This window comes from Macaca fascicularis, chromosome 5, assembly GCF_037993035.2.
Source record: "Macaca fascicularis isolate 582-1 chromosome 5, T2T-MFA8v1.1".
Classification (NCBI taxonomy): Eukaryota; Metazoa; Chordata; class Mammalia; order Primates; family Cercopithecidae; genus Macaca; species Macaca fascicularis.
In genome coordinates, this window is record NC_088379.1 from 167,961,063 (window position 1) to 168,073,066 (window position 112,004).

The following is a 112,004-nucleotide window of genomic DNA, read 5'->3' on the forward strand; positions in this document are numbered from 1 at the left end:
GCAGCACCTGTTTCTCAAGTGCCATGCTCTGAGCAAACAGACATTTTTCTAGTTCTCGTCTTAAACTTTAGATTCTATTAGAAAAGACAGAAAATAACAAGCAAATGACTAAATATTTTAGATGGTGGTAAGTGATTTAGAGAAAAATAAAGCAGAGTGGAAAATAAACTATGCCAGGCCCCGGGGGATCATGTGTAATCTGGCACTCTGCACCCGGCCCATCTGTGCTATGTCCTCTAGTTAGGTTAGGATTGGAAGAAGAAAGAATACATTTCCCAGGCTCTTTTCCAGCTAGCTTATTAGACGAGCTTTAGGTTCTATCAGTCATAAAGTGTGGAAGATTCACAGGCTTGAAACCATTTTCCTGCCCTGGTAGCAACCAACTGGCAGACTTCAGCAGATGTAAGCATATGTCTATTGTCTAATACCTGCTTCGTGGGTGTGAGGTAGTCATGGTAGCCGCTAGGGAGGTCACGGTGCCATCACGAATTTTCTGAACTCTACAGCAGTCAGATCCAAAACCAGAGATCTAGTGGTGATCCCCTGATTTTCCTCCCTCCTAATAATTTTATAAGCTTCTGATAGTTAAATTAAATTCTTTTCTACTTGATATACCTACAGTTATTTCTATTTCATGCACTGAATCAGGGAGGAGGCCCAAAAAATCTTGGCCAAAAAAGTCTCTCAAGCCTAGGCAACAGGGTGAGACCCCATCTCTACAAAAAAAAGTGAAAATAAAAATGTGTTTTTAACTTGCTGGGTGTGGTGGTATGCACCCATAGTCCCAGCTACTCAAGAGGCCTAAATGGGAGGATTGCTTAAGCCCAGGAAGTCAAGATTGCAGTGAGATATTTTCACACCATTGCACTGCAGCCTGGACAATAGACTCTCTCTCTCAAAAAAAAAAAAAAAAAAAAAAAAAAAAAAAAAAAAGGCTCTTAGATGAATTTGACCTTTGACTGGAGATATACCTGAATAAAATCAGGGCTTTACATACAAAGGTCAGGGGCAGAGAGTTCTAGGTAGGGAGAATAAAAGCTACAAAGATGGCAGTGAGTTCAATATGTTTGCAAAACAGCAAGAACTCTAATGCAGCTGAAGAGGTAGAAAGTTAGCATACAATTATGGAAAGAAAAAAAGTAGGCCCACTTCTAGCCTTATAATGCATTGCAAGGTGTTCAGATTTCTCAGATGATAAATTATTGAAATGTAGCAGTAGGAAGCGACACAAGCTTGCTCCTGGGTGAATAGACTGTAGTGAAGCAATCATAGAAGCAGGAAAACCAGCTTGAAGGCTGCTGCCATGCTCCAAGTGAGCAAGAGTAATAATTTGAATCATGACGATTTGTTGGAAACGGGGAGAAGTGAGTGGATACTGGATATATTTTGAAGGTGGTGCCAATAGGATTTTTGATGCATTGTATAGAAGGCTCCATGGAACAAAAATTAGATGAACATGAGCATATAATCTATTACCCAAACCAGAACAATTTAAGAATGAAGGAGGACGCTATTAATATTTATGCTGGGGAAACAGACATAAACCGGGAATGTCCCAGGCACACCAGATTTGTGGGTACCCTAAGTATAAGGAAAAAAAATGTAAGAATGACACAAAATTTTAAAATCTTGAACCACTGGATAGATAAAGTAACCATTTTGAGAGAGGAAGGACTGAAAGAAAAACAAGAAGAGGTGGCTTAAATCAAGAATACTACCCCAGCCAGGTTCACGGACATGTGTCCTGTGCAGTTGCGCAGTGCTCAGATGTGTATCTCTAAACGTCCCTGGAAGTCTACTAAACCAAAGCAAAGCAACAGACAATGAAGGGAGAAAGCCAGAGCTGGAGGCAAGATGTAGAGAATAAAATAAACTCACAATGACAATTATTAGACTAACTAGCAATCGGAGTGATTTGACCAAGTTTCAGAAGGTTGAGCAAGAGATTCTCTTCTTGTCTGAACTCAGAATTAGTTTTACATTTTGAGAGGCATCTAAGCCTACAGGTGATAGTCAATTGTCTTCATTAGTGAGACACGCAAAAGGATGGTTTGAAAAATCAGCAGGACTTAATGCAGGTATAAAAATGAATATTGACGTTGAAGCATTATCTGCTATCACACACACAAGCACACATAAGCACACACACATACATGCTGGAAAGGAAAGGCAAAGATTTGAGAACCCTAAATATATACTAGATACAACAGGACACTAAAAATTTCCCACTTAATTCTATTTTGGTAAATGTAGAGATTAGCTTCAAAATTGTGATGGGTGGAACTACAAGTAATTGGATTTTTAAAAATTACCTAAGTTTATCATAATATTAGTAATTTGCATTTTTTCATTTTTTTCTTTTTCATTTTTACTGTTTCTTGCTTCCTTTCACTTTTATTCATACTGTTTTTCAACCTGATGTCTTTTCTCCTTGTAAAAATGCATGTGACATTCGTTTATTAAAAAGCAAATATGATCATTAATATTAAAAAGAATATGAAAACCATAATTTCTACTTAATGGTTTCACTAATCATTTTATAGAAAGTCTGTTTTTAAATGAAGTGTCAGAATCTACATACAAATAATAAACAGAAGAAAAGAATTTATTATATCAATAATTTATGTTTAAGCAAACACTGGTTTCTATAACTATGATTTCAAGATGAATTATAATCATATGTCACATCATGTAAAATAAAAAAGTCTTATCTAATTCTTCTGCCAAACATTCCCTATCTTGATATTTTTGTCATCAATTCTATAATTTCATTATAATTAATACATATTAGCTACAAATTTACAACTAGCCACATGTTCAGAAACAAGAAATGTCACGTTTCATTGATTCTTCTAAATCAATTTAACGAGTTCTCACACCCCTTCCTACCAAATTGGTAGAAAAAAGAAAAATTGTGCTCAGTATTTTTTGGGATCCTACTCCTTCTCCAGTGTCTTACAAAATGAAGCCCATTCTGACTCATTAGTCTACACTGGTGAAACCTCATGGCCTCCTGAGAGTGGGAGGCTCTAGTACTTCCCCATCACACTTGAATACAAGGGGTGTATGTGTGTTGCAAGGAGGATTGGCCACACCTGGGAGTCAGTCTTCAAGACTCTGCAAACTCTGTGGATTCTAAAGGGAGTAAAATTCTGGACCTTAACTACCACAGGCCCCTGAAAAACTACACAGCTTATAAATGAACCAATTCACTTTGATACACAAGTCATCTTGAACAATGTAGGAACCTTTTGAAAAATGTTACTCATGTCCAAATGTTCACACTATTGAAAGAACACAATGTTCTAAGTATCTGAAATCAATAAGTAGCTGAATTTAAAAAGAGTACAGTAGAATAGAATGTAATTTCCAAAACTGAGTGGATCACATAGGCCTTAATTTATAAAGAGATATGGGTGCTGGTTTTCTGAGTTCTAACTCACTCCACATGCCAAGCCTACCAAATAACTATGCTACTGCATCTCCCAAGAAGATTCTGTAAGCCTCCCTGGTACAACTTCACCTTGGAACATGGTATGTCCTGTTAGTACTCTTCAAATGATTCAGAATACCGTAACCTCTTGGCCACTTATAAAGCTAAGATTCAAAATAAGGAGAGTGTATTAGTCTGTTCTCATGCTACAAATAAAGACATACCTGAGACTGGGCAATTTATAAAAGAAAGAAGTTTAATGGACTCTTAGTTTCACATGGCTGGGGAGGCCTCACAATCATGGCAGAAGGTAAAGGAAGAAGAAAGGCATGCCTTACATGGCGGCAGGCAAGAGAGTATGTACAGGGAAACTGTTCTTTTTAAAACCATCAGGTCTCATGAGACTTATTCACTATCGAGGGACAGCACGAAAAAATGTGCCCCCACCATTCAATTACCTCCCACTGGGTCCCTCTCCAGATACATGCAAATTATGGGAGCTACAATTCAAGATGAAATTTTGGTAGGAACACAGCCAAACCATATCATTCCACCCCTGGCCCCTCCCAAATTTCAGGTGTTCACATTTCAAAACAAATCATGCCTTCCCAACAGTCCCCCAGAATCTTAACTCATTTCAGCCTTAACTCCAAAGTCCATAGTCCAAAGTATCATCTGAGATATGGCAAGTCCCTTCTGCCTATGAGCCTGTAAAATCAAAAGCAAGTTAGTCACTTCCTGGATATAATGGGGGAACAGGCACTGGGTAAATATACCTTTTCTAAATGGGAGGAATTGGTCAAAACAAAGGGGCTACAGGCCCCACAGAAGTCTGAAATCCAATAGGGCAGTCATTAAACCTTAAAACTCCAAAACGATCTCCTGTGACTCCACCTCTCACTTCCAGGTCATGATGATGCAAGAGGTGGGCTCCCATGACCTTGGGCAACTCTATTCCTGTGGCTTTTCAGGGTAAAACCCCCCTCCTTACTGCTTTTATGGGCTGTCATTGAGTGTTTGTGGCTTTTCCAGGTGCTTGGTGAAAGCTGTTGGTGGATCTACCATTCTGGGGTCAGTCTAGAGGACTGTGGCCCTCTTCTCAAAGCTCCACTAGGCAGTGCCCCAGTGGGGACTCTGTGTGGGGGCTCCAACCCCACATTTTCTTTCTGCACTGCCCCAGCAGAGATTCTCCATGAGAGCTCAGCCCCTGCAGCACACCTCTGCCTAAGCATCCACATATTTCCATACATCCTCTGACATCTAGGAGGAGGTTCTCAAACTTAAATTCTTGACCTCTGTGCACCCACAGGCTCAACACCATGTGGAACTGGGGCTTGCACCCTCTGAAGGAATAGCCTGAACTGTACGTTGGCCACTTTTAGCCACAGTTTGGACTCAGGGCAAAAAGTCTTGAGACTGCACAAAGCAGCAAGGCCCCAGGCCCAGCCCATTAAATCATTTTTTTCCTCCTAGGCCTCCTGCCTTGTAATGGGAGGGGCTGCTATGAAGGCCTCTGACATGCCCTGAAGACATTTTCCCTATTGTCTTGGCAAGTAACATTTGGGTCCTTGTTACTTATGCAAATTTCTGCAGCTGGCTTAAATTTCTCCTCAGAAAATGGGTTCTTCCTTTCTATTGCATCATCAGGCTGCAAATTTTCTAAACTTTTATGTTCTGCTTACCTTTTAAACATAAGTTCCTATTCAAATCCATATCACTGTGAATGAATAAAATGGAATGCTTTCAAGAGCACCCAAGTCATCTCTTGAATGCTTTGCTGCTTAGAAATTTATTCTACCAAATACCCTAAATCACTAAATCATCTCTCTCAGGTTCAAAGTTCCACAGATCTCTAGCACAGAAGCAAAATGCCACCAATCTTTTTGGTAAAACATAGCAAGTGTGATATTTATTCCAGTTCCCAAAAAGTTCCTCATCTCTATCTGAGACCACCTAAGCCTGGACTTTCTTGTTCATATCACTACCAGTATTTCAGTCAAAGCCATTCAACAAGTATCTAGGAAGCTCCAAACTTTCTCACATTTTTCTGTATTCTTCTGAGCCCTCTAAACTGTTCCAACGTCTGCCTGTTACTCAGTTTTAAAGTTGCTTCCACTTTTTTTTTCTATTTTTTTCATTACAGCAGCACACCACTCTGCCACTACCAATTTACTGTATTAGTCTGTTCTCATGCTGTCAATAAAGACATACTCAAGACTGGGCAATTTATAAAGGAAAGGAGGTTTAATGGACTCACAGTTCCACATGGTTCAGCAGGCCTCACAATCATGGTGGAAGGTGAAGGAGGAGCAAAGGCACATCTTTCATGGTGACTGGCAGGAGAGTGTGTGCGAGGGAACTGCCCTTTATAAAACCATCAGATCTTGTGAGAGTTATTTACTATAATGAGAGGAGCACAGGAAAACCCGCCCCCTTGATTCAATTACCTCCCATCAGGTGTCTCCCATGACACATGGGGATTATGGCTACAATTGAAGATGACATTTGAGTGGGGACACAGCCAAACCATAACAGAAAGTAATGTCATCTGAAAAAAACAGCTTCTCATGTAATGTGACTACAGTGTGTATATATCAATCAGACATCAGAAGCCATCCACATCTTTAATGATTACTTGTTTTAACAGTCTGTTACAGTCTTTTACGGGCAAAATGACCTAGGTATTTAATAGCTTCTATTTCTGTGAAAAAGAGGTTTTCTTGAAGGTTAAACTGAATACATTCCAAATTCTAACCAATTGAAAATTCAGTCATCTATGAGGGCTGCCTTTTGACTATTGTAATATGCTGGAGACACATCTGCAGTTTTTAGTGCCATAAAAAAGCAATAAAATATCATAAAATGAAGCAAATGCCATAAAAAACTGAGAGAGATTGGGACAGGATTTAGAAATGTCTTTTCTATTAGACAGAATTTCTTATTTATAGCTGTGACTCCTAATTGCCTCTCTGCAATGTTTTGTGTCTCCAAAAACAAAAATGTATAACGTCTTTTCAATCCCTAGTTGGCAGTTTTCTTCAGCTAAACATGAGCATATTTGAGGGATAAGAGAAGGGGTGAAGGGCAAGCTGATTTTTTTTTTTGTGATTTGCTGGAATGTAAGTTCAACTGAGAAAATTTCGTTCTATCTTTTTCATCACTATATTCATGACCTACCACATGCTAGCAAAGAATAGACACTGGAAATATTTGTTGAATATGTTAACTAATTAATTAGTGAATTTGCTGAATGAGATGAAGGACAGCTGTGGCTAGATGAGCTTTAATTTTTCTTTTTTCAGTGGCATTTGGAAGTTTCACTTCTCCTCTATCTCCTTTTGCATTTTGTCTGCATCTTGCAGCAGGCTAAGAAAAGACCCTCCATTTTGAACACCACTCTGAATTCTAAAGATTTAGCCCCATTTGAGAGACAGCTTTCCTTTCTGCTTACAAGAACAGCTCTCTCTCTCTCTCTCTCTCTCTCTCTCACTCTCACTCTCTCTCTCTCTCTCTGATGACTTAGTGAAGACGCAGCACAGACTTCTTGCAGTCCCCAGCTGAAGCCAGTCTTTCTAAATTAGCCCTAGAACCTGCCACTAGAGTATCTTAGACTTAGGCATTTTACAGCTGTAATGTTTTATTGATCACATTTAAGCCTATCTTTTTAATTAATGAATGTTTATGTTACTACAGCAGATAAACCAGGATTTCATTCAAAGTCCTTTCTGCAATGTTAAGCTAGAGTTTGAAATCAAGGGAATAAATGGGGCAACAACTGAGCCCAATTTTCCTGTGATTGCTTTTTTCCTACTGTTCAGTTTTAAAAACTAAACCTAATATGAATTAATTTCCCTTCCTTGGGCCCTTTTCTAACAGTCTGGCTCCACACAGTTATGTTACCTGCCTCCCCATCCCCTTCTGCAGTTTGTGGCGATAAGAGATGTGATTTACACGGTGGCTCACGCCTGTAATCCCAGCACTTTAGGAGTCTGAGGCGGGTGGATCACGAGGTCAGGAGATCAAGGCCATCCTGGCTAACATGGTGAAACCCCGTCTCTACTAAAAATACAACAAATTAGCCTGGCGTATTGGTGGGCGCCTGTAGTCCCAGCTACTTGGGAGGTTGAGGCGGGAGAATGGTGTGAACCCGGGAGGAGGAGCTTGCAGTGAACCGAGATCTCACCACTGCACTCCAGCCTGGGTGACAGAATGAGACTTCATCTCAAAAAAAAAAAAAAAGATATGATTTATAGTGCATCCCTGATTCCTGAACACTGCACAATCCCAGACTATGTTATCTTGGAAAAATTTACCTGTTATTTTTCAAGCAATACAAAACATGCAGTAACAAAACATATATTCAGAACAGTTCAGTCTTTTATATGTGCACACTTTAATCAAGCTCTGTGTCCCAGAGCTTCCATCAAGAAGCTGACCTCTCTTTGAAGGTCAACTCTCTCCCCTCCAAAAACGCTTCTCCACCCGCTGCCCCAGCAACGTTAGGCTGTATGTTTTTGTGGATATCTTTTCTTTCCCGTCTAACCCTGTAGTATTTCAAATAACTGGGGGACAGTCAGTGTCAGAGTATTCCTGTATACATTGACTTAGACAATGTAGAGCAGTGTATTCGTGTTCTAGGGCTAATAACAAAATACTAAAACCTGGGTTGCTTAATTTGACAGAAATGTATTGTCTCGTAGTTCTGGAAGCCAGTAATCTGAAATGCTGTCGGCAGGACCATCTCATCTATGAAGTCTCTGGAAGGATATCTTCCTGGCTTCTAGTTTCTGCTGCTTGCTGGCAATTCTTGCTGGGACATTCCTGGCTTATAGAGGCATCATGCCAGTCACAGGGCCATCTTCCCCCTGTGTGATTTCAAATCTTTCATTTACCTGTGTCTCTCTCTATGTCTAAATATCTCTCTCTTTTTTTTTTTTTTCCATAGAGAACCCAGTTATATTGGATTAGGACCCATTCTAATGATTTCACTTTAACTTGATACCTTTGGAGGGAACTTATTTTCAAGTAAGGCCACATTCTGAGATACTTGGGATTAGGCATTCAACAGCATTTTCAGGGGGATACAATTCAACTGATAATAAACCAGAAGGATAAAGAGTGGACGGGGCACAGAGAAAGATAATGAGAGTTGGTTCTCTTTTCTTTCTCACTGATCTCAGGTTTAACTAAGAATTGGGGCAGGTGGAAGCAGGTGCCAGATGAGCTTCACTTAGGGGCCACTTACAACCCTTGTTCCCATTTCATGCATGTTCTGTGTCATAGGAAAGGAAGGGAGCTACCTGTGACTCACCAGGAGTCTATGTTACAAACACTGGTGTTCTCAGGATTGCTGCTTCTGTTTCCCCATTTGCTCAGCATGGTGAATCACTTGTGGGCTGCCACAGCTTTCATGCAGTGGTTCTAAACTTCAGTGTGCATCAGAATTACCTGTAGAGAATTCTGGGCCCCAATGCAACTAGTGACTTTAAGTTGAAGCCTATGCTCATTTACCATTTCAAAATCTTTGGCCCATAAGAATTATGCTAAATCTACTCTGCCTGTGCTCTATAAATGGAATAACAAAGCTTGGAGGACAGCACATCTGTTTACAGCATGATTTATTGCATATTTTAAGCCTACTGTTCAAAAAAAGGTTTCTTTCAAAATATTATGGCTCATTGACCATGCAACTGATAACCCAAGAGCTCTGATGGAGATATGCAAAGAAACTAATGTTCTCATGCCTGTTAACACAACATCCATTCTGCAGCACATAGGCCAAAGAATAATTTTGACTTTCAAGTTTTATTATTTAAGACATGTTTTGTGTAAGACTATATAGCTGCCATAGATAGTAAGTTGAAAAACTGCTGGAAATAATTCACTATTCTAGATGCCATTAAGAACATTTGTGGTTCATTAGAGGAGGTCAAAATATCAACATTAACAGAAGTTTAAAAGAAATTGAGTCAACCTTCATGGATGTCCTTGAGAGGTTCAAAACTTCAGTGAAGAAAGTAACTGCAGATGTGGTGGAAATAGCAAGACGACGAATTAGAATTGAAGCCTGACAGTGTGACTGAAGTTCTGCAATCTCATGATCAAACTTGAACAGATGAGAAGTTGCTCCTTATGGATGAGCAAATAAAGTGGTTTATTGAGATGTAATCTATGACGCTGTGAAATTACAAGAAAATATTTAGAATATTACATAAATGTAGTTGATAAAGGAGTGGCAGGGTTTGAAAGAATTGACTCCAATGTTTGAAAGTTCTACTGTGGGTTAAATGCTATTAAATAGCATTGCATGCTACAGAAGAATATTTTATGAAAGAAAGAATTAACTGTTGCAGCTAACTTTATTGTTTAATTTTTTAAATTTATTTTATTTTATTATTTATTTATTTATTTATTTATTTATTTATTTATTTATTTTGAGACAGAGTCTCGCTCTGTCGCCCAGGCTGGAGTGCAGTGGCCGGATCTCAGCTCACTGCAAGCTCCGCCTCCGGGGTTTACGCCATTCTCCTGCCTCAGCCTCCCGAGTAGCTGGGACTACAGGCGCCCGCCACCTTGCCCGGCTAGTTTTTTGCATTTTTTAGTAGGGACGGGGTTTCACCGTGTTAGCCAGGATGGTCTCTATCTCCTGACCTTGTGATTCGCCCGTCTCGGCCTCCCAAAGTGCTGGGATTACAGGCTTGAGCCACCGCGCCCGGCCTATTGTTTTTTTTAAGAAATTGTCACAGCCCTCTCAACCTTTAGCAACCATCACCCTGATCAATCAGCAACCACTAACACTGAAGCAAGACCTTCCACCAGCAATAAGATTATTACTCACTGTATATTCAGAGAAGCATTAGTATTTTTTAGCAACAAAGTATTTTTAAGTAAGTTATGTGTAATTTTTTAGACATAACACTATTGCATATTTAATAGACTACAGTTTAGTATAAACATAAATTTTATATGCATTGGGAAACCAAAAAAAAAGTGTGACTGGCTTTATTGTGATACATGCTTTATTGTAGTAGTCTAGAACCACGTTTGCAATACTCCAATAACTGTGAAGTGTGCCTGTATATCATCTCCAACATTGTATTTAACTTTACTTAAATGGCATGTTGAGACTTCTTTGTCGTAGTATCCCACAACCATCTAGCACGGTTTTTAACACACACACACAAAAAGGAGAAGAATTTTAGGAGGATTTTTAATCAAAAAGCAAGGAGACATCTTTCTTCTTCTCTGAGCAAAGAAACTGAAAAATTGGCAAATTTATAAGCAATATATAAACGGTTGGGAAGTCTGCGAAAAAGCTTCCGTAGAAAGAGCTCTTTTAACAATGTATTTTTACTTCCTACTCATGATGACAATAAGGGATAATCAATTGTCCTCTCCTTTATTATCTCAGGCTTTTGAAATGAGTTATTTCACTTCATGGTCAAGCATTTTAAAGGTCTGAGTAGAGATTTAGGAAATGTTCCACAGGGGCAGACAAAAAGAGTTTTTTTCCATCAGTGGGCATCGTAGAAAAAAACTTAGTCACAGCTATTCTCCTTTGAGTTAGCCTTTCTTTTTTCTTTATATCCAGTATGGTTGACAGTAATGATATAATCAAACCTTTCCTTTCTCATTTTTGGCCTTTGAGAGCATTCTTCCTCTACTCTATAAAAGAGATATCATAAGCTACAAGCGTGCAAAATATCACATGACAAATGAGGATATAGAAAATAAAGGAGCATTTTTTTTGCTAATTTTTTTGATTTTTAAACTTAAGTTTATTATCTTATGAGAATAAGAGGAACAAGCCTTCCTTCCTCTACCATGCTCAACTACTGACAATTCTTTTAATTCCTTATGTTCACAGATGCACAGCTGTTCACATATGATAGATATGAATTTATCATATAATAAATGTTCAAAGTACCCGTGCGTGGCATGTGGGGGGAAAAGATGCTGACCTAAGTCATTTGGAAAATGAGTGGCTTAACAATTCTGATACCACTATACATGTATACTGGAATTGAACAATTAAGTAATGGATGGTGAATGGTAAAATCCAGGTTTCTCATTTTTGGAGTGGCAGTTGACCAAAAAGCAAGGGGAGGAGGATGAATAATCCATGTGGTAATCGATTTGAGTTATAGACAACAGTATAAATTCAAGTTTAGTTTAACATAGATACAGATGGTTATATATACAATATTTACAGATATATGTATATACATAGGTTAGTATATACACATATACTTCTTTGCTCTGTCAGCTGAGACAGCCTAGAACCTATATCCCAGTAGCAATGAGCACACTTAATGTATACATCTTGGTTTTTAATACCATTCTCCAATGAAAGAAACCAGGGCTTATCAGAGACATGGCTAATCGCAGAACTGGGGAAGGAAATATGCAAGGCGAATCTTCAAACTCACTTAGTGCTAGAAAAAAAGAAAGTGCGTAGAAAATAACTGCACAGTGATGATAATATGACAAAATGACACAGGAGCCAATTGGAAGAGCTCCCAGTAGCCAAAGCTGATATACTTTCAGCATCAAAATATATAAAGCAGCATCGGGCTGTAACCCAAAGTGTAAAATAAGCATGTGTAAATACTGATATAAATAAATGACTGATTAATTAAATAAATGAGGAAGAAGAGACAAGCTTCCTAAGTGGAAGAATTTCAAATAACTTATGTAAAATCCACCCTTAAGGAACTTTTCACACATAAAGTGTGTGGATTACACATAAGTGATTTCTTTTTCAAAAAGTACAGAACAAAAAGGGAAAAAAGAGTAACTTTAAGTGAAGAAACCTGTGTATGCCAAATGATAATTGTCAACATCAACAGTGATAAGTCTTGTCAATAGTAAATACCTTTTATATGATGTGATAAAAGTGTAACTGCGTCTGTCATCTTCATCTTAAAAGCCCATAATCCCAATCTAATTATGAGTAAAACATCAGAGAAATCTCAATTGAGGGACAGTCTACAAAACACCTGACCAGTACTCTTCAAAACTTGACTCTTGATGATATCAATATCATCAAGAACAGTCGGAGAAACTGTCACAGCCGAGAGAAACTTAAGCAGACATGACAGCTAAATGTAATATGGTAGCCTGGATGGGATCCTGGAAGGAAAAAAAAAAAAAAAAAACACTAGGTAAAAATTAGGAATAGCTTTTTAAAGTATAGACTTAGTTAATAATAGTGTATCAATATTGATTAATAAAGCATAATAAATATACCATACACATATTACATATTAATAATAGAGGAAACTAGAGACTGGGTGCAGGTGTATGGAAACTCTCTGTACTATGTTCATATTTGTTTCCATAAATTTCAAGCTATTTTAAAATAAACAAAATTTTTTTTAATGTCCCGCCCTGCTTGTGCAGAATTGCATAAATACTACTGGCTCATCCTATCCTCAATTACACCTAAATGTTATTAACATGAATACAATTATTATTATTACTTTTTTTTTTTTTTTTGAGATGGAGTCTTTGCTCTGTCACCCGGGCTGGAGTGCAGTGGCATGATCTCGGCTCACTGCAAGCTCCACCTCCCGGGTTCACACCATTCTCCTGCCTCAGCCTCCCGAGTAGCTAGTACTACAGGCGCTGGCCACCATGCCCAGCTAATTTGTTGTATTTTTAGTAGAGACGGGGTTTCACCATGTTAGCCACGATGGTCTCGATCTCCTGACCTCATGATCCGCCCGCCTTGGCCTCCCAAAGTGCTTGGATTACAGGCGTGAGCCACCGTGCCTGGTCAATAATATATTAATTTTTTAAAAAAGAAAGAACAAAAAATTAAATCAGTCCATGACAAGGCACTTTTAAAACTACCTCTTTATGAGAGATCAAGACATATTTAGTTTTTCCCCAGACATTGATGTAAGGAAATAAGTCATGTTCACAAATTCCAATTCTGAAGCATACAAGTGAAATAAAGTGATATTCAGTCCTTAAACAATAAGAGCCAACATCCGAAAAAAGGAAGAGAGCGGTAAAGAGAGAAAAAAAGGATAGGGATTAAGGTTAAAAAGACCAGAATAGGAATGGTGAGAGAGAAGGGGAAAAAATTCTAATACAGAGAGAAAATATATTTTCATTTTCTTTGACAGTGGTCGTGACACACAGTTAAAGGCAGCTACTGTGAAAAAACACTCAGGTATTCACTACAACATTCACTCCTTGCCCAGAGCTCTTCCATTTTGGAGTGTATCTTATTCGAAACATGCTCTAAACAAGATAGGAACAGAGGCCCTATCTCGATGAAAAAGAAAGCAGATACAGGGTCTTTTAAGCAGATATAGAAATTTATTTTTATTTCTCCATCTGTTTGTTATATCTTAACAAAAAGTTAGGAATGCTTATCTGTAACCAGAAAGAAATATGTGGTTCCACATAAATAAAGCCAATTGTTTGATTTTAAATTTTATTTTGGAAAAAAATGCAAGGTCTTGCACTTCTGTTGAAGGAACATAGAAGAAGAAAAATGTCATAGTTAATACTGAATGTCAACTTGATTGGATTGAAAGATGCAAAGTATTGATCCTGGGTGTGTCTGTGAGGATGTTGCCAAAGGAGATTAACATTTGAGTCAGTGGACTGGGGAAGGCAGACAACCCTTAATCTGGGCGGGCACCATCTAATCAGCTGCCAGTGTGGCTAGAATATAAAGCAGGCGGAAAAAAAAAAAAAACATGAAAAGACTAGACTGACCTAGCCTCACAGCCTCATCTTTCTCCTGTGTTGGATGCTTCCTGCCCTCGAACATTGGATTCAGGTTCTTTGGTTTTGGGACTCAGACTGGCTCTCCTTCCTCCTTAGTTTGCAGAAGGCCTATTGTGACATCTTGGGATCGTGTGAGTTAATACTTAACTCCCCTATATCTATCTATCTATCTATCCTATTAGTTTTGTCCATCTAGAGAACCTTGGCTAATACGAGAACTAACAAAAACAAGCATTCTACTGACAAATGGTATGGAGCTATTTTTAACAGATAACAAAATAAATAACAATTATAGAACCATTAATCACTCTTGAATAGTAATGGTTTTCTCTTAAGAGTTATTTAGTCAAGCCAAGACTCTCTTACGCTACCTGAAATAAATTATTGACTTTGCTTCTACAGTACTACATGAATTCCCCCAGAAAGATTTGCTTGCATTTAAAATTCTAGCATACAAAATTATTTTTCTTTGGCATGAAAATTATATGTTATATATCAATTATATTTTAGTGAGATCAGACTACTGAGAATATATCAGGTAAGTTTTACAATACCAGTGTCTACAAAGCAGGCACTCAAATATTTAAATATTAATAAACCCTTCTAATTGTGACATTAGTTAACATACCTAAATTCATGATATGCTTATTATAGCAGAGGTGTTTTAATATACCTAAATTCATGATATGCTTTTCATAGCAGAGGTGTTTTAGAATCATTGTCTTGTTTAAGTCTCAAAGCTATCATATAAGGTAAATTGTTTATTACTTCCATTACACAAGTATGGAAACATACACAGGGAGGTTAAATAAAAAAAACACACAATCCTCCCTGCTCTTTGGTCAAAGTCTAAGATTTTTTTTCTCTAAGATAATACTCTACAACAGATGTTTGAAGAGCTGCAGAGATAGGTCTGGTACCAAACTGTCCAACCTTCAAAGATGGCTTCAAAATGAGATGAAATTCCATTAAACTATGTTAAATCACAACACACTTTTTACACCGCTGCTCTATGAAGAATATACTCCTAGAATTCTAGTGGATCAAGGAGTTAAACAGTGAATCAGTTAATTTACAACTTGAAAAAAAAAAAACTGAACCTCCAGATAGAAAAATTTGACACTATTACCCTTATTTTTAAAATTTGTTCAAAATGGTACAAATAAATTATATTTTACATAAGCAAGCAAAATCTTCCTCATATTCTCTTCTTTATTTTCCCTTAAAAGAGAGCTCTGGCTGGTCATTTGGGAGAATAAAACTTATTTCCCATTTTTAATAAGTTACTACACCTTAAAACTTACTACATGTATCTTTGAGTTACTACACTTTAAAACTTACTACACATATCTTAGGATGTACAGATATAATCCACACTTACCTAAAAGTACTTTATCTTTTACCTGTCATGTATTTTTCCAAGTCTCCTTTTCCAGGAAATAATTATTTGTAGTAGCAGATCTGAAGCACCAAATCTTCCGTCTCATGCTAATCCTTTTGATCATCTGCCACTATTTATTTAGATGAGAAGATGAATAATGTTTTATAAATGTGTGTGTGTGTTTATGTATGAATTAAGTATGAATTAGTGCCCCAGATTTCCTAGGGAAGAGAAAATATCCTGAGATTGTCAACCCATCTGGTAACACACTGAATGTTAATTTGATATGTCAAAAATACTATGCTATTCTAGCCAGGCATTCCTGAAATATTCCATTATCACCATTAAGTTTCTCTCAAATTAAGTAACTAGATTAATTGCATGGCTTCTATTGGCCAACCTAACCTACTTGTAGGGGAACATACGCTTGTATCTGAAAGGTTATGTAAATGAGGTTTGAATAGACATGTCTGCAGTTCAACTTACTAGAGAAAAATGTATTATTCTTTTCGCCAACTTGGAAAAAGAAAGTCTCGATGTCTGTTTTGGGTTCAGAAACTCCCTAAAGCAGAACTTCTGCTGCTTTTAGAAAGAAGTTTCTAATAGATTTTGATACCCATTGAATAAAAACATCAGCGATTCATTCAGAGAGTAAATAATTGTCATTATTCTTCATTCATACAGGCGGGATGGACATTTAGGTTAGGCAATGTAGTTTGAGGAAAGCTTAAGAGGAATAAATCCTTTCTTGTTTCATATAAACTCTGAACTTATATTTCACTTTAATCAACAACGTTTTGTCCTTCATTATCTCTCCTAGATATCTTCTTTTTTCCTTCTTTTCGTCTCTTTTTGACAGACAGTAGGGTTAGTGTTAGTATTTTCACTTCTTAAAAAGAGGGATTCCTTTTTATTGGTTTTTAAAATGTAAAGCACTAACTTTTAGATGTTTGCCTGATAAGACATAGTAATAAGTCCTTTGCCCTCTAGCGACTCAGAACTAATTTGAGAATCTTTTCATCTCTGACATAAATCTTGGCTACTTCAGTTTCCCAGAGATTTTGGGAACCAAAAATGGTTTGGAAAAGAAATAAAGCACTACGCCACTGCTCTGCACTGAAAATGCACTTTTAAATTCTCACAGGGTTATTTCTAACAGGCTAAGGTTTGACAAAAGCAATATTTTCTGAGCAGTTGGAAATGGGAAATAAGATATATTTAGAATTATTTAGGCCTAAGTTGGCAATTTAAGTTGTGGGGCCTGTAAACAGTGTCTCCTTTCTTAAAGTGAGTTAGCAATTATAAAAATCAAAACATGATCAATATTGATGGAAAGTACAAGCATATCTGATTTATTAAATCTTGTTTTCCAGTGATGTCTATTTTGTTTCCATCTTACAGGAGGGGTTACTTTAAGAATAAATGAGAAAAAGGCATCCACAGCAAGAATGCTAAGGACATGTTAAGTTTCCAAAGGTTTGAGGAACCTTAGGGAGGAAATTGACTTGTACATCTCCTATCCTAATTTCTACTCTGTCCAATTTTAACAAGACTGCACTGAACACCATCAACCAAGCATTGCCAGAGCAGTGGGTGTCACACATGTGATTCTCACTATTCCCCAAGGGTCTTTGGAATAGTTCTATTTCTAAAAAAGGGGGGAAGTACTATACCTCTTTACCTTTTTATTGTTTTACATTATCCTTAAGAGAAAGACAAAGTTATCCTATGTGTTTCTTTGACAAAAAATATGAAAATTAATGATTAATATTGATTCTATCTATATCAGGTATTTTTGCATTAGATTATAGTGTATGCAATTTATACCACTCAACCATTCACTTACATTAATATTTTCCTTTTTTCTATTTATAATTTTTAAAAATTATATTTGCCTTAATAAATGTAACTTTTCAGACATTCTATCCTAGAAGCCATTTTTATGCCAATTTACAGTTGGTAAAACTAAAATAAAAAGTTAAATGCCTCATCCCCAAAGAATAGCAAACTAGCTAGAGTGGCAGATATAGAAACCAAGCTCCTGACCCTCTATCCAGTATTCCAGCTCACATTGAAAGTCTGAATTCTTAAAAACGGCTATAGGGAAGAACTACTCTTATGGGACTATGCAGTTGAAATAGGACAATTGCCTTTGAGTAAATCTACAGTTGGAAAAAAACTTGATTCTCATTCAAGTTATATCATGATTAAAAAGTAAAGAGATGTATGTCTTCTATAAAAGGATATTATAAAATTATTTAAATATTAACCTCAGCAGGACACAGTCGTTACTTTTTATATCAAAATAGCAATCTAAGTCAAAGCCGCAATGGGTAATAGCTGCAATGATGATAAATCACCCTAGTGTGTTAAAACATACAAAATGTATAATTTATTAGCATGAGATCACTAATATTTTACAAGTGAGGAAAATAAAGCCTAAAAAAAAGGTTAAATTAATTCATTAGCATCTTGCTGATGGACAATGACATACTTGTGACCTGAACATGTTCTTTTGATTTTAAATCTGGTGCTGTTATTGAGCAGAATACTCACTTACTTGCTTTATATTTAATATCCTAAGATCAATAGTAACACTTATAAATTACACATAAATAAGGCAATTTGTATGTAGAGATAATGCTTGGAATTTGCCAGTGTTTGTTTAATCTATAATAGAAAGGGGAAACAAGGAACAAACTAATTCATACAATGACTTAAGATTTGAAGGAAAATTATAGAAATAATCAATCATATTCCCAAAGAAAAATGAATTATGAGCAGAATCACTGCCCAGCTGGGACATTTAGGGACATTTATTTCAACCAATATTTATTGAGCACCGTTAGATGCCAGGTTCTGGGAGATTCGTTGCTTCACATGGCCCTCCAGCCCTATCTGCTTTGTCTTAGAAGCCATAATCCTCATTAAGGGTTAGGTCTGTTTTATCTGCTGTGATGGGTGGGGATACACCTAGGCCTGTAGCATTCACACCAGTTATCACTAATGAAACATCAAGTCTTAACAGGACAAACAATTACTTAGTCAAAAATCTAAGGTAAGGGTCTCAGCAGACTGGCAAGGGACGATTCAGCAAATCTAGGCAACACCACAAAGCCTTCTTACCCAGTGAGACAAAAGCATGAAGTGGATTGGTTAATAGAAAATTATTTTAAAAAACTATTCACAAAGAAGTATATACATGTGCTTTTATTTTTTATTACATTTATTTACCATCTTTTGGTTGTCAGGTCCAAGGCTTTTCTTTGGGTAAACATCCAAGAGCAGACTCTCTTTCTTGCATCAACCACACTCATAATGTATTATCTAAGATTTCTAGTTTGTGGCTTCTAAAACTAGAGTAAAGACATAGAAACCTTTAAAGGCAACTTGACCTCATAGAATCTCCCCTTGGATTTCAAGTTTTTAATGACTTTCCTTCTGTTATTTCAGAGTCATCTAATGCACACATATTTTGAAAGTATTTTTTAAGTCTTCAAAGATATTGCACTTAATTTTCATGTTTTTTTTCTAGTTCATATTTTACCATTTTTGGAAAGAGGTAAATTATATACTTACAAGAGCAAATCAACCAGCATAACAGGTTTAATTGCTAACAGGGTTGACTTGTGGTAGGGCTTGTAGGAGCAGAAGTGCACGGGTATGCAGAAGTTGTATACTAGTGGCAAGCATTCAGTTTTTAGTCAGTGTTAAACAAAGGGAAAGGAAAGCATCAATTAGTTCAAATGAAGGACCCAACTCATGATGTCCAATGCAAGATACCACAATGCAATTACTTCAACAGAGAAACTCTGTAGTCTGCAGTCTTCTATCAAGGTCAACTCTTAGAGTTAGCTCAGCTTTCCTGGGTTTCATGAGTTAGAGTTTGCTTACAGGAGCTCGGATTTCCCTGAAAGAAAAATACTATCTTTATTTAGGCTGAAATCTTCAGCATGACAAAATAATCTCCTGGGTGCCTCAGAAATATGCTTGGGAGCTTTTGCAGTTTATCGCTGAATGTTTGTCCTCAAAACACATGTTTATTTCATAATTATTATATTCAGACTGAGTCCATAAGACATAACACTGTTGACCCTAAATTTAGAAATATTTAGTGTTTGGGAACACCAGAATAGCAATATAAATATAAAATATTTGCAGAAATATTGTTCATAATATCTTTCTAGACCATAAAAACCATTGTTGTGTTTTCCAGTTCAGTAAATTAAATGCTAATAATCTTTTCTGCCATGCTTCCTGAAAGCTTTTCAACATGACAAAACTCCACGTTGCAGAAGCTTTTAGGCAGCAAGTTGTTAAACAAAATATTCAGTATTTATCATCAAGTAAATTCTCTAAGAACCGAGCATGATGATGGGTGCCTGTAATCCCAACTCCTCACGAGGCTGAAGTGGAAGAATGGCTTGAACCCAGGAGTCTGACAGCAGCCTGGGCAATACAGGAAGACACCATCTGAAAAATTGTATGGAAATTCCCTAAAGAAACCAGCAGTCATAAAAGTTTCCTGATGAAAATAGGCTTCATCCATGATATGATTCATAAAAGCTTATGAATCTCTGGTTCCCAGAAAGTAATCAATCAAGCCAATTATATACAAAATGTTCCAGTTTTTCCTTAGTGCTCTAAAGGAGCTTATGCTTGTTTTTATATTCCAATAAGCTAAAAGAGCACATACATATACTTTTAATGCTGTCAACAAGATTTACTGTCATTTTTAAATGGTATTTTAAAAGATTTGTCTAAGTGAGTGAAATCTTCCAATTTAGAGCCATTTTTTAATTGAAATAAAAGCCAAAAGATATATTTTCTCTTTAAGCATTAAATTTCCTTAAGCATCATTGAGTTCAATGTCTAACATATAATTTTAATAATTCATTATTTTATACAATTAAAAGTAAAGCAGTAAGTTTTCGAGGCACACAATAATGTTTTGGGTTCACATAATATAGAAGTTTAACTGTAATAAATGCTGAATAAATGCCAGGATTGTTTCCGTGTGTAAATGCAATGGACAAATACATTCATTTAATAGCTAAAGGATGTGGGGCTTAATGCCTAGGTGATGGGTTGATAGGTGCAGCAAACCACCATGGCACACGTTTACCTATGTAGCAAACCTGCATGTTCTGCACATGTATCCTGGAAACTAAAATAAAATGAAATTTTTAAAAATTCACTCAACAAGCACTAATAAAACAAGCATTAATACATGTACAGACTGTATTAAGTCTATCGGAAATGGTATCACAATGTGTGACTTTTAGCAATGTGTTCTAATTTCTATTATTCAAAGGATTATTTTCAGCATTTTTTACCTCACATTTTTGTGATGTTTAATACTGCTCGCAATACCCTCCTTGAGATACTGCCATTCCTTTATTTTCATTACATTGCATTTTCTTTCCTTTTCCCTTTTTTTTTTTTTTTTTTTTTTTTTAAGACAGAGTCTTGCTCTGTTGCCCAGGCTGGAGTGCAAGGGCACGATCTCGGCTCACCACAACCTCTGCCTCCCGGGTTCAAGTGATTCTCCTGCCTTAGCCTCCCAAGTAGCTGGGACTATAGGCGCCCAAACCACACCTGGCTAATTTTTGTATTTTTAAGTAGAGATGGGGTTTCGCCATGTTGGCCAGGCTGGTCTCGAACTCCTGACTTCGTGATCTGCCCGCCTTGGCCTCCCAAAGTGCTGGGATTACAGACGTGAGCCACCACCCCCGTCCATACATTGCATTTTCATGATTCTTTTCTTAAACAATGACTATTCATTCTCATTCTCCACTCTGAACCATTTTCCCAGCTCACACTTCAATTGTTGCTGCTCTTAGGGTTCCTTGCATCCTTGGAATTCTTCTCTTCTCTGGTTTACCTTAGTGATCTTATTCACATTAACAACTTTTAACTACTGCAACACCAAAATCTGTATGTTCAGCTTCTTCTTCTCTAGAATAGTATTCCCAGCTCCCTGTTAGATGCTTCAACTATCTTATTCCAAATAGGTCAATTTTTTTTCTGTAATAACACTGCATAACTCACATAACTTACAAGGACAAATATTTATTTCTTGTTCATGCGATCTGAGTGTCAACTGTGGCAGTTCTTCTCCAGATTATTTTTAATAACTGTGGGGATGGTGGAAGAAGTAATTCCTGGGTTATGATGATGTCCTTACATTAGGGAGTAAGAGCACTCGCGGGGAGTGGTTTCTATTAACACCTCTGCTTGAAACTGGAACACCAAAGTTCCTGCCCTCATTTCACTGGTCCAAGAAAAATCACATGGTCCAACCCCAAATCAATGGAGCAAAGAAGTATACTCTACCCACATTAACACGGCAAAAAATGGGAAAGAATAAAAAAGTATAAGCAAATTAAGCAATCTTCCAAACAGTTACACCTAACAGCAGTAGGTTCATATTGATACTTATCTTTCCAAAACACCTTATGTCACCCAGTGATTCCTGTTACTACTTTATCATATTCCCACTTGCCCAAGATGAAAAGTTAGAAGGAATCCTCTGTGCTTCTGTTTACTGCACGTTAAATCAGTCAACATTCCCTCCATACTTCTATCTCCTAAACATCTAATGTAAATGGCCATTTCTTTCTGTCCTCACAACCACTGTAGTATTTCAGGATCTTGTCATCCCTCACAAAACTCTAATAATAATATGTTGTGTTTAAAGGAATCTGCTATATCATATTGATCTCAAAATCTCAGTGGCTTGACACAACAGAAATTTAATTTTTACCCACAAAATGTCCAAATAGGTTTTCTAATGTCACAGGTGGTTCTCCTTCAAATAATGACTGAGCAACCCAGGCAACATCCATCTAGTGGTTCTATCATATTACGTATTGCTTCCTACAAGTAAAGAACGAGCAGAATTACATGCCGACAGGTTTTGTGCAGCAGGCCTGGACATAACACATTTCACTTCTATCTACTTCCCTTTGGCTGGAATTCATTTCTATGGCTTTGTCCACGTTATATAATCTAGTGTGTGTTTGAGAGAAAGAGAAAATGGGTTTGGTGAACATCTAACAGTCTCTGTTTCAATCTTTTAACTGATCTTTTTGCTAGCAGGAAAGGCCACCGTTATCAGAATAATCTATCTAAGGTGCAAATTCAATCTATTGCCTTGCATAAAAACTTTTCATTACTTTGCAATGATTGAAAATAAAACCAAAGTTGTTCACAAGGTGGACAAACTATTTCATGTGAAGACAGCCTATTCTTCAGTCACACTGGGTTACTTTCACTTCCATGAAAATAACACAATCTCTCACCTGTTCTGTTGCCATAGCCAGCCCTGCACTATTGTTCCTTCATCGACTACTTACTCATCTTTAAAGCTTACTTCAAGCAGCAGCTTCTCTATGAATTTCTTCATTTCTGTTTTAGTAGTCATTTAGAAGTGCCCGGTCTTCCTTGTATTCCATTTATTCTGCACATTCATTTGCCATGTCAACTACAACACTCAACATACTTACAACCTCTCCTTTCCTATTACTATTTGATTAACTAGAAATAAGTACAGGGTTGGCATTAATACCTAAGGTTATTATTTATCAATCCAGCAACAAGGAATATAACCAAACAGATACTACAATATTGTAGTGACAAAATTCAGCTAATCTTCTAGATGGAACCAAGTGACAGAAACCTTCAAAAGACACATGTAATCCACAATTTTACCAGGCTATTCAGAAATGTATAGGCTACTTGACTTTTAGATTCTTATTCCTTATTCAGAAAAGTTTGGAAGGGGTGGTACAATAATTCTAGTCATTTCACATACATTGAACTCTTTTCATTTCATCAGTGAAAATCATCGACATGTGTTGATCCTAATCCCCAGTGTGACAGTATCAATTCTAAGATCTTTTGGCAGTGTAAGTTTGAGATCAGTGTTAAGAGTTAAAGAAAGAGAAAAGAAACACAAAACACAGGTTAACAGTCAAATGTTTTTAGAGACAAAACCCAAGAGGGACTTCCGGTTGATTTCAGTCAGGAGGGCTTTCTTTTACCGACTAAGAGTATATATTGGTTTTAGGGTGAGGGAGTTTATTCCAAGCTTGGAATGTTTCTGTGTGAGAGAGAAGTTTTATGGCAGGGTTGGAATGTCTCTGGGCGGAGGGGAGGTTATCTTGGGGCTGACATCTTTCTGGCCAGAGGTGGGTTATCTGAGGGCTAGCATGTCTCTGGTCTGGGAAGAGTTTGGTATGTTTATGGTTGGAGCTGTTATATGTGGTTTATGGTCATGCTGACCTTAGCCATAAGGCTGATGCCCTTTGAATTTAGGCGGTGTTTGATTAAGGTGAATTTTAAAATAACAGTGCTTGTCCAAGATGGTGATACTCCTACTGTCCATCAGTGCCCTTATAAGAGCCTGAAAATACCAGAGTTCCCTGCTTCTGCCAAGTGAGAACACGGCAAGAAAACAGCCGTCTATGAATCAGGAGCAGGTCCTCATCAGACATCAAATCTGTTGGTGCTTCGATCTTAGACTTCCCAACCTCTAGAACTGTGAGAAATAAATTTCAGTTGTTTGTAAGCCACCCAGTTCATGGTATTTTTTATAGCATCCCCAAATGGACTAAGACAATTTTCTTAAGAATTTACTGTGCTAATTAACGACCAACTAGGGTTAATTACAGGTAGTTACATTAAAGCCTTTGGAGTGAGAGCTTCTGATTAGTGTTCAAAGGCTATCAAACCACCCCTAGATTGTCTCTGATTAGGACACTTTAGATAATCCAAATGTTAATTAACTTCCTCTAAGGTAAGGCCGAAGGAGTGTTTTCTTCAAGAATGTGAACCAAAATTTTGGTTATGAGAAAATATATCAGTAAACATTTATACTGCTAACATAACCAAGAAGTAGCAAAGATTACCTAAAAAAAATTCAGAGAGGGATTCCAGGTTTTGCTTTCCCCAGTTATGATGGGAACACTTTCAACCTAGTTAGCTATCTCACTGAAAGCATCAGCGAAACCTCACAAGCTGACCTAAAAAACATGAGATCATTTTAAAACTATTTTTAGTTCTTAATGATTCTATTTATATTTTAGAAAAGAGCAATCAGTTTGCAAAGTCACTTTTGCAACTTGGTTTAAATGAGGAAATACACAATTAATTGGTGCCTTAATATTCTTTTAATGGATTCTTAAAATCCATTATGATTTATTATTTATTTCCCATAAACATAAAATGTACCAACATTAGAGACAGAACACCACTTTTCTGATAAAACTTATTTTTCTTATATGAAAGAATGCCTTCTGGCCAGGAGCAGTGGCTCAGATCTCTAATCTTAGCACTTAGGGAGGCTGAGGTGGGCAGATTGTTTGAACACAGGAGTTCGAAACCAGCCTGGGAAACATGGTGAAATACCATCTGTGTAAAAAATACAAAAATTAGTCAGGCAAGGTGGTGCATGCCTGTAGTCCTAGCAACTCAGAAGGCTGAGGTGGGAGGATCACTTGAATCCAGTATGTTGAGGCTGCAGTAAGCCGTGTTCACACCACTGCACATGCACTCCAGCCTGGGCAACAGAGTGAGACCTTGTCTCAAAAAAAGAGAAGAAGAGAGGGGAGGGGAGGGGAAGAGAGGGGAAAAAAGAGAAAAGAAAAGAAGAGAAGAGAAAAGAAAAAAGAAAAGAAAAAAAGAAAAGAAAAGAAATTCTTCTGCTTCCAGTTGCTAGGATGTGAAAACACAGTAATAAGAGAAACCTGGACAAAATAAGAACCATTCTTTTCCATGGAGTTAATGAAAAGTAACAACCACACACACACACACACACACACACACACACAAACACTTAAAGAATAACATTCTAGAAAGAAGTAAGATTTTCCAGAGATGAGTACAGAGCCACAGCAGTTCCCATGCCTCTAGGCAGCTGCCTCTGAGTACAAACAGAATAGCAGAGCTATCATAGGCGAAGAATCCAAGGACTGAAGGAAGCAGCCTTGCCTCAGATGACAGTGTGAGCTGGAGAAACAGACCAAATCTGCAAGACCCCAAAATGCAAAATCAAATTGTTTGACCTGACAATTTCAAACTCTAACCCTCTCTTTCTATTTTGTCATATATATATGGCAATAAAAAGGGGGCAGGTCACATATTTATGCACGTTCTTATTATGATTGGATTTGACAGCCTGTCAAAGTTGAGAAAGGATTAATCACATAATATTTGACAGTGCAGCCCAACTTTCAAAATGCAGCCAAGATCAAAAGTGCAATGGTACAGAACAGTGGGGCTTGGGCTAAACATAAAGCACTGAGAAATTCCATTTAGTCAAATGGAGGACCACCCTTCAGGACTAATGCCCAAACTATGGTTTTAGCCCTTTTCCCTTCCTATCCTGTCACGGGGCCTATTGTAGAGTCATGAAATGAAATAACACTGAGATATTAAAGACTTGTGATCAACGAATGCATTAAGTCTCTGAGGTGCATCTGCCATAATATCACATTGTGGAAAAATAAACTCTAGTTATTAAATTGAAGACACTACTGCAAGACTGAAAGGGAGATTGATGTGAATGAAGGGATGGAGATAATTTCTTTAATTACCCCAGAAATCCCATTATATAGGCTCACACAGAAGGGTGAACAAGGAACAAAAGTTGGGGAACACAGGTAGATGGTTTTCAACTTGTTATAAGAAAGAGCTTTCTAGTAACATGAAAACCAAATTAATGATAAGAACTATCATTTAATGCATGCTACTATGTGCCAATGACATTCTGTTTATAATTTCATTAGATCTTCATAATGACCCTTTGTGAATTGCCTCACATCACCCCTGTAATCCAAAGCTAGACAGTCTGATGATGGAACCACTGTTTTGGTAACCATGTCATACTGTCTATACCTCTAATAAATAGGATTAGTCAGCAGTAGGACCAGATGCTTCATGAAACTGTATTATTAAATCTCACTCAAATTAATAAATCATTTCTCTATACCTGTCATGTACAAAAGATATAACACATTTCAACTGGTTAAATTTGTTGTCCTTAAAAACAAATGGATTTAAAAGTATCTGTTAATACTTTATTCTGTAACAATCTTTATTTTGTATAGTATTAAATTGACTTTTTAAACATTTGGTGTGATTGTTCCTATTTAAAAAAATAATTTATTAGAGAGAGAAAAAACATTCATCCTTTAAATTAACAAATACGATATGATACTATGCAATGTATTTTTAACCATGGAAATAGATTGTAAATATACTTTGAGAGAGAAAATTCAGACTGAGAATTGTGTAACCTAATACTGTATTCTTATAAAATAAAAACTGTTAAATGTTATATCTATAAGAATACCATTAGCATGAATTTGTTGCTTTCTCAATAAATTGGAATGACCGAATGTCAAAAATATTATGTAGCATTCACTGTACTCTATCCTGTAATTAAGAATGGAAATCAGTATGCACTGTGATGGATCATCTGTAAACATGAGATCAAGGAGAACCAAAGAAAGTAAAACTAAGATCCTCAGAAAGAGCCTCAGATTCTCGAGGCTGCCGTGAAGCGTGCAGACTCACTATTCCACTGAGGATCCTTTGCCTCTGGGTTTGTGAACAGCACCAAGGAGATGCTGAAAAATCTAGAAAGAGTTGTGGATCAAATGAAAAAGGACTTGTGGAAAATGGAGAGATAAGTGACGAGGCTGCTTCTCCATCTAAAATCTTAGCATATGATTTTCCTTTTTTTTTTAATTTTTAAAAATGTATTTGCCACTTAGATAATCTAAAATATGTTCTTTTAAGGTGGTCTAGATTTTTGCTGAGCTATCATGAGTAACTGAGTAATTGTTAAAAGTAGACACACACTAAGTGGACAAGAAATTTTAGGTATTCTATCCATCCTCCATAACACAAATGTACAGTATAATATGCTATGTTATTTAAATAAGATAACTCTTATTGGCTTCTTTCTTCCCATAAATTTATATAGTAAAAAAAGTCTTTTGTTTTGTTTTTTGTTTTTTGTTTTGTTTTGTTTTTGTGGCTCATTAGGAGCACTCTCCAACCACAGAATTCAGTTCTGAGAGCCATTCTTCTGTCACGCTCTCACTGACAGTTGGCAGTGCTGGGTCATGTCAAGATTCAGGAATAACCTCACAATGCCTATTTCTGGGCAGCCACAGAATTTAACCTGACAGGTTATAGGCAGGATTCCCCTAATTCATAGCCTTAAAATGGAAGGATGACCAGGATTTAAAGATCATGTCTGTGGGTATAAAAGCTAAATAAAATATTCTTCACCAATTCTATCCCTTTTTTATTTTTTTATATTAAAAGATATAATGTATACACCATAAGTTCAAAAAATTATAGCATTTAATCCTGATATTTATTGATGGGTAAATAGTATATATTATATACTAGCTATAGTATTATACACATTATAAATGTTATATTAAATGTACATTTTAGAAGACTCTAATAAAAATGAATAATACATACCCTTTAATTTTCATTGTAAATGCTATAGTGCATTTCCTTTCACTAACATTCATTATGTTATTACTGTTTAATGACAGTAATGTAATTAAATATGCTTCCTTATATTTTAAATATATATTTAATATTTTTGTGATGCAGAGATATACAAGTCAGTTTCTAAGGTTAGCTTCCATAAATACTGGGTTGGAATGACTGTAAATGTATTTCAAAAGATACACATCCAGAGGGAGGCGGAGCATGGCTAAATAAAACCCTCCAGTGATCCTCCCCCTACAGGAACACCAATTGAACAACTATCTATGCAAGAAAGCACCCTTATACGAACCAAAATACAGGTGAGCAATGACAGCACCTGGTTTTAATGGCATATTAAGGAAAGAGGCACCACAGAGGGCGAGAAAGACAGTCTTACATTGCCTATACCACCCTTCTCCCATCCCCTGGCAGCACAGCACAGAGAGAACATCTGTGTACTTGGGGGATGGGGACGGTGAGTAATTGTGGGACTCTGCATGGGAACTCAGTGTTACCTTGTCACAGTGGAGAATAACAAGGCAGAATTCTGCTGATGCCCACAGAGGAAGCATTTAGACCATTTCTGGGCCAGAGTGGAATCCTCCACCCTAGCAGTAGGAACCAGATTTCCAGCTAGCTCCACCACCAATTGACTAAAGTGACCTGGGGCCTTTAGAATAAATTTGAAAGGCAGTAGAGTCACAAGAAAACCGGGGGCAAGTCCTGGTGCTGCTTTGGGATCACAGCCAGTGGACTTGGGGCGAACGTGGCCCAGTGAGACGTCAGCTCTAGTAGCCATGGGAGTGCTTGTGTCACCCTTCCCCTAACTGTAAGCAGTCCAGCACAGAGAAAGCAACTCCTTCTGTTTGGGGGAAAGTGAGGGAAGAGAATGAGAAACTTTGCCTAGTAATCTAGGAACCTAGGGAGTTCTCTTGGGTCTTACACAAGCCCACCAAAGCAGCACCTCTACCAGGCTACAAAAATTACAGCGTTACTGGGCTTGGAGCGCCCCCTAGTGCAATTACAGCTACAGTGATCAATGACTTAAATTACTATACTCAATTTTTTTTTTTTTTTTAATTTTTTTTTTTGGAGACGGAGTTTTGCTCTTGTTGCCCAGATTGGAGTGCAATGGCGCGATCTCGGCTCACCACAACCTCCATGATTGGGGTTCAAGCGATTCTCCTGCCTCAGCCTCCCGAGTAGCTGGGACTACAGGCATGCGCCACCACACCTGGCTAATTTTGTATTTTTAGTAGAGACGAGGTGTCTCCATGTTGGTCAGGCTAGTCTCAAACTCCTGACCTCAGGTGATCTGCCCTCCTCAGCCTCCCAAAATGCTGGGATTACAGTCGTGAGCCAACGCACAAGGCCCACAATACTCAATTATTTGAACACCTGGAAATCCTTCTCAAGAAGGACAGGCACAAACAAGTCCAAACTGTGAATATTAGAATACCTGACTCTTTAATGTCCAGAAATTAAGGAATACCTACAAGTATCAAGAACATCTAGAAAAATATGACTTCACCAAATGAACTAAATAAAGAATCAGTGACCAATCCTGGAGTGACAGAGATGTGTGACCTTTCAGGCAGATAATTCAACATAGCTGTTTTGAGGAAGTTCAGTGAACTTCAGTAACACACAGAGAAGGAAATCAGAATACTACTGAAGAAATTCGACAAAGAGATTGAGATATTTTAATAAAAATCAAGCAGAAATTCTAAGGCTGAAAAATTCAGTTGACAAACTGAAAAATGCAACAGAGTCTCTCGACAGCAAAGTTGATAAAGCAGAAGAAAGAATAAGTGAGTTTGAAGACAGGCTATTTGAAAATATACAGGCAGAGAAAAAAGTTAAAAGTATAAAAAAGAATAAAGTAGACCTATAAAATTTAGAAAATGACTTCAAAGGGGTGAATAAAGGAGTTACTGGCCTGAAAGAGGAGACAGAGAGACAGATTGGGATAGAAAGTTTATTCAAAGAAATAACAGAAACCTTCCAAACCTAAAGAATGATATCAGTATTCAGGTACAAAAAGGTCATAGAATACCAGAGTCTTATTTAACTCAAATAAGACTGCCTACAGGCATTTAATAACCAACCTCCCAAAAATCAAGGATACAACAGGGATTTTTAAAGTGGAAAAAGAAAAAAATAATAACACACAAGGGAGCTCTGATATGTCTGGCAACAGGCTTCTCAGTGGAGACCTTATAGGCCAGGAAGGACTGGGATGACATATTCAAAGTGCTGAAAGAAAAATAACTTTCATTCTAGAATACTGTATCTAGCAAAAATATCCTTCAAACCAAAAAGAGAAATAAAGACTTTCCCAGGCAAACAAAAGCTGAGAGATTTCATCAACACCAGAACTGTCCTACAAGAAATGCCGAAAGAAGTTCCTCAATCTGAAAGAAAAGGATGTTAAACAATAAGAAATCATTTGAATGTATAAAACTCATTAATAATGATAAGTACACAGAATACTCTAACACTGTAATTGCAGAGTGTAAACCACTGATATGTCAAGTAGAAAGACTAAAATATAAACATCAAAAATAACAACTACAACTTTTCAAAAGATAGGTAGTATAAAAAGATATAAATAGAAACAACAATAAGTCAACGGGAGGAAGGGAATGGACTTAAAGTATAGATTTCCTTAGTTTTCTTTTTCCTTGTTTGTTCGTTGTGTTTTTTTGTTTTTTGTTTTTTGTTTTTTTGGTTGTAACCAGCGTTGTCATTCGTTTAAAATAATTGGTTATAAAATATTATTTGCAAGCCTCGTGGTAACATCAAATCAAGAAACCTACAATAGATACACAAAAAAATAAAAATCAAAAACTAAAACATGCTACCAGAGAAAATCACCTTTACGGGAAGGAAGGAAGGAAGGAAGGAAGGAAGGAAGGAAGGAAGGAAGGAAGGAAGGAAGCAAGGAAGGAAGGAGAAGAAGAGACATAAAATAACAAGAAAACAACAAAATGGCAGTAGTAGGCCCTTAAATATCAATAATACCACTAAGTATAAATGGACTAAACTTTGCAATCAAAAGACTGACTGAATGGATAAATAACAAGATCCAACTATATGTCACCAACAAGAATCTCACTTTACTTATAAAGACACTCATAGACTGAAAATAAAGGGTTGACAAAAAACATTCCATGAAAATGGAAACCAAAAAAGAGCAGATGTGTTAGATAAAATAGACTTCAAGACAAAAACGTCATTATATAATGATAAAGTGTTCAATTCAACCAAAGAAAATCACAATTGTAAATACACATGTACCCAACACTGGAGCACCCAAATATATAAAGCAAATATTATTAGATCTTTAAAGAAAGATAGAAGCCAATGCAATAGTAGCTGGAGATCCTGACAACCCAATGTCAGCATTGGACAGATCATCCTGATAGAAAATCAAAAAAGAAACATTAGAGTTAATCTGCACTGCAGACCACATTGACTTAATAGACACTTAAAGAACATTGAATCCAGTAGTTGCAGAATACACATTCTTCTCTTCAACACGTGGATCATTCTCAAGGATAGACCATATGTTAAGCCATAGGACAAGTCTTAAAAAACATCAAAAAATTTGAAATCATATCACATACCTTCTGTTACCACAATTGAGTGAAAGTGGAAATCAATAATAAGAGGAACTTTGGAAACTATATAAACATGTGGAAATTAAACAGTGTGCTCCTAAATGACCAGTGAGCTGATGAAGAAACGAAGATGGATATTTTAAAAAATTGTTTAAACAAACGAAAATGGAAACACAGCCTACCAAAACCTGTGGGATACACCGAAAGCAATACTAAAGGGAAAGTTTATAATAAGTGACTACATCAAAAAAGTAGAAAAACTTCAAATAAATACCCTAAAATGCATCTTAAAAAAATAGAAAACCAAAAGCAAACCAAACTCAAAATTAGTAGAAGAAAAGAAATAATAAAGATCAGAGCAGAAATAAATGGAACTGTAACAAAAAATACAAAAGATTAATGAAAGAAAAGTAGGTTTATGGCTTGGGAGGGTCAAACCCCTGGATCTGTTTATTCACAAGATTAAAATACATGGCTGTGAGCCCTTTGAAAACTGCTTATTGCTTATTTAATAAACTCTGAAGTGTTGATTTGTGTATCACGTTTGACTTTGAAGGCTGAAATTAAATAGATACTCCTAAGAGTGTAATGGGGAAATAAAGAGTTTCAATTATTGGAATCATTAATTCCATTTCTGTAGAGAAAATAAGTTTCACATGTGGAGCTTGTGAAACACAAACATACACCCCTGAACCCTGTTTTTAAGAGATTTTGATTTAGTGAGTCTCGGAAGGAGGATAGCAATACACATTTTCACCACTTTAATACTCCAATAAAAAGCAATGCCCAACCCAGAAGTGCCCACTCTTCAATGGAACTTTATTTACTCTCAGGATAATTCCAGAGGACAAAGGCAGCAAATGAAAAAAAAAAAAAAAATCTCCTCTAGGATATTTTTTGTGGAGATTTCTCTAGACTTGTCTTCCTTCTGTCTTTGCAAGAACTCTCTTCGTTGGTTCCCGAGCTCCAAGCCTTCACATTTGCCTTCTTTTTTTTTTTTTTTTCTTTGTTTATATTGCCTCATTTGGATTCGGAATGCTTTTTGGAATGTTGATTTTGGTTTTGACCTAGCAATCTATAAAATGCTCTTTCTAAAATACCTTCAAGCACACGTACTACAAAAGAGTCCCCATAAAGCCAGACTTTCTTCCCCTATTCTAACTCCATTCCAAGGAGGGAATTCAGACAAATGCTTCTCTCAAAGGCATCTGAAAGTAATATGCAGACACAAGGGAAGATTTTTCAAACTGATGTATCCTTTGGATGTTCTGCCAGAAAGTTCTTCAGTGGCTACATACCTCCCAGGCAATAACTAGTTTTCCAATACCCTGTCACTCTGAGTTAAACTCTCATAGACTTTTTAGTGAGCAAAAAATTCAGGTTTCTTTGGAGCCCACTGAAGATTGAGAAAAACAAAACTATCAATGAGGTGGTGTATTTTTAAATTTTCCTCAGTCATTCACTTATTAAGTTTCAGTTCACAAATACGTATTTAGTACTAAGTGCCAAGCATAAATAATTAATGTGATGTAGAGGGGAAAAGTGAGATAAATAATAATTATGCAACATGCCAAGAACTGTAGTAGAGAAATAGGCAAACTGTGATGTGAGGTGATCTTTTCCTTAAATTACATATGCTTCTTTCAGGTATCATTGAGATAAAGAGAGATGGTGGTGATTATTTGTACCATTTACCTCTGTTTCTCAAGGATTTTGTGACTGCGTAATTTACTACTCATCAACTTTATTTATATTCTATTATTTTAGTAACATAGTAATATGCTTAATTGATAATTACTTTCTGTTCTGCCATACCTGATACAAAGTAGTGTAAAGCTCTTTAGTTTTTATCCTCAGAGCTGTTATTTTAGGATTTTCGATTCCATAAATAATTCATTGTATTATTCTTCTCTTCGGTTTTGCCCTTAGAACTGCCATACAGTATGATCTATGTATTTCTTTTTAAATTCCTCTGCAGAGCACAGAGTCATTTACGTTGCTAAGAAAAGACATTTCATCTGGAATACAGTCCCAGATCCACTTACTTGAAATTTTAACCATAAATAGCAGCATATCAGTGACTTTCCGGACCTGAGAACTGGCAAAAATAATTTTAATTTTTCTTCAAATTAGAAAAAAAAAGAGGGCGACAACAATTTCCTTTTCGAATTTTACCTTTTGGTATATGCAAATAGAATCCTAGGAGCTTGTATTGAACAGGCCTTGAAAGGACGTTTATTTCATTTAACTGTGAGAGTATCAGGAAAGTAGATTCTACAAATCACAAGACCAAAGTGATTGATTAGTTGCTAAAAGTGTTGCCAGTTTCACTAGAAAATGTTTAAGTTCCTATTTCCCATAATCTAGTTATAAGAATGTGCCTCAGATAGAATTGACATTGAAGGATATACCAATAAAAAGAACAACTTCTGACAATTTGATTTATATGTGAGCTTGCACTTAGTGAACTAGGAAAGAGAAATAAGTAACTTGTGTTGTTTTCTGAAAATCAGTCACTAGATTTCACTCTTGTCTAAAAGGAAAGAAAAGAGTAAACTAACCAACACAAATTCTGTTTTCAGTGTAAAGCAGATGATAGAAACAGTTTCTTCTAAATGTTGGTGGGAAACAGCTGATTATAGAGAGAAAGAATGAAATTGATATGAGTACAAATGAATATTGCATTACACAGAGCCATATTGATGTAACTCTATCCATTCCTAAAATCACTCCTTTTCACTTGTAGATTGCCATGTCAATGCAAAGAATAAGTGCTTAGTGAAAAATCTATTAAAGTACAAAATCAAGACAAAATTATAGTATTACAAGTATAGATCTTTGATTGCTCAGAATTATAAATATCACCAAAAGCTGTGGTTAAATTAAATCAGGCATTACCAAGCATTTAGGTCAATCACTTCATTTTGTAGGGAAAAGACAAGTGAAAGCTTTGAGTTATTGACTGCAGGGAAGATGTCTTATAATAAGAAATATTTTCACATATTCTGTAAACTGTTGGTTGGTTGCTTGCTGTGATGGTTAATATTGTCAACTTGATTGGATTAAAGGATGCAAAGTATTGTTCCTGGGTGTGTCTGTGAGGGTGTTGCCAAAGGAGATTAACATTTGAGTCAGTGGGTTGGGAAAGGCAGACCCACCCTCAATGTGTGTGAATACCATCCAATCAGCTGCCAGAGCAGCTCGGATAAAAGCAGGCAGAGGAATGTGGAAGGATTAGACTGGCTGAATCTTCTGGCTCCCATCTTTCTCCCATGCTGGATGCTTCCTCCCCTGGAACATCAGACTCCAAGTTCTTCAGCTTTTGCACTGTTGGACCTACACCAGTGGTTTGCCAGGGCCTCTCAGGCATTCAGCCACAGACTGAAGGCTGCACCGTTGGTTTCTCTATTTCTGAGGTTTTGGGACTCGGACTGGCGTCCTTGCTCCTCAGCTTGCAGGCGGCCTATTGTGAGACTTCACCTTGGGATCATGTGAGTCAATAATCCTTAGTAAGCTTCCTTTCATACATACATCTATCCTACTCGTACTGTCCCTTTAGAGAACCCTGACTAATACAGTTACATTCTTTTAAAATATTATAAAAATTCTAATAATACGAATTTAAAATTCTTAAGATATTTTATGATGCAAATAATTAAATTCTCTTGAATAAGAAAAATTTTAGACGTGTAAAATGTAAATATTAAAAAATGTAAAAGCATTTTTAAATATGTCACGGCTCAAAAATGTTATTTATATTGTAGTGAGATACTTATTGCTTTCAAATCACTGTCTACCAGTGTTCTAAAAACTGCTAAGAGTTAGATCATTAAAAATAATGTAGACTCAAAGTTTCATATTACTGCCAAGTTTCCAAAAACTTTAATTTTGGTATATGACTCCTCTGCTTAAAAATTTTTATTATTCCCTATTTCCAACAGAGCAAAATCCATGTTCTTCATCTAATAAAAAAAACTGTACATAATCTTAAGTCACATTACCAGCAGTTTTCAATGTTTATTTAAATGGTTGCAAACTCCACTTTATTTCTACTTCTCACCAAATCCACTTCACCATGTTGGTTTTGCAGAAATACAGCATAACAAATCCTGTTTCCATACCATTCCTATGGTTTCACTGCTCACCTCATCAGGACCCTGATCTTCTGCAGCCAAGTGCATGCTGGGTCTTTCTGTAAATGCTCTGCTTCCTGGAAGACCCTCCTGACCACATTACTGGATTATTGTAACAACGTTATCAATAATATTGTTATTTTAGACATCCTATATTCCTATCTTGCTAGATATTACACCCAATTGGGGCAAGTACTATATTTATTCTACTCAGTGTCTCAGAAAGATTAATAAATTAATCTTTCCAATTGTTGATTGTGCAATTCAAATCAGCATTTATTTTCTGATTTGTGAATTGTAAGTCTTCATCTCCCCATAGCAAGGACTATAAAACAAAATATGTTAAATCAGGGAGAAGACCGAGAACAAGAGATGTTCTGATACTCATATAAGCTAGATTCGAATCTAAAACTAAGATGTTGGGGAAAAAAATCCCTTGTTTCTAACACTTAATCCAGGGGAAATAGTCAAATTGTAAAATAACAGATTGGAGGCACAAGAAACAGAGTAAGAAGACACAAACATGGAGCTCATCTATGGATTTTTCAGATCTCTAACGAATTGTGCTTACCTGGAGAAGTAACTAAACACCTTATGATCTACAGACACTGAACCATCTTAAGAGTTTACATAGAAAACTTGAATTCAGTTTTTAAAATCAACACAATGTAAGCAAATCTTTTGAAACATTGAATAGTACAAAGGAGGAGTCACCTTTTCTGCACCCCTCACTTCCATCCCATGCCCATGTGCAATCACTTCTCACCATTTCTGTTTATTTTTTTATTATTATCCTCCAAATTCTAAGCTGCTTTCGTATTTCTTCATGCATAAACTTTCAACTGCATATAGTAGCATCCTAATAAAACAAAAATTTTTTTTTCATTTATAAGATGCCTCACCTTCCCTCCACCTTTTCCAAATAGGATAATAGCTGGAAAATTGTAAAATCTATTTAATTTGTATTTCTTGTTCTATTAGCCATAGACATTTTGTCTTGACTACTTATCTGCTTTATAAGCTGAGATTATTAGCTTTAGCTTATTTCTGTGTGTGCTTAAAACAAGACATTAAAACTGGCACGTGGAAACATGCCTTAAGATGAAGTAAAAATTGAAAACAAAGTCAAAGGCATCTTGTGTTCTTTCATAATAGTAGGTTATTTATTTCTGATTTTGCAAATTGGCTGTTAAAGGAATGCAATCAAGAAAATGTATTTACCTAATATGATAATGTCCGCAAAAAATTGTATTTTTTATGTCTATGAGAGTATGAGATAGAAATAGTAAAACAACTCATTCCTTCCTAATTTTTAGTAGTACTTTCAATGTGAAAAATTGTGTTATCTTTCTCTTTGCATAGTTCATCAGTAACAGTGATTTCATATACAAAATACACTAAATATTTTATTACTCTGTCTTCTTTCAAATATATTTTCTCTGGAATTCAGGAGAAGAAATACATATAAAAACACAAAGAAAAACATGTTAAGCCTATGCAATTGAGGGGATAGATTTGTTTTGTGGAGGAAAATATGATGCTGGATCAATAATTGAGGAGAAATTACATTACAAATATTACAAAAGAAAGAAAACAGAGAATTATCTACATTTTCATCTCATCAGTTACTGCCTACAACTTGTGGCTAAATTTGAGTGAAAAGTTACTATCTAATCAATTCCAAAGCTTCTAAAAGTAGAAGACCTACTGTTATGTAAATCATCACCTGATTTCACAGTTAAATGTGTAAAAGTGAACAGTCTTTCACCCATTTTCTAGGCGACTGTTAAAACTATCTTTAGAGAAATGAAATGTGACAGCAGTATAATTTCATTAGCTATGTGGCCTATTTTAAAACCTGAATGGGGGTAGGGGAGGGAAATAAAAGGGCTATTGTAAAATTTTATGCAGATTATAATAAAGGCAAACAGAGTAGTAGAGAAGTAGTATGTAACTGTCATAGCTGGCTTCCCAGGAGGTGAACTCTGAGATATAGAGTAGTGCTCAAGAAGTGTATTACAACTTCTGACATATTCTCAGCATCAACTTTTGGGATGAGAAGGGAAGGAGAGGAAGCTGTATTTGCAGAGGAAAAAGTTTTACTGAGGTGCATTTCTAACAAGGAACACTCTACAGCTGGAATCACCCTTCAGAGACTTCCTGAATTGAGACAAAGAATCAAACTTTTTTCTCCTCAGCCTTCTCAGGGATGACTGAGACAGCAAACTTGTATAACCCTCTCCCCAGCCCCCACCTCCACATCAACCATGGGTTGGATTCAGGCTGCCCTGGGGAAGGGAGATTTTGAGGTTAAGTTAACAGGAGAAGGCCAATCATTGATCTCTATCAGCAGGCGTCGTTCCCAGCAGCTGGGAGAGTAAGTCCTTCAGTTCTCAAAGGGGAGCTGGACAGTGCATCACAGCATCTAATGCCATCTACTCTTTGGCCACTCGGATCCACTTCATGTAAGTTCAGGAAACAGCTCCTCCAGGATTCTGATAGTCCTCTTTTCTTGGGAAGAAACATAGAATGGGGAAGTTTGTGGAATGAACTCTAGCGAGCAGAGTCTCATGACTATTATTCATCACGTCCTTTCCCTGCTATCCATTCTAGATCCTGCTTGCCTTCAGCTGGTGCCACTGCTGGACTAGGTGGCTCACCTGATGGGCATGAGCCAAATCCTCATCCTTGCAGTCTCTCAGTCTCTGGCTGCCAGTTCTTTCTCAGGCAATGACTATTATACCTATTTACCCTGAAAACTGGGCAAGAGAGTACCAAGAGAAAACCAAGTGGATAGCTAGGTGCCAAAGAGATGCCTCCATTCCTCCACTGAGTAATGACACCACAACTTCCTCCTAATAATCTGGATGTATTATTCCTGCCAGGATGATGAATGCTCTTTAAAGTTGGCAACTTTTCGTGTAACTCTTTTCAAAGCTTTTCCCTCTCTGGGAACCAGGATCTTTAAATCGGCAGAAGCCATGTTATGGTGCTAGAAAGTACAGATGATAGTTAGCAGGAGAATGCTTACTTCTACCCCTTAGATCCCAGACCCATGTATTCTAACAATTGAAGACACAGCACCACGCACTAGTCCCTGATTTAACTTGCATATTGCATCCTGGAGGATGGCAGCTCATCTTGCAGAGCATCATATCTGGCTTGTGCTTCAGTTGAGCCGCCCATGAACTATGTCATTGCTCTACGATCCCTGCAGGTCCTGGGTGGTATAGCATGTGACAGAACCCGTAGACCTTTTGGTTCATATGTTCATTGCTAAACCTCCTTTGCTGTTAAGTAGACTCTCTGACGTGATGTTGCATGGGATGCCGTATCAATGGATCAGACACATGTCAGCGCTTGAATATGGGTTCTGGCTAAAGCCCCAAGAGTAGAAAAGGCAAACCTGGAGCTGAAAAATGTAACATATTTCCATCAAAATTAATTGTTTCTCCTCAGGGTAGAAAAAGAGCAATGATGCCCACTTGCCACCAGGTGGCTGCTTCATCTTCTGAAGACCAAGTGCCTCCCCATCAATTACCATTGTAGGTAGTTGGGACTTTTGGCAGCAGCAATGGCTAGATCAGATGCGCAGCAGTTGTCCCTTAAGTGCAAGTTTGCTTTCCAGGGTCTTAATGGCCTATGGTACAAAGAGAGGGAGACCACATTCACATAACTTTTCTTACAGTATATTGTTATAATTGTTCTATTTTCTTAGTGCTGTTTTTAATATCTTACTGTCCCTAATGTATAGACGAATCTTTATCACAGGTGTGTGTGTATATGAAAAAACAGAGTAGATACAGGGTTCAGTACTATTCACAGTTTTAGGTATCCACTGGGGGCCTTGGAATGTAGCCCTCACAAATAAAGTAGGACTGCTATAGTTAGTGGGGACCTGTGTTGTTGGACTTCATATATATGGTCTCCATCTCTGCCAACAAGGTCACTGTTTCTGTGCCCACTGGGCCAGTGCTGGTGTAGCCAATCACCCAGGCTGGTAGGGTCAACTGGCTGAGTCATTCATTCTCTTGGTTGTTCAGTGCTTCTTCCATCATGGGTGCTCTCAGGTTGGTGATAACATGAGATACGAAGATCTTGCCATGGCTGTATCATTTCACTGTCCTCACTATGTACTACTACCAGATCCATTTTCCTCAAACACTGCTATATTTCAGTTATCCTCCTTGTTTAAAAGCATCAAAAGTGTTCCCCTTTTTCCTAAAGAAAAAATGAAACCCAAATTTTAAAACCTTCTCCAACCTGGTTCTAGTGAACATCTCTACTCCATACACAAAATATCTATGCAAATCAGAATGGTCTATATATCATCCCCTACAAACACACAATTGGAATTACTTCTTTTATGCTTTGCCCATACCATCCTACCCTTTTGAAAAGCTCTTCCTTCTCCTATTCTTCTTTCAAAATGATCTAGATAAAAATCTACATAGTAATCTAAGATCTGGCAGTGACCTCTCTCCCCTCTAGATTTTATCTTGAGAATACTACGGTGAATAGAGAACCCTATTAAAAGTTCTTTGCATATAATCTCTCCGCCATTCTCATATCATTGTTTTGCTCTGTAATTTACCTTCCCACACAATTAAGTCATTTTCTAGTCTGTCTAAAGTGTAAATAATTTGAGGGAAGGTAGTATGTTGGTGCTGTATGCACTACAGTGCCTAGTAAATCCGGAATCAATGAGTGTGAAAAAGTACCTGCTGCAAGGTGAACACTTGTGCCACTTTCTGATTGAGAAAGAAGCCCTCCTAGATGCAGGATTTGTACCATCCTAGAAATGGCAGCACTTAACATAATGCCAAATTATGTTCCATTCTAGGCCTATTTGTACCAACAGGGGATCTCAGTACACTTACTGTGTAAAAAGGGAAGCTAATTCTTACAGCATGGGATTCATGCAGGTCTTCTGTGTGAAAAAGAAAGTAAAAGCTAATATGATACACATATAATAGCAATGAAAGCCTGGGTAGCACATTACGAGCTAGAATCTCCAGGTAAAACACCCCAAGTGGTAAGTAATTATTCAGTGACCACCAAGCATTGAAGGCAGCATGCTAATGAAATTTTATAATCACAGCCATATTCAAGTTAAGCACCAAATGCCTGAAGATCAAGTACTTCATATGAAAGCATCTTCCCATTCTTGGTTGCCAAAATAATTGTGAATTTTACTTTTTTTTAAAATCATCTTTTCTTTCTAATTTTTTTAAGAGTTGAAGCTATTGAGTTTATTACAGTTCACCACTCAATCACATCCTTTTAATGCTGCTAGGATTTCAGATCACTTGATCCCACAAAATAACATTATAGGACCAGAATCTAGAGCAGTGACTCAACTAGGAGCGATTTTGCTACACACACCGCCACTCCACTGCCGCCAGAAGACATTTGGGAATGTCCGAAGACATTTTAGTTGTCACAACCGGATGGGGGAGATCCTTCTAGCATCTAGTGGGTAGAGACTGATACGCTGCTAAGTATTTAACATTGTACAGGACAGCCTCCCACAACAAAATATTATCCTGCCTAAATATCAATATTGCTGAGGTATAGAAAACCTAATCTAAAATGAGGTGGATTTGTGTGTGTGTGTGTGTGTGTGTGATGGAGTTTCACTCTTGCTGCCCAGGCTGGAGTGAAGTGTTGCAATCTCAGCTCACTGTAACCTCCGCCTCGTGGGTTCAAGCGATTCTCCTGCCTCAGCCTCCCAAGTAGCTGGGATTGCAAGCACCCACTACCACACCCAGCTATTTTTTGTATATTTAGTAGAGATGGGGTTTCACCATATTGGCCAGTCTGGTCACGAGATGTGCTTTTTTTTTTAGGTTGTTTTAGTCAAATAACCTAACAAAGGGAAGCGCATCTTTCCGCTAGCAGTAAGAGATTAAATTGTGGCTTCAGTTTAAAATTAATATATTGTATATACAGACAAGAATAGATTTAAGAGGCAGTGATAACAAAGTATCACCTAAAATTTTGTCTAGAAATTTTGTATTGTAGCCAAGGTAGATCATACCATAAAGCAATATGGAATTAAAACCACAGTGAATTCTACTTCAGTTTCTTTTACTCTATGGACTTTAAGAGTTGCAAAATGACTTTTATTACCACAGTTGAAATGACATGGCATATTTTGAAGTTGTGTGCTTCCCCAGGGCTGGATATTGTGCAAGACATTGTTACCATTGCCATGTGGATCCTTTAAATGTATTCCAACCAAATGGTTTCCAGAACCTGCTGTACTGTAACTCTTTCTGTATTTACAGCCTTTTCAACTCTGCTTGCGTCTTTCATTCATCAAGTGCTCTTAGCCTGACTTTATGCTTTCAGCGTGTTTGAAGTACGCAGATGTAGACCCAGCATCTGGCTGCTCTATTCTGTAATAGAAAGTGTTCTCTGCTGAAGTGACAGCCCACAGAGTAACTACCATGAGTTAGCTTCCCAACAGCAATTCACTGGGGTCTTTCAATAAAAATAGTTACATATTGTTCTCAAAATAAGAAGTGATATTTCTTCTGATCACTGAACACAAAGGGACAGGTGGAGTCGCTAGTTTCCATTAGTAGAAAATTTTGTTTCATTAGTAACAAATTTTTTCAAGGTTCATAACACTAAGATATTTAAAGAGAAAACAGAAGGAGAAACACACCAAAGAAATTGTATACTGTGGCTCATCATACACACAATGCCCATTAGTAGTAGTAGTAGTAGCAGCATTAAGACGGGAGCTCGTTCTGTCTCCCATTACTATTAATAATAATTAATAAAATTTCATGATATGGGGAAATCATATTGCTTCGTATATGAGAATTTTTTTATCAGATTTAAAAATAAATGAGTTGTTGTGTTTCTCCAGTGAAAACAATAATAAAGTAATATTCAAACTAAAAACACATTCATTTTTATCCAAGTTTATCATGCATTATTTTTTCCTTTTTATTTATTTATTTTTTTATTCAGAGTCGCACTCTGTCACCTAGGCTGAGTGCAGTGATGCTATCTTGGCTCACTGCAACCTCCACCTCCTGGGTTCAAGTGATTCTCCTGCCTCAGCCTCCCGAGTAGCTGGGATTACAGGTGTGTGCCACCACACCCAGCTAATTTTTGTATTCTTAGTAGAGATGGGGTTTCATTATGTTGGCCAGGCTGATCTGGAACTCCTGACCTCAGATAATCCACCCACCTTGGTCTCCCAAAGTGCTGGGATTACAGGCGTGAGCCATCGTCCCCAGGCTGTCATGCATTCTTATGCTAAATAGGGAGAAATGGTAGAATGTGCTGTATTTATTCATCTAGCATTTGTGGATGTACAGTGCATGAAACTGATAGGGAAGGCATCACCATGAAGTATGAAGCAATTTTATTTTAACATAACAAATGGCAAAATAACCAGATAAAGAAAAGAGCAGAAAGAGATAATTTTTCAAAAATCGAGATAATACCAGCTTTTAGTCATGCAGTTTGATGAATCCCTAGATGCTGATGATAACTCAAATGTAAAATGGAATATCTTAGCAGACCAGCACCTGAACTCTGTCAAAGGCGTACTCGTGAATATTTGTAAGATGTTTTCATTAGTGCTTGCCTCAGTTATAATGGTTGAAATTGCTAAAGGGACTTCAGCAAAATCAGAGATCATGAAATTCCCTATGGAAAGGACTCCTAGCATCCTAACTGTACTGTAGGTTTCAGGTATTCACACAAAATATCTTAGAATTTCACCTATAATGGAAAGGGATTATTTTTAAGTCAGTAGACAAATTTATTTTGTCTCAATCCATTACTAACTAGATAAATTGCCTTGAGGGACTCAGGTAATGTATCTTGTTTCTGATTTATTCACATGTAAAATTCAACTATATTTAACAAATATTTATTGAACTTGTCCCAGGAAGTGGATGTCAGCAACATGAGAAGAAAGAAGACACAGTTTGTCTTTCTTGCTCTTCAATTATGACAAACCCTATTTGTCTTTTGTGTATTGTGAATTGAGATAGTTGATTAAAAAAATTATCCTAAAAGTATCAACACGAAGAGGTAAAAGTTGAAACAAAGAGAGGTGCTGTCCTGTTATCAGAGTGAGAGCAACCTGTGTCATTTATTATCAACTCAAACTTAGACATTCCTATTGGCCTGTCATTGGCCAGGTTCCAGGTATCATGAATGTTCTGTACTGTTGTTTTTAATGCAAGTCTCACTCAAGTATATAATAGAGCAACTAGGAAAAGAAAACTAAATGGACATTGTCCCACTGACTGCAATATGAACTAACCTTCATATTGGGACCAAGGATAAGAGTAAATAAGGAATGCTGGGGAACAAGTGGTTGCTGACTCCTATTCCTCATACTGATCTACTGATCCTTTATATAAAGTTGGTAAATCCCTGTTTGACTATTTACCCAGGTAATTGTATCCAGAATTGATTGCTATCTAGAAAGTTTAAGCAGTCTCTTAGACTCTTAATTATACATTCCTCAATATTCTGTAAATTTATCTAGACACATCACCAGAAATTAAACATTAAATGATTTTACCTTTGCTTTCCAAAACAGTTCCATCCATGAGTTAAAATATGATACATTCTAAATACATAGATAATACATATTAATATAAGAAAGGTTATTTAGAAGCTTTCTTCTCTATAACTTTTGCAATCATTCAACTAAACTTCTTTCTCCAACACTTAAACCTTGGATTCCTGCTAACCTTGGATATCTAACTGGGTTTCAGAAGATGTATAAACTCTCCCAAATTTAATGCAAAAAAAAAAAAAAAGTATTTTCTTTCTTAGCCAGATTGGAGATAGATCTGGTGCCTTCATCATCTTCTCAAAGCAGTCAGGAGTCTGTCATCTTTTAAAAACATTGTGAACCACTCACTCGTTGCTCTGCTTGTAAGTCCTAGATTTAGAAGGATATTATATTCTAAGCACATTGTTCCCCTGAAGAATCTTCCCTATGATTCAGAGTCATACATATCACCCTATCCTTCTTTCCACACTGAAAATGATAGTAGTTTTCATGATATGTTTATATGTCTGTGGAGTGTAGGAGGAGTAAGAAGAGGTTGGGATGGACGACCAAGTTACTGTATAATTTTAAATGGTGACAGATTTCTTGGATACTTGACTTGGATATATGAGTAAAAGTTGAGAGAGACACAGCTGGAATTATGATTTTATCCCCTTTCTGTTGGAGAGAACAGAGCATAATTATATCTCAACTGACGATCATGAATCAAGCTTCAGATGACATTCAGGCAGGTTGCCATGATTATGTTTGCTGCTCTTTTAGTTTTAGAAAGACAAATTAAGGCAGCAGCTATTCTCCCTTGTATCTGTATGAACTTGCACCAGAGGTCCCTGAAATGTTTCACCTCAATATTTCATCTTACTTCCACAATCTTTAACTTGGAAGCTATTTTATTTTATTTTTATTTTTTATTTTACTTTAAGTTCCAGGATACATGTACAGAACATACAGGTTGTTACATGGGTATACGTGTGCCATGGTGGTTTGCTGACCTAGCAATCCATCATCTAGGTTTTAAGCCCTTTGTGCATGAGCTATTTGTCCTGATGCTCTCTCTCCCCTCACCCACCTCCCTTCCGACAGTCTCTGATATGTGTTGTTCCCCTCCCTGTGTTTATGTGTTCTCATTATTCGACTCCCACTTATGAATGAGAACATGTGGTGTTTGATTTTATGTTCCTGTGTTTGTTGAGGATAATGGCTTCCAGCTTCATCCATGTCCCTGAAAAAGACATTATCTCATTCCTTTTTAGGGCAGCATAGCATTGCGTGGTGTATATATATCACGTTTCCTTTATCCAGTCTATCATTGATGGGCATTTGGGTCATTTCCATTACTTTATTATTATAAATAGTGCTGTGATAAACACATGTGCATGTGTCTTTATAGTAGAAAGATTCATATTCCTTTGGGTATATACCCAGTAATGGGATTGCTAGATCAAATGGTATTTCTGGTTCTAGATCCTTGAAGAATCACCATGCTGTCTTCCACAATGGTTGAACTAATTTACATTCCCACCAACAGTGTAAAAGCTTTCCTATTTCTCCACATCCTCACCAGCATCTATTGTTTCTTGATTTTTAATAATTGCCATTCTGATTGGCATGAGATGGTATCTCATTGTGGTTTTGATTTGCATTTCTCTAATGATCAGTGATGTTGAGCTTTTTTTCATATGTGTCTTGGCCACGTAAATGTCTTCTTTTAGAAGTGTCTGTTCATATCCTTCGCCCACTTTTTGATGGGGTTGTTTTATCTTGTAAATGTGTTTAAGTTCCTTGTAGATTCTGAATATTAGACCTTTGTCATATAGGTATATTGCAAAAGATTTCTCCCATTCTGTAGGTTGCGTGTTCACTCCGATGATAGTTTATTTTGCTGTGCAGAAGCTGTTTAATTTAATTAGATCTCACTTATCAGTTTTAGCTTTTGTTACAATTGCTTTCAGCATTTTGGTCATGAAATCTTTGCCCATGCCTATACCCTGAATGGTATTGCTTTGGTTTTCTTCTAGGATTTTTAAGGTGTGGGGTTTTACATTTAAGTCTTTAATCCATCTTGAGTTAATTTTTGTATAAAGTGTAAAAAAAGGGGTCCAGTTTCAGTTTTCTGCATATGGCTAGCTAGTTTTCCCAGAACCATATATTAAATAGGGAATCCTTTCCTCATTTCTTGTTTTTTGTCAGGTTTGTCAAAGATCAGATTGTTGCAGATGTGTGGTGGTATTTCTGAGGTCTGTGTTCTGTTCCATCGGACTATATGTCTGTTTTGGTACCAATACCATGCTCTTTTGGTTACTGTAGCCTTGTAGTATAGTTTAAAGTCAGGTAGCATAATGCCTTCAGCTTTGTTCTTTTTGCTTAGGATTGCCTTGGCTATACAGGCTCTTTTTTGGTTTCATATGAAATTTAAAGTAGTTTTTTCCAATTCTGTGAAGAATGTCAATGATAGTTTGATGGAAATAGCATTGAATCTATAAATTACCTTGGGCAGTATGGCCATTTTCATGATATTGATTCTTCCTATCTATGATGATGGAACATTTTTCCATTTGTTTGTGTCCTCTCTATTTCCGTGAGCAGTGTTTTGTAGTTCTACTCGAAGAGCCCCTTCACATCCCTTGTTAGCTGTATTCCCAGGTATTTTATTCTCTTTGTAGCAACTGTGAATGGGAGTTCATTCATTCTACTTGTCTATTGTAGGTGATAGAAATGCTTGTCATTTTTGCACATTGATTTTGTGTCCTAAGACTTTGCTGAAGTTGCTTATCAGCTTAAGGAGTTTTTAGTCTGAGACAATGGAGTTTTCTAAATACAGAATCAAGTCGTCTGCAAACAAAAACAATTTGACTTCATCTGTTCCTATTTGAGTACACGTTATTTCTTTCTCTTGCCTGATCGCCCTGGCCAGAACTTCTAATACTATGTTGAATAGGAGTAGTGAGAGAGGGCATCCTTTTCTTGTGCCAGTTTTCAAAGGGAATGCTTCCAGCTTCTGTCCATTCAGTAAGATGTTGGCTGTGGGTTTATCATAAATGGCTCTTATTATTTTGAGATATGTTCCATCAATACCCAGTTTATTGAGAGTTTTGACATGAAGGTATGTTGAATTTTATCAAAGGCCTTTTCTGCATCTATTGAGATAATCATGTGGTTTTTGTCATTGATTCTGTTTACATGATGGATTACGTTTATTGATTTGTGTGTGTTGAACCAGGCTTGCATCCCAGGGATGAAGCTGACTTGATCATGGTGGATAAGCTTTTTGATGTGCTGCTGGATTTGGTTTGCCAGTATTTTATTGAGGATTTTCACATGGATGTTCATCAGGGATATTGGCCTGAAGTTTTCTTTTATTGCTGTGTCTCTGCCAGGTTTTGGTATCAGGGTGATGTGAGCTTTATAAAATGAGTTAGGGACGAGTCACTGCTTTTCAATTGTTTGGAATAGTTTCAGAAGGAATGGTATCAGCTCCTCTCTGTACCTCTGGTAGAATTTGACTGTTAATTCACCTGGTCCTGAGCTTTTTTGGTTAGTAGGCTATTAATTACTGCCTCAATTTCAGAACTTTGTTATTGGTATATTTAGGGATTTGACTTCTACCTTTTTAGTCTTGGGGGTTGTACGTGTCCATGAATGTATCCATTTCTTCTAGATTTCCTAGTTTATTTGCATAGAGGTCTTTATAGTATTTTCTGAGGGTAGTTTGTACTTCCGTGGGGTCAGTGGTGATAGCCCCTTTATCATTTTTATTGTGTTTATTAGATTCTTCCCTTCTTTATTTGTCTAGCTAGTGTTCTATTTTGTTAATTAAAAAAAAAAACTGTTCTTGAATTCATTAATTTTTTGAAGGGTTTTTCGTGTCTTTACTTCAGTTCTGCTATGATCTTAGTTATTTCTTGTCTTCTGCTAGCTTTTGGATTTGTTTGCTCTTGCTTTTATAGTTCTTTCAATTGTGACGTTAGGGTGTCGATTTGAGATCTTTGTAGCTTTCTGATGTGGGCATTTAGTGCTATAAATTACCCTCTTAACACCTCCTTAGCTGTGTCCCAGAGATTCTGGTACGTTGTGTCTTTGTTCTCATTGGTTTCAAAGAATTTCTTTATTTCTGCCTTAATTTCATTATTTATCCAGGAGTCATTCAGGAGCAGGTTGTTCAATTCCTATGTAGTTCTGTGGTTTTAGTGAGTTTCCTAATCCTGAGTTCTAATTTGATTGCACTGTGGTCTGAAAGACTGTTGTTATGATTTCCGTGCTTTTGCATTTGCTGAGGAGTGTTTTACTTCCAATTATGTGGCTGATTGTCAAATAAGTGCCACATGACACTGAGAAGAATATATATTCTGTAGGTTTGGGGTGGAGAGTTTTGTAGATGTCTATTAGGTTCACTTGATCCAGAGCTGAGTTCAAGTCCTGGATATCCATGTTAATTTTCTGTCTGGTTTATCTGTCTAATATTGACAATGGGGTGTTAAGGTCTCCCACTATTATTGTGTGGGAGTCTATGTCTCTTTGTAAGTCTCTAAGAACTTGTTTTATGAATCTGGGTGCTCCTGTATTTGGTGCATATATATTTAGGATAGTTAGTTCTTCTTGATGAATTGATCCCTTTATCATTATATAATGCCCTCCTTTGTATTTTTTTAATCTTTTTTGATCTTTGTCAGTTTAAAGTCTGTTTTGTCAGAGACTGGGAGTGCATCCTTTTTTTTTTTTTTTTTTTTTTTTTGCTTTCCATTTGCTTGGGAAATTTTCCTCCATCTTTTTTTTTCCTTTTTTTTTTTTTTAAATTATACTTTATGTTCTAGGGTACATGTGCACAACATGCAGGTTTGTTACATATGTATACATGTGCCATGTTGGTGTGCTGCACCCATTAACTCGTCATTTACATTAGATATATCTCCTAATGCTATCCCTCCCCCCTCCACCCACCCCACAACAGGCCCCAGTGTGTGATGTTCCCCTTCCTATGTCCAAGTGATCTCATTGTTCAGTTCCTACCTATGAGTGAGAACATGCGGTGTTTGGTTTTCTCTTCTTGTGATAGTTTGCTGAGAATGATGGTTTCCAGCTGCATCCATGTTCCTACAAAGGACATGAACTCATCCTTTTTTATGGCTGCATAGTATTCCATGGTGTATATGTGCCACATTTTCTTAATCCAGTCTGTCATTGATGGACATTTGGGTTGGTTCCAAGTCTTTGCTATTGTAAATAGTGCCACAATAAACATACGTATGCATGTGTCTTTATAGCAGCATGATTTATAATCCTTTGGGTATACATCCAGTAATGGGATGGTTGAGTCAAATGGTATTTCTAGTTCTAGATCCTTGAGGAATCGCCACACTGTCTTCCACAATGGTTGAACTAGTTTAGATTTCCACCAACAGTGTAAAAGTGTTCCTATTTCTCCACATCCTCTCTAGCACCTGTTGTTTCCTGACTTTTTAATGCTCGCCATTCTAACTGGTGTGAGATGGTATCTCATTGTGGTTTTGATTTGCATTTCTCTGATGGCTAGTGATAATGAGCATTTTCTCATGTGTCTGTTGGCTGCATAAATGTCTTCTTTTGAGAAGTGTCTGTTCATATCCTTTGCCCACTTTTTGATGGAATTGTTTGTTTTTTTCTTTTAATTTGTTTGAGTTCTTTGTAGGTTCTGGATATTGGCCCTTTGTCAGATTAGTAGATTGTAAAAATTTTCTCCCATTCTGTAGGTTGCCTGTTGACTCTGATGGTAGTTTCTTTTGCTGTGCAGAAGCTTTTTAGTTCAATTAGATCTCATCTGTCAATTTTGGCTTTTGTTGCCATTGCTTTTGGTGTTTTAGACATGAAGTCCTTGCCCATGCCTATGTCCTGAATGGTATTGCTTAGGTTTCCTTCTAGGGTTTTTATGGTTTTAGGTCTAACATTTAAGTCTCTAGTCCATCTTGAATTAATTTTTGTATAAGGAGTAAGGAAAGGATCCAGTTTCAGCTTTCTACTTATGGCTAGCCAGTTTTCCCAGCACCATTTATTAAATAGGGAATCCTTTCCCCATTTCTTGTTTTTGTCAGGTTTGTCAAAGATCACATGGTTGTAGATAGGTGGCATTAATTCTGAGGGCTCTGTTCTGTTCCATTGGTCTATATCTCTGTTTTGGTACCAGTACCATGCTGTTTTGGTTACTGTACCATGCTGTTTTGGTTACTGTAGCCTTGTAGTATAGTTTGAAGTCAGGTAGCATGATGCCTCTAGCTTTGATCTTTTGACTTAGGATTGTCTTGGCAATGTGGTCTCTTTTTTGGTTCCATATGAACTTTTAAGTAGTTTTTTCCAGTTCTGTGAAGATAGTCATTGGTAGCTTAATGGGGATGGCATTGAATCTATAAATTACCTTGGGCAGTATGGCCATTTTCATGATATTGATTCTTCCTATCCATGAGCATGGTATGTTCTTCCATTTGTTTGTGTCCTCTTTTATTTCATTGAGTGGTGGTTTGTAGTTCTCCTCAAAGAGGTCCTTTACATCCCTTGTAAGTTGGATTCCTAGGTATTTTATTCTCTTTGAAGCAATTGTGAATGGGAGTGCATTCATGATTTGGCTCTCTGTTTGTCTGTTATTGGTGTGTAAGAATGCTTGTGATTTTTGCACATTGATTTTGCATCCTGAGACTTTGCTGAAATTGCTTATCAGCTTAAGGAGATTTTGGGCTGAGATGATGGGGTTTTCTAAATAGACAAACATGTAATTTGCAAACAGGGACAATTTGACTTCTTCTTTTCCTAATTGAATACCTTTTATTTCTTTCTCTTGCCTGATTGCCCTGGCCAGAACTTTCAACACTATGTTGAATAGGAGTGGAGAGAGGGCATCCCTGTTTTCTGCCAGTTTTTAAGGGGAATGCTTCCAGTTTTTGCCTATTCAGTATGATATTGGCTGTGGGTTTGTCATAAATAGCTTTTATCTCTTTAAGCCTGTGTGTGTCTTTACACGTGAGATAGATCACCTGAATACAGTGCACCAGTAGGTCTTGACTCTTTATCTAATTTGACTCTGTCTTTTCATCGGGGCATTTAGCCTATTTACATTTAAGGTTAATATTGTTATGTGTGAATTTGATCCTGTCATCATGATGCTAGCTAGTACACACTTGTTGATGCAGTTTCATCATAGTGTCATTGATCTTTATATTTTGGTGTGTTTTTGCAGAGGCTAGTACCAGTTTTTCCTTTTCATATTTAGTGAGGAAGCTATTTTCTAACTTCGTGAGTGTTGCTAGCAATTATAGGTTAATCACCCATTAGAGTCCCAAGAACTTGGAGATTTGTTGAAGTCAGTCATAGTTTCCTAAGGAATGAGGCAGGCATAGATTTTCACCTCTTTCTTTATAGCTTTATATTTTGACATTATGTTGGATCTGAGTTGGATGAATATCCCATTTCCATTTTCTGTAGCAAACAGGAAGCTAAACATGATGTTTCATTATCATAACATATAATTGCGATTACACTAGCTTTGCTATACCATTGAATACCACTCCAAGGGAGAGTTTAAGATAAACTATTACAAGTCTCAAACTATATTTTCAGTAGCAAACCTCTAAAATTGTACTGACTTAAATCTCACAAGACAGAACATTTCATTTTCTAAATAGTCTAAGTTATACTCTTGGTTTAAACAATAACATGAATAAAATGTCCTGAAAATTTTTGGCAATCATAGAAGACATCACTAAACAATCATGGCGCCAACTGACATCTACAGGTTAGGTCCCATTTATGTTTATACCCAGTTTACAGTAAATTTGAAAATTCTTCTCACATTACTAGCACAATTTCTAATTTTTCCAGTTTTCTTTCCAAATACTTTCCAGGATTCCCCAGAGGGTTACACAGGCCCATGAATCATTCACTGACACTTGCTAAGGTAATGGAGAAACAAAGACTCTCACTTGGAAGCCAGATCCCACAACAAACGGCTTCTGTACTGGACTTGATTGCTTTGACCACCTGCTGTTGCTGAAGAAGTACCACTGTCCCTGCTGCTGGTGTCACCAGTCCACTAAGGTAGAAAAGGGAGATGTTTGATGTAATAATTTCATGGCAAAATTTCCTGGCCTAAAATGCCACAACTCTAAATTCCAACACCTGAAGCTGTATGATATATGTTAGATCCACACTTTTCTGTCCTGGGGTGGTGTTGCATTCAATAAACCCAAATGAAGCCTAACATGTAGTTTAAAATAAAGAATATTCAAAACATCCAAATAAATAATACCCATCATCATTTACAAAAATACTCATTCTGCTTCCACACATTTTCCTTACTCTCTGTGGCTATATCCTTCTGCTGAACACCTTTAAATATTTCTTACCCAACTATGATTGTAAGTTGGATTCTTAGGCATTTTACTCTCTTTTTGTTTTTATTCTCAGCTTGCTTTCATTACTTTCACAGGGTGTCTCTCTGTACTCTCTGATGTAGATCGACTTAGTTCCTTTATCAGCAAGAAAGACTCCTTCCTTTATTAGAGGTTACTATCAATGGGAAATTTCCAGATTCTCTTGGGTGGTGCAGAAGAAGGAAAAAGTTAATTTTTGTGCCATAACCATGGGCATTTTTCTCCATGCAAACCTCAGCATTACTATGGATGCGAAGAAGGTACAAAACAACTTCAAATAAGTTCATAAGGATATATCTGTCCTTCTCGTAACACCTGTCTTTGTGATAAGTACAAGTCGGGTATCTAGACAACTCTTTAATTCAACAACTTCTCATTTAAAAGCTCACATTGTCGTTTTCCAAAGCACATCATTGATTAGGAAACATCTCAGTTTAAGGCATGTTTCTAAGTCTTTTAATTTTATGAAAGAAGGGAATTCAGGATCCAAACCCCTTTTCTGCCCTTATGTAAAATTACACATTCAAACTCATACATCTGGAGAGATCCAAAATAAGACTGAAATGAAAATGAATATATTGATTGAAGGGTGACATCTAATGCCATTCATGAACAATTTTACCTACAAGTACTTGTCCAGCCAAAGTGCTTGGCTGTATCTGTAGCAAAAATGCCTAACCTCAACTTGAGGTGTGCTAGAAATAAAGTATTATTCATTTTATATTATTGCTCAAATTAATTCATCTTGGTATTTATTCTACTAAGCTGGTGGGGACTTTAATTTTATTTGCTTTCTCATTTCCGTCCATTTCTTTAGAGTGTGTCTAAGTTCTGAGGAGCTTGAAATATATCAGGGTCTCAGAGGGAATACATCTACATTTCAGCATCCTCTGTGTAAGCAGCCATCCACCAAAAATTGTATCTTCATGACTAATCCAAATGACTCCTTCAGGTCAGAGAATTTCTACATACTTCTGTGCTATGGCTGATGGACTAAGACCCAGAGTTCTGTTCCAGCACTCTCCTAGTGCAAGGGAAATCATGCAGATGATCTAATCACCCTCCTACAGCTACTCCCCTCTCCAGCGCCTGGCTACAGCCTTGAGATTTGGACTTCAGCTCAATCTCTTGGCAGCCAAATTCCCCTAACTTCTGAAGGATCTTGCCAGATCCTAGGACTCTGAGACCTTTCCATATCTATCCACCCACTCTCAGGACAGCATTTTTTAAGTAGGAGATTTTTGTATTTTTTAATATTTTTATTTATTATTGTTATTTATTTATTACACAGTAATTGTACGTACCTATGGGGTCCATGTGATATTGTGATACAAGTATACAATGTGTAACAATCAAATCAGGGTATTTAGGATATCCATTACCTCAAATATTTCTCATTGCTTTGAGATAGCACAACATTTTTAAATGGAGGAAAAAAAAGAGAAGAAGAGTGGAAGAGTTGTGCTTTTTTTCAGGATGCTCTCAAGCTGTCTGTATATAGCTGGCACACTGAGAGCCCAATATGGGATAAGAATTTCAGAAACTAAAGCAATGAAGGGTTTTCTTGTTCACTTTACAGCCTTCCGAATAGCAATGAGCACAGTACAGCATAACGTTTTAAGCAGGTAAAAGGGAGAATGGAGGAAATGCTGGGATGGAGGAAACATTGTTTAATATTGTATAATATCTTCCAGCCACACAGGTAAAGGGCTTCAAATCTTTTTGAGTAAAAATGAATATAGGTAAATTAGTAAAAAAAATAGCTCATATTGATTAAGTTAGGTGAATTTATCACAGAGCGAATTTGGGACGGTACAAAGATGAGGGGAAAATAAATGCAACGCCAGGCCAGGAGCAGTGGCTCATACCTATAATGCCAGCACTTTGGGAGACTGAGGCAGGAGGATTGCTTGAACTCGGGTGTTTAAGAGTGCTTGGGATTTGTAGCGAGACCCTATCTCTACAAAAAAGAAGAAAATTAGCCAGGCGTGGTGGCACATGCCTGTTGTCCCAGCTACTCAGGAGGCTGATGTGAGAGGATTGATTGTGCCTTGGAGGTGGAGCGTGCAGTGAGCTGTGATCACAACTCCAGCCTGAGCAACAGAGTGAGACCCTGTCAAAAACAAACAAAAACACACCAAAACCAAATGCCACTAACCAATATGATTAATCATTATAAATAGAAACAATCTATTTCTTCTGTATTAGTCAATTCCAGGCAACCCGTCCTTGCTGTCTTTTAGACAGAGAGGGAGAAAATTATTTAATATAAGAGATATTTATTTTATCTCTAAGAAACAGGAAATATTTTCTTACCATATGAACTTATTCCAGTCAGAAAATTACCATGAATAATAGGGAACTCTATTCGGAGAGAGTTGGAGTAAAATCTAGAGGAGATCCTGGACCAGTCCCTTTGCCTTTCTCCTAATGGGACTCTTTGTGTTGCCTTTACCCTCCGCATCTGGCATGTACAGAGTACATAAGGAATGAGCTCAAAAATTGGGGGAGCCAAGTCTGTCTAAACCTTTCTCTATGTTTTCTATAGAAGTTGTTTTAATATTATGAAGATATTTGAGACACCGTTGGAATTTTCAACAGTTTTTTTTTAAGCTAATCCAGAAAATGGTGAATTATAAAAGATGTCTCATCCTCTCATCCTTTTAAAATTGCATCCCAAAACAACACGGAGAACATAAAATAGAAGAATAAATTTTATATTGGATGAGATAAGGATTCACTGATAGTCAAAACTCATACAATATGGGCTACTGAGAAGATGGAAACTTTGACTACAGTGAGAGAACACATGCCTACAAATGTGGCACAGTCCAGGACCCCTGGCTTGGAACTTCAAGAAACAGATACGTGAACTGACTGCAGATACTATTCTAGACAACTTCCTGTATTCCTCCTGACATCTTGATGTGGCAGGAGCAGCAGCTAAATTTGGAAATGTACAGAAAACACTATTTCTGCAAATGGGCTGTGATGCAGAGACTTTTCAATAATCAGGATCCCTGAAGCTTCTAATGTTCCTAAAGAGCTGGAGGGCCTCCGAGTGAGCCAGGGGAAGTGTCTGTGAGCTCAGACAACAGCCTGGCCCTCTACCGACGATCCTCTACAAAATCCCTGGTCCAGGAAATTAAAAATATATTTTGTGTTTTCTTAATTATATAAGATTTCTAAAATATGTGTGTATGAAAAAGCTCAAAGGACCAAAAATGAGAGATGAAAAATAAACCAAAAAAAATTGAGTAAAAACATGTCTAATAGCTTAAAAATAATAAAAATAATGCATCTGAAAAATAAAGTTCAAAAAAGGTATAAAATGTGATAAAGAATTAAGATGACAACCAAAGAAATGCAAAATGGCAAGCAGAGTTTATGAACAAAATAGAAGAGAAAATAAAACACTTCATGACAGCAATGAAGTCAACAAAATTTTAATTCAAGAAAACTTTATTGAAATCAAAAAATGCACTTGAAATTGTAGATTAAAAGGGTACATCATAAGTCAGAAAATATTGCTACAGAATTTTCAGCTCCGATATACCTACCAGAAAAGCGATCCACTTAGCAGGAAAAAAAAATTAAAAAGTAGTTTCGGCAATCCAGAAAAAAACAGCCACCATCTCCCTTTCAAAAATCAGGGTGGCCTCACACTTTTCACAGCAGTGTTTATTTCTGGGAAAAAATCAGAGCAATGCAGACAATATCCTCAAGGGAAAAATCAAAATCGTTTCATAGGGAAAAACTGCCAGGCGCGGTGACTCATGCCTGTAAACTTTGGGAGGTCAAGGCAGGCCGATCATTTGAGCCCAGGACTTCAAGACCAGGCTAGACAACATGGCAGAATCCCATCTCTAGAAAAAACACAAAATTAGTCAGCCATGGTGGCACATTCCTGTAGTCCCAGATACTCAGAGGCTGAGGTGGGAGGATCACTTGGGTCAGGGAGGTCAAGGCTGAAGTAAGCTGTGAATGTGCCACTGTACTCTAGCCTCTGTGACTCTGCAAGAACCTGAAAGAAAGAAAAAAGAGAAAGAAAGAAAGAGAGAAAGAAAGAAAGAAAGAAAGAAAGAAAGAAAGAAAGAAAGAAAGAAAGAAAGAAAGAAAGAAAGGAAGGAAGAAGGAAAGAAAGAAAGAAGGAGAGAGAAAGAGGATTACCTGGCTGTCTTATACATTTAAAGAGTGCAGAAAAATATTTTTAATATATGCAAATTTGTAAAAGTGATCCACATGATCTTTCTTTGAAACATGTATTAAAGGAAGTAGTTAAAATGCAAAATAAATTAATAGAGGTGCTATGGTAACAACTGCTGACAGAGAGCATTCAATTCATTTAAATATAGGATGTAATCTAAAACAGCAGTTATGGTTAGAGAAGAGAATTTTATTGCTATAAACTGTGGCACCGTAGAAATAGTAAGGAAAGTTAGGATGTCAAAATACAGAGGACATGTGAAGACGTACCCTGCTATCTTCAGCTTTTTATAACTTGAGACCAAAGAGAATTTAAAGTGATAAATAAGTTATGTAGGAATGAATGAAGTCTATAATAGCTCTGTACAGTGCCATTTAACTACTAGAGCTAGATACTATAATTCTTTGCACAGTTTTAGGCAAATATTGGCCACAAGTAAAATTTGCATGAGCTTAGTAAGGCATCTGGAGTTCAACATAGGGCTCTGGGAAGGTCTATGTCGTTATTTGGCTCTTCCAGCTTACTTTGTTGGCACGGGTCTGCTGCTGAGCCTGCAGCTCTTTCAGCCCCAAAGGAGTTTCTCTTTCAGATTCGCCACGTCTTGGACAAGGTGCATGTGCAGCTCTAGTGCAAAATATACCAATTTCTTCTGCAGATCACCATGACATTGAGATTGGAGGTGGTGAGAGGCAGATATAACGTCCAGCTTGTCCTCATGAATTCCAGTGCATCCTTGCTCTTTCACTCTCATCCTATCCAACTTTCCTTCCTGGTTGTTGGCCTTGCTGACTTACAGTGACTTCAGGTGCCTCAACAGTGTCAGAGGCAATGACTTTCTTTCTAAAAATATCTTCTCTATGTCTCACAATTACATAAAGTCTACTGCCTACAACAAATCCCTTATTCTGTATCACTCACACAGTTTCTGCAGCTCTGAATGAAATTTGATGCAAAATTTATAATTGTAATGGACTGAATGTGTGCCCCCAAAATTTATATGTTGAAACCCTAATCCCAATGTGACAGTATTTGGAGGATTAGTGCCCTAATAAAAAGAGATCAGAGAGCTAGCTAGCTCTCTTTCCACCATGTGAGGACACAGCAAGAAGATGACTTTCTGTAAAACAGGAAGCCGGTCTTCAACAAGGACCTGACCATGCTGGCACCTTCAGCCTCTAGAATTATGAAAACCAAGCGTTTATTTTTTAAACCAACCAATCTATGGTAATTTGTTGTAACAGCCCAAACTGATTAACATAGTAACAAAGGTGGTTTCAGGGAAACAGAGCCTTAAATATGGGTTCTCTGAACAGGTTCTGTGTTTTCTCTAATCCAATCAAATTTAAAGGCATTAATGACATTGCCGAAGGAAACTGATATAGTCCATGTCATTCAAGGAGTTCATTTCTTAAAACAGCACTTCCAGAAACCTCTAACAAGTTCATAAATGGCAGGGCTTAGGGTAACAAATAGTTACAATTACTGAACATTTTAGAAAAAAATAGAGTACAATGGAGGTTGTTTGTGTACTTCTAAAGGCACTAGAAAATGGGTGAGAAAAATCTTTAAAGCTTCAAGCTTTAAATTTCAAGCTCCATCTCAATCAATGCAAAAAAAGCACTCGACAAAATCCAGCATCCCTTTATGCTTAAAATTCTTAGCAAAATCAGCATAAAAGGGATATACCTCAATGTAATAAAAGCCATCTATGACAAACCCACAGCCCACATAATACTGAATGGGGGAAAGCTGAAAGCATTCCCTCTGAGAACTGGAACATGCGCACTCTCACCACTCCTCTTCAACATGGTACTGGAAGTTCTAGCCACAGCAATCATACAAGAGAAAGAAATAAAGGGCATCCAAATTGGTAAAGAGGAAGTCAAACTGTCGCAGTTTGATGATGATATGATTGTTTAACTAGAAAACCCTAAAGACTCTTCTAGAAGGCTCCTAGAACTAGTAAAATAATTCAGCAAAGTTTCCAAATACAGGATTAATGTACACAAATCAGTAGCTCCTCTATATACCAACAGCAACAAAACTGAGAATCAAATCAATAACTAAATCCCTTTTACAATAGCTGCAAAACAATAAAATAAAATACTTAGGAATATACCTATCCAAGGAGATGAAAGAGCTCTGCAAGGAAAACTATAAAACACTACTGAAAGAAATCATAGACAACACAAACGAAAGGAACACATCCCATGCTCATGGATGTGTAGAATTAATATTGTGAAAATGACCATACTGCCAAAAGCAGTATCCAAATTCAATGCAATTCCCATCAAAATATCACCATCATTATTCACAGAATTGGAAAAAAAATCCTAAAATTCACATGGAACCGATAAAGAGCCTGCTTGCCAAAGCAAGGCTAAGCAAAAAGAACACATCTGTAGGCATCACCTTACCTGACTTCAAATGATACTATGAGGCCATAGTCACCAAAACAGCATAGTACTGGTACAAAAATAGGCACATAGACCAATGGAACAGAATAGAAAAACCAAAAATAAACCCAAATACTTATAGCCAACTGAACTTCAACAAAGCAAACAAAAACATAAAGTGGGGAAAGGACACCCTTTTCAACAATTGGTGCTGGGATAATTGGCTAGCCACATGCAGGAGAATGAAACTGGATCCTTGTCTCTCACATTATGCAAAAATTAACTCAAGATGGATCAAGGACTTAAATCTAGAACTGAAACTATAAAATTTCTAGAAGACAATCCTTTTGCAAGGGTTGGAAAAACCCTTCTAGACATTGGCTTAGGCAAGGATTTCATGACCAAGAACCCAAAAGCAAATGCAATAAAAACAAAGACAAATAGCTGGGCCTTAACTAAATTAAAGAGCATTTGCATGGCAAAAAGAACAGTCAGCAGAGTAAACAGACAACCCACAGAGTGGGAGAAAATCTTCACAATCTATGCATCTAACAAAGGAGTAATAAACAGAATCTGCAACAAACTCAAACAAATCAGAAAAAAAAAACACCTCATCCAAAAGTGCTAAGTACACGAATAAATAATTCTTAAAAGAAGATATGCAAATGGTCAACAAACATGTGAAAAAAATGCTCAACATCACTAATGATCAGGGAAATGGAAACCAAAACCACAATGTGATACCATATTACTTCTGCAAGACAGGCCATAATCAAAACATCAAAAAAATAGTAGATGTTGGTGTGGATGCAGTGAACAGGGAACACTTTTACACTGCTGGTGGGAATGTAAACTAGTACAACAACTATGGAAAACAGTTGGAGATTCTTTAAAGAACTAAAAGTAGAAGTACTATTTGATTCAGCAGTCCCACTACTGAGTACCCAGAGGAAAGGAAGTCATTATACAAAAAAAAAAAAAAAAAAGATACATGCACACACAAGTTTATAGCAGCACAATTTGCAATTGCAGAAATGTGGAACCAACCCAAATGTCCATCAATCAATGAATGGATAAAGAAACTGTGGTATGTGTGTGTGTGTGTATATATATATATATATGATATTAAAGACTCTTATTCTAACTGAAGTAACTCAGGAATGAAAAACCAAACATCGTATGTTCTCATTCATAAGTGGGAGCTAAGCTATGAGGATGCAAAGCCATAAGAATGACACAATGGATTTGGGGGACTCGGAGGGAAAGGGTGGGAAGTAAGTGAGGGATAAAAGACTACAAATAGGTTGCCGTGTATACTACCCAGGTGATGGGTGCACCAAAATCTCATAAATCACCACTAAAGAACTTACTCATGTAACCAAACACCACCTGTTCCCCGATAACGTATGGAAATTAAAAAAAGATTCAAGCTCAAGTTCTGGATAAGTGAATCGTTTACAATAACCCTAAAAGAAACTGTATTTCCTGTAGCTGAAGGGCTAATATTTCTTTAAACCATATCAAAAAGTAAACTTGCAGGTGATTAACTTATGGTACAAATTGAATTTCCAAACTCACAGGGTCTCTTAGGAAGGACAGGACCCCAAATATCAGGGCAGGTTCGTTGAAGATTCTCATAAACCTGAAACACCTGAAACCCCAAATTCTGCTGCCTCCTTTGCCAATGGTGGATAAAAAAGCACTTCCATTTCCAACTGAGAAAATTGATTTTCCCTTGCCTAAACTGTTATAGCCTCACCTGTAAGGAAGTTGCCTTACAAAGGATTGTAGCCTTTCTCTTAACCTAACTCCTCCATTTTTCATTGTTTCTAGAACTACAAGCAGACAAATCTTAGAAGAGGCCAGAGGGTAAATGTGATACTATGATGTAATAAGAAATATATATTTGGTTTCTGCCCCTGGGTCCTGGCACATAGCTCCCAAAACCCTTGGAATCTGCAAAGTGCTAAGTGTCTTTTTGCATGCTAACAAGAAGACTGGATGAGGGCTCCTGGATAGTCTCTGGATGGAGGCTGGTTGTCAAGGGAATCAACAATGTGATTAGAGAGTGGAAATTTTCTGTCCTACTGGCAGTCCTCCAGGGAGGGATTAAGATTGTATTGAGCACCAGTGGCCAATGATGTAATCAATTATGCCTATAATCAGTCATGTAATCAATCAATCTTCCATAAAAAACAAAAAGGACAGGGTCATGGCAGCTTTCAGATTGCTAAACACATGGAGTTCCTGGAGGGTGGTGCATCCTAGGAGGACAGGGAAGCTCCATCTCCACCCAATACCTTGCCCTATGCATCTCTTTCAGCTGATTGTTCATCAATATCCTTTGTAATATAATTTACAGTAAACCAGTAAACTTAAGTAAAGTGGTTTCCAGAGTTCTGTGAGCTACTCCAGCAATTAACGCAACCCAGGAAGAAGGTAGTGGGAACCTCCAATTGATAGCTGGTTGATGAGAAGCACGAGTCACAGTCTGGAACATGAAACTGGCATCTGAAGTAAGGGACAGTCTTCTGGGACTGAGCACTTAGTATGTGGATCCAATGCTAACTACAGGTAGATAGTATCAGAATTGAAATGAACTATAGAACACCCAGGCGAATCCTGCCAGGGAATTGTTTGGTGTGTGAGGAAAAACTCCTACACATCTGGTGTCAGAAGTGTTGTATTGAGTGGTGTGTGAAAGAAGGATAAAACAGAATTTGAGTATTTTTTAATGAGAAGAAAGTAAAAGCATGACCAGTAAGGAGGTATAAAACACGTCAGAGGAATTCAGGATTTTGACATTTTATATCAACAGAAATCTGGATAGCACTGATGAGTGGGCCATAAAGATGTTGAGATGGAACAGGACCCCTTATTGGATGCCTGTTGGGCAGCTACTCATTCAAGCATGAAAATAAAGGAAACTCTTGGGTACCTTCATGGCAAAGTCCAGACACCTAGCTAGCCTTGAAAAGTAAATGAGCAACCTGATAAGCCAGAAGTTAACAATAGCTTAAAACAATAACCAAGGATGCTAAAGTCATGAGACATTTGATTTCCCATAGAAACTAAAAATAAAGCCAAGCCAGGAGGATTACTTAGGGCCAGGGGCTTTAGACCAGTCTGGGCAACTAGTGAGATCCAATCTCTCCAAAATATAAGTAGAAACATTAGCCAAGCATGGTGGTGTGCACCTGTAGACGTAGCTATTCAGGAAGCTGAGTCAGGAGGATGGCTTGAGCCCAGGAATTTGAAGTTACAGCAAGCTATCATCAGGCCACTGCACTCCAGCCTGGGTGAGAGCATGACCCTGTCTCTAAAGAAGAAAAAAAAAAATAGGAAAGAAACTAAAAATAACATCTTAACATATAATTCTGAGTTGTTTTCAGAAACGCAGACCTCACCAAATTAAAAATGCTATCCATTGGCACATAGACGTCAGATAAGGGGGAGCTGAGGAATCAACTCTAACCACTATTCTGTGTTCTAAATTTCCTCCTGAGGAGCTGGAAAGAAGTCATCCCCACAGGCAAGATCCCAGCATTCCTTTTGTTGACCCCAAATTTTTAAATAAAACTCCACCTCCTTAACCAGTTGCAAATCAGAAAATCTATAACCTGTGGCTTCCACTTTGAGGTGTCCCAACTTTTTAGTTCAAAGTAATGTATGGCCTCCATGCATAATTTATGACTTTTCCTATAACCTCTGCTTTCCTGCCTTTAAAAAACTCCTCCCTGTAAGCTGTGAGGGAGTTTGGGTCTTAAGCATTAGTTGCCCAATTCTCCTTGCTTAGTGCTCTGCAAGAAGTGCCTCATTTTTTTCTTTTAACCTTTTAAGTTCTGAGGTACATGTGCAAGTTTGTTATATAGGTAAACTTGTGTCATGGGGGTTTGCTGTACAGATTATTTTATCACCTAGGTATTAACTCCAGTACCCATTAATTATTATTCCTGATCCTCTCCCTTCTCTCACCCTCCACCCTCCAGGAGGCTCCAGTGTCTTCTGTTCCCCTCTCGGTACTCACGTCTTCTCATCATTTAGCTCCTACTTATAAGTGAGAATGTGCTGGGATAACTGGCCAGCCATATGCAAACAATTGAAATTGAACCCCTTCCTTACACCATATACAAAAATCAAGTCAAGATGGATTAAAGACTTAAGTGTAAAACCCCAAACTATAAAAACCCTGGAAGACAACCTAGGCAAGACCATTTTAGACACAGGAACAGGCAAAGATTTCATGACAAAACCACCAAAAGCAATTGCAACAGAAGCAAAAATTGACAAACGGGATCTAATTAAACTAAAGAGCTTCTTCGCAGCAAGACACTATCAGCAGAGTAAAAAGACATGAGAGAAATGTCTTAGAATGAGGGAAAATTTTTGCCTCACTTTTTCTCACTGCAATCCTGATGTCAGTGTTTGGTTTTGCTATGCCAGGCAGGCAGCCCAAGTTCAATTTGGTAACAATGTTGGTCTAGGGGAAGAAATGTCATGTTGGACCAAGCTCAAGTTATTAATATGGGCTCACTAAGGAGAGATTCCAGAACAACTAGGTCAGTAAGTGTCTGGAAGGAGCTCTAACATTTTACTGGGTCAGTTGACAGAAACTTGGAGCCAGTGGAAGCCTTGGCAAAAATTCTCTCCTTGACCAAACTCTAGCCAAGCTCCTCTGAGCCCTCTTCCCAACTAGGCCTCAACCTTGGCTTATAAAGACTTGAGCAAATCACTAACATATTTTCTAATCCCTCAAGGCCATCTCCCTAGAATGACTCTAGTCCCGCCCAAAGTACCCACATGAGAAAATACAAAGATACCAAAATAATTTACTGTTTTTTCCAACCAGCTCCTGAAGATAGGAATCCTGTCTCCTAGTCCCTGTGGAAGGTAGGAGCTTAAAACTTCAATCAGGCCTGGTGTCAAACCCGGATAGGTTTCACATGGACCAACTGCCCATTCCTACTCTCTGTAATTTTTCACTTCCCTGAATCTACTGAGCCTCTGCTCACTCTCCCCATTCACTCATTCTCTTTAAAAAACACAGTCACCGCCGTGCAAACTGAAGCTATGTTCCATTCACACTGGATTCTTTTCTCTATTGCAGTAGTATATTACCAATTAAAATATGTTATCACTCTCACCAGCATGCAGCTGTTTATCTTTAACAGTGTAAACTAAATAAAGTTAAAATTCTAAAACTCTCTTGATATACTGTAGAGCAACAATTCTCAAAGTGTTGTCCACAGATGCCTGGGAGTCTCTGAGAACCTTGTATGAGGTTTGCAGAATCAAAAAGTAATTTCATAATAGTACTAATACATTATTTGTTTTTTCACTGTCTTGACATTTGCATTGATGATGAAAAATAAACTGTGAGTAGAACTGCTGACATCTTACCATGAATCACAGCAGTGGCACTAAACTGTATTAATCATCATTATATTCTTTATAACCACAAACTTGTAATAAAAATGCCAGTTTTACTTTGAAATGTCTTTGATAAATCAGCAAAAAACCATAAAATTTTACTATTTAGTACATGTATTTTTAATATTTTGTGTATATTTCATACACATATGCATAAAGAATTTGAACTACTGGTGGTGTACATAAATGTTAATTTTTGATATTACATACTGAAATGTGTCAATATTTGGAAAATTTGCACAACACAGAGAATCTGTGCATGATACTACAAAATCATGCATGAGTTAGTACTGCATTCAAAATGTAAGACAGAAAAATGTTAATGTTACAGAATACAAAAGTATATTTACATGGCTTTATTGTCACAATAAAATTAACTTTTAAGAAACCACTATTGGGCCAGGAGTGGTGGCTCACATATGTAATCCCAGCATTTTGGGAGGCCAAGGTGGGAGGATTGCTTGAGCCCAGGAGTTCAAGACCAGCCTGGGTAACATGGAGAAAACCCAACTCTACAAAAAATACAAAAATTATCTGGGTGTGATGGTGAGCACCTGTAGTCCCAACTACTAGGGAGGCTGAGGTGGCAGGACTGCTTGAGCCTAGAAGGCAGAGTTTGCAGTGAGCCAAGATAGTGGCACTGCACTCCAGTCTGGGCAACAGAATGAGACCATGTCTCAAAAAAAAAAGAAAAGAAAGAAATTACCATGCCTCCATCTTGTGCAGTACCAATTGTAGAGTATTCACAATTATCTGAGAAGGCTATTTCAATATCTTCTCACTTTTTCCAAGTAAATATCTATGTGGATCAATTTCTTCATATACTCCAGCCAAAAATAACTTACCTCAAAAGATTGCACAAGATGATAGGAGAATCTAATTACCTTCTATTATGCCACATGTTAAAGAGATTTTTAAAAATATAAAACAACATGACTTTTTTCAGTATTGATTTTGAAAATTCAGTTATTTTTATTAAAAACAGGTATTTATATCAATATGTAATGAGTTTAATGTTATTCAAGATTAATTAGTGATAAACATTTTTAAATTTTGACAATTTTAATTTCTCTTTTGATAAATATCAATATCCCACAGTCCTTGAATTCTTCAATAATTTTTAAGACTATCAAGGGATCCTGAGACCAACAATTCTTAGAACAAATGGGGAAGGTTTTAAAGACTCAAGAAGATTGGAATGCTGGAGTAGATTTATAGCGTGTAATTAGTTCACTCATTCTCCTGAGAAGATTAAGAAGACACAACCTTCACCAAGACTGTGAGAAATACATTTGTGAGGAGAGCACCAGCATTTTTAAATAGCTGTGCTGGCCATTCTCAGTAGGCCAGAAATGACAGTGCTGACTGCTGCCCCAAGGTAGGCTCTCTAAACTCACTGATGACAGGATCCCATAGTGACAGCAGCCAAGTGCAGACACCTAATTAGCAGAGATAAAGTGGGTATTTTTACTATCATGAACAACAGAGACAAAGCAGTACTCAGAATTGATTGGTCTAGAGGAATCTTTGACATTAGCTAATAGGTTGTAGTGTCTCTAAAACAGAAATAAATGGCTGTTTATTGAAGCGTTGCTTGACTTGCATAGAAGAAAAGCTCTAGATCTGGTAAATCCGAGTCTGATTTGAATTACCACAATAGGGACTTGCAGCCCCACAAGCAAAATCCAGTACATTCATCAGTGACAGACCCAGAGCTATCCAAACAGTCTCCTTTGAGGAAAGACCCTCTTTACCAGCTGAAAAGTAATACCGTACATCTGCTTCCTAGCCTTCATTAAAAGAATCTGTCACCGTTTTCCAGGGTGACTATGCATTGAGGAAAGTAAAATAAGCGGGCTTTAAGGAGATAACTAAACACTGTCTTAAAAATCATTAACCATAAATAAAAAAATCAACAAACTAGACTATAGTAAAACTAGTATTTTCAGTTCATAAATGGCACCATTAAGCAAATAAAAATGCAAGTCACTGAGTAGGAAAGACATCTGTAACACATTGAAGCAAACCAAAATATTTCCCCAAAATATTGAGGATTGTTAATTTAAAGACATTAAAAGCACAGGCAAACACTCCGCCTCAGCCTCTATTTTCCTAGTGGCGAAACATAAATCCTTTCATACTGGAAACCGCACTTGTTTATCAGCCCAGAGAAGGCATCAAAGGCACCAGAGTAATCTGGGGACAGATTTTACAACTTTCCCACATAGTCCTACCTTTTCAAAGACTTGAACTGCTCTCTTCTTTGTCTTGTCACTACATAGAATGTATTGCTCTTTATTAAAAGACTATTTAAGCAAGGTCTCTAAGCCATTGCCTTAAAAGAGAAATACTTTTGAACTGAGGCCTTTCCTACCTGATGGGCACACCATGTGTTAATTAACTTCTGTTTTTCTTTCATTAATATGACATTTGTTTTCAGGAGAGTGTCTCAACTAAGAACCTAGAAAAGAAAAGAAATTGTTTTCTCCCCCATAACTTGAAACCAACAAGGGGATCATATCCAGAATATATTAAGAACTATCGAAATGTTTTAAAAGATTGCCAATGTACTCTTTTCTAGTTTGACAAGAGACGTGGATAGCCACCAACCCAAACAGGATCTTTAGATAGCCAATAAGTATATTTAACAGAATGCAAACTCATAAGTAATCAAAAGAAATACAATTTCAATGAGATGCCACTACATATTGACCAGAATAGTTAATTTTTAAAAATACACAAATGTTGGCAAGAATATAGACACAGTGGTAATTTTATATATGATCATAAAACCACCTTTACAGCCAGGCACGATGGTTCATGCCTGTAATCCCAGAATTTTGGGAGGCTGAGACAGGCAGATCACCTGAGGTCAGCAGTTCGAGACCAGCCTGGTCAATATGGTTAAACCCCACCTCTACTACAAATACAAAAATTAGCCGGGCATGGTGGTGGATGCCTGTAATCCCAGCTACTTGTGAGGCTGAGGCATGAGAATCACTTGAACCCAGGAGGCAGAGGTTACAATGAGCCAAGACCGCGCCATTGCACTCTGACCTGGGCAACAAGAGAAAAACTCCGTCTCAAAAAAACAAAAACAAAAACAAACAAAAAAACACCCTTGCAAAAGTATGGCAGTAAGAGAAATCTGACATAGTTGACTCCATCTTGCTTCTGACCTCCAAGATATCCTTGGTCATTCCTGGGCATAGGCCAAGCTAATTTGGGGAGGAATTTAGTTTATAGTTTAACATTAAAGCTAGGACGATAATAGCCCTTCCCCAAACTAAATTGCCTTTATAAAACTAACGAAAGGCCACAAGGTTGGGATTAGGAGATGGGGCATGAATTCTGATAATATGTAGGCATAATTTCTACTATCCCTTACTGCTCAGAGGTCATATGGCCAGAAGTCACAAGATTTGTGACTTCCAACCAGGTGTGGTGGCTTACACCTATAATCCTAGCACTTTGGGAGGCAGGGGCGGGCAGATCACTTGAGGTCAGGAGTTCAAGACCAGCCTGGCCAATATGGTGAAACCCTGTCTCTACGAAAAATGCAAAACAATTAGCCAGGTGCAGTGGCATACACCTTTAATCCCAGCTACTTGGGAGGCTGAGGCAGGAGAATCACTTGAACTTGGGAGACAGAGGTTGCTGTGAGCTGAGATCGCACCACTGCACTCCAGCATGGGCAACAGAATAAGATTTTATCTCTAAATAAATAAATAAAAAGGTCTGTGACTTCCCCATTTTCTCCTATAGATAACATCACTATTGTAGAACTTAAGATTGGTGTTTTGATTTTTTTTCAGACTTTTTGGCCACCAATTGACCCCGCCCAGACTCATGACTCATGACTCAACCAGTCCTGTAGGCCCACTCAGCACAGGAGGACTGTTTTCCACAGCTCTATGATTTCATCCTTAACCAATCAGCAGCACCCATTCACTAGCCTCCTGCCCACCAGATTGTCCATAAAAACCTTAACCTCTGAGCCTTCCAGGAGACTGATTTCAATCATACTTCTAATTCTCCTGCATAGCCAGCCTCATGTCAATTAAATTCTCTCCTATAATGCTGCAGTCTTAGTGATTTTATTTTCTTTGTGTGATGGGCAGGAAGAAACAATTGGGTGATTACAGTAAAGATTATATAAACTGGTATAAAGTCTTTGGAAATTTTTACATTATCTACTACATTTCAATGTATACATACCCCATGACCAAAAGAAATGCCTTCACATGTGCAAGAAAAATTGTGCATAAGAATGTTCATAGTACTATTATTTGTAAGAGTAATGGTCATACATATAATGAAATATAGTACAGAAAGGAAAATTAAGGAAATACTTGCTATTTGCAACAAAATGAATGATACTCAAAACATAAATCTTGAGCAAAAGAAGAGGCAGACATCAAAGATTACATACCACATGATTCCATTACAATAGAGTTGAAAAACTAATAGTGTCAGAATTAAGGACAGTGGTTACCTTTGGGACAAAGGATAGAGACCCAAATTAGAAGAGGCTCTAACAAGGCTAATGGTGTGCTGGAAATTCTCTACATCTACATTTTGATTTATGTAGTGTATATATAGGTGTTTCCAACTTGGGATAATTTATTAAACTATATGTACATGAGTTATACATGTTTCTATGTGTTTAATATATTTAAGTGTTTAAAAAGTATTTTTAGAAGAAGACAAAAATTGGTGACTAGATTTTTTTTTTTAAATAGGCCAGTGGTTATAAAAGTGTAGCGTCTAGACCAGCAGCCTCTGTATCACATGGAATGTGTTAGAAATTCAAATTCTTGGGCCCCACTCCAGACCTACTCAATCAGAAGCTCTGGGAGAGGAACCCAAAAATATGTGCTTTAAAAAACTCTCCAGGTGAACCTGATACACCCTTAGGTTTGAGAACTGCTGCAGTAGACACATCTAAAACTTAAAGATAGAAATATTGGAAATAAAATAATGGAAAATATAAATATCTGGCAATTCTAATAAAAATTAAGTCAGCATAGCTATATTAATTTAAAACAATAGAATTTAAGGTACAATGAATTATTAGAGATAAAGAATAACTTCTTTATAGAGACACAAGGTTAATAAAGTCACTTCTTTGAAAACTGATAACGTCTAATCCAGGGGCCAAGGGAAAGCTTCTCCTCCACCTTCTAAAGGTTCACTGAAAAGGAGCTGACAAAGGTCAGGTTAATAAGTGAAAAGGATACACAAAGTTTATTTAATGTGCATAAACACAGAAGCCATACACAAAGAATGAGACTCAAAGAGGGGCCAGATGGTCAAGACTTAAATACTCTCTTCACAGGAGATATATGAATCCCTGGGAGGCAGATATTTTGTAAATGATTGTATTTGGAAGCTAGATGAGACAAGTTATGAGAAGGGGACAGGCAGAGCTGCACGGGAACAAAGATTGTCTTATTATGCAGATGAAGTCCGCCAGGTAATCTCTCAGAGTGCCTTCAGAAGAACAGATGAAAAATCAGTCTGATGACTCACAATCTCTTCTCTTCTCCAGTGGTTGATTACTCGGGTTATTTGATGAGATTGCTAGGTAAGATACCTTAAAATAATTGTATTTCTTTTGGAAAGAAGCATTCTTAGAGAAAAAAAATTCTAGAGAGAGTCCCTCTCGGTGCGGTGAGGAAGATCAGAGACAGGGAAGCAGAGGAAGATTAGAGAGATAACTTGGTTCTGAGGCTTATTTCTGTTTTTTGTTTTCTCTTCTTTTCTTTCCTTTTTTATTCTTTTTTTTTTTTTTTTTTTTTTTTTTGAGACAGGGTCTCTCTCTGTCACCTAGGCTGGAGTGCAGTGGCACGATCTCTGCTCACTGCAACCTTGTCTCTCAGGTTCAAGTGATTCTCCTGCCACAGCCTCTTGGGTAGCCAGGATTACAGGCATGCACCACCATGCCAGGCTAATTTTTGTGTTTTTAGTAGAGACAGGGTTTCACCATGTTGGCCAGACTGGTCTTGATCTCCTGACCCCAGATGATCCGCCTGCCTTGGCCTCCCGAAGTATTGGGAATACAGGCATGAGCCACGGCACCCAGCTGGTTCTGAAGCTTATTTCTGAGGTCTCTCAATTTTCAAAATTCTCAGCCTGCCAACATCTTCTGCACCCCAACACCATTTAACTAAAATCGACATCTTCTATATAACTGGGAAATGTTAAAACAGTTGTTTTAAAAATCAGAAAGAAGACAAGAATATTTGCTGTTACAGGCTGAGTTGTGTTCTCATAAAATTCATGTTGAAGTTCTAAACCCCATGCCTCAGAAAGTATGTAAAGATAGGGTCTTTAAAGTGGTAATTAAGTTAAAATGAGGTGATATGGTTAGGTTTTGTGACCCTACCCGAATCTCATATTGCATTATAATCCCCATAACCCCCACATGTTGAGGGAGAGACCCGGTGGAGGTGATTGTATCATGGGGGGCAGTTTTCCCCATGCTGTTCTCGTGACAGTGAGTGGGTTCTCATGAGAGCTGATGGCTTTATAGGTGTTTGTTAGTTCCTCCTGCATTCACTCCCCTTCCTGTTGCCTTGTGAAGAAGGTGCCTTGCTTCCCCTTCACCTTCCGCCGTGATTGTGAGTTTCTTGAGGCCTCCCCAGTCATGTGGAACTAAACCTCTTTCCTTTATAAATTGTCCAGTCTTGGGCAGTTCTTTACAGCCGTGTGGAAACAAACTAATGCATGAGGTTATTGGGATGAGCCCCCATCTTATATGATCAGTGTCTTTATAAGAAGAGGAGGTTAGGAGACAGACACACTCACAGGGAGAACTGCGTGAAGACAGCAGAAGACAGCCCTCTACAAGTCAAGGGGAAAAGCCCTCGAAGATACTATTAGGGATATATGAAAAAAAAAATACTTTTTTCCTATTCTCTACTCTTTACTCTCACACAACTACTCAATACACTTCATCTCTGGTCATCAAAATGTGTGAGCATTTCTCCCACCAGCAACCATTTCTGCACTATACGCCAGCTGATTGTCCTATATTCTATCTACCTGGAGACTGGAGATAGCATCAAATCCCACAGGTTAAGGACTCAGACCACAAGACAGTCCCCAAGCCAGTCACGAGTTCAGGCCTCTGGAAATTTTTACCAACTTTCTATTTAGGGTCCCCACAACCCTTTCCACAGGTTTGATTCATTTGCTAAAGCAGTTCACAGTGTTTATCCAATTATTATAAAAGATATTACAAAGGATGTAGATAAATAGCCAGATGGAAGATTTGTATAGGGCAAGTTTTCAAAGAAGGGATGTGGAGTTTCTGTGCCTTTTCTGACTGCACAACCCTTCAGGAACCTCCATGTGTTCAGCAGTCAGGAAGCTCTCAGAACCCTGTCCTTTTGAGTTTCTATGAAGGCTTCATTATATAGGCAATGATTACATCATTGACCACTGGTGATCAACTTAACCTTCAGCCTATCTCTTCTTCCCAGAGGTTGGAGCGTGAAGCTAAAAGTTCCAGCTCTCTAATCCTGCCTTGTTCTTTCTGGCAACCTTCCCTATCCTCACTGTTCAGGGATCCCCAGCCACCTGTCCTCTGATTAGCATTATCACTCTGGAGATTCCAAGGGTTTTTGGAGCTGTATGTTGAGAAATGGGGGATGAAGACCAAATATATATTTCACAATTTCATAGGCACCAACCCTGTACACCTTGATCTCAAACTTCTGGTTTCTAGAATTGTGAGAAAATCAGTTTCTGTTGTTTAGACCACCCAGTCTGTAGTATTTTGTTATGGCAGCCCTAGCTTACTAACATACCTGTTATTACAACATCTATTGGACCTGGCATTGGAGTTCCTAAACAATACAATGACAGATGATAGATAGATAGATAGATAGATAGATAGATAGATGGATGATAGGCTATAAGAATAGGAAAGAAAGAAATAAAATTGAAACTAAAATGATTTTATTATTGTATACATAAAAATTCAAAGGAATCTACCACCGGAATATAAAAATTAATAAGATAATTAGAAAATTTGCAGAATACAAAATCAGCATATAGCATTTTACCTTTTCTACATAGCCATGAATAATTAGAAAAAAATTTTAATAAGCATACTATTTATATAACAAAAAATAAGATAGTATAATTTTAAATAATATACAACACCATTATGAATAAAATTATATTTAAAGAATTCAATGACATGAAAGAAAATCACATTACATTTGGAAATACTGTGAAAGGAAAATAAATCATGGGACCCTCCTTTCCCTTCCCCGCAAATCACAAAGCCAAGGGAAAAGTCGAGCTGGGAACTATGTCAGGCAAAACTGCCTCCTGTTTTATTCCTAAATAAGATAGCTACAGAGATAAAAAGCTACATACCTCCTTCACGATTTGCCCACAAAGAAATTCCTGTGGACGAAGGACAGACAGAAGTAAATTGTGTATTCAATAGAAGGTTGATCAAGGGCTCAAAAGAATGCGATCTTTTGTCTCTTATCTGCTTATGACCTAGAAGCCCCCACCTCAAGTTGTCCCACCTTACCAGACCGAACTGATGTCTCATGTCTCCTTAAAATGTATAAAAGCAAGCTGTACCCTGACCATCTTGGACACATGTCATCAGGATCTCCTGAGACTATGTCACAGGCACATCCTTAACATTGGCAAAATAAACGTTCTAAATTGATTGAGATCTGTCTCAGATAACTTTTGGTGTATAATACATTATGTTCGTAACTAAGAAGACTCAATATCAAAAAGGTTTCAGTTCTCCTTGGTTAATATAGAGAATCAATGCAATTGCAAAATATTTTTGTGGAACTTGCAAATTGATTCTAAAACTTATGTGAAAGTGCAAATGGCCAAACATAGCTTAAACACTCCAGAAGAATAAAAACAAGTCCAGTGGGATGAAGTAACCTTTTCAGATATCAATATTTCTTATAAACCTCCAAAAATTCAGGTTGGGTAGTATTGATGCCATGTAAATAAATAGATGAATGAAAGAGAATGAAGATCCTGCAAACAGATTCATAAATATATAGAAATTTAGTGTATGACAGAGCAGGAATTGTAGGTCCATAAAGAAAAAGTAGACTATTAGGTAAATATTGTTAAGTCAAGTAGTTATCCCATGGTGGGAAACAAAATGGAAGAAATTTGATGACTTTCCCACCATATTCCCAAGAAGCAGAGGAAATTAAAAAAAAAATACAGACCTTCAGTTTAAGTTTAGTACTATAGGCCAGGAGCAGTGACTCACGTTTGTAATTCCAGCACTTTGGGAGGCCAAGGTGGGTGGATTTCTTGAGCTCAGAAGTTTGAGATCAGCCTGGGCAACATGGAGAAAACCCATCCTACTAAAATTATAAAAACTAGCTTGAGTGGTGGCATCCACCTGTAGTCCCAGATACTCAGGGGGCTGAGGTGGGAGAATCACCTGAGCCGAGGAGACCCAGGCTACAGTGAGCTGTGATTGCACCACTGCACGCCAGCCTGGGTGACAGACGTAGGCCCTGTCTCAAAAAGAAAACAAAACAAATAAGATTAGTACCATGTGGTCAGGTCTGGTGGCTCACACCTGTAATCCCAGCACTTTGAGAGGCCAAGGGGGGCAGATCATGAGGTCAGGAGTTTGAGACCAGCCTGACCAACATGGTGGAACTTCGTCTCTACTAAAAATACAAAAATTAGCCTGGCATGGTGGCATGCCCTTGTAATCCAAGCTATTCAGGAGGCTGAGGCAGGAGAATCACTTGAACCTGGGAGGTGGAGGTTGCAGTGAGCCAAGATACCACTGCTGCACTCCAGCCTGGGTGACAGAGCAAGACTCCAGCTAAAAAAATAAAAATAATAAAATAAAAAATTAGTATCATGTCACCAAGGCCCTCCTATTAGTTATATTTCTGGAACTTAAAAAATTAATCAATCAATCCTGACACTCAGATTTCTTCTACGTCTATACTGGCTTTACAACACAGGAGAAGATATCGAAATCAAGCAGATGGAGGATATATTGAGATTTCTGCTTGACTCCAGAAAGTTTGTCAGCGAAGAGGAGTTAATGTAAGTATTTACTTAAAGGAAAAAAAATGTAATTAAAACAATTGGAATTCCAAGACCAAGAATTTGGAGAAGTATCAGTAAACCACATTTTAAACATTTATACATTGTGGTAGGCAGAATTCTAAAATGATGTCCAGTGACATTTGTCCTTGTATGATCAATTCTCCTTCAAGTGTGGGTGCAACCTATGAATAGGCATCACTCCCATGATTGCTTCATTACATGACAAAAGGAAAGTTAGTCAGGTGGGCCTCACCTGGTCAAATGAGCCCTTTAAAACTATAGAGTGTTCTAGCATTGAGGCAGAAGAGGTAGTCAGAGAGATTCCAAGTATGACAAGGACTTACACGCTTGCTTGTTTGAATACGGAGACAAGGACCGCATGAATACAACCTGAAAACTTCCTGGAGGAGCTGACAGCGGCCCCCAACCAGCAGCTAGGAAGACCACAGGGACCTCAGCCTTACAAATGAATTCTGCCAACAATGTGAATGAGCTTGAAAGGAGATTGTTCCCCAGAGCCTCTAGACATTAGACCAGTCCAGATGCCCTTTGATTTGGGAGCTGTGAAACTATAAGCAGAGAACCAGGAGAGCTCATGCAGAACTTGACCTACAGAATCATGAACTAAAATTGGGTGTAGTTTTATGCCACCAAGTTTATAGTAATTTGGTATACACCGATACAAACCAATATATAATTATATATTTAAATAATGCCTTTTTGAAAAATGTAACAATGTTTAAAGCGTAGTGATATCTTTCACCACGTTAATACTTAAAGGTTTTCAAGGCTATGCTTTTCATCATTAGGTTTGGTGATATAGGTGAGGTGACAAAAAAACTAAAGTTTATTAAAAATAACTAGTTTAAATAGCAAAAATCTGTTTCAAGGTAACTGATGAGAACTTTTTTTTTCCTCCAAGAGTTATAACTGCTTCTTCCTGTGGGTGGATGAAAGCAAGTCACCTTAGAGCACTCACTTGAAAAACTCTCCTTCTTCATATAAATGTTTAAAGGATAAGACTCTATCAGCCTATGAAAAAGACAAAACAGTACATTCTATGGTGAGGCTAAAGCAGCTTCTCACTACACCCCGTGGCATGCAGGATTGTCATGAGAGGGCTGAGGAGTCTCCTCCTAGAAACAGGATCAACCATCTTGCCCTCTTGCTTTTCGGTTGCAACATTATTAGAGACTAATAGATTAGGATTGTCTGCTGACAGGAAAGGACACAAATGTCTCTGCATGGGGACTTATCATGAGGGCAGCGGCAGAGCTGGGGGGAGGGTGCAGGCTCCATGTCAGGGTCTGATTGTTCCTAGGGAGAGACAGTTCCAGCCAGAGCTTGCATGTGGCTGAATGTGCCTCTGGATTCAACCGTAACTTAAAAAACAATTTCTCTGCATGAGGACACGAACTAGGAAAAACTGTAAAATGGGAACTCTTGGCGTGGATTTTAGTCAATAAAATCACAACAACAATAAATAAAAATCCGCCAAACTCTATAGTATCATTTCCCACTAGAGAGATGATATGAAATGAGAACGGAAACAAAGGCACCCTAAAAACAGATGCCCCTACCCACACAAACCATTCATCAATTCAGGATGAGTGGGTGGATTGCTGATAACGAACAGGAGGGAATTGAGTGAACAATCCGAAAACTGAAGAACAAAATACGGGGCAAGAACAGATTAATACTCTGAGACACTACAACCTTTTATACCAGCTTCTTAATAACGCAGCTCACATTTGAAAAGCACACCAAGAAAGGCACTCAGTAAAAGTGCTGCTCTCCTGAGTCGTTAACAGGGATGCACTCTTGAGTCTTAATCAATGTAGGTTACATTGATGTTGATTAGAGTGCTGTTAATTTGCAGCTCGTGATCAAAAACTGTATGTGTGCCTGAGTTTGTGTGTGTGTGTGCCTGCGTGTGTGTTTTCAGAGCTTCAAAAAAGCCTGATGTGAAGATCCTATTTTTGCCTCTATCAGTTCTCACCCAGGAGCGTGGTGGGCAGGGCTGCTCGTCCCCACACTGATCTGTTCATTGCTGAAGCATTCCTCACAGGCTCAGTCTCTCTTTCTGCCAGAGTACAAAACAGGAAAAGGAGGCACAGCCCTTGTATATTCAGAGGACAGAATTTCCTCTGTTTTCACAAATCCAAAAAAAAAAAAAATCTGCTTTCCACTTTAGCCTTAAAGACTCAGTAGCTTGAAAGTCTCCTTCAAACCTGAGGTTCTATCCTTTTATGTAGTAAACACTTCCATCCGCCTTTTAGCAAGAGATTAACTATATATAATCTGAAATCTTTTAAATAGCACTTTAAATGATCTAAAAATGCCAACTCAGAAGGACTTTCCCAAAATCTGTTCTCAGAGATGATCACAGAATTGTGTGAGGATGAATGAATGAATGAATAAACAAATCAGCTAGCTGGGGAAAGGCTGCATGGCATGACAGTTGTGCAGATACACATGCGCAAACACAAAATCCACCGGTGTATTAAATTGTCTAGCATCAGAAATCTTCAGGTTCCTCATTTTTAAACCTGATGTGATGTTATCTACAAAATTTCAAGGTTGCATGAGTCCCAGTACACTGGGTGTCCTCGGTCATTTCCTCCTTCAGCTGCTGCAGTGAACACAGACTTTCCCCATCCATACCTCCCTCTTTCAAGATTGCAGCACTCTTCCCCCAGCTTCTAGATTGTTGACAGCTGTCAGGTCACAGGATCTCCGTACCAGATGACTACCCAAGGTTAAACTCCCTTCTCAGGGCAGCCATCAGCCCATGATTGGTCAAAGAGTACAGGGGAAGAAATAGAAAGACCCAGCCCACCTGATGGAATTCAGGGTCACTTTAAAAAATTATTTTATCCCTAGAACTCCCTGTAGGATTGGCTAATGCATCTGCTGTGGTTCCCTAAGTCCAATCCTGCTTTCTTTCCTCAAGATCCATTCTGATCCTGAGAGCACTTCCTTCTGGAAGCACCCGTCACTGCCTCACAGTTAGCTTCCTAGGTAATCTCACCTGTGACTGTAGCAGTTTCTTTGTAGGAAAGGAATATATGAGTTTAGTCCCAAGGCCTACTTATCTTGGGTTTCTTGATTTTCTAAACCAGCCCAGAAGGTGAATGATAAAAAAAATTAGCGGCCAGGTGTGGTGGCTCAAGCCTGTAATTCCAGCACTTTGGGAGGCCGAGATGGGCGGATCACGAGGTCAGGAGATCGAGACCATCCTGGCTAACACGGTGAAACTCCGTCTCTACTAAAAAATACAAAAAAACTAGCCGGGCGAGGTGGCAGGCGCCTGTAGTCCCAGCTACTCTGGAGGCTGAGACAGGAGAATGGCCTAAACCCGGGAGGCGGAGCTTGCAGTGAGCTGAGATCCGGCCACTGCACTCCAGCCTGGGCGACAGAGTGAGATTCCGTCTCAAAAAAAAAAAAAAAAAAAAAAAATTAGCAAGTTCATTAAGGCAAAATAGCCAAAACATACAGAAATGCATTTTGTTTTTATCCTAATTAATTCTAAGGCATCGTTATACTCCATGATTTTTTTCTTTAATTCAGTGTCTCCTTCTGCCGCCCAGAGTGGAGTGCAATGGCATGAGCATAGCTCACTGCAGCCTTGACCTCCTGGGCTCAACCAATCCTCCCACCTCAGCCTCTCAAGTAGCTGGGACTACAGGTGGCTGCCACCACGCCTGCCTAATTTTGAAAAAGGCTGAGGCAGGAGAATTCCTTGAACTTGGGAGGTGGAGGTTGCAGTGAGTAGGGATTGCGCCACTGCACTCCAGCCTGGGTGACAGACTGAGACTACGTCTCAAAAAAATAAAAAATTTTTTTTTTCTTTTTTTTTTGTAGATGGGGTCTCACTGTGTGCCCTGGCTGATCTTGAACTCCTCACTTCCAGTGATTTTCCCATGTTGTGCTGGTTTACAGGCACAAGTCAGCAAACCCAGTCCCTATTTTTTTTTTAAATGAGCAGCCATAGGTTATTTTTACTATCCTTTTCCCATAATGGGAGGTGTTGAGGAGAGAGCCGCTATGTAGTTAATTTTCCAATGATAAAAGCATAAGCTTCTAAGTAAAATGTCTCTCCGAAATCTCTTTCCTTTTTTTTACTGTCCATTGCTCCTACTTTTTAAAGACTCTTTATGCCACAAGGATGACAGTGCCATAGGAAAGAGAGATAAGACGGGCGAGCTATGAGTTTGTTTTGATATTTGGAGCACCCTTCAGGCATATTCATTTGTCTTTGATGGCTCCTGCAAATTACAAGGCAAAAATAGGCTGATATTTTGAATTCTGTGAAGCAGGTAAATTACAGAAAGAAAGAAGCTTGCCCAGCCTGCTGCAGTGCTAAATCCTTCAAGCAGTTTTGAGCACATAATAAATGTTTAATAGTATTTGTTCAATAAATACCCAAATGACTGATGTGTAAGTGTGTTCTTAAAACTCAGAAGACAGGACTCTATTGAGTCTCATTTGGAATATATTTTTTTTATATCTAGCAAAATGTAAATTATTATTCTTATTTTTTCTCCCCGCCTTCCACATGCTTGATAATAGGTGATAATACCATATTACATTTGAGAAGCACGTAGCCTACCCTTTGTGTTAGATGCAGATCCAAGCGTAGAAATAAACTTGGAATGAGAGACCATGGCTGTTGTCATTGAAATGAAATTCAACACAGTTTTTTCAGACAATTAATTTGCTTGGCATTCATTCTGTCACAATTCTACCCTTTATTCTTTCATTGTAATGATTGAAAAAGTGTAACACATGAAGAAATAAAAAAGATGCTCTTTGTATTCTTCCATTCTTCTTAAAAGACGTTTACCACACTTCTTTTGTGAGTCAGGCACTACAGTGAAGACACAAAAATGAGTAAAGCAAAGCTCAAGGAGCTCACAGTCTGGGGAGGAAAAGCATGAGGCACCCATGAATAGAAACAGGACAGCCAAGGAGGTGCAGAGAAGCAGAGCAGAGCACAGCAGGAAAGGCTGAACGCTGCAGAGGGGGAAAGGTCTCCCAGAGGAGAAGAGCACACCACACAGTCTTAACAGGATGAGTCCGTATTCACCCAGTGTGGAGCCAAAGAAGCGATTCTTGACAAGAGTAGAGGGTTATGGAAATAATAGTAGTGGGAATTGGAGTAGTAGTCAGGAGAGATATTTAGGTGACAGATTCATGATGACTTGGTGACAGAGTGCAAATGCAGGGGGTGTGAAATGAGAAATGTCAATGGGAGAAGACGGTTATTGTGAGAGAGAAAAGGGAACCATGAATATGGCAAAAGTCTACTACTAGGTCAGGGTGGACAAACTGCTACAGGCCAAAAGAGTTTAAAACTTACATCCACACAAAAATGTGCACAAAAATATCCAGGCAAATATCTTTATAGGAACTTTAATTATCATTGCCAAAACTTGGAAGCAACCAAGATGTCCTTCAGAGGGGAATAGATAAATGAACTGTGGTTCCTGCAGATGATAGAATATTATTCAGTGCTAAAAATAAATGAGATGCCAAGCCATTAAATGACAAGGTAGAACCTTAAATTCATATTACTTAGTGAAAGAAGTCAAGCTGAAAAGGCTACATACTGTACCATTCCAACTATAGTCATGCACTTCATACTGAAGTTTCAGTAAACAACAGACAGCATATACAATGGTGGTCCCATAAGATTATAATGGAGCTGAAAAATTCCTATCACCTAAGTGCCATTGTAAGTTTTGCAACATCACAGAGCAACACATTACTCAAGTGTTTGTGGTGATGCTGGTGTAAACAAACCTATGACTGTGTTGCCAGTCATAAAAGTATAGCTCATGCAATTGTATCGAGCACATCATACTTGGTGATGATAATATTAATAACTATGTCACTGGTTTATGTTTTTACTATACTAAATATTTTATTGTTATTTTAGAGTGTACTAATTCTACTTATATATTTTTAAAAAGTTAACTGTAAAACAGCTTCAAGCAAGTCCTTCAGAAAATATTACATAGGAAGACATTTTTATCATAGGAAATAATACTTCCATCTCTGTTATTATTGCTGAAGACCCTCCAGTGTGATAAGATGTGGAGGTGGAAGACAGAGATATTGATGGTTCTGATCCTGTGTAGTCCTAGGCCTATGTGTGCGCTCATGTCTTAATTTTTAACACAACATTTAAAATAGAAAAAATTAATAGAAAAATGCTTATAGAAAGATAGAGATAAAATATATTTGAATGGCTGTACAATGTGTTTGGGTTTTAAGCTAAGTGTTATTACAAAAGAGTAAAAAAGTTTAAAAAAAAACTTTATAAAGTAAAAAATTACAATAAGCTAAGGTCCAGTCCAGCAAGCTCCATCCTTGGGAAGTGCCCTCTACAGAAGTACCATTTGTAAATATTTTATACGATATTCTTACTGTACTTTTTGTAGACTTAGACATGTTTAGATACGCAAATACTTACCACTGTGTTACAATTGCCTATGATATTCAGTGCAGTAACATGCGATACAAGTTTGTGGCCTAGGAGCAATAGGCTATGCCATGTAGCCTAAGGGTGTAACAGGTTGTAACAACTAGATTTGTGCTTCTACACTCTCCACGTTTGCACAACAACAAAATTGCCTGAAGATGCATTTCTCAGACTGTATCCCCATTGTTAAATGACACATAACTTCTGTGACATTCTGGAAAAGGAAAATCTCTGGTGACAGTAGAAAAAAAAAAAATCCACACCTCTGAGGAGCTGGTGGTGAGGAAGGGATGAATAGGTGAAGCAGAGGATTTTTAGGGCAGTGAAAATACCCTGTATGATACTATAAAGGTGGACACATGTTATACATTTGTTCAAACCCATTTCTTAGTCTGTTTGGGCTGCTGTAACACCACTATCATAAACAGGATGAATTATGAAAAACAGACATTTGTTTCTCACAGTTCTAGAGGCTGGGAAGTCCAAGATGAAGGCACGGGCAGCTTCAGTGTCTCGTGAGGGCTCTGTGGGCGTCATAGATGGCACTTTCTTTCTGCATCCTCACATGGTGGAAAGGATACACATGCCTTCAGGCCTCTTTTGTAAGGGCACTAATTCCATTTATGAGAGCTCCACCCCCATGACCTAACTGCCTCCCAGATGTCCCGCTTCCCAATACCACTACAGAGAGAATTGAGTTTCAACATATGAATTTTGAAGGGACACAAACATTCATACCATAGCACCAATAGAACGTCCAATACCAAAAGAGAACCCTAATGCAAATTACACACTTTGAGTAACACAAACATAGATCAATGGAGTTCATCAGTTGCAATAAATGTATCACTCCAGTGAGAGAGATGGATAGTGGGGAAGTTGTCTGTGGGGTAGGAGTTGCATGAGAACTCTGGGTACTTTTCTTTCCCCTTAGGAAAAAGAGAAAGAGAAGGATGTCGTAATTTTTTTTGAAGCCTCTACTAGTGATCCTAATTTGCAGCCAAGGTTGCAAAGTACTGTTTTAAAAGAATAATATGTTAAAAAGGGAATGACATTCTGAAAGACATCAACAAAATCAGCAAGAAAAGAGCACAATGAGAGCACTGAGACCAATTAGGATTTTAATACAGTAGGAGAAGTGACAAATGATTGTGGTGGGAGTGCAGAAAAAAATAAGTTGATAGATTTTAGTTATTTTGGGTAATCATGAGATCTGGTAATTTGCTGAATACATTGGGTAAAGACAAAGGATTCAAGAATGATACCATTTTGGGGCCTGGGCGACTAAGTCTGTGCTTGTAAGCAATAAATTAGCAGCCCTGATATTGTTGGCTGGTAGCTGCTCATGCCATTCTCCTGCTAAACACAAACAGTTGCATGGAATATCACCATTAGACAAGTTCCTTCTGTTATCATGCTGGTGTAAGACAAAAACAAGGCCCTCTGTAATTATGACAAAGCATAAACAAAATAAGAACACCATGCAAACTTCAAAAATGACCAAACATTTTCTTCTTCAAGCCATTAGGAGTGATGCCACTTCTCTACCGACTACAGCACTAGCCCTGCTCCATCCCTTCCACTTCCTAGATAACAAGCATTAAGATAACTAATTACAGAATTGCCCCTAAATGAATACACCCAATCTGAAGCCAATCCTCACTTCCATGAATGCTCTCCAAGTTCATCTAGCAATCCCTTCCTAGCATCCTGTTATTGAAATGTCCCACATGCTCTGTGTGTACAGTCTCCCTCGCTGCAGCAAATAATAACCCAACTTTGTTTGACTACAGGTGTCTCCTGGTGGTCTTCGACTGGTGACATTTACTGAGAAGAGAAATATTGAAAAAGCATAGGATCATTTGAGAATAAGAGGATAGAGTTTTGGTTTTTGCATGTCAAATGGGAGGTACAATTTTTGAAGGTTATTAGATTTATTGATCCAAGACACAGAAAAGGATTTGGTACTGAGAAATAGATCTGAGAGTCTAGTAAAATGCTGGTAAGTGAAACCAGAGAGAGTGGGACACAAAAGGGGCATGAGAAAATCTTCACAGTGAGAGGATAATAATAGCTCCAGTAGAAATCTTTAGAAATGGATGAAAAAATAGGAAAAACAGGAAGAAACCTACAATGACCATAAACTTAAGAGAAGAAAAAAAAAAAAAAAAGGAAGAGGGATGTTACAGAAGACAAGTAAAGAAAATGCTTCAAAGAAAAGTAGTTAACTAGATCTGCACAATTTATTTGTTATAAATGAATATATCAAATGAATGATCCTCATTGCAGCCCTGTTTACAAAATTCGAAGCAACCTACATGACCATCATAAAGATGGTCATAAGGATGGTTATCTGGGTTGATTCCAATTTTGTAAACAGGGCTGCAATCAGGATGATTGTACATAAATATTTAAGTACTTATGCAGGGCATTTGAAGAATAAATTCCTCAGATTGGAATTTCTGGGTTAATGGATTTGTGTATCTGATTTTTAGTAGTTCATTATGCACTTCAAAGATTGCATAAAGTAACATACCCAAAATAGTACATGAGTTTTTATTTCCTAAATCCTCAGCAAATACATATTTTCCCTGGCCTCAAAATGAATGTTTTCCAAGCATGGGCCAGTATCTGTTGATTCAGCACTGTCCTGATTTATCAATGAGCACTTTTAATTTCCAAATGCTAGTTCCCGTGCATTAGTTCACTCTCCAGCCTGCTAAGGCTATGCCAAATGTTACAAATTGAGAGCAAACTTTTGATGGTATTTTGTGCTTTTATATCTAAAGATATAAAAATGCCTAAAGCCTGCCAATCATTCCTCCCTCTTCCTAATTTCCACAAATTTCCCAGGTTAGCTGTCTAAAAGGAAGCATAGCAAAAAATGGAAAATGAAGCATCTCTTTAGTAACTGTGGAGTCAGTGACCAATTACCATAAAAGCATATTTCTGGCACAGGCTTTGTGGCTTTGGCTAAAAATACCCTTATCACCCCAGGCCCCACCCAAAGCTGTATCTTGGGAGGATCTGATATAGATCTATTAGGGTTAAAAAAAAAAAAAAAAAAAAAAAGGAGGAGACAGCAAGTTGACTGAGTTTGTTTGTAAATTCTCTAGAATCCAGCCACAAAAAATATAAAAAAGACAGAGGAGAATATTTCAAGGTTAACATGACATTTTTATCATAAAGCAGTGTCACTCCTGGTGAAAGAAGTAAAGTAAACCTCAGTGTCTTGGAGACTGACAGCTACACCAGGCGGCAGCTCCTCTTTCTTAGCTGATTGCTAGGAGATGAGTGGGAAGGACAGAGCAGAAATGTCTTCCTCCTACACCACCTAACCATGACCTAAGAGAACAGCCACACTAGCTTAGACTGGAATACAGGTCCCGGAAATGGTCTCTTTTTTTTTTTTTTTCTCTCTCTCTCACTATTTATTTATTTTCTTTTTTTTTCTTTTTTTTTGAGACAGAGTCTCGCTTAGTCACCCAGGCTGTAATACAGTGATGCCATCACAGCTCACTGCAGCCTTGACCTTCTGGACTCAAGTTGTCCTCCCACCTCAGCCTCCTGAAGAGCTGGGGCTACGGGCACATACTACGCCTTGCTAAATTTTTATTTTTGTAGAGACGAGGTCTCCCTATGTTGTCTAGGCTAGTCTCAAACTCTTGGATGCAAGTAATCCTCCTACCTCAACCTCCCAAAGTGCTGGGATTACAGGTGTGAACCACTGCACCCAATCTTTTTCTTGACAGATCAAAGTGAGTGTCATTACAAAGGCCTAACTACAGAAACCTCTCTTCTCGCTGATGCACTACTTTCATTTTTATTTACTACAGTTTATCTTTGCTTTTACAGGGTGAAAAGAAAACAAATAGTAAAATGTTTGGATGAAACTGAAGTTCATTGTGAAGTTAAGGATGAACTTCACCCTTAAAGTATAAGGCCCATGTATAAAAACGTATAAATATGCTACCAGTTTCCATTTTTAAAGATTAATTGAAAAAGATTTACCAAAGATATAATGATTGCTAGTTTTCCTAGAATCAAGCTGAATATAACCAAAATAATGGTGCGATTTCATAGTCATGCTTTTACACTACTCTCTGTTTTAGTACATAATGTGGCCTGTTCTGAGTGCTATTTTTTTCTTTTTGTCAGCCTGGAAGATCCTACTTATTCTTTAAGCTACAGCATAAGTGTCACTTCCTCTGTGTTGCACTTTCCCTGTTCTCTCCTTTAGTATCTACTGTGCCCCATAATTATTTATACTAAAGAACCTATATCATTGAATGGAAATCATTCATTCTTTTCTCTGTCATCCCTGATAAACTATGAGATCCTTAAGAGTATAATTCTGAGTTTAGTCATTTGTATGTCTCCAAAACTTAAAACAATGTCCTGATCATGGGTGCTCAATAAATACTTACAGAGTAAATAAAGAAAAATATAAGTCTTTTTCTTATGCTTCTGATTCATCAACTGGAACCAGAAATGATAAGGCAGTTAAAGGGAGCTTATCTTAAGGGATATCATCTCTTTAAAGGGCCAGGTTGGGGGGAAATTCCAATAACCAGAAGGTCTCATAGATAGAGAGTTCACAAAATTTGAAAATCGATGCCAGTATCAAAATGTCAGGAATACTAATGGCTTCTGTACAGTTAGTGAGAACTCAGGAGGAAGAAAATAATTTCCCTTTTATGAATTCATCCACGCTGATCACCAGATCCAGGACCTTCTAGTGAACTTAAACAGTTTGATAACAAAATACAAAAACGTGCTAACAATACTTGCCTCCTTTTCTTTTCGATCATTCTAAGACTTACTGGCAATCAAAGATATATATATATATATATATATACACACACACACACACACATATATGTATATACACATACATATATGTGTTTTTAAACAGCTGTTTAAGAGTTTCCCATAGTTCATTCAAATTACTCTTATTGGCTTAACTATTTCCTTGCATCAATGTATGCTGATCGATCCTCTCACTTACCTAATATAGGAAGTTAAGGATCTAAATGAAAAATATTTATCTTACTGTTACAGTAAAAGGGAATGACTTTCATTCCAAGTTCTACTTTGCTTTCTATACATACAATGTGTTGTTACATCTTGTGAGTCCTTTTTTTTATTCATACGTGAAAAGTGAATCACATAAAAATGTTTTTTTCATGTGGGAAAGCTAAATTTATTATTCACAGATAAGATTATCCAGCAAGACAGCCACACTGACAGACTTGAGAGAAAATTTTAAAAATTAATGATTTTTTCCCAATAGCATATCAACAACCAATTTTGAAGTACTTAGTTCACAGAAATTTTTGTAGCGTAGAGAAAGAATCATTAAAGTTTAGCTAGAGTCAGAAGGAAGAGGAGAGCAAGTCAGAAGATACATGTAGAGAAAATCCTCCTACTGGGTGTTTTGGGGAAGAGGGAGAGAGAGTAAGAAAGAGAGAAAGGTGGTACATGGTTGAATGTGTGCAAATTAATTTTAGGTTCTCTAGGCTCTGCGTGGGTTTTGCGGGATGAGGGGTGCAGAGCGAGAGAAAGATACTTAGATATTTTATGAGATAAGACCAAGGGTGGGTGGGCTGGGGGCTCCAGGAGGAAGCAGCTCCCCAGCTGCCCCCTATCCACCTACCGAGGCACAGCCCCTGCAGAATAAATCTGGCAGCCTGAAGTTGAGCTTTCTTGAGTCATTCTGTACCATCTTTCAAGAGGTTCTGCCAAGAAAAATTTGGAACTTGGAAAATTTTTGGTACAACCAACGTGTGCCACCCATCAGCTGACAGAGGTACGCTGGTCCCAGCCCCAGGAGTAGGACAATACCTATTTATTCTACTGTAATGGTTTGTTTGAGTGAAAGCTAACCAGGCTTTCTTCATTTTTCAAAACAAACCTTTACTAAGGGCAACTTAAACATTCAACAGTTAAGTTTACTTTCTTATAGAAGAAGTCTTTAAGTTAAACAAAAACCTAAATCAAAATCAATGCACTTATCACTTAACTTTTGTTTATGGTTCTTCTTATTCATCACTTATCTTTCCAGCTTCAGAGAAACACTCTTAATTTCTTTCAGATGCTTCAGTTCTGAGATACCGGGATTTGAACAGTACTGATCTCAGAGATTTCTTTTGGAGTAAACAACTAAGGACTTTCTTTTTGCTGCAGGCTGTGACTTCAAATTCAGTTTCTTCTTCTTTCATCTATCATAGGGTGAACTACCAAAAGAAAAAATAAAACAGCCCCTGTTTTTTTTCTGATTATTTCTCCCTGTTTTTATCTTCAATATATAAAGCAGAAATAGGGCTGAAGATAAAGGGAAAAAAAGAGGCTTCATGTCTGTGTTTCAACACTGAAAAGTCAAAAAAAGTCCAAGTCTAATCTCCTATAATATAAAATGACACAAACTCACAGGGAGTTTACATTTTTTCTTTTATTCTATACTCCTGCTCACTTGAGTCTTTGTTGACTATTATTAAAACAATGACAACCAAACTGATTCATTTTTATTGAGCACACAAATTGTGATTAGTAGAGTTTTTATGTATGGACTTGAAATTTTTCTTTGTTCTTAGCTGTTTGTTTACAACTAAATTGTAAGCTTGTTGCATATAGGGAATATATCTTCTACTTGCTTGTTCAAACTGTGTCTGGAATTGGTGGCTTCTTGGTCTCACTGACTTCAAGAATGAAACCTCGGACCCTCACGGTGAGTGTTACAGCTCTTAAAGATGGTGTGTCTGGAGTTTGTTCCTTCTGATGTTTGGACGTGTGCAGAGTTTCTTCCTTCCAGTGGGTTCGTGGTCTCACTGGCTTCAGGAGAGAAGCTACAGACCTTCGCGGTGAGTGTTACAGCTCTTAAGGTGGCACGTCTGGAGATGTTCGTTTCTCCTGTCTGGAGGTGTTCGTCCTTCATGGTTGGTTCACAGTCTCGCTGGCTTCAGGAGTGAAACTGCAGACCTGCGTGGTGAGTGTTACAGCTCATAAAGGCAGCGTACACTCAAAAGAGTGAACAGCAGCAACATTTATTGGATTTATTGTGAAGAGCAAAAGAACAAATCTTCCACAGTATGGAAGGGAACCCCAGCTGGTTGCCGCTGCTGGCTCAGGTGGCCTGCTTTTATTCCCTTATCTGGTCCCACCCACATCCTGCTGATTGGTCCATTTTACAGAGAGCTGATTGGTCCGTTTTACAGAGTGCTGATTGGTGCGTTTACAACCCTTTAGCTTGACACAGAGTGCTCACTGGTGTGTTTACAATCCTTTAGCCAGACAGAAAAGTTATCCAAGTCCCCACCTGACCTTTAGCTAGACACAAAAGTGCTCCAAGTCCCCACCAGATTAACTAGATACAGAGTGCTGATTGGTGCGTTTACAAATATTTATCTAGACACAGAGTGATGATTGGTGCGTTTACAATCCTTTAGTTAGACAGAAAAGTTCTCTGAGTCCCCACCTGACCCAGAAGCCCAGCCAGCTTCACCTCTCATTGGCACTTGCCACAGGACTTTGTGGCACCTAGCCCGGGCACTCCGGCAGCCCAGAGGGAGCTCAGTCCCCCAATCAAGTCCAGCAGGTGCCAGCTGGCCATGCCGAGTGCGGGGCCTGCCAAGCCTGCACCCACCTGGAACCTGCGCAGGCCCACAAGTGCCATGTACAGCCCTGGCTCCCATCTGCACCTCTCCCTCCACACCTCCTCACAAGCAGAGGGCCACCTTCGACCTCGGCCAGCCCCAGAGAGGGACCCCCACAGGGCAGCGGCAGGCTGAAGGGCTCCTCCAGTGCAGCCAGAGCAGACGCTGAGACTGAGGAGGTGCTGAGAGCAGCAAGGGCTGCTAGCACGTTGTCACCTCTCAATCCCCTCTCTAAATAGGACACCCCAACTGCTGTTGGGAATTTGACTGATGACCACTCTAGCTACTTCCTGCTGGATAGGGGCAAAGAAGGGGCCCTGCAGTTGTAGTGTCCTCCAGAGGGGAACTCTTTAGGCTAGTGGGAGGGCCAGCGGGTCAGTCCAGGGATCCTCGGTAGAAGTTGTTAGTCGAGCTCATTTGGGGTTCCATTTGTAAGACCATCTGTAGCTTGATGCCCTCCATTCTAGAGGAAACAAATTTGACAAGAAGGTTAAAAACACAGGGTCCAAAGGCGAGTAACAGCAAGATGGCTGTCACTGGACCTAGAAAGGGGAGAAGCCATGTTGCCCAACTCCAGAGGTTGGTATAAGAGTTTGAAAGGCGTTGCGTGATTTCAGAAGCCTTTTCCTATAAATGCCAGGTGGCATCTCCTACTATCCCTGACTAGTTAGTGTAAAAGCAACAGTCTTCCCCTAAGAAGGTGCAGAGTCCTCCTTTCTCAGCAGTGAGGAGGTCTAGGCCTCAGCGGTTTTGGAGAGTCACTGCTCGCCAAGACTCTATTTGGAATTGTAGAGTAAGGAGAGATTTTGTTATTTCTTGCAAACTGTCTAAGAAATCCCTTGAGAGTGTGTGGTAGTAGGATAATGAAGTAGATAAACTGGCTATTCCGGTTCCTGTAGCAGTAGCCATTCCTAACCCTATAAGTAGGGGTATTAGTTGTTTGACTCTGCACTGACAGACTTGAGCTTTGAGGGGTACTGATAGGGTCTGATTTCCTGGGGCAATGTTAATGTTGGGACTTAGAAAGACTAACGTGCAGGTGCCTGTCCAGTTAGTGGGGAGGCGGATATAGGCCGATGTTCCACATAAGAAGAATATGCCTTGGTTGGCTACACAGAAATTTACCCTGGCATTTAAAGGAATAGGGTACCCTGTTTTTCTTTACTACTTCCATTTCTCTTTCTTTGTCTTTGACTCCTTGTCTCTTTCTGACTCCCTCTTTGTCTGTTCCTCTCTCTGACTTTCTGTCTCTTTGTCTCTCTTTCTGACTCCCTCTTTGTCTCTCTGTCTCTCTCTCTGATTTTCTGTCTCTTTCTCTCTTTCCTTTCTGCTGCTCTTTCCCTGCCTCTGCCAGATGCTTATGCTGCTGTTCTCCCCTCTCCTTCCCCTTTTGATGGCTTTGGCAGTGTAAGACTGCCACCTTTTTGGGTTTTTGTGTGCAATAACTCCATGGTTTCCTTGTGATATTTAATGGGGGTTCCCCCAGAGGTTAGGAACTCCCTTTCTTTCCATATTGCAGCGTGGGCATATAGGATTAGATAAGCATACTTGCTATCTATATACGCATTTATCCTTTTTCCCTTTCCCAGTTCTAAGGCTTGGGTAAGTGCCACTAGTTCTGCTAACTAGGCGCTGGTCCCTGGGGGAAGACGCTTACTTTCAAGTATGGTTATATCACTAACTATGGCATAACCTGCCCTTTGTAGCCCATTCTCCACAAATGAATTTTCATCGGTATATAGGTTAAGGTCAGGATTAGCTAAGGGAACTTCTAAGAGATTATCTCTGGCGGCAAACGTCTGGACTATAATTTGTTGGCACTCATGCGTGATTGGTTCCCCATTCTCTGGGAGAAAAGTGGCAGGGTTGAGGGCCACGCGTGTACATATTTGAAGCACCAGTCCCTCAAGGAGTAGCTCCTGGTATCTAAGTAGGCGGTTGTCTGATAGTCATAAACTTCCTTTGGCACCTAGTATGCCATTTACATCATTAGTAATCCAGACAGTGAGATCCTTTCGTTGTATTATTTTGATAGTCTCTGACAGTAAGACGGTGACTGCTGCAACTACTCATAAACATTGAGGCCAGCCTTTTGCTACTTCATCAATTTCCTTACTTAGGTAAGCCACTGGTTGTGGGGTTGTCCCACGAGTCTGAGTAAGGATCCCAAGAGCTATCCCTGTGCTCTCTGTGATGTATAAAGAGAAGTTTTGTCCTGTGAGAAGGCTTAAAACTGAAGCTTGTACTTGGGCCTGCTTTAAGGTTTTGAAGGCTGTTTCTATCCCCTGGTTTCCGTTCTACTAGATGAGTATTTGCCCTCTGGGTCTCCTTGATTATAGTATAGAGGGGCCTGGCTATCTCGCTGTATCCAGGGATCCACAGATGGCAAAAGCCGGTGATTCCAAGGAACCCTCGCAACTGTTTTGATGTCTTAGGGTGAGGATAAGACAGTACAGGCTGTGTTCATTCCTTGCTGAGGGCCCTGGTTCCTCTGGCTAAGATTAGGCCTAGATATTTGACCTGCTGTAGGCAAAGCCGGGCCTTCGACCTGGATGCCTTGTACTCTTGATTAGCTAGAAAGTTCAAGAGATCTAGAGTAGCCTGCTGGCATGAGGCTTCTGAACTGGTAGCCAAAAGTAAATCATCACATACTGAAGGACCAGAGTGCCTGGACTTGAGAAGTGGCCTAGATCTTGGGCCAGTGCCTGACCAAACAGGTGAGGGCTATCCCTAAACCACTGGGGCAAGACCGTCCACGTAAGTTGGGACGTGTGATCTGTGGGATCCTCAAAGGCAAAGAGATACTGGGAGTCAGAGTGCGGGGGAATACAGAAGAAGGCATCCTTGAGGTTCAGAACTGTGAACCATTCTGCTTCCTCTGGTATTTGAGAGAGCAAGGTATAGGGGTTGGGTACAACTGGATATAGAGGAATTACTGCCTCATTGGGATGTTGCAGGGATTGCTGCATTTCCTTACTAAGGCTTGAGCTTTTAAACATTTAACAATATCCTGTAATCCTTTATGAGCTTCAGGCCTTAAGGGATATTGCTTTTGATAAGGAAAAGTGGTGGGGTCTTTTACCCTGATTTGGACTGGGCAGGCATATTTTGCCCTTCCAAATTGTCCTTCCAATGCCCAGACTTCAGGGTTGATTCCCTCCTCAAGCAGGGGACAACAAATGGGTGACTTGTTACTCATGTTCATGTAGATAATAGCTCCAGCTTTGGCTAATATATCTCTCCCTAATAAGGGTGTGAGACTTTCAGGCATAATAAAAAAGGCATGTGAAAAGAACAGTCTCCAATTACAACTGAGGAGGTGGGAGAAATACCTGGTTACAGGCTGTCCCAGGATTCCTCAGATGGTAACGGACCTTGAGGACAGTCGTCCAGAACAGGAGATTAACACTGAGAATGCTGCACCAGTGTACAGGAGGAAGTCAATTTTCTGACCCTCAATGGTTAAACATACCCGGGGCTCAGTGAGGGTGATGACATGAGCTGGCACTTGCCCAGGGCACTCACAATCTTGTTGTTGGATCATCTGGTTGGGAGCTTCCGACCCAGAGAACCTTTGTCCTCTGGGGCAGTGCACCTTCCAGTGATTGCCTAGGCACAGCGGACATGGACAAGGGGGCAGCTTCTTTCTCATTGGACAATCTTTTTAAAAGTGTCCTTGTAAACCACACTGATAACAAGCCCTACTGGGTCATTGGCCTGCTCCATTTTCTGTCCTCTCTGAACCACCTGTCTGAGGGCCATGACTAAGGCTGCGGCCTTTCTCTGATCTCGCTTTTCCTTTTGGGCCTGTTCCTCTTGTTCCCTACTATAGAACACCGAGGTTGCCAGGTTTAATAATATCTCCAGATTTTGTTCAGGGCCCAGGGCTTGCTTTTGGAGCTTTCTCCTGATATCTGAGACTGATTGGGTAATAAACTTATCTTTTAGAATCAATTGACCCTCAAGTGATTCGGGCGACAGAGGAGTATATTTTCTTAAGGCCTCTCATTGCCGCTCAAGGAAGGCAGAGGGATTTTCTTCTTTTCCCTGAGTTATGGTGGACATCATTGAATAATTCATGGGCTTTTTCCTAATTCTTCTTAGTCTTTCTAGAACACAGGTCAACAGATGTTTATGACTCCAGTCCCCATGATCTGAGTCAAGGTCCCAGTGGGGATTCATACTGGGGACGGCTTGCTGACCAGTAGGGAATTTGTCCCTTTCTTCAGCTGTCATTCTATCATTTACTTGACTAAGATACCAGGTATCTCCAAACTCTCGGGCTGCAACTAAAGCCGCATTCTTTTCATTAAAGGCCAGGGTTTGATCTAACAATAGCTTGACATTTCTCCAAGCGAGATCAAAGGTTTGCCCTAGACCCTGTAGGACATCTATGTACCTATCAGGATCATCTAAAAACTTCCCCAGGTCTGCCTTGATTTGCTTTAAATCAGAGAGGGAGAAGGGGACATGCACCCGGGTTGGGCCAAATTCCCCTCCCCCTACAGCTTCAAGGGGACATAACCAATAGCCCGGGGTGGCGGGGGGTGGGGGTGCAGTTGTGGTCCTTTGGAGATTTCTTTGCTTATTTCCTTCTGGGTGGGGAAGATTAGAGGAAGATTATCATTAATAGGAAGGGGAGCTATAGGGAGGCTAGGATATGGGGGTAAGCTAAGAGGTCCTCCTGTGGGATGTAAATTGCAAATTTTACATAGTTGTGTATTCTCCTTCAATGAAAAGAAAGCTTGGACATAAGGTATTTCACTGCATTTGCCTTCCCTCTTACAGAAAAGGTCAAGCTGCAGGATAGTATTGTAATTTATACTTCCCTCAGGTGGCCATTTTTCCCCATCAGAGAGAGAATATTGGGACCAGGCCATAGTGCAGAAAAAAATGAGCCATCTCTTTTTCAGGGTTTGTGGGTCAAATTGGTCCCAATGACTTAGGATGCATTTCAAGGGTGAGCCTGTTGATGCCTGAGTGTTTTCCATCTGAAAGACAAAACCGCCCACGGTTTTGGTTTGTTTTGTTTCTCCCCCTGCCCAAGAACCCGCAACAGTCCCTGGACCCTGCTGATTGGAATAGTTGGGTTCACTGATACAGCAGCAGAAACACTAGTTTTCCTCTCAGACCACAAGGAGGACCGAGGAAGGTCAGATTTACTGGCCCTTACTGGTGCATTCTCAAAAACCTGTTAAGAGTCCTAAGCATTCTCCTGTTAGTATGGGACCTTACCCCGTCCTATTAAGATGTTATGCCCCTAAAATGAAGTGGAGGGCCATACCCTGAGGGAGGGGAGGAATCTCTAGAGTTGGTAGAGTGATGCCTTTTGTCCTCACTTATATGAATAGGAAGGATAAAATTTCTGAGGCTCCCCATATCCTAGCTTCAGGAATAGCTTTTGTTAGGCCTGCTAGTCTGAAGAGGGATCCTAAAATTCCAGATAGTACCCCCTACAATGGGGCTTTGGGCAAAAATTATATCTTTTTGATTGGTGAGCCTGGGTGCCTAAAGAAGGTAACAGAGTCCTGAGGTTTAGAAATCATTCTTATAGGAAAAACTAGAAAAGCACCAGAGACAGGGAGTGATTTTTAGAAGCAGGACTAGTCTCAGAGAAGAGAGGCGAGAGAAAGTTTGTCTGGCAGGCATTAGGAACCAGGAGGCAAGGGTCAGGGTAGATAGAATAGATGGGCGAGTCTCACTTGGGTGACATGCCTTTGAGAGTTCCACTTATGGCCGCAGGGTCAACCAACTTGTTGTCAGGACCCTGGAGCTGAATGGCTTTCCTCTCTGTCGAACCTCAGCTCAGCCCGGAAGTACAGGAAAAGCAGAAGCTGATTCCAGGCAAACCAATGCTCCCAACTCCAAAGAGTCAGAAGTTGTTAGAGAGCCCTTTCCCAAAAAGCTTGACACCCATGTCTTTAGTCCTGTGGCCGTGCTAGTCGCTTTTAACTGGCCAACAGTTGTTCTCCTGTGGGCAGGAGTGGGGGTCACAAGGTGCTCAGTGGGGGAGCTTCTGAGCCAGGAGAAGGAATTTCACAAGGTCAACCGCTCAGTTAAGGTGGGGCAGAAACAAATCACAATGGTGGAATGTCATCAGTTAAGGCAGGAACCAGCCATTTTCACTTCTTTTCTGATTCTTCACTTGCTTCAGGCCGTCTAGGTGTATACGTGCAGGTCACAGGGGATATGATGGCTTAGCTTGGGCTCAGAGGCCTGACAATAAGCATGTAGTTAAGGCTATAGTTCTATTAATGCCATATTTGGTGTACTTACCAATTCATAAAAATGGGTTTTCAATAAATTTGAACATACACACTCAGTGAAAAAAGATATTATTGTAAAAATGGCTATAAAAATATGGTTAATATTGGGTTAATATTGGATTCTGATATATTTCTTACCTGTGATCTCATTTTGTTTCCAGTTTTACTGAATATAACCAACCTTGGACATACAAAGATGTTGTTTTTATTTCTGAAATTACTCAGCTATAGTAAAGTATCAAGAATAGATATTTATATTTAAGAAGACTCACCCATCCCAGACTCTGAATTCGCTAATTAGCCAGTCAGAAAGAAAGATCACTAAGGAACAATTTACAATGCAATAAAAGTGATACGCTTTGTTTTCTGAATAACAGCAAAGCAAGAGGTTCCATAAGAATCCTGGCAGAGCAATCTTTCCACTTTCAATGTTGATCACTTAGATCTTGTGAAACTTGTGGTGATTTTTAGTATAAATGATTAGAAAAGCTATTATTTGTGCATAAGGGAAACCTAACTTAATTATATCCATAACTCAACAATTTGCTCAGTGCTTTTTTGTGCATTGGGAAATTATGTTTCAGAAAACCAAACCAAAACAAAACCAGTTGTTGACATTTTCTTTATTAAATTCAGCAAAAATCTTTCTTCATCTTTCATTAAAAGTGTTATTCTTGCAGCATATACCAAGGCATCAGCAGCTCCCTACTCTTTAATCATTAGTTTGAAGTCTCTATTATTGTTCCTGGTGTGTATTGATATATACTGGAAAATTCTTAAGAGGCAGTTGGTGTAGAGGTTAAGATGTGAGCCATGGGCTCTGGACTGAGGCAGAGCCTGATGCAAATCTCAGCTCTGCAATTTGCTGGCTGTGTGAGCCCTGGTAAGTTAATCATTGTGAACTGCAGTTTACTTCATAATGTAATTCAGATAATAACAGCTGTGATATAATAGCATTATTATAAACATTAAGTAAGATAACATCTATCCGATTACCACTTAACACAGTGCCTGGTGCATAGTTTAAAATGCTTAATAAATGCTACCTGTAAATAGCTCCTAAAGTAAAAATTGGAGGCAACAAAGAGAATAATCACAAGCTGAAACTTGTCACTTTTGAAATTATTATCTGTGACCCTTAACTAAAAATGTGTCATCTATTTAATATTTAACCAATTAATATGAATATCCTCTCTCATGTTGTCTCTAGACTTTAAGATAGTCTAATATTATTATTGCTATAAAAATCTGTTGGAAATAATTTTAAGATCATAAACAGAGTGCATTACATTTTCATTATGTTATAAGCAAAATTTCATTCCTACAAAATAAAATACTTATTTAACTCAAATAAGATATATTTCCTTTTGGCTAAACAAATATATTGCATTTTATAAGTAAAATATTTGGACTTGTCTGGCTTGTATCTGTCTTAAATCTTTTAGTAGATGTGGAAAACATGTTTATTTTTGCAGTGTTCAATAATTGTCTGCTAGGTTTTGTCACAGAATGCAAGCTCTAATTCAACTTCTGTTGAGAATTAGGCTTAAGTTATGATCGAGAATAAGGAAAATTATGAGCAAGGTGCCAATTATATCTTGAAATGTTTACCTCTAAACATTTTGTTCTAAGTTGCATATTTCATTTAAACATATCAATACTAATATTCTTTAATATTAGTCTACTCATTTAAGGGACTTTAGTTTTTTGTGTAAGAAACACGCAATTGATCAATGCATTTTCATAACCACACCTGTGGGAGGCCTCCATATTTAGATTTGAACCAGGAGACCACTATTGACAGTTTTCGCAAACAAAGACATAATATTAACCTAGGAGCCCAAATATGTGTAGTGAGTAAAACTCGCAATGGTTTGCCAGTTTTCTTATTACATTATTGCAAACTACAGAATTTGATTTTGTAAATTAAAGTATGCCAAACATCCTCAGAATCTAAGTGTTGCACTGACCAATATGGTAAGGCACTAGCCCCAAGTGACTATATGCTAAATTTAATTAAAATTTAAATTTAATACTTCAGTCCTTCAGTCCCACTGCTGCACTTCAAGAACTTAATTCCAAATAGGTAGCACTTTCGTATTAGAAAGTGCCTATATAGTTCCTGTCCATCACAGCAGGGTATTTCATTGGACAACACTAGTCTAGCGTTTCTGTTTTCTGTAGTAATGAAAAAGAACTACTGAAATAACATGAATAGTAACTAGTCATTCATTTTTTTCTTTTCATTCCTGTATTTTTCTCTGCTCACTTGTTTCTTATACTAATACAGAATTATCCAATAAGATTTCAGCCTAAAAATGGAAAAAGAATTCTTTTAATTAATAAATAATTGAGAAAAACAATCAAGAGTTAATCTTATGTTTTCTGAGGTATTTACAGAACAACATAGAAAAAAAAAACACCTGAGTGTTAGATGAATATTAACTTATACATAGAAATCTAAAATAAAGATCTATTTATCGGTGGCGAATTAGGCAAAAGTAGTTGACAAAATTCATTTCAATTTGTAGTACCACACATTTGAGAGAATCCTCCATTCTTTTCTCATATTTTCAAAAAATGATACATTTCAGCGTTATTTCTCCGCACCTACCGTTCTTAGAAAAAGTAGTTAATTTGAGGTTTTCCTTTTTTTTTTTCTTTTGAGATGGAGTCTCGCTCTGTCCGCCAGGCTGGAGTGCAGTGGTGCAATCTCGGCTAACTGCAACCTCTGCCTCCTGGGTTCAAGTGATTCTCCTGCCTTAGTCTGCCGAGTAGCTGGGATTACAGGCACCCGCCACCACACCCGGCTAATTTTTCTAGTTTTAGTAGAGTTGGGGTTTCACCTTGCTGATCAGGCTGGTCTTAAGCTCTGAACTTAAGTGATCCGCCCGCCTTGACCTCCCAAAGGGTTGGGATTACAGGCATGAGCCACCACGTCCAGCCCTTTGAGACTCTTGATACTTACTATGTCATTTCGCTAGTAGAGGGAAATCACTGGGCCCCAAAGCAGGTCTCTGCGTGTACTTGCTGAGACCAGCCTGTGCTCAGATGCAGCAGCCTCCTTCAGCCTGCTCTTTCACTCTGTGTCCAGGTACACTATGTTCTCGCTATGCAATTTTCTCTCCAGGACAGAGCTTTCTCTCTTTCTGTTTCAGGTTTAGATTGGCTTGTAGCAATGACTTGACTACAATTCAAACAATAAGGACCTTACTTCAGTCCCAGATCTAAGCACAGTCTGTAAAGAAGCTTTTACCTGAGAGTCCTACATTGCTCGACTATTTAAAAAAATGGTTCCCATAGAACTATTAGTTCTCTATCATTTGTTCCATTAGCCTGAACCTGGGGGGGAATAAGATTTTTTTAATAAATGGAAAGCACAATGTACAATAGTGTTTCTTAAGCTTTTTTCGTTATCCCCTCCACCCTGCTTGCCAAGGAGCCTTTTTAGACATTTTTTCCCTAATCCCCCACTATGAAATTATAATACCCCAGATATGCTGTATCTGTAATTACTGTATGTATGTCTGTGCTTAATATTGTACATTAAAGAGATAAGAATTTTCCACCTTCCAATAATGAAGTTTCATCCCCTTGGGGGCGATATTGCCCTCTTTGATAATGTTTGACATACAGGAATTGAAACATCAGAAGTAGATACTACTTCCAATACTGCAGAACATTGTCAAGTATATTTCAAAGTGTTTAGCTTGCCTGAGTGTGGAAATTAAGAAAATTTTTTTTCTTCCTGCATGCATCATAATTTGCATACATCAATAGTGATGTAAGTAAGGAAATAACTTCTTTGGGCTTTCTGAAAAGTCATAGTATCTGAAATCACCTGGCTCTTGACCTTAAAGATCTTATGTCATTCTACTCCAGCATTTTTCACTGTAATTGCTTATAGGCAGGGAAGGATTTTAGACGAATGAGGGACAAGGACATGGAGAAAGAACAGAGAAATGGCTGTAGATACCTAGATGATGGCATATAGTACATTTTTAACTTTCCAATAACCATTAATTCAAACCCATTAGCCAATAGCTTGCTCATGTTTCTTTTGAAGCCTCCTAAGACAACAGTTGACACCTGGAGAACATCTCTTACTCCCCAACTTCAATTTCGAAAAGAAAATAATGTTCAAATGTTGAGCACTGAATTCAATAAGAGAAATCAGTTATAGATTAAGGTAATAATTGCTAAGATTTACACTAACCTGTTTTTTCACTTGGTCAAAAATTTCCTCCATATTAGTTGATAAATCAAGAAATCTTTACAATTAAAATAATTAAAATAAAAGGAGTTTCATTGGTATTTTCTTTCATTATGCTTTATAAAATTAATAGAAAGAAGAATATGGAATTTCAAAGAGTAACATATTATTCTTAAAATGTATTCAATTAAAGTAATGCAGGCAAAAATACACTCTCTAATGTATTCTATCATGCATTCCCTCATTCAGTGAATATTCCCTGGGGCCTACTATGTGCCAGGCATCATGTGCCAGAGGAAAACATATCTTCTTAAGAAGTCAGTGCTAAGTGATTGTTCTTGTTCATATTTGGATCCCTTTTCAGGTGAGTTTCTTACAAGAAAATAGCTTAGCGTCTTTTCCCTTTGTTAAGTTCCTTAATGAAATTAGGCTTAGGAAGACAGAGTTCCCTATTCCCTCCTTTCTCTTCCTAAATCTTTACTGTATGTTGACAGTAAATATTAAAAACTTTCTGACTGTACTTACCACATTCTGAGGCATTTCAGTGAGGAGCAGAAACATTCCATTAAATCAACTCCAGTCACGTAAGGTTTTGGTGCTCTCCTTTTCACCCTTTTTTTCCACATAGAAACTTAATCTTGCAGCGGCTAAGTGAATATAACTTAGATTAAATTATTACTTTCACAAACAACTCAAGAATACTTAGTTCTTCTCCCTGTTCATTAGCTTCTATCTTTATATTTCTTATCAAATATAAAATTAAGAGAATTTATATCATAAATTCTCTCAAATGCACTTAAATAATTTCGTGATTAAAAAACTAATATTATCTGCCTACGCTAGTCTGAGTTTCCTACATAGCCTACAATTGTTATTTATTCACTTTGGGGAAAGAAGAAAAAAGTTTTAAATAGTTACACTCCATTCATTAAAATCCTTTATTTTCTAGTGTCTAAAATATTTCAATATGTTTAGGAAGAAAAAAAATCCTCTTATTGTGAGGTTGATAATGTATTCAAAGCATTTTTCTATTATTTAGTGAATTTAAAAAGCACATACAGAAAGAACACAAGTGGTAACAGAAAAGTGAGGATCATCTAACCCTACCTCACAGCCTAAGAAAAGAATGCTATCACTTGTTTCTGTGAGGTCATCAAGTGTCAAGGAGAGAGTTCCTCCATGGGGAGCTAACACCTGACATTTTGCACAGAAAGGTGTCTCCCAGAATTACCTCACACTCTGCATAGATATAGAGATTACTCCCATCTTCAGTGAGTTTGAGAGGGGCCTATAAATAGGATCAGGTGAGGTCTGAATAAGCAGTGATGTGTATCTGATCTTCTGATCCAGAATGAAATGAAAACATAATTACTTAACATGCAATGTGCTTTTAAAATGCAGAGATGTAATCTTTATATTATTTTTGTATGTCTCTCATTTTTACCTTTATTTAGAGGTAGCATCCTGCCCTATTAAGTATGTAGATATGGAGAACATTAAATAAGAAGATAGCTTTTCATTATTTATTTAGGCAGAACATACAGTACTTGAAATCTGTGGGTTGCCATGAGGTTCCCATGGCAACTCTTCTATGGATAAGAATGCCTGACTAGGCTGGTAGCCTTGCTGTTAGCATCACCAGCCATAGCATCATTTGCGGATACGGTACTCTCCCCAATTCTGCGGTTTCACTTTTCATGGTTTCAGTTACCTTCAGTCAACCATGGTCTGAAAATAGTTGAGGTAAAATCAGGTATTTTGAGAGAGAGACAGAGAACACATTCACATTACTCTTACTACAAAATGTTGTTATAATTGTCCTATTTTATTTTTATTGTTGTTAATCTCTTACTGTGCCTATTTCCTAAATTAAACTTTATCATAGGTATGTAAGTATAGGAAAAATCATGGTGTATATATATAGGGTTGGCTACTATTTGTGATTTCGGGCATCCACTGGGGTCTTGGGACACATCCCCCAAGACTCAGGGGGAACTACTGTATCATCATCTTAATTTTGAAAGTTAACTTGTACATGAATTTTGTATATTCTGTTACTGCTCTGGAAATCTAAGGTCAAGCACAAGTGATGTTTATTTGCTTTAATACATTTCCACTGAAAGAGGAAAGGAACTAGAGACAAGATTTTAATCTTTCCGTTTTGTTTTTGGTTTTCCTATTTTTGTTTCCATCAAGTTAAACTCTACTATGGATTTTTGTAACTCACAATTGATGAGCTCTAGCACTTTGTAGCGTAGTTATTTACATATTTAGTCTTAGGAACCTGAAACCATAATCTCTAGGGATTTATTTATAGTTTAAAAAATGGACTAAAGGCCTACATAAAAACGGATAGAGCTGCTTGAGTTTTGTTTCTCCCTCTATAATAACCAGAAATTGTATTCCTCTTCACATATTAAACACCGGAAACATTTTTAAAAAGGTAAACTCCAAAAATTCCTTTTTGAAAGTTCCTCAGAAAACTCCTTATTAATTTATATCTGGCAAAAAAATCTCTTTTTGGTAGATTTCTGGACATAACTTCATCTATTGCATAACTACCTTTTGTTTTTTTCACAAATGACAAGTGTTGAATATATACTTCTAGATATAAAGCTGAAAGACTGATTTGGTGTTAAAGAAATAGGTGAATATGAGTCAAATTAGAAAGGAATTGAATACCAGAGGAGAGGGAGGAAGTAGTGGGAAAATGTCTTTGACGGTTGTCAACCCATTTGAAATATTTAAATTCAGAGTGCTATCCCTAGAGAATTGGAAAGTAGGTTAATTCTTTAACCACCATTATTCCCTCCCCATCTCTGAGCATAAAGTAAAAGTAATATACAATCCTTATTGTTCTTCTATTTTGTTTTGTTTTGAAACACAAAATAAAATGAAATAGAACGAGCTTGAGCAACTGGAAGGATGGAGTTGTCATAAACTGAGGGAGCAGAAATGTCCAGTGGTGCAAGTTTGGGATGAATTTAGAATTCATTTTGGACACATTAATGTATCTATTAGTCATTTAAATAAAGATGTCAGGGGGTTTGTGCATTTCTGAGTCTGAGTGTCTGGAAGAGAAATGTGTACATAGAAAACATAAATGTGACCCTCTTACCTTAAGAGACAGGGAAAAGAGAACAATTAGAAAAGAGGACCGAGAAGTAGAGCCACTGCTGGTGTTTTGCTCTAGGTAAACGGCATTTCTTGGAATTGTGCACTAGGTGGCTCATCTGAGAGTGAGCCGTGAACTAGGAGGAGAAAAAAGTAAAAGAGTTTGGTGTCCTGGAAGCCAAGTGGGAAACATTTTAAGGAGCAGAAAATTTTATCAATCACGCAGTTAAGTATGATGAAGACTGAGATCAGAGCATCATAGTTTGCATTGTAAAAGCCATTGATGACTTTGAAAAGGGCAGTTTCCACTAATGGAGGGGGAAGCCTGATTAGAATAAGCTACAGAGGAAATGAGAGAAGAGGAATTGGGAGTCTGAGATTATTAATAATTTTGCAAAAGAAAGCAGAACAGCTCAGTAGCCGGTGAAATGGACCAAGGCAAAGATTAAAAAAATAATAATAAAGGAGAGATAATAGCAATTTTACAAAAAGGAAAAAATGGCGAGGGGAGAAAGAATTGCTAGAGTTCTCTCTCTCAGTAAGCAAAGGCAGTGCACAAATGAAGTGATTAGCTTTAAGTAAAAACACTCTGTAAAGAAGGCAGTCATAGGATATTGAGGAAAAAAGCAAGTTAGTAGGTGAACATGGTGATGGAAATCTGAATGTGTTTGAGGTATCACAGGTTGGATTCACTGGAAGCAAATACTGAGATGGAGTTTGGAATACTGAATATGTGTTAGGGATCAACACTTAGGGAAGGGAGAGAGAGGAAACAAATGGATGGAGGAGAAATTCAAACTACAGTACATGCCTGGCAAAACTTAACCAACACAAAGATAGCTCTGGATCTGTTCCTCCAGCCTTTATGCTGCCCTCAACCACTCCTGGAAATGGACACTGGATTTGAGCTTCCCCTAGAAGGGTGCATTCTGGGATCTCCAAAAGTGAGATGGACTTTATAGTTGCTGAATGCTGGAAGACATCTGCTGATCCCGGCAGCTACGGTATAAGGCTGTTTTTGTGAAAAGGGATGTGGATGATACAGCTTTGTGTCCACCCAGTGGAATTGTTTCCATTTTCTCAGTACAAAGAGGAAGCAAAACTGCTACTGTGGAGTGAGGAGGGGCAGTGAAATCAGGGAATGGAGGGCTTGAAGGTTGTACAGGAGTTATGAAATTGTCACCTTGGTGAGTGACAAGTGAATGGACAAGGAAAAAAATACTGCAGCTTTAAAGCTCCCTCTTAGGTTTGGTAGTTATGAATCTCAAGTGATACCAGACAGCATGAGTGTTGGGTTTTCTCTGATCATGTTCAACTCTATATGTGTAGATTCAGGAGCAGAGGGAGAGAGAGGAAGAAAAATTGAGACATCAAACCATTAGTAGGAGGCCAGATTATTTAGAGACTTGTCAGTCATTTAAGGATCTTGTCTTTTGTTTCCCAGTTAGATAGCAAACCCTTCAGGGTTCCTTTTAATCCTTTTGGTTTTGAGAAATAATACATATATATATATAGATAGTTCCACAGAACATAAGTGCATAGCTCAAAAAACTATCACAAGGCAATCACCCTTGTTACCTTAGTCAAGCCAAGGAAGAGAGTACGGCCAGCACAGAGACGGTCCCCTCTGGTCCTCTCCCAATTATTATTCCCTTCTCCATTTTGATAATTCCTCTCCTAACATTTATGGTAATCCCTTTGCTGTTTGTTTGTTTGTTTGTAATATGCCATCAAAACTTGTAAGGTTTGTTGGTTTTATTTTTTCATCTTTTCAGAAATGCAATTAGACCGTATATCCTTTTTGTGTCTGGCAGTTTTGCTCTCCATCATGTTTTTGAGATGCACCCACATTGTTGCATTTGTAAGTTCAGCTGCCCACAGGATCAGACTTGAAGCTTGGTTTTCAGAAATTTTAACCCTGCAGCTACAGGAGATATTTCTGTGTGTGTCTGTGTTTTCCAGGACAATTACAGAAGTTTCCTGGATCCCTACTGAGGTTGTGGATTAGGATTTAAAGCCATGAACTCATCTTTTCCTTCCTCCACATCCTGCAGTACACTTAGTAGAAATCAAATGATGCAAAGTAAAATTCACTGGTAAAGATATCTGGACCTGGGGTATTTGCTGTGGGAAGATTTTTTTTTTTTTTTTTTTTTTCCCCATATGGCTTCTACTTAATAGAGGACTACTCTGATAATTTATTCATTTATGTATCCATTTTTGTAAGTTTGTTTTTCTAGAAATGTGTCTATATCACTTACATTTTTACATTTTATTGGCACAAAGTTATTCATAATATTGTCCTATTTCCTATGACGGTTATCTTAATTATAAAAATGTAACAGTCAACTAGATTTTCCTCATAATGTCATCATAAATAAATTTCAAAAGGTAGGATCATTAGGACCACGGGCATGAAAGACTCTGTACATCTTTTTCTAAGTTACTCTCAATAAAGTTTGATACTATTGGTGGTATAGGACAATAATTTTTTTGAAGTCTTTGCCATACTCAGTATGATAATCATGTTTCTATTTATTTTTTGTCAGTTTGATATACTCAAAATAGTATTCTTAATTTTATTTTTATTTCTTTAGGTTTATTTGGAAGGTTGGGCAATATGTTTGCAAATTTTTATTGGTATTTTTTTGTGTGTGACTTGGCTGACACATCCTGTAGGTTCCATTTTGATTTAAATGATTAAACAGGCAAAATCTACCAACAGAAAAAAAGTCAAGTTCTTTCAATATGACCACTGACCAGTGTTACTAATAGGAAATCACTACTGAAAATACAAGTTGTACCCTTTATAATGTGTACAAATGCGACAAAATCTTGCAGCTATTTTGCATAATTCTTCCCTATCAGCTTTATTTGTAGAGATCTATTTCTATGCATAATTTTCAAAGTAAAACAAAAAACTACATGTTTGCCAAATTATTATGTATACTAATAACATCAATATGACACTAAATTGCCTTGTGAAGCAAAATTGATTTATTTAATAAACCAATAAAGTCTAAGTTCTTGCTAAACTTATTCTAAATAAATTCCTAAAATTGACACAATATGGCAATCTAATGACGCATCATCAGTTTTTGATTGATAGTGAGTTAATGTTAATAAACAATAATCCAGTTTCCAGCTAATTAATAGGTTCAAAAATGTTATGAAGTTTTAACCCAGTGCTGTATACATAAATGAAACCCTTGAAAATGTGTAGTTTAATTATGTAACTGCTACCACAAGTGTCCTTATTATGGAATTTTGAGAAAATTATAATTGGATGAATAGAAAAGTGTATCACTGAGTTAACACTGAATTATTTTTGTTCGTGCATGTGTGTGTATGTGTGTGTGTGTGTGAGAGAGATCTGTATTATGGCATATGTGGGTATTAAATATGTGCTGATTAGTTTCTAGCAGAATTTCTTAGCACTAATGTCTCCTTAAATATAACAGTTTTTTTTTCCTTAGTCTTTGTTATAATATTTCTTCTTCTCTTTGTCAATTCCGACTTTTGAAAATCCTGTGGTTTACTAGTGCCTTTGAGGAAGCCTACAACGGTGGCTACAAGCTCAGATCCTGGGATCAGACAACTCTTGTGTTCCATATGATTTCATCAAGTACTAGCTGCAAGAAATCAAACAAAATCTTTAACCTATACAAGTCTTCACTTTTCTTCCTTATAAAATGATAATGTTTACTACCTCACAAAACTGTTGTGAAGATGTAAACACACAAAAGATGCAAAATATATCCTTTTTTTCAGGGACTACCACTCTACCTAGCCACTCAAACCATAAATAAAGCCGAGAGTCATTCCAGACACCTTCCTTTTGCAGCCCAATCCCTAACATTACAAGTCCTGTCAATTCATGTCTCATTACTTCCAGGATAAAATCCAAACTCCTTAGAAAGGCCCCAAAGGTCTCCTGTCACCTGACTTCCAATTACTTTCTAGCTCTAGGAATTGTTTTCTTCTGTTCCATCCTTGTACAGTCTTCATACCCGTCATACCTATCTATCTGCTGGTTTCAAAACATGCTGAGCTGTTTTACAGTTCTATGGCTTTTCTCAGGTTTATCTTTTATTTTATAAGATTCAGCCCTAAGATCATGTTCTCTGTGAATTATTGCCTACCTTCCTCCTCTTCCCATCTTTACCTAAGGTGGAGCAGACTTTTCTCACTTCTATGTTCCCACTATACCCTGTAAAAGCATATACTGGTATTAGAGCACCTAGTATCCTTATTTATCCATTTTCTACTATTGCACTCAGGATTGCATTCCCAGCATCAAATGACTGACCAATAATAAGCACAAAACAAATGTTCATTGAATGAACGAATATATTAAGTTTCAATGGCTCTCTAAACCTAATTTCACTAGGTTGGTTCGTTAACGGAAATATTAACAGCAACTTATATGTACTTCCCCACTTGTTGCTCCAAGAGATTTACAGGTTTGTGCTTCTATTTTTTTTTTTTCATGTTTTCAAGTAAATCTAAGTACATGACCTCAGATGACTTTCTCATCCTGAAGCTATTTTACAAAGTAGAGAAAACTAGAAAGGGAAAGCAAATGTCTCCTAGGATACTAAGTCTTCTCTTTATTCTTTATTTTTAAACTCCCTAGAAGCATTATATATATGTGTGTGTGGATATATACATATTATATATGTATATATGTATATATATTATATATATACACACACACACACACATCATGCATTATTCATTGCTGTCTGTAAAGGTCAGCACTCAGGTATATTTATGAATAGAACAGCATGGATACACTCTTACTGAATGATCATAGAGATCAACCCAAAAACCTTGCAGCAGATTGATTATCCTTAATCATTTGGTAGCCAAATTTTGGTATCATCTAAAGTTCAGTTTTTTTAAGCAAATTGTATTATCCTAGGGAAAAAAATAATTTTTCTAAAATGCTGTTATTTCCAAATTAGAGATGATAGGGTCCTCTCAAAACCAGTTCCAAGAAAAAGAGAATTCATGTTCCATTTATCTTTCGGAGCCATTTTTGATGAACAACTGACCTGGAAATCTATGCTAAAATAGGTTTATGATACCTTGTGAAATACTTTCAAGTCATTAAATAAAAAGAATCCTCACTAATGCTTGTCGTGATAATCTTGAATCCACACATATAAACCACTATACTCTAGAAACACAAAGAATTCCAGGGGTGATGAATCAGAAAGTGGCATCTAGAAACAAGGTTTCAGTTACTGTCTCTCAAGTAGCTTCTCTGTACTAGAGTAGGGATAGGTGTGATAAAACAGCGCTGGTCCTCAGATAATACTCTAACAGAAAAGATGATTTAAGCAATCAATTACAATAAAATGTCATGAGGATATGAGAATGGAAGTAGAGCACTGTATGAGAACTGAAGTCTATTCTCACATCTCATGTTACATTCACAGACAGAAATAAAACATTTTTGGCCAGGAGCGGTGGCTCATGCCTGTAATCCCAGCACTTTGGGAGGCCAAGGCAGGTAGATCACCTGAGGTCAGGAGTTTGCGACTAGCCTGGCCAACATGGCGAAACCCTGTCTCTACTAAAAACACAAAAATTAGCCGGGTGTGGTGGCACATGCCTGTAGTCCCAGCTACTTGGGAGACTGAGGCACAAGAATCACTTAAACCTGGAGGTAGAGGCTGCAGTGAGCCAGTATCGCGCCACTGCACTCCAGGCTGGGCGACAGAGAGAGACCCTGTCTCAAAAATAATAATAATAATAATAATAATAATAATAAATAAATAAATACAACTTATTTTAAATGAGCATTTGTAAGGGTCATTGCTACTTGCCCACATTAGGAACTGTCATGACATATCTATCCAGTCCAGCCAGCTATGTGAAAACATACCTGGATGGGTCCTTTGACTAGAACTTTATGAGAACTAACAAAATATTAATTAGCATGATTGAATCTACTTTTTTGTAAGGGCAATTTATACATCTTGCTTTTCTATAACAAAAATAAATTATGCAACTCTAAGACTTACATACAAACTTTCAGGTCCTCTAAGTAAATGGAGAGACACCTTAGTCTATTAGGCCTATGAGAAGGTCTCATTCTGGTCTTAATTTCTCTCCTTCCAGAAACTTTTCTGAATGATTTTCTATGTTCCATTTGGATCTTTTCCTTTTCTGTTGTTGCATATGAGCATTTTTAAAGTATTTGTAGAATGTCCTTAGAATTTGTGTGGACTTGCTCAGATTTCACTGTCGATCACAATATGCCTGGAATGAACTTTATAAAATACAGACCAACCGTGACACGTGTTCAGCTGAATATAGTGCCCCTTCTTTTAATGTAAGAATGATTTTCTATTTATGTCCTAAATGACAGACTCTCTGTCTCCAGCCTCTTTTTCTGTCTTCAGATACTACTTTGAAAACAAGATGAAAGCCATGGAATCTCCGAGAAAAATGTACATCTTACAGACTTTCAGTGAGTTCTGGAACACCAGGAACCTAGAGTCCACACGAATGAACAGCAGTTTCCTAACCTAATGCGAGAGACTTAAGATTTCTTCTGCGTCCCATGATCTTCTAATAATTGTCTTCTTAGCAAGACTAGACACAGCTCCAAGAAATGTGCACTACCATGAATGTCTTCCAGCTATCTTCTATGACAGCATTTCCCAGTGCATTCTGTGGAATAATGGTACAGGGTGATGTTCTATGAAGAAAAATAAATATGGAAAGTAATATATTCCACAGTCCGTACATTAGATTGCCTACACAACAGCAATGTGCTGTAGTTTAATAGGATTTGAATGAATAAAATTAATGCTCACAGCTATTTTCTTCTGCCGGCAAATATTTTTCTGACCATAATCTTGCTAAACAGAATTCATCTGAACTTATGTTGTTGCCAACAAATATACGAACAATTATACCTAATCAAAAACAAAAACCAAACTGATGTTCAAGAAAATTAATCATTTGCTTTGAATAAATCAGCTATTAAGAAAGCTTACATAATTGAGTCTGACAGTGCCAAATCATGTCTGAGATGAAACACTGCATGATACATAATCAAACAGATATTTGCAAGAGCTGTGGGTTGGGGGAGAGTGCAAATGTTTCCCAGCACTCCTGTATGTCATGGGAGCACACAATAAAACACTTGAAGAACTGCAATAATAAAAGGTTTAAAGAGCTGCAATAATAGGTTTTGCACACTGTAGTGGCTACTGATACTGAGAACATTTTAGAAGTTCATCTCTATCATCTAAACACTACACACCACCACAATCTATTTATTACGTCTTAATAGGAATTCTATGCTAATATTTTATCCCTTTGCATCTGCTCTGTTTTACTATTTGGGTCATATCTCTTGTTAGAAACAATGTTTGACCCATCTATTCTCAATACAAATAAAAAGCTTTTAACACATAAACAAGGTCAATTTGTTCTGTTTGAAAGATGGAGTAATGGAACTAACTGTAAGATATGCAGTGTAAAATTTATTCCCATTTCACCTTTATATGAGTAGAAATGAGAGGTACTCAACCAAAATATGCATAACAATTACGCTTTCTGTACTAGCCTTCAAATAAATACGTATTTATACAAATAATAGTGTAAATGTATGCTTTCTATAGAATGCAAAGAAAATATTTGATGTTTTTCTTTATGGCTTATTTTCATTATTAAGTATTTTACCATTTGATACACGAATTTGTACTTTGTTTTCAGGTAATTGCATATATCTAGTCTGCCAATGACAGCAATTTATCATTGCACAGAGTCAAAAATGAGATGTAATTTTATTGCTGCTAGTAGCTCAAAACAAGTACTTTGGTCTAATTTATTTATTTATTTATTTTTGAGACGGAGTCTCGCTTTGTCAACAGCTGTAGTAGAGTGATCTAGGCTCGCTGCAACCTCCGCCTCTCGGGTTCAAGCAATTCTCCTGCCTCAGACTCCCGAGGAGCTGGAATTACAGGGATGCACCATCACACCCAGCTAATTTTTGTGTTTTAGTAGAGACGGAGTTTCACCATGTTGGCCAGGCTGGTCTCAAATTACTGACCTCAAGTGATCTGCCCACCTCAGCCTCCCAAAGTGTTGGGATTACAGGCGAGAGCCACCCTGCCCAGCCTGATAGATAATATCAAGGGAATATTTCTCAAGTTTAATTTCAGCTACACTACAGAAAATAGTCCCTTGGTTTTCTGGAACAGAATTGCACGTAATCCATTTCCATACAAGATATTATCCATATCCTAATTTATATCCATATAAATTTAGGATTGGACTGGGTCACAAAATGAGAAGTAAAAAAAAAAAAAAAAAACTTTTGAAATATTGGCAATTTATCTGCAGAAAAGGACACAAATACATGCGTTTTTTTTTTTCTTTTGTATCCTGAATGCACTAAATCATAAACAGTGTAGCTGCAACATTACCTGAAAATAAATTCTTGTGAATGATACTGTTCTTTATTTTTTATATTTTCCAGCTTGCATTACTAAAATTATCTATTTTTTAAACATTTAGACCTCAGATTATTGGTGTTAAACATGAAATGTCAGACTGAATATTTTATGAATGTATATTGTGTGAACATGAATTCACTCTACAAATTAGTTTTTAATTCTTTTTTAAAGATCTAATATTTAATAATACACTAATTTGCTTTCCTTAGCACTTAATTATAGAAGTACATGACTACTTATTTCCAAAAATTCTAAATACCCTGAGCAGCTTAAGATTGTGTCCTAAGTAAAGAATTTCCTCAAGTCTTCTTTATGTGCCTCAACCAGATTGGGAAAGACTGAGAAGTAAATACACAGAAAGAATTATCTTCTTTTGCTTGTATTTCCTGATTTGAGTCATCCAGGGGTGAAAGAGACTGCCTTTTCTGCAACAGAAAATAACTCAGTAATGGCAAGTTGTATAAAAGAACTAGTACGAAGCATTGAACCAGTTTAACATACTGCCTAAAAATTTATAAGTTAATAAAATCAAATTCAAATGCCAAACATTATCAGTGAAAGAAAATACATACAAATGACACATTATATTTGAGACTCTACGTGTCCCCAGTTCAATGACTGGTACCTTAGGAAACTGTTCCTTAAAACATACAGTAAGATTTTCAGTACTTGAGAATTTTAAATATCATTTCTTTATATTTAATAAATAGCTTAAAATTATAGCAAACTCAATTCAGATTCTCATTTCTTCTTTATCAAATTGGCCTCAATTTTTTAAAAATATAGTTGCTGCTCACCAGCTCTAAACAATCAACAAAAAATGTAGAACAAAAAGAGGTGGAAGGGACTGACAAATTACAATTCGGTGGGAAAAGAGGAAGAGAATGAGAAAGC

At 37.8% G+C, this 112,004-nt stretch overlaps 1 long non-coding RNA gene across 1 annotated transcript; it reads left to right on the top strand.

Annotated features, from left to right (window-relative positions):
- The first annotated feature begins 34,938 nt into the window (after nt 1-34,938).
- On the top strand, nt 34,939-110,245 carry LOC141410354 (uncharacterized). Its single transcript, XR_012435193.1, has 2 exons — nt 34,939-35,193; nt 109,044-110,245. It is a non-coding gene; the product is annotated as an uncharacterized lncRNA (long non-coding RNA).
- The last annotated feature ends 1,759 nt before the right edge of the window (nt 110,246-112,004 follow it).